Source organism: Trematomus bernacchii, unplaced genomic scaffold, assembly GCF_902827165.1.
Source record: "Trematomus bernacchii unplaced genomic scaffold, fTreBer1.1, whole genome shotgun sequence".
Classification (NCBI taxonomy): Eukaryota; Metazoa; Chordata; class Actinopteri; order Perciformes; family Nototheniidae; genus Trematomus; species Trematomus bernacchii.
In genome coordinates, this window is record NW_022987739.1 from 1,541,174 (window position 1) to 1,685,352 (window position 144,179).

At 39.8% G+C, this 144,179-nt stretch overlaps 7 protein-coding genes across 20 annotated transcripts; 5 read left to right on the plus strand and 2 right to left on the minus strand.

Moving 5' to 3' along the window:
- Window positions 1-12,390: 12,390 nt before the first annotated feature.
- On the minus strand, window positions 12,391-19,436 carry LOC117495613 (calreticulin-like). The gene is made up of 9 exons (XM_034146965.1): window positions 19,214-19,436; window positions 18,587-18,688; window positions 17,045-17,248; window positions 16,609-16,703; window positions 16,113-16,322; window positions 15,793-15,906; window positions 14,528-14,671; window positions 14,336-14,428; window positions 12,391-14,124 (listed from the first exon to the last, which is right to left on the minus strand). The coding sequence occupies exons 1-9, from the start codon at window positions 19,305-19,307 to the stop codon at window positions 13,894-13,896; spliced, it is 1,287 nt and encodes a 428-aa protein (XP_034002856.1). The 5' UTR covers window positions 19,308-19,436; the 3' UTR covers window positions 12,391-13,893.
- Window positions 19,437-22,120: 2,684 nt separating this feature from the next.
- On the plus strand, window positions 22,121-25,585 carry fam32a (family with sequence similarity 32 member A). The gene is made up of 4 exons (XM_034146967.1): window positions 22,121-22,240; window positions 23,678-23,813; window positions 25,185-25,238; window positions 25,350-25,585. Exons 1-4 carry the CDS (start codon window positions 22,167-22,169, stop codon window positions 25,416-25,418), a joined length of 333 nt encoding a protein of 110 aa, XP_034002858.1. The 5' UTR covers window positions 22,121-22,166; the 3' UTR covers window positions 25,419-25,585.
- A 121-nt stretch (window positions 25,586-25,706) lies between these two features.
- fh (fumarate hydratase) lies at window positions 25,707-27,815 on the minus strand. The gene has a single exon (XM_034146966.1). The coding sequence runs from the start codon at window positions 27,741-27,743 to the stop codon at window positions 26,244-26,246; it is 1,500 nt and encodes a 499-aa protein (XP_034002857.1). The 5' UTR covers window positions 27,744-27,815; the 3' UTR covers window positions 25,707-26,243.
- A 1,038-nt stretch (window positions 27,816-28,853) lies between these two features.
- Window positions 28,854-41,038, plus strand: hdgfl2 (HDGF like 2). 10 transcript variants are annotated; one of them, XM_034146968.1, is made up of 20 exons: window positions 28,854-29,083; window positions 29,536-29,612; window positions 30,618-30,759; window positions 31,043-31,075; window positions 31,230-31,412; window positions 34,489-34,605; window positions 34,685-34,759; window positions 34,858-34,968; window positions 35,067-35,183; window positions 35,282-35,392; window positions 35,491-35,671; window positions 35,807-35,918; window positions 36,635-36,932; window positions 37,024-37,157; window positions 37,778-37,845; window positions 38,004-38,074; window positions 38,175-38,276; window positions 38,799-38,955; window positions 39,046-39,163; window positions 39,895-41,038. In XM_034146968.1, the coding sequence occupies exons 1-20, from the start codon at window positions 29,012-29,014 to the stop codon at window positions 40,010-40,012; spliced, it is 2,397 nt and encodes a 798-aa protein (XP_034002859.1). In that variant the 5' UTR covers window positions 28,854-29,011; the 3' UTR covers window positions 40,013-41,038. The 10 variants fall into 10 exon arrangements, with proteins under 10 accessions (XP_034002859.1, XP_034002861.1, XP_034002863.1 ...); XM_034146970.1 differs by having other exon boundaries at window positions 35,285-35,392; XM_034146972.1 differs by having other exon boundaries at window positions 34,861-34,968.
- A 615-nt stretch (window positions 41,039-41,653) lies between these two features.
- On the plus strand, window positions 41,654-79,129 carry ap3d1 (adaptor related protein complex 3 subunit delta 1). 5 transcript variants are annotated; one of them, XM_034146979.1, is made up of 35 exons: window positions 41,654-41,969; window positions 46,056-46,151; window positions 46,986-47,066; window positions 48,437-48,517; window positions 48,629-48,736; window positions 49,168-49,297; window positions 50,520-50,659; window positions 52,017-52,090; window positions 52,187-52,236; window positions 52,397-52,446; window positions 52,813-52,861; window positions 54,628-54,773; window positions 55,034-55,182; window positions 56,485-56,715; window positions 57,362-57,584; window positions 58,548-58,693; window positions 59,285-59,426; window positions 60,710-60,781; window positions 61,352-61,427; window positions 62,532-62,734; window positions 63,050-63,123; window positions 64,544-64,567; window positions 67,038-67,203; window positions 67,588-67,731; window positions 68,580-68,633; window positions 70,414-70,530; window positions 71,395-71,562; window positions 72,167-72,214; window positions 72,869-72,889; window positions 73,842-74,031; window positions 74,646-74,734; window positions 75,100-75,185; window positions 75,550-75,671; window positions 76,236-76,315; window positions 76,432-79,129. In XM_034146979.1, the coding sequence occupies exons 1-35, from the start codon at window positions 41,874-41,876 to the stop codon at window positions 76,525-76,527; spliced, it is 3,822 nt and encodes a 1,273-aa protein (XP_034002870.1). In that variant the 5' UTR covers window positions 41,654-41,873; the 3' UTR covers window positions 76,528-79,129. The 5 variants fall into 5 exon arrangements, with proteins under 5 accessions (XP_034002870.1, XP_034002871.1, XP_034002873.1 ...); XM_034146980.1 differs by lacking the exon at window positions 72,869-72,889; XM_034146982.1 differs by lacking the exon at window positions 68,580-68,633.
- Window positions 79,130-80,075: 946 nt separating this feature from the next.
- On the plus strand, window positions 80,076-95,580 carry cdc34a (cell division cycle 34 homolog (S. cerevisiae) a). Its single transcript, XM_034147196.1, has 5 exons — window positions 80,076-80,503; window positions 90,894-90,980; window positions 91,424-91,521; window positions 92,751-92,885; window positions 94,425-95,580. Exons 1-5 carry the CDS (start codon window positions 80,321-80,323, stop codon window positions 94,639-94,641), a joined length of 720 nt encoding a protein of 239 aa, XP_034003087.1. The 5' UTR covers window positions 80,076-80,320; the 3' UTR covers window positions 94,642-95,580.
- Window positions 95,581-108,431: 12,851 nt separating this feature from the next.
- LOC117495254 (C2 calcium-dependent domain-containing protein 4C) lies at window positions 108,432-113,719 on the plus strand. The gene is made up of 2 exons (XM_034146404.1): window positions 108,432-108,511; window positions 109,464-113,719. The coding sequence occupies exon 2, from the start codon at window positions 109,516-109,518 to the stop codon at window positions 110,755-110,757; it is 1,242 nt and encodes a 413-aa protein (XP_034002295.1). The 5' UTR covers window positions 108,432-108,511; window positions 109,464-109,515; the 3' UTR covers window positions 110,758-113,719.
- The last annotated feature ends 30,460 nt before the right edge of the window (window positions 113,720-144,179 follow it).

A 144,179-nucleotide genomic window follows, 5' to 3' on the forward strand; every position in this document is an offset into this window, starting at 1 on the left:
ATGTAACCGTACGATGCTACAACATGACACACATCAGCCCACATTACTCTCTGTTCACATCAGGACATCACAGAGTCGAAGTGACGGAGCTGATGGTTCCTCTGCTGGAGTCTCGACCTCCATCTTCCCACAGAGAGGCAGAAGCACCGGGCGGGGTTTCCCCTCCGAGCTGTCTCTGAGATCCTGCCGACAGTTTCAGGTTTGGTTTTAACCACACAGAAACGTTTCCTTCATCTTCCGTCCCGTACTGCTGTCGTCATGTGAAATAATCTTTTTCCCAGGCTGGTAACTTATAGTTGGTGGTGTATTGAAATGTGCAAAGTCAGTAGTGTGTGAATGGTGATGTCTGTCTTGTGGGAAAAATCTGCTAAATGCTAAATAAAATCTGCAGATTGATGCATGCTGGATGTTTGATCTTTGGCTGACAGAGTTAATGTTCCTCTGTGGGTTCAGAAAGATTATAAACCTTATGTTTCTGCACAAATCTTATCTTTCACAAGCTGATGTATGTTTCTTCCCTTGGGATAAATAAGTGGTACCACAGGGGTCTGTACTTGGTCTGTTACAATTAACAATCTACTTTTAATATGACTTTTGATATCTTTTGCATTGATATCTATGCATTTGAGTTCTCTAACCGTATGTTAAACTGTAATCTTAACTAAATCAAGATTATAATCTGCCTATAAAATTAATATTTGTATCCCTAACCCTAACAAGAAGCATACAATTAAATAAATTAAATTAAATGGCTTGAATTCCCATTAATTACAATTAATATGTAATTATAAAATACAATTAAAAAATAGAAGTGAAATAAAAGCTTTTTTATTTTTATATTATTATTATTATAGAAAAGTATCTAAAATAAATAAAACCACTATTTAAATAACAATAACATATATATGTGTCTTATCATTGTAGATGGTTAAAGTATCTTAATTAAAATAAAATGTTACAATTATTCAAATAAAATATGATCTCTTTTTTAAGTGGAAACACATTTTATAATAATTTTTGGGATTAAATAATTATGGATTGAATCTTAAGTAAATAAAATGTCGATAATAAATAAAAAGCAATTGAAAGTGCACATTTGATCATTTAGTGTTTTCTAAGTCTGGAGCTGCAACTACGTGGCAAAAATCCAATCTCACGCAAACATCACAAACACCTGCTGACTTTCAAACAGCTTGTAACAACTAGCTCAGATACTCAAGATAAAAACTGGTTTCCTATATCAGAGTAAAGTGTGTGTGTTGAAGAAATGATTGCATGTTATCAACTTGGAGATTTCTTGATTCTCATGCTGCTGGCTTGACCTAAAAATGACTTAATGCTGTCAATGTTTTGTGTTTTATTACAAGAGATAAATAATCTCATCAATTTGGGAAAGTAAGATGTCCTCGGCTCAGTCTGAAGGGAAGCTGCTTGACTCCCTGGGAAACAAGTGTGGGCTGAGTTTCCAGAGAAAACACTCCCAGTGCAGACTCTCTCATGTCTTTATCTGCTAACCGACAGACAGACTGGCCTCAGATCAGATCAGAGGGAGAACATGAAGCTGGGTGGAGCTGGAGTCTTTCTCTGGAAAATTAGTAGGCTGCTTGCAGGGAAACGATCCCTCTTCTCTTCATATGAGTCCCCCGAGCTGCACTTTCTCCTCTGCATAGTCCCTCCCTCCCGCAGGAATGTGTGGAGGTGAAACCAGCTCAGCCCAACAGGAACAACATGACCTGATTCAGGAAATGGTGCAATCTTCATTTTCATCTCCAGCAGGGGCAGCGGAGGTCCAGTCGGTACATGCTGTGATTTCCTCTTTGCAGCGGCAGCAGTGTTTACCTGCTGGTGAGTCTGCACAAAGAAAAAAACCTGGACACTGATGATCACGGCCGGGAAATCACACAAACAAGAGGCCGGGAAAAGAAAGATGGTGCAACAACAATAACATGTAGAGGGTCAAAACACACAGGGAGTCATTAAGGTTCATCCTCTGGGGAGAAGAAACATGATCAATGCAAAAACTCTCCGCCTTATCAAGTCGATTCTTAGTACTCTTAACTTTTTGCTATGGTTGAGGGGTATCTTTGGTATTTTTCAACTTGACATTATTGAGTGGTGCATAAGTCCTAAAACTAAGAAATTAGTCAGCTTTTTAGCCCTTCCTGTTCCCTCATCTCAAAAGCAATGGTTTTCTAAATGTGTTATTGGTAGTTATCCTGAATTAAGGTCTGTGGTTAACACAAGCTGCAGAGATTGTTATTGTACGACATAAAATACCTCCGTAAATACCCCTCTGGTGGGGTATATAAACTGAGGTTACTAACAAGAAGAGACAACTAACGTCATCACACCCAACATTAGCCGCTTTAGCTTAGCGGTGGTGACGTGAAGTCATGTGACCGTGCTGTAGTTCGTTTATAGCCCAACATTAAGGCGGCTAATGTTGGGCTATAAACGAACTACAGCACGGTCACATGACTTCACGTCACCACCACTAAGCTAAATCTAGCTTAGTGGTGGTGTTGTGAAGTCATGTGACTGTGCTGTAGTTCGTTTATAGCCCAACATTAGCCGCCTTTAGCTTAGTAGTGGTGTTGTGAAGTCATGTGACCCTGCTGTAGTTCCTTCATAGCTCAACATTAGCCGCCTTTAGCTTAGCGGTGGTGTTGTGAAGTCATGACCGTGCTGTAGTTCCTTTATAGCCTAACGTTACCTTTTTACTTCAGAAATCATAAAGTGGTGTTAATACGTATGTGGAGATTATCCTGCTGAACAAAAGGAGTAAGTAGCTATCATAAACGTTTGTTGGACACAGAGATTATTTTCTGCAATAATCCAAAATCACATGGAGAAATCCCATTGGCTTTTTGTGGAGGGAACCAGGGACGGAGATGCTAACTTTAAAATACATCATCACTGCACCGCTCTGTAATATTAGGCTCTGTAGAAAAGGGCACTCATTGGCACAGATTTCATGGATGTCTGCAGTTGTTGAGATATGTCACTGGGACAAAGTGTTGGACAGACGAACAGCACACCGTCCTCTCAGCTGCTAACAGTGCAGAAAGCACAGATGGTAAAATAATGATCTACCAAACTGCAGATTAAATGCAGATTGTGCAGAACAGTAGGATCAGAACGTGCTGAGACGAAGTAATGCACACACAAAAAAACAGAAGACATGACAAAGGGCAAAAAAGCTTGTATGAAAGCACAAAATGTGATTTAAAAAAAAGCCCCGCAGATAGAAAAGTTCATAATAACAGACTGATTCCAGTAAAACGAGAGGAGAGGAGGTCAACAACATGACTCAGCACACACTCACACACTCAGCTGCCAGTCTGCACAGATACACTGACAGTGAGTTCACAGAAAAATCACTGAAAAACAAAGCACACTTTTATAAGCTGTGCACAACAGCTTTAAGGAGTATACAGATAAAGACATGAGAACACAGATAATAACTCAACAACAAGCTGGTATTCATCTACGAACACCACCTCCAATACAGTGTGCATTTACACATTTGAGTGTTAAGGTCAAGTTAATAAATAAAAAATAAAAAAAATGAAAATTATATTGTTGACCTACAATTCATGCAACCTAACCCCAAAAAAGCATTATTATTATTATTATTATTATTATTATTATTATTATTATTATTATTATTATTATTATTATTATTATTATTATTATTAATTGGTTCTCATCTTATTTAAATTTAAAAGCAACTAATAATTATTTGCTATCAATAGTATTTCTATAAAGTATAATGTTTATATCTTCTAAATGTAATATTTTATTTAGGTTTAAATATTAGTAGTTTTCTTCTTTTTGATGATACGTTTGAATATGGATATACCTGATATATCACCTGTAGGCTACTGTATGGGAACCCATTTATTTGTAGTATGGCAGAAATTATGCTTAAAAACTGTAAATGTCTGTGACAGTTGGTGCTGAGCTGCGAAAGTGAAGTCAGCAGAAAAAAGTGTTTATGAGAGAGAAAGTGTGTCTGAGATTGACAGACCGTGAGTAGTCTGTCTGTGTTTCTGTCTGTGTTTCTGTCTGTGTGTGTGTGTGTGTGTGTGTGTGTGTGTGTGTGTGTGTGTGTGTGTGTGTGTGTGTGTGTGTGTGTGTGTGTGTGTGTGTGTGTGTGTGTGTGTGTGTGTGTGTGTGTGTGTGTGTGTGTGTGTGTGTGTGTTTCTGTGTGTGTGTCTGTGTCTGTGTCTGTGTCTGTGTCTGTCTGTCTGTATGTATGTCTCTGTATGTGTCAGTGACTCATGTTGCTGTCTGGTTTCTTCATAATAAACTCTCAGCAGGTAAACAGCTGATCTGTGGAGTCACAGCTCCACCTGCTGGTCACTTAGGGTATATAATTGTATACATTATTTTATATAAACGTTTGTATCCAAATGCTGCATTAGAAATGACAGATTGTCTGTCTCAGGTAAGACTATGACATCTGGTGCATTCGGAGTAACATACGGTAGAATTTGTACATGTATTAAACTGTTTTGTAATACTGTAAAGTAAACCTGCACAGGGTTTTGAGGGTTACTTTAAAAATGTCTTCTGTTACTTTACTAGTTACCTGTCAAAAAAATACTAAATGTTAAGCAGGCTTTAAAGAAAGAGAATATTTATCCTTATGAATGTATTTATTTATTAATCTACATTGCATTTTCTTGCATGTTGCTTTCATTCATAAACAACATTTTTACAACTATTCTTTGCTATATTTCAAGATTCTTTGAATATTTTCTGCATTTAATATACACCTACGTCATCATTTATCCACTAAATCAATTTACTTTGTATTTTGCTGCATGTTTCTTTCATCGATACACAACAGTTTACATCTATTTTACCATGTGCAAAATTAAAATATCAATAATATAATTTTTGCACATTTTCAGCATTTCAACTCAGAGTTTTTCATGCACACATTTAGAAATGTGCATAACAACAGGAGCATGAAAACAGCTATTAAAGCAAAAGATAACATTGTATGCCAGCATTGAAGAAATAATCTCTCGGAAAACTTGTCTGTCTTTTTTTGTTTGTTTTTATTTATGTGTTTAAATTGACATTATATTTGTACCTGTCATCTTATACAGTCAAATACAACAGAGAGTTAAAGGTCTTCTGAGTAAGGGCATACAACACTGAGTCATGATGCTGCAGGACCAGTTACTGCACACACACACACACACACACACACACACACACACACACACACACACACACACACACACACACACACACACACACACACACACACACACACACACACACACACACAACACACACACACACACACACACCACACACACACACACACACACACACACACACACACACACACACACACACACACACACACACACACACACTTCCCGGAAACAGTGAGCAGAGGGGAAGGAGGTGGTGATGCTCGGCTCCTTCCTGCTCTTCCCGGCAGTCAGACCTCTTATCAGATGCAGCACCATCACCATGGAGCGAGCTCATTGGCTGCCCCAGAGCCAGACTACGGCCAATCAGACACAGTGCAGCTCTGAGGTGTATCGACCAATCAGACGCAGAGTAGGGAAGAAACGAAATGGATAGAAAAATAAATTCCTGTCATCAATGTCAGAGAGGACAGAGTGTATCCTGCAGTGTGTGTGTGTGTGTGTGTGTGTGTGTGTGTGTGTGTGTGTGTGTGTGTGTGTGTGTGTGTGTGTGTGTGTGTGTGTGTGTGTGTGTGTGTGTGTGTGTGGGGACAGGTAAATATTAGTGTGTGATGATAAGGGTTGTGTTAGTGTTTGATCGGATGTCCTGAGGGTTGAGCCCACGCTGAACACACACACACACACACACACACACACACACACACACACACACACATACACACACAGACACACACACACACACAAACTGTACCACCTGTTCCCAAAACATTTTTGGGACAGGATGTAGTATTTACTCCATTTCATGCACCTTATTTTCCTTCTATCATTGCCTTTAGCAGATAAAACTTTAAACATATTTCAAACAGTTTTTCCCCTTTCAATAACCCTGAAGCCTGAGCAATGTAATATAATATAATATTTTTTAACTCATGTGCGTTGATATGGTGAGCCTCATAGAACAAATTGCTCATTTGGGGTTAAAAATGGACAAACAGAGGTTATATAAACATTATTGATGAATGCATTGATCTGCAGGTCAGGAGGTGCTGATTGGCTCTGACAGCACATCAGAACTGGGGTGTGTTTCTGTAAATGTTTTTGTGTTTCTGTCATTGTTTTCAGTAAGAAGGAAGATTTCTGAGCTCACTGGTTCTTTTTAGATTTCCACTTTTTTTGGAGGAAAATACTGAAAGCCTTGTTGCTGTCGATCTTCCCCTACAATACAAATTCCACTCCTTATTCTGTAGAATATTTATCTTTTTCAAAACCTCACATTTATCCTATATTAAATATTCATGTACCTCTTTGTATTCGACCTTCATTTAAATATGAGTGAGCAGAACTTCAGCTCTGACAACAATCAGCTCTTGTTATTATTAAATGTTTAAAAGTGACTTTCTCACAGGACACACTTTTTCTTTGTATTTCCTTCAAACACTTTGACTTGGTTGAAACAGACTGTGTTGCATATTCACAGCTCTGACGGCAAATCACAGAGACATAAGCAGAACATTCAATTACAATATTTATTGGTATTGCTTTGATGCGTTAACACATTTCACATAACTGTATTAGTTTAGTTGACAGACAATAATATAACATTAAAATAAAATATAATAGGTTCAACTTAATACTATGGCTGCATGTAAGGTGTGAAAACCGGAAGCACCCTAACCCTATCCTAAAAAAACAAAAAAGTTGACTTTAATTAAATGTTTTAGGTCAACAAATGTCACATAACTGTATAACGTTAGTTGACAGCAATAATATAACATTAAAATAAAAAATAATTAAGGTTCTACTTAAAACTATGACTGCATGTAAAGTGTGAAAAACCGTAAACACCCAGAGAAAACCCTGGATGCATATTCACAGCTCTGACGTCAAATCACAGAGACATAAGCAGAACATTAAATTACAATATGTTTTTTTTTTTACTTTGCGTAATGTGGGAAAAACCGGAATCACCCGGAGAAAACCCTGTCTACTGAAAAAACTAAAACTCGACTTTAATTAAATATATTAGTTAACACATTTCACATAACTATTAGTTTAGTTGACAACAATACTATTACATTTACATTTTAAAAAATAGAAACACCCAGAGAAAAAACCCTGTACCCTGAGTGCTAAATAATAAATAATTCCCCTAAATAGTCCGAGCAGCTGCAGGGGAGCGTCTGAAAGGCTTCATGATCGCTCGGCCTACACCATGGAAGAACCTGCAGACGACGCCTCTCTTTGGTTGGTTCGTCAGGTGGTATTTGAAGATGGAGGCCACTACATCATCCGCTAATTGTTCTCCTTTATTCACTATAACCGGCACCCTCGCCGCTTCGTCCCACTGCTTGCACAGTTCTTTGTAAACGACCTTGTCTATATTCTTGAAGGTTTCTGGGGTGATTTTGAAATCTTCTCCCTCCACTTTGGCCCATACTCTCTCAAAGAGGTTCTCTGCGACGGCCTTTGGATCTCCAAGTGAGCTGTTCTCCTTTGATTTGTTATAAATCTGTGAAACCAGCTTCATCACAAGTACCTTGACCGACATTTTGATTCTCTCTGCCTCTAAAGATGTTTCCATCCCCAATTCTGCACTTGGGTACGCAGAGTTACGGACACCAACAGACACAGTGTCAGGTGCATTCAACGCCTTCTCCACCCTGTCGCTGTGGCTGCCAGCCTGGTGGATCATCCACCACCCGAACAGTCCAAAGAATTGCTTCAGTTTAGCTCTAATTTCTTGCAGCATGGCTTCACGTGGAGGGGCAACAAATATTCTTCTTACCCCTGGGGCAATCTCTGGTTCTATCATCCCCTTTGTGGTGTTATTGAAGAGGAGATCACTTAGCATGTTATGGAACATCAGGCTTTTTCCCTCTAAAAGGTTTTGTAGTCCTAAATACACCTCGACCTCATTGTCTTTTTGTTCCTCAGACTCGTTCCTCAGCAGCTCCTCTACCTCCTCAGCGAAGGACCTCATCGACTCCACTGTCTCAACGTGGGATTCAGGGCAGAATTGTTCCTTCATGTCTGCCGCCATCCGATGAATTGACAGTTTGGCAAACTGTTTGGCAAAAAAGTGTTTGATCTTTGTGCCAACTCCTATCAAGCACAATTTGGGCATATCTTCGGGATCTAAAATGGGACTTTCAGAATCTCTAACCTCCAGGCTATTAACCTCTTGAATGATGGACCTTACTATGTCTCCTGAAATACTATTGATACACTCGGAGGTGTTAGATTTAAGAACCTCAATCTCTATGTCTTTCATATTATCTAGAAGAGGTTCTTCTATTCCACAGAACTCGTTTATAATGATATTCTGGACAGCTTCGGTTTCAATCGCAAAGCTTCCTTCTGGCCCTGTTGAGAGGCCTAAGTTTATGGACAGAACAGATCTGCTGCTTAAAGCTTTGGACTGAACAGATTCAATAACTGAAGCTCTGGACTGAACGGATCTAGTAACTGAAGCTCTGGACTGAACAGATCTATTAACTGAAGCTCTGGACTGAACAGGTCTAGTAACTGAAGCTCTGGACTGAACAGATCCATGCCCTGCGGATTGGATTGAGCCTTTGTCTGAGGTCTGACAGCTCTTGTTGCTGGTAACTACCTCCTCTAAACCGCTATCGGTCACCTCAATCAAGGGCTCCTGGCTTTCTGTTCTTTCTGGGAATCGGAAAACGCCTTTCATCTTAGCCAGGAAGTCTTTCAACATGTCGCAGGCATGACGGACCATAACACCAAGTCTGTTGGGGGGAGTGAGACGCCTATATACTTGCTCCGAATTATCCGCACTGGAACTGGAATTGAGTACAGAGTTGGCGCTTTCCATAACCTCCTGGACAATCATTTCGGTCAAGCTTTTTGCGCTGTCGCAGTCGTCAGGGACTTTCACATCCAGGACATCAGCCAAAGTCTGAGGGAGTATGTTGCCCACACAGGACCGAACACACTCCTCAGAAACTTCCATTTTTGTGACCTTAAAAATAGCTAGGAAGGCTTCTGTCAGCAAATTGACACACTTCAAAATCAGCTCTGCCACAATCATTTTTACGGCATCGTCGGATGATCCTTGATCCAGCAAATCCCACCGCTCCTCACTCATCTGTTTGCAAAAGTGAACAAACAATGGACGAATGTCGTCCACTGCGATGTCTGACATCCTCACTGACGGAGAACTTTCTGCTCTAGACATAGTAATTATTTAAAATGTGTTAATAACTAACAAATTAATGATGTTATTAATTAATGATATGGATTATCTGTGGATTCTGTCTGTAAAATGGTCTGCTGCTTAATTAATAATGCTAATAACTAACAAATTAATAATATTATTAATTAATGCTGTAATGCTGGATTATCTGTGGATGCTGTCTGTAAAATTGTCTGCTGGGTAGAAATACGTATGGCCCTCTCAGTAAATTGAGAAGAAGTGAACTGCAGAGGAACCAGGGTCTATTTGCAAACTCTGTTGTGACGTCATGTACACCTTCAAAGCCATTCCAGAACTGACGTCAGAGATCAGAGCCAAAGAACCAAAGAACGTTCGCTAGGCTCCGCCCCCAAACGAGGCCTGCCTGTTGGTTGCTAGGCAACGGCAGAACCATGTTATTTTTGCAGAAATCCAAGAATCTTATTTTTATAAAAATGGATCTTTCTCAATATAACAGATAATAATTAAATATAACAATTACATCAATAGATAGATGGATAATTATTTATTATTTTGAGTATTTTCATTTTATATTCTATATCGTTTTTGTGAGGCATTAAAGGCTTCTGGTGCACCCATTTGACTAAATCGTTAACTGTTTATTTCGAAGCGATAAGAATTTAAGTAAGCATGGAAATGTAAAGTTCTGGCGCTAAAGTGTTTATTTTGTCTTTTGTTATTTTCAAAGGTTCAAATGAATTCAACAACTGTTTAAAAAGACTGAAATATAGACAAAGGTGAGGGAATTAGTTGCGTTATACAAATTCTGTTTTCCTCCAGCTTTTTAAGTTCAGGCAGATATTGAGATAAAACAATAAATAATTTAATAAGAGTAATAAAGAGGTATTTTTAGCTGCTTTGTATGTCTTGAAGTTACCTGATCAAGTGTTGAAACACACACACAAAGTACTGCTAATGACCAACATACCTCATAATATTATATTTAAAGTTAAACTGTGCATTAAATGTTCTCTGTTGTCAAAATATCCTCAAACTGAAGAATTATCAGCCAAAAAAGTGTAACAATTAAAGTAAAAAAATAGTGTTTACTTGTGGCATTATTGTCTAAAAGACTCCAAATGTATTTATAACATGCTTTAAAGAGAACATGTTCCTCAAAGTGATCTGTTACCTGCAGACCACAAGATGGCAGCAGAGCTCTTAGAAATATTAAAATAAGATGAAATATTATCTCTTGCATCGTTAAGAAGACACAATAAAGCATCATTTAAGACTTTGGCCTCAACACTTTGGTGTTTGTATTATGTATAGGTTTGGATAACGTTGGCTGTGTTCATGCATGTTGCAGACATCTTGGTGATGTTGTTAGTGCTTATTTTATGTTTGAAATGTCATCCTCAGCTCCCACATGAAGTCCATAACAAACTGTGTATCCAATATATAAACACTCAGACCCTTATGGACACAAATGTCTTTAAACCATAATTTATGTTTCCACAGACTGTCAAAGAGCTAGTGTCTAGTTAATAGGTGATTGTTGTTTCAAAACCCAGCAGTGTCTATTTGTAAGATACTGTTTTAAAACTCAGTTTTAGCTTAAAGAGGGAGATAATGTCTGTTCCTCTTCAAATGTTAATCAGGGTCCAACCTGTATTGAGGACAGCAAATGACGTAAGAATACAAAAGAATCCAACCAAAACCAATACACAAAAAATGTAATATACAGGTTGAATCCTGAAATAAAAAAACGATTGCAAAACATTATATTAAACATGTGCTGTGGCTTAGTGGGTCAAAGTGCCTGTCTAGTAAACAAGAGGTCCTGGGTTGAAATCCCGGCAGCGCCTCGTGTTAGAGAGAGCAGAGTTTAACTGAAAAACCTGAAGATGCCTCTTTAGATTTGAGATAATTCTGCTCAAGATGAACCAAAAACTCTCTTTATCCCAAGTTTATAAAACTACAAGTAACGCTCAAACAGAGATGAGAAACAGCTGTTAATTATATTGAATATTATTAACAATGATATTAGTATGAATATTAATAATATAAGAACCCGGACCCATTTCTACTTTTGGGAAAATTAAGGGGAACATAGTTTAGACTAAATAGACCACCTAGAACACATTTCTGACAAGTAACCCACCCTAGTGTCACATATCTGAAATGTGATATATATATGTCACATTGGGCTTTAATGGTAAAATAACTCTTATATATAACTTCATTAACGAGGATGATTTTTTGGTTTAAATTAGTTTGAACATTCTTTGAATTGAAGAATAAGAACATATCAACTCAATATAATTGAATCAGCTAAATTAACTGAGCAGATCATAATCATATTTCTAATTGTGCATATATGTCACTTTGAGTTTACTGTGAAAGTTTAGGGTTAAAGTCCCGATCAGTGTCACAGCGATGTTTGTCTCATTTGTTTCATATCAATTTGATCAAGAAATGTTTCCACAACAGGTTAAATGTAATAAAGGACATGTTATGTAAACATTTTAATTCTTAAATGGCTTGAATTTTCCCTTTAGCAACAAACAAAAAAGCTTTTGAAATGTAGCTAGTTCTGTCACATGTGTTAGCCTGGCACATGGACATCTTGGACATGTTATGGGAACACAAAATCACATGACCTGGACCATGACCCACCAGACTGTTCAGTGTGTGTCACTGAGGGACTTCATGAGATAAAAACAAGGCTAAAGCTGAATGAGGAACTTTTCAGAACATTGAAAGTTCATGTGACACCCGGTGGGTCCTTATGGGTTAAAATATGGATGGAAAAGAATTAAACATGATTAAGAATGGTAATTATAATCATAACAATAATACTTACACTATTAAAATATGTATTACAATTATTATTATTATTAATAGTAATAACTACCTAAAAGTTCATGGAGAACAGGTTTTATGTATACACACAAAAAAATGTAACAAGGGAATATACTTTGTTACATTCCACTACAAAAAGTAGATAAAATAAAAAGCTATTTTAAATTGAAAAAGAAAATACACAAAGCCTTCTGATATTTTCCACTGGTTGGTTTTATTGAGCAGAACACCTGTCTTTGTTTTTGCTTTTTTACACAGCAACATGAAAATCTTCCCACTTCCACTTTTACTAGCATTAGTACAAAATGTGTGTTTACAAAAGGATCCTCTCAGACGGGGGGGTCATGTGTCGGGGAACAGCAGTGCAGAGATATCAATAATAAACTCTGTGTATACGTATTATGAGAAAAAACAAAGTGAATGAAAGCTAACCTGCTACTGGAGTGCTCTCAATGTACGTCTGAGATTCAGCACAGTTTAATTAAACACACAAGACTACAGTATGTGCATTGAAGTCCAAAAGCTATACAGTACAAAACTATGCAAGGGATTTCATTTTACCCCGATTAACCATCCGATTGACTTTTTTTCAACAGGTTGTCAAATATCTTGCATCATATTCCTTGTTTTAATCCAGAATTGTAAATAAAAGCAGGTAAAATAACCCGCATATTGACATCTATTAATGTCCTTTGAGATTGACAGGTTTTAAAGGGGTAGTTACATGACAGGCAGCAAAAAAAGCAACAAAATAAAACACATATTATTAAGACATACAAATGAGGTAAACAAAACCATGGTATTATCCACATACCAAATACAGTCTTTCATTATACTTCATAAAAACCTTAGTGTTTTTCCATGAATGACAATTTATATCTTTTTGTTTGGGTGTAAACCGATTGAATTCCTGTTCTTTAAGATTTTTTAAAATTATTTCTATCACTATTCCTCGTTTTATAATAATTATAGTAGTAGTAGCACATGGAACCAGAACAATAATTGCCCTTTTTTTCATCTTCTTCCTTATTTTGTAAACAAACAAATGAAAAAAAACCCTCCCACCCCAGGGTGTCAGTCATGAGGGTCGATCATCTCCTTCCTATAGAGTGGTGCAGGGATGTCATATTTCTGTTCGGGACCATGAAGGCAGCATCTCCCTGATTCCCTCAGCTAAAAAGTCAATGGAATTACTCCATGTGATTTTGGATTATTGCAAAAATAAACTCCGTGTCAAACAAACGTTAACGATACTTACACGTTTTGTTCAGCAGAATAATCTCCACATTTTAACACCACTTATGATTTCTGAAGTAAAAAGCTAATGTTGGGCTATAAAGGAACTACAGCACGGTCACATGACGTCACACCACCACCACCGCTAAGCTAAAGGTGGCTAATGTTGAGCGTGATGACGTTTAGTCGTCTCATTTATACACTTGTTAGCAACCGCTGTTTTTAAATGCACCAGTGGGGTATTAACTGACGTATTTTATGTCGTAGAACAAAACGTAAAAATCTCTTCAGCTTGTGTTGACCACAGACCTTATTTCAGGCTAACAACCAAAAATCTAAAAACCATCGACTTCCAGACGAGGGGACAGGAAGTGCTAAAATGCTGACTCATTTCCAGGTTCTGCTGACTCATTCCTGCACCACTCTACGGCTCATTGACAGAGTCACTTCCTGCGTTGGAGTTTATAACTCATCCTTGAGTTTAGAGTCTGTGTCTTCATCGTCCTCTTCTTCCTCCTCCCGCTCTTCTTCATCTCCCTCCTCATCATCTTCTTCTTCGTCTCCTTCCTCCTCCTCATCCTTCTCCTCTTCCTCCTCGTCTTTCTCCCTCGCCTCGTCCCTCTGATTGTCGTCTTCCTCGCGCTTCTTCCTCTCCTCCTCCTCTAGGCTTTCCTTCATCTTCTTCTCCGCGTCCTGCAGAGGATTCACATGTGAATAAATAAAATAACGTATAATTGATGATTCTGTGTTTGAATGGTCATTAAAATATAACCACTCTATAATAAAGTACATTTATTTAGTTTAATCCCTTCTTTTTCTTTTGTTACACTAGAAAAATTACAAACTACTCAATAGACAAATGCATGAGCGAGATACATGCAGTCAAATAAAACTCTGCACTGACCTTAGTTTTACCCCACATGTCGTTTCCCACTTCCTCTGCCAGCTTTGGGTCGTTGGTGATCAGGAAGTTATCAAAGATGGTGCCGGACTTCACCTGCGTCAACAAGAAATCAACATTTACTGTTAGGAACTTCATAATAATAATAAATGAAATTTCTCAATAATAAGACGATCAGCTGCAGTTTCTTCTCACCTGCCACAAGTCGAGTCCGATCACGCCGATGCTGTCATACTTATAGATCTCAGAATCAGCGGTGTACTCCGGGTTGTCGACCTCAGGGTGGACCCACTTGCCCTTGTAGGCCGGGTTAGTGATCTCTTTGGGGTTCCACTCTCCCTGTGAACACCAGACAGAGAGGGGAATGTAAACGTTTTGTTCTCCAACAGAAAATATGTTAGTCTCTAAATGAGGCGACTAAACGTCATCACGCCCAACATTAGCCACTTTTAGCTTAGTGGTGGTGACGTGAAGTCATGTGACTGTGCTGTAGTTCCTTTATAGCCCAACATTAGCCACTTTTAGCTTAGTGGTGGTGACGTGAAGTCATGTGACTGTGCTGTAGTTCCTTTATAGCCCAACATTAGCCGCCTTTAGCTTAGCGGTGGTGACGGGAAGTCATGTGACCGTGCTGTAGTTCCTTTATAGCCCAACATTAGCCACCTTTAGCTTAGCTGTGGTGACGGGAAGTCATGTGACCGTGCTGTAGTTCCTTTATAGCTAGTGATGCTCCGATTGATCGGCCGCCGATCGATCGGTGCTCTCTAAAAATGCCGAACGCGAGAGCATGACGTAAAATGATGACGTAAAATACATGACACTTTTCTCAGTAAAATAGCGGTGTGCAACGTGTGTGAAGCAGAAATCCTGCAGCTCCACCTGCTGTGACGGACCGGTGAGCGGAGCAAAACAGAGTTAGACCTAACACACTTAGCTATTTTATCTACCTCTGGAACAAGCTAAACTAGTTCTAAATATATTTATTCTTCACTATCGGGTCACTCATTACTGGATCAGTGAGCTGCATGAGATACTGACAGGCTGTCAGGAGAGAGAGAGAGAGGGGGGGAGAGGAAAAGAGAGCGCTTCCACTCATTTCTCCCGTGTTATTATCCAAAGTTAATGTAAACTTGAATAATGTACTTCATTTTAATGTAATAATTATGTTGGCTGTTGTTTGTGGAAGCGCCAGTGAATGAGCCCCATTAACTGAGTTTTAAACATCACTTTAAATGGAAGATCCCCATAGGCCCCGCCCACTCGATCGGCGATCGGTATCGGTCGATACTGATTCCGGCGATCGGCCCCAAAATTGGCGATCGGAGCATCCCTATTTATAGCCCAACATTAGCTTAGCGGTGGTGACGTGAAGTCATGTGACCGTGCTGTAGTTCCTTTATAGCCCAACATTAGCCGCCTTTAGCTTAGCGGTTAGTGGCTTTTAAGTTTTTTTCTGTTACCTTGTATTCAGGGTTAGCGACCATGGGCGGCTCCCACTCTCCGTCCATCTCTTCGTCCCAGTCTTCGGGCTTCTTAGCGTCGGGGTCGGGAATGTTCTCTGCCTTGTCCCAATCCTGACAAAGTCAATGAAAGAAGACAAGAATTTAAACAACATTTCCTATACAATGGCCCATTACTTCAGGACCCCAATATATATTGTCGTTCCCTACATTAAAATTAGGTGAATATAGTCTATCAAGCCAAATATAAACGTGTACTGTTTAAAAAAATGCCTCCCTGAATGATAGAGAGAAAAAAAATGTTTTTGAAGTGTACCGACCTCTGGTTTCTGATCTTCCGGGTCGGGGACCTTCTCCTGGTCATCCCAGTCCTCCGGCTTCTTGGCTTCGGGGTCTTTCACTTTTTTGGGCGGCAGGACGTCCCAGTCCTCCTCCAGACTGCCAGACTCCACCTTCTTGTTGTCGATCTTCACCTCGTACGTGTTGTCGGGGTTCAAGATCAGCGTGTACAGGTGGGAGTACTCATCATCCTGCAGGGAATAAAGGAAATCTTAAAGAGGCTCTATTCTGCTTTCTGTGGTGTTCCCTTTCCTGTAGTGTGTGTTATAGGTTTCTGTACACGTAAATGGTCTGCAAAGGCTAAGATCCCTGTGTTCCCTCCAGAGGGAGTTTCTCTCCCACACACCCTCCCCACTGCCTTACTGTCTAATACATGCATTGTTTACATCAAAGCAAATTCCCTATATCTGTAAACCTGATTAGAAAACACGTTTGACATGTCCCAAGTTAATATAAGAACAATAATGGATTCCTCACCTTGCACCTGATGTCCTTGTTGATCAGATGGTTTTTGCCTTGGTAGTTGAAGATGACGTGAACCTTCTTTGTGCCGGGGCCGCAAATGTCCGGACCTGAACAAGATAACAAACAAATAAATACATTTGAGTTTTTACAAATCCTTCTTGTAATGCACTTCATCATGCCTCTGGTACTGAAGAAATTGTTTAACTATTTACAAATGTTTATATATGTAATATGTATTATAATGTGGTTTGGATTTAAATTATAATAAAGAATCAGACATATTGAAAGAAACACACAAAGTGCTTTACAAATATGGAAAATACATACAAGATAAACGGAAAAATAGGGGGAAATGCCATAATAGGTTTTTTTAGAAATGGGGAAATCCACAGATTACTTGTACTGTTATCAGTGTAGTAATTAAGGAGATGCATTTGTCCTCACTGACCGAACATGAGGTTGTAGACGGAGTCTCCGTGCATCTCCTCCTGGTTGAGGCTGGAGGGGAACAGCTTGATGTAGCCCCCCCCACAGTCGATGCTCTGCTCGTGCTTCACGCTGAACTGGATCACCAGGGGCTCGCCTTTATTGCTGAAGTCATCAAAACGGGACGAGGAGGCGTAGAAGCGAGCGTCCTGACTCGTCTGCAGACCTGCGGAGAAAACACAAGGGTTATTTTAATTTAAATAAAACACCGTCAGGTCAGATTGTTTTAAAATGTGTGTACTTGAGCTAATTTCACAAACATGTCTGCACTTTTTCCCCAGCTGAATCCATATAGTTTATACGACATTTGAAAGAAGATAAGAGAAGAAAATTGTGGATGTATTTTTTTGTTATAATAATACATTTATAAAAATCATTATAATATACGTTATTAAATAAATAATAATCGAAAACCAATACATTTAATAATAATACATATAATGAAATTATAAGAATAGTAAGAATAAGAATAAGAATATTAGTAATAATAATAACAACACTAATAATTAGGGATGTCAACATTTACACTCATGATTAATTTCTGGGAACCTCGAAAAATACCCAGAGGTGGGAAGTAACGAAGTATATTTACTCAAGTACTGTTCTTTAGTACAATTTTGAGGTACTTTACTTGAGTATTTCCATGTTAGGCTACTTTGTACTTCTACTCCACTACATTTATTTAATACCTTAAATTACTTTACAGATTTGGATGAATGATGTGAAATATATTCAACTCTTAAATCAGACTTTAGTTCCACCTGGAGTAAATCCACAAGCTACCCTGCAGTATACAAAGTCATTCAAACTAGCTGCACCTTTACCAGCTTTGAGAACACTTTAATGATCAATCATTATAAAACATATCATATATATTATTCTGAAATGGACCAATCTGCACAATGAGTACTTTTACTTTTGGTACTTAAAGTATATTCTGATGATAATACTTTTCTACTTTTACTTGAGTAACATTTTGATTGCAGGACTTTTACTGTAACAGAGTATTACTACACTCTGATACTTCTACTTTTACTCAAGTACAAGACCTGAGTACTTCTACTTTTACTCAAATACACGATCTGAGTACTTCTACACCTCGTAAAATAAATAAGTAATGCAAATTAACAAGTTTGACCCCTAATGCCTCTAGTAATTATATATCTCCAATCTCCGTCCAGGGAGATAAAATCGCATACACTTGGACTTAATTTAAAAAACTTGTTTGGATAAAACCATATGACTTCTATTAAAGAATATATAATGCCTCAGTACTTTGGCTCATAAAATAAGCAAGTAAAACATTTAAAGTAATGGCCCTCATCAAAACCTTTATTTACTTATATAGCTCAGGCTCAAACAAAACTCCCACTAAAGCCCATTGGATAAACAGGGGATACACACCCTTCTTTCAAAACAATGTGGGAGTTAACCACCTTGCACAAATCCACAGAGGGTGGATTAAACCTAACCTCTCCCCCCCCCCCCCCCCCCCCCCCTTTACCTTTGTCTTGCTCGGCATCTCCGTAGAACTTCCCTGCAGTCAGGACAAACTGGCCGTAGTCGGTCTTGTGTTTGGATTCAACCCAGCGACTATTCCAGGCATCTGCAGGAGGAAAATATAAAATAAAATTAGGTTCAGCTGCAAGGAAACACTCACAGGCTTCACATCCACCTCTGGTGATGCATGGGAGCAGGTGCAGATGTGGATGTGGTGCAAGGACAAATCACTGCCTGTGTTTTCTATAAGGAAAAAGGTGATAAAAGACAGCTTTGGGTAAAGAAGGGTGACTGAGGAGGACCAGGGGAGAGACGTGCAGGGGGGAGGGGGGGATGGGGAGTCAGACTGATAATAGCTGGGGGGTAAAATTGAGAGAGAGGACAGACAGGAAGGGAGGAGATAGGGGGTCAAAAGATGAATGAAGCCCGTGGACACCTAATGCATATCAAACTGAAGCAGAACATTAAACAGAAATGCTGATTTATGACCTGTCATGCAAAAAAAATCTAACCACCAAATATGAATATAGCCACCACCATTCATGCACTGATACAGTATTGTTATATTGAATGAAACACATAAGAATAAATGATGTAGTTTGGACTAATATATTGAATAAAAGGATCTTACCCCCATCTTCAAATTGCTCTCGCATATATATATTGGAGTCGGCCAGTGCAGATACGGCCGACACCGCCATCAAAAGCAGCGACAGGGCGGTCATTGTGCAGAGTTAAAGCACCCTGAGGAATAAGAAACACTAATTTAATCACAAATAAGTCTAAATAACCGAGCAGCAGGCGTTGTTATTCGGCGCAGTCTCTCAGTAATGTGAAAAAGGCTGAGGCTCTCCTCTCGGCTCAGAACAGATGTCTGAATCTGATTGGCCGCCGGCTCCGAACCTCAATGAGGAAGCGCTGCTGTTTTCGGCCAATCAGAGGAAGGGGAATCTTGACGGATTAATGCCGTGGCCAATAGGAGAAGACCACGCGTTTGCTTAATACACGCCCAGGGAAGAGCGATGATGCGGCGTAGGTGAATGATGTGAATGGACGAAAAATCACAATCAACATGGTTTATTTTATGGAAAATCAGGAATATCACCGTTTTTTAATGCATCTGATGCCAAACTAGATGTCATATGTGGAAGTATATTGCCTAAAAGAACAAATGGGTTTATTTTTAAAGCGTTTCTTATATATTCACTGTTTTAATTTCACAAAAAAACAATTTATTTGATCCTTAATTTCAACTGTTTTTCAAGCTTAAAGAAATAAATGGAAATGTGAGTGAATTATTTTTATTTTATTGTATTAATTAGTACCCTATATACAGTCTATGAACGTATGTGAATAATGTAAATGGAGGAAAATCAAAATAAACATGATTATTTAATGGGAAATCTGAGATATACATTTTTTGAATGCATCTGAAGCCAAATTAAGTGTCATACTTTGACATATACTGCCCTGAAGAACAAATGGGTTTATTTATCTCAAATATACATATTAGGTTGTACAATTCTTCAGTTTTAACACTGATTTAATTCCACACAAAACAATTTATTTGATCAATCGTTTCAATTGTTCAATGTATCAGTGGTCTCTGTTCTTAGTATCTCTGTATTATAGTTTGATTTATGTTTTATTGTCATTTCCAATAGGATTTAGCATCTGTCTGTTATTATTTTTCACATAATTTTTCTGAAACCTTGATGTAAGCATTCTGTGGGTTTTTTAACATCAGTCACTCATTGACACTCCTGTAACCTGACAGCACAGAAACACATACATACATAAATACATGTAAGTGAACGTAATGTAGAAATACATTAAAAAATATATATAATGTGTGTTTTGTTTAATTATCTTCTTTAATTTTTGTATTTATTCAATTCCCATATATTTGCATTTATGTATTCATGTATATATTTCCACATTTATCTATGTGTGTGAGTACTACCAAAATGAATTCACAAAAACAAACGGTTACAAAGTATACAAAAGTAAATGCATAAAGAGAAATAAGAGAATAAATGTGCAGAAGATATTTTGTAATATTTTTAAATAAACAAAACACATTTATATTTGCATGCAAAACTGCAAAAAATACTCTAAATAAATTAAATTAATATGTTCAGTCAGTGTAGCTTCAAGCCTTATTCTTTATTAAACCAGTGAACAGAAAAGCAACTGCAATGTGTTTTTGTTTGCTTTTTACATTTATTTTGTACATGACTGAATGGATCTTTGGAGCAATTTTGTACAATTTTGTTTGCAGAATAAATCCACATATGAAGCGCAGATACCGCATTTGGGACACCAGATTTAACCACTGAGCTATCCAATGACTCATAATCCAACATTTGTAACACGTATATGTGTACAGGTCTAAAGTAATAGTAATAGTATTAAAGGTCCCATGTCATGCTTTTCTGGTTATTACCCATCCCCTTGTGTGTTATGAAGGTTTTTATGCATGTAAACGGTCTGCAGAGTCAAAAACCCTCAAAGTACACCCTGTAGCGAGTAAAACTCTAACACAGAAAAGACCTGTCTATGCTGCCCCAGAACGCCTCGTAGGAGATTCCTCATTTTCCATTGTTTTCTTCCTGGGTTCTGTGACGTGTGAATACCCAAATCAACAACAAATGACCGGATTGGCCCAAATGGACCAATCCGCGGAGCACCTCACACACCAGGAGCTCCAACAAGCCGTTTAAGACAGAAAGTGAATACCTGGTGAATACACATACTATACAGAGATGCTGTATGAGAAACCAATGTGATTTTGGAACATTGCACAATTTAAATATATTCTAGTAGACCTCAACAATGGAAATATGATCAGTAGAAATGGCCATGACATGGGACCTTCAACAATATTAATCACATACAACAACTCTAGTATTAAAGTCATTAATATAAAAAAATCTAAAATATCCATTATAAAATTATTCGATAAACTAGGCAATACAATTGAGCAATACGATTCAAATAGATGACTAAAATAACCTAAAAGAATAATTTACATTAGTATATATTGTATATTTCTATAATTGATTTATAATTAACGTAATATAACTATGGTACTGTTACTGAGACAAGGATTTGACAGCAGCATAATGACAAAATTATGAGAAACATTCAATCGACAGATACATTTGTACATCAGATTTCTCAAGAGAGCAAGGAACGTGTTGACTCGTGCATTACAAAACATTTCACTTGCAGTTGCACTGCACCACCTTGGTTTTCTAAGCAGTATACGCAAACAATCATCATAAGCAACCTGGAGCTTCTAGAGGCTCGCCTTCTTAAACTTGAACCACAAGGGGGCACAAAGGCGGTGTGCATATTTTAGCCAATGCTGTTTGGGGACAACACATATAACTAATGTACTTTCAATTCCTCTGACAAGTTTCAACAAGTGTATCATCACAGGTGTCCTGTTTTGGGGGATGACATGAGACAGACCAGCATGTGTGTAATACCGCCTCACTCCGCCGGGTGGTAGTAATGAGGCAGTGCGTCGATTACTATAATAACATCGTAGAAGAAGACGTGGGAGGAGCTTCTCGAAAATGTCTGAGTACGCAGCATCTCAGAAGAGTGCCCTGAATTTAAAAGGCCTTGGGTCCATTTCAGCTGGAAAAAGGTAAGTGTTGTTCCATTTGTGACATGTTTCTGTAAGAGACGAGCCTTTTTAATTTGATAAAAACCCTTACATAAACAGTTGGAACTGCGAAAACAGTCTGATATTCAGGCGAGGCTAAGGTTAGCATGTATGCTAACAGAACAAAACAGTTGTCACGTAAACATGTACGTTTAGGATGTGTAAACGATACAGTAATACATGGGGAAAGGACTTGTCAAATAGCGTCGTACAGTGGAAAACCAAACTAGCCTCAACTGGGACCTCATTAAAGTTTACGGTGACATTATGGAGTGGTACATCTCTGGCTAAAAACATTACATCCATGATTTAATTGTAGGTAACACGGCACGTTAAAACAGCTTCAACAGTTCAGAGTCATTTGTATGTATATTTATATATTTCAATCCTTGTGACACATTCACAAGGCTTTTTGAAATACTCCCACACTGACATATAAGGTCATATTGAAAGCAATGTACATCTGTAATTGTTATACTATCCTTTTCTGCTCCTGTATTATAAGTCTATATTTCTGTTACTGCAGTATTTGGTCTTTTATAGAAAGATTAGATTTTCATTTATCCAGAATATTTTATAAATGTGTATTATTTGGGATAAGACTTTTTCTACTGTAGATAATGTTTATAATTGCTGTTTTTATTTTATTATGTTTGTACTTTATTCCATCTTTTACATATTTTAATGCCTGAACTAACTTCAGTGCTGCTGTAACACAAATAATTTCCCTATTTGGGATGAATAAAGTATCTATGTAAGTTAGGGTGGTCCTTAGTGCCATGTACATTTTCGAATTCATTTATTTTAAGCTCCAACCACCGGAATTCGTTATGATAGTCAAGAAAACTCTCCTGGTGAATTTTATTCAAATTCCAACAACATTTACCCCTCCCTCATCGACCTTGAAGTTTAGCCTCACGTAGGGTGGTCCTTAAAATTGAAAGTCGGAAAGTCTAAGCTCCAATAATTACTCCATGATTACTCTGTAGCTATGTCAGTTTGACAATAAAGAACCTTGAACCTTGAACCCCCAGAATTCATTCTATTAGTCAAGAAAACTCTCCTGGTGAATTTGTTCCTCAATCTGACAGGGGTACATACCCCTCCCTCATCGACCTAGGCTGCCACACAGCAGCCACGGTGCTGCAACTGAGGCTACACTTCAAGGCCGATGAGGGAGGGGGGTACATGTTGTCAGATTGAGGAACAAATTCACCAGGAGAGTTTTCTTGACTAATAGAATGAATTCCGGGGCTTGGAGCTTAGACTTTCCCACTTTCAATTTTAAGGACCACCCTAATGTAAGTTGCCTACATTTTATCATGTGTCTACTCTGTACAATATGTTTTTCATTGCTTATTGAATAAAGTGGTTGGTCTGGAAATCCTCTGATCAACATGCTTTACTATCTTTGTACAGGAAGAAGAAGAAGGCCAAAGAGAGTAAGCGTCTCTTAGAGCAGGCCGCCCAACAAAACGAGGAGGAGGAGAAGAAGACATATGTTGACAAAAGAACACCGGCTCAAATGTCCTTTGACAAAATGGCGGAGAAGAGGGTAAGTTATCGTTCTCCAGCATTAAAGACCTGCAGCGAATGGGTCAGGATTTGAGGCAGAGACCTGGCTAATGATTATAATTTAGCAGAAGTAAACTAAAAGCTCTACTGGAAGACTGTACCTTATGTCGTTTGTTACCAATCATCAGATGCACCAACCCAGTCTCACGGCATTTTGTGTTATAGTCACGAAATTAATTTAATCTATTGATTCGTGTTCACCAACACGATTTTCCCCTTTTTTTCGTGTCACACAGAACGATTTTAAAAGCAATGTATTTCTATTGGTAGTATGTTTCGTGCCTGCAACACGTCTTTTTGTCCGGTCGGGTCTTGGAAGACCAGAAGCTGTGTGGTTCATAAAAACATGTTCTTACTCAATATCTTACCCTAAGCCTAACCCTATCCCTTTTATTTTAAATTGTATAATGTCTGAGTTTTTTTTTTGCCGTCCGCGAGGAAAATAAATGGCTCAGAGCCTCAGAATACTGAAATCTGTTTTTTTTTAAATATTCTTTTCCTTCTAATTTGTTATTATTTGGAGCAGACACGAAACATACTACCAATAGAAATACATTGCTTCTAAAATCGTTTTGTGTCAGAATACTGAAATCTGTATTTTTTTTAAATCTGTTTTTCCTTCTAATTTGTTATTATTTACATTGCTTTTAAAATCGTAAAAAAATGGCGAAATCGTGTTGGTGAACACGAATCAATAGATTAATTTCGTGACTATAACACAAAATGCCGTGAGACTGTGTTGGATGCACACAGAACAACCCTTTTTAAATAGTATTTTTACAATAATGCATTTTTAATTTGTCATACTCTACTACAGGATGATAATTTTGCACACTTAGCATCACAACCAGTAATGCTATAGTGGAACCGTAATGCCAAAATATCCATAGGAGAGTTGTCAATTATTAACTTATGTGCTATTATTATATTGGAAATACCATTGAGCTACATCACCAACTGTATTTAAATTTAACATTTTAACATAGCAGATTGATCCAAGCTGAAATCTTCTAAAAAAAAAAAATAGATTTTGTGAGCTCAGGTAAGGTTAATGATCTTTCATGGTCTGTTGATTGGCAGTGTTTATCAGCCCCTCTCTACCCAGAGGTCAAAGTTCATTGATTGAAGTGGTGAATGTATTTTCAGCTACAGCAGGAATACATGGCTCTATCACAGTATTAGGGGAGTTTTAGCATGTCATTTATTGCAAACAGATGATGCTGTCAAAGAGAAACATAGCCGTTAACCAGTTCTTAACGTTTCGTGTGTTTGGGTAGATGTGTTGTAGAGGTGTATACAGAGTGACTCATCGGAAGTGACTAACGTTCACTTTTTCCTATCTTCCCTAAAGCAAATGGAGAGGATTTTGAACAAGGCATCAAAGACTCACAAACTGAGAGTGGAGGTAAGTCATGACAAACATGTCACAGCACCATTCAGTGGACCTATTCATTGCATTACAGTTTAATAATGTTAACACAAATAAATATATTCTATTGTTTTTGTTCTTTTGCAGGACTTCAATCGGCACCTGGACTGCCTGACTGAGCATTATGATATTCCCAAGGTCAGCTGGACCAAATAGAAGAGGAGCAAGCGGTCTCTTTGTTTATTTTTTACTGATTGAACTTAAGTCATCACATTTATTTGCTTATTTTATATATTTACAATTAAAAGTCCTTCAATTGGCCTCAAGTAATTCTCATGTTTTACTTCCGTGTGTATACAATAAAGGATTTGAGTAAACTGATATCTATTGTGTTTCCCTGTCTTTGAGTGCATATATTCTGTTGATTTAACCCATAGATCAGCTTATGATATACATGTAGCATGCGTGTGTAAACTGTAAATCATGAGGAGGAAAGCCAGAAACCAGAATATAGTTGCTTTTTTAATGAATACATCATTAAATTGGAAAAAAAAATGGCACACGTGCTGTAAACCAGAACACACAGCGGTCCCTGTTGAATCATTTTGGATGGCAAAGTGAACTTCTGAACAACCATGAAGATACCAACTAATAAGTCAAATTCATTTAAGACTTCAAATACCGAAACCAAGAATGTTGGTACACAAATGACACTTTTTTAAAAAACTAATTTCAATCAAAATGGTATGTTCTCTCACACACAGGTGTTTTTTTTTGTGAAGGAGCATCTTTTAAATATGCGTCAATCAAATTGGTGGCTTTACTGTTACAAGTGTATGACCGTGAAATTAACCATCACCATTAGTCAACCGAGAAAGAAGCTGCAAAGCATTCTCACATTTAAAAAAAAAAAAGATGAGATGTTCAGGATTCAGAGATGTTGCTTCATACATTTCAGTCTCTTTGATTTATTTGTAGATAGTCTTTTCCAACACTAGAAAAGGTATTTCATTTGTCTTGTGTTTCTTGTGCTGTCACAGTTCACTTTGGCCCCAGCATGTCACTCGGCTTCACCCACTGGTCAAACTGCTCCTCGGTCAGATAGCCCAGCTCCACGGCCACGGCCTTCAGCGTGGAGCCCTTCTTGTGCGCCGTCTTGGCGATGGTGGCCGCTTTGTCGTACCCGATGTGTTCGTTGAGAGCGGTGACCAACATGAGGGACTCGTTCATGAGCTTGTTGATCCTCTCGATGTTTGGCTCGATGCCCAGCACGCAGTTGTTGGTGAAGGACACGGATGCATCTCCGAGAAGTCTGGCTGAGTTCAGCACGTTCTTGATGATCATGGGCTTGAAGACGTTGAGCTCGAAGTGTCCGTTGCTGCCTCCGATGGTGACCGCCACGTTGTTCCCCATGACCTGGGCTGCCACCATGGTGATGGCCTCACACTGGGTGGGGTTCACTTTGCCCGGCATGATGCTGCTTCCTGGTTCGTTCTCTGGTAAGATGAGCTCTCCCAGCCCGGAGCGAGGTCCTGACCCCAGGAATCGGATGTCGTTGGCGATCTTCATCAAGCTGACAGCCACGGTGTTCAGAGCTCCACTCAGCTCCACCATGGCATCGTGGGCCGCCAGAGCTTCAAACTTGTTGGGGGCGGTGATAAAAGGCAGGCCTGTGAGAGAGGAAACGGTGGAGGCGATTTTCTCAGCGAAGCCGATGCGGGTGTTGAGTCCAGTCCCCACTGCTGTGCCTCCTGCTGCCAGCTCGTACACTCGGGGCATGGCAGACTTCACTCTCTCGATGCTGTACTTCACCTGTTGGACATACCCACTGAACTCCTGCCCGAGGGACAGCGGCACAGCATCCTGAGTGTGTGTGCGTCCGATCTTGATGATGTCTTTGAAGTCTACAGCCTTTGCAGCCAGAGCATCGTGCAGCGCCTGCAGGCCGGGCAGCAGGACGTGGTGGACTTCTGTGGCTGCAGCGATGTGCATGGCGGTGGGGAAAGTGTCATTGGAGCTCTGACTCTTGTTGACGTGGTCATTAGGATGGACGGGATCCTTGGAGCCTAGTTTTCCTCCCAGGATCTCAATAGCCCTGTTGCTGATCACCTCATTTACGTTCATGTTGCTCTGAGTGCCTGATCCAGTCTGCCACACCACCAGAGGGAAATGATCATCCAGTTTACCAGCTGACACCTCATCTGCAGCCTGGATGATTGCATCTGCTATTTTAGGGTCCAGGCCAAACTCCTTGTTCACCTCAGCCGCTGCTCTCTTCAGGATACCGAAGGCCTTGATCACTTGGATCGGCATTCTCTCACTGGGTCCCCCAATTTTGAAGTTCATAGTGGATCTGACAGTCTGGGCTCCGTAGTACTTGTCAGCTGGGACCTTTAACTCACCGAAAGAGTCCCGCTCGATCCTGTACTCTGAGGCGGCCATTCTGGACGTGCAGATGAGCAGTTTCGAGTTGACTCTGACTCTTTTTAAAGCCAGGAGGTTGCAGTTAAACTGCTGTACGCGTCTCAAAGACCGAAACATGGCTTCGCATTAGAGGTGAATCCGGGGGGAGGTCAATGCAGCCCTCTACTTTAGGATCTGTCATTGGGTGGAGAGGAAACGGATCGAGTGTCAGCCAATAGCGAGGAGAGGGAGGCGGGACTTCCGCCGTGGTTGTCGTATCGCGTGGAGCCGATCAGCCTGCTTCATCCGGATTAGTGAAGCTTCTGAGAACGTTGGAAGATGAACTTCCGGTTTGACAACGAAGGAGAATTGACTTTGTAGAATAAAAGTCAGAAACTTTATGTAACCTTTTTGTTATTCAAAAATGTACACATTTAATGTATCAATCCGAAAAACTTTAAAATACATTTTGATAATATGGGCACAGCTATCTAGCACTAATTCATATTGCTTTATTTAAGTTGTATTTTGATTTCGCTTTCTTAATTGTATGAGTATTGTGAGAGAGAGCCTGAGATCTATTATTGACATTGACTGCTCTCTAATGATTGTGGATATGACAATAAAGAAGTATACGTATGAAAGCCTGTTTATTATTTGTAGATACGTGTAGGTAACAAATATAGTTGCACATACTTGTTTAATTATTTTTGAAGATTAAGATCCTGCATCATGTGACATGGTTTCTGGTGATATACAGAGATAAGATAAGGGGCTATATTGTCATCAATCTATATACAGTGCGCACCAAGTTGTGTTTGCATGTTCAGAAAAACAAAATAATGAACAATAAAGAGAAGACACAAAGACAGGTAATCTACAGAACAAGATACAAGACATGGTATAAAAAGTGCAATAAATATTAGTTATAGAAACACTGTAAAAAGTATTTAACTATAAATACAGGTAATGTTAATAATTGTTAACTCATAACGTGCAAAAGAGTAAAAGCAGTTTATTATAAATCAGAAATACTTAAGTTAAACTGGGGGATTGGATTAGTGTAATAATATTAATAATGATGTTAACGCTGGAAATGTATGATAAATGAAGATTGGGGTTAATATTTGTTGGATCAATTTAATTACAATGTTTTTACATTGAGTAGAAGGTCCTTTATTTTGAAGGCAGAGAACATTATCTCACCGGAAGTGCTTGGTACGTTACTGCCATCTTCCCTGAGCCGCTTCTTCTCGCGGTATCGTTAGTATACTGTTAGCTTAGCTAGCTAACCCCATCGTTTCCAGGTTTCGTGTCGACCTGAAAAAACAGCAAACCGAGAGAGACACAGAAAGGCTACGCCGCCGAATACTTTATAAATCCCGGCTGCACCGAGGAGTGGGACAATGCCGCACAGCTTCCAGCCCGGAGACCTGGTTTTCGCTAAAATGAAGGGGTACCCCCACTGGCCAGCCAGGGTAAGCAACGCTAGCAACAGCCGGAGGGGCGGAGGGGATGAGCTGCTCTGCATGCAAAGGCTCTCTGTGTATCCACTGTCTAACACGTATAACCATCCCACAAATGCACAAGTTAATATGTGGTGGAGCTGACAGGCTGTGTTTCAGGCCTCTATGCAGTGCATTAGCAGCACAATTTGCATGAGATACTGGTGGCCTAACGTTAATCTGCATGGGAATGCACTGCTGCGAAGCTAACGTTATTTTGGAAATGACGATTCATAATTCTAGATAAGAAAACACTTTACTCAATATAAAACCACCACATATTTATCCATACAAAGTTAAATTAGCTTCACTCTGCAATGTTATGTTTTTCTGACACAACCTAAATGAATACATGCTGCCACCATGTTTGAATGAGTTCTATAATGTTTTTATTTGCCACTTGGTATTTACTTGCTTGTTTGCAGATTGAAGACGTGGCTGATGGGGCAGTGAAACCACCTCCTAATAAAATCCCAATTTTCTTCTTTGGGACACATGAGACGTGAGTACAGTTTTGTAATTATCTTTAGTTAGAGAATCAAGAAACCGGCCTACCTGTTTTAACCTGAAGGGGCCCTATAATGCTCATTTTCAGGTTCCATATTTGTATTTGATGTCTCTACTGTGACATGTCTCCATGCTTTAATGTTCAAAAAGCTCTTTATTTTTCTCATACTGCCTGTGCTGCAAGCACCTCTTTTCACCCTCTGTCTGAAACCAGAGCCCAGTCTGCTCTGATTGGTTAGCTGGCCGGCTCTGTTGTGATTGCTAACCTCTTGGAGATGTCCCGCCCCTTAGCCTATTATGTACAATGTAGTGGAGCACTAGCCAATACAAGAGGTGTGTTACGTAGTGATGTCACAATGTTGCAGAAGTAAACAAAGGACTACAATCCTAACTCCTTCTGGCTAAACTTGGTGATTTTAGCCTTTGCAGACCATTAACATGCACAAACACCTATAAAACACTAAAGGAAAGGGAAAACCCAAATAAGCATAATAGGGCCTTTTTAAATGACAGCAAATGCTTTTCTGTAATCTACTGTAAGCAGGGTATTACAATTCTGTCTGATATTAAGTTATTCAAGTATAGTTTCATTTTTGTCATGCTGCATATCTGTTTGTTAGCATTATATGCTCTTTGACAGCTATGCTGTGAGACCACAACACAATTCTCTACGTTTATCTCACACAGTTGTTTGTCAGTCTCCTCTCTTAAGCTTTATTATTTTCTGAAGGTTTACTCACTGTAGACTTTTGTCAGTCTGAGTTAGCAATATGTTTTTGAGAGATGTGTTTATATGTCTGATATGGCATCAGACACCATCTGTTTGACAATATGGCACCTGCAGTTTAATAATCCATCACTAGGTGGCACAGTCAAGTGTTCTTAAGTTTCAAGTCAGTCAGTGTAAAGCCTATATAATGCCAACCTGTTCAATAATAATTGTATGTCCTTTTCGAAAATTGTACAGCTTAAATAATACTTCAATCTCACTGCTTCACAGAGCATTCCTTGCAGCAAAGGACCTTTTTGCCTATGAAAAGTACAGCGAACGCTATGGAAAGCCCAACAAAAGGAAGGGGTTCAATGAAGGTTTATGGGAGATCCAGAACAATCCACATGCATCCTACAGCGCACCGCCAGCAGTAAGATACCATTATTTCAGAAATCCTAAATCCTGAAGCAATTTACGTTGAACTCATACTTGTAAAGAAACTGTAAATGAAGAATTTGAAGTCTTTATTAGTGTCAAACCTGAAGGTGTTTATATTCATTCCTGCTCAGCTCTTGCACATTAATACATTTTTCTGTCCATTATTTTCTAACTAACATGCAGATATTCACTTTTAAAGCACTTTCAATTGTCTGGTTGTTTAAAAGTGCTTTACAAATAAACATTCCTTGTCTTTTCTCTGGAATAAAACGCAGCAGTTAGGGAGTCCTGATGGCCAGCAGTCTAAGGTGTGATGCGTACTGCAACATTTGTTGTTCAATTCTTACCAGGGGACTTTGCTGCATTTCTGTCCCCATTTTTTATGTCTCTGTCTAAGGCAGAAACCGTCAAAGAAAAAGAAAATAGTCTTGACATTTTTTAATTAATCATCTTCATTTGCAGCCGGCCAGCTCATCTGACAGTGAGGGCAACGATGCCGGACGAGGAAGTGATGAAGATGGCGACGAGGAAGAAGCAGCCCCAGCGCCTAAGAAAGCAGAATCAGCTAGTGTGGTGGACTCAGATTCTGGGAGTGAAGATGAAGGAAAGGGAGCAGCTGTGAAGAGAAAGCCACCTCCTGCTAAGGTAATGGCCGTTAAACATAACATTGAACTGTCGGTAAAGGCCTGTTCAGGGATTTGGCTAATAAACCATTTACTGATTGGATCAGACTATCTGTTGTTGAGTTAAATGGAAAATGTTATTCTTGTTTACAATTATGGGTACAATGCCACCAAGTTTAATCAGCAGCATCAAAGTTACCATCACAATTTACAATGCTTAGGTCTGTTTTGAGAGTTTGTGTGTAAGGTATGAATTAAGAAAAACAGGAGGTATCAACAAAATACCGCTAATGACTGTTAACTTCCTTTTTTTGTTGTCAAAAGCAATAATGATACATGTACAAGTTTGACAGGTCGTACATTCAAAGTTATTTTTAAATGTTAGGGACCGTGCAATTCAACATATTTCCAATACAGAGCATGAAACTCATTTTCAACCCTTGTCCATGATACAGTACAATACACAGATAGACTACTCATAATGCGCTTTCACACCACAGTACTTTTCCCACTTTAGTTCCGATATAGTTCCGAAATGTTGCGTTCACCAAAAAAATCCGGAACTAAAATGAGTTCATGAGAATCTTTTTTCCCCCTTTTCCGTCCCTGCTAGAGAGCAGGGACTTTTGTGGGAGAAAAAGGTTCCTATTACTGATTGGCTGGGCGGTTAGCAAACCACGTCCCGTAAAACTCCCAAAAAGTTTTGTGAAGCCACGATTTTATTATCCTCGCATTAGCATTATTAGCATTAGCATTAGCCCAGCGCACAAACGCAGAGAGACTAACTTATGGCAACACAAAATAAAACACGGGAGCGGTAGAGATGAGGAGGTGTCGGAGTTCTGGAGATTTACTCGGAAGGCTTCAGTAGAAGCTGCTGGGAGTCCTACTTCTACTGAAGCCAGTCCCCAACTCCGGGGACTTCGGGTGGCAGTATACGCCGTGAAGTTGTTTGCGGCCTGCCAGTAAACCCAAAGCAGAAGAAGTGACGTCAGCGGCTTAATTTGCCTAAAGCCCCGGCCACACGAGGACGATAAAGCAAACGGACCGCAATCGTTATCAAAAAAGTCTTCCGTCCACACGCAACAGGCACCAGAAACGTGTCCGTTCACACGAGACCGCTCGAAAGCGCTGGAGACGCTGTAGTACATATGCCAGGCCTGTAAGTGGCGCTGTAGTCCTGCAACAAAAGCAGCGAAGAAGACTTCCCGCGCATGGTTGCCATGGTTGCCCTTCTGTTTATTCTCCGCTGTGGACGCTCTGGCTCTTTTTCTCCCTCCCCGAGGCAAGCGTTTGCTCCTGCTGCTGTAAATCTCTCCCGTAGTCCACCAGCAGATGAAAAACACCCACCTCTCCGCCTCTTCCAAGGGACGAGGGGACCGTGCAGCAGAGTTTCAGTTCGATTTTTTTTCGCCGGTCCGTTAAAGTTTAAATCTTCCGGACAAAATTAGAAAAGTGCCGGTCAAAGGTCTTCTTTGTTATTTATTGAGCTTTAAAACAAATGAATAACGACTCTATATAATAATAAAAAACGGAGCCTCTCTTTTCCTCCCCCTCTTCTGAGAGCCCAGCAGCTGATCTCTGAGCAGGAGAGGTGGGGAGAGGCGGGGCTATTGCGTCATCGTTATCAGGAAATGATCGTATAGGCGTAAACACGGAGCCGTTTGGCCCCCCAGAGCGCTTCGTTTGCAGATCTACCCACCTTGGGACCCGTTATCGTTATCGTTTTCTGCGTTTCCATGTCGGCCTCGTGTGGCCTAACCGTCTATCTGATAGTGAACTGTAGCAGATACGACCGTTATCGTCCTCGTGTGGCCGGGGCTTAATCCTCCTCCAGGGACTTATTCCGGTGTGAACCATAGACTGTATATATATATATAAAGGTGTGAACGCGATCTGTACTTAGTTCATGAGAACTAAGTTCTGATGAACCTTTGTGGGAAAAGTACTGCGGTGTGAAAGCGCGCCTATATACTCATTTTGCTGTAACTCCATACAATGTTGTTGGTTTTTAATCTGTAAAGCCCACTGAGACAAACGTATTTTGTGATATTGGGCTATACAAATAAAGTTTGATTTGATTTGATACTACACTACAGAAACACATATGCATTAATGCATCTTGGTAAATGACAATCACTTCGGTTCCGTTCTTGTTTTCTTTAACCCAACCCATGAATAAATGGAAACTAATTTGCTCAATTGTAAATGTGTTCCAGTGTTGACAGCCCTTTAGAGATTAGAGTTGCCTTTCACCATCACCGTGTTTGGCTGAAAACAAAACTGACTGTGTATAAAAACAAGCTGCAGTGAAATACTTGATAAAGACACACACACAACAACACTGACTATAACACCTCTTGTTGTTAAATACCAACTATGTGCAATATATATATATATATATATATATATATATATATATTTTTTTTTAGGACTTCCAATATTAAGTAGGCAAATCAACTCAAACACGTCATGTTACAATTATTTTTGCTGCTTGCTACAAAAGGAAAACTTGCGCGGCTGAATAAAGTAGTTTCATGTGTTTCTCCAAGGCAGTTCGGCGCTGCTAACCGAGCTAGCTCAGCTTGTTGCTCTGATAACTTAAGATCCAGATGTCCGTGACTAAAATCCTTCATCCGGTTAAATATAGTTAAAAAAATACCAATTGTATAGCACTGAAGTTCAAGAAAGGATGGTTTGCAAAAAAATAAATAAAAAGGTATTTTCTTCAATTCCTGTATGTTTTCATATCGCAATATATATCGCAGGGGGAAAAAAAATCGCAATGTCAGTTTTTTCCAATATCGTGCAGCCCTAATATATATATATATATGCCGTTAAAAACGGTGCAATATATACCTGGCTGCTAAATCCTCAGAACTGTTACAGGGTGAGTATTTTTGTAAAATGTGTAACCTTTTTATTATGATTTCTTTTTCTATCTTTAGTACTTTTGATGCATGCTTAGGTAACATTAAACTGTCTTTGGCTCTTTTCTGCTGTAACAATGTAAATGTCCCCTCTGTGGGACTAATAAAGGTATTCTGATTCTGAAAAGTTCAACTTGTTTTATTTAAATATGTGTGTTTCTATTTTAGCGGCCTCCACCTCCAAAAAAGGCTCGTGGCTCGTCCAGTGAGCGAGACAAACAGGAGAGTGGATCTGACTCAGAACCCACACCTTCAGAGTCTGAGTCCGGCAAGAATAGTGACCAGGTACTTACACACACAGATGCACACACCACGGTATCAAAAAAAGCCAATGAATGTTACTCATTTGTATTTTTTCCCACAGGATTTTACTCCAGAGAAGAAAGCAGGTGGTGGAGGACGAGGTGGACCGAAAGCAGGAGGCAGAGCGAAGAACAAGGTGAACCATCGGCATCACATTAAACATTTTTTTTATGGCATGGCAGTATTTGTATTATTCATTTATCTCCAACTCCAATTTTTTCTGTCATGTTGAAGAAGGGTATGTCTGGCTCAGACTCGGACTCAGGATCAGGATCAGAACCACAGAAGAAAGCAGGTGGTGGAGGACGAGGTGGACCGAAAGCAGGAGGCAGAGCGAAGAACAAGGTGAACCATCGGCATCACATTCAAAAGATATTTTATGGCATGGCAGTTTTTGTATTATTCATTTATGTCTAACTCCAATTTTTTCTGTCATGTTGAAGAAGGGTATGTCTGGCTCGGACTCGGACTCAGGATCAGGATCAGGATCAGAACCAGAGAAGAAAGCAGGTGGTGGAGGACGAAGTGGACCGAAAGCAGGAGGCAGAGCGAAGAACAAGGTGAACCATCGGCATCACATTCAAAACATTTTTTATGGCATGGCAGTTTTTGTATTTTTCATTCATCTCAAACTCCAATTGTTTCTGTCATGTTGAAGAAGGGTATGTCTGGCTCAGACTCGGACTCAGGATCAGGATCAGAACCAGAGAAGAAAGCAGGTGGTGGAGGACGAGGTGGACCGAAAGCAGGAGGCAGAGCGAAGAACAAGGTGAACCATCGGCATCACATTCAAAAAATCTTTTATGGCATGGCAGTTTTTGTATTATTCATTTATGTCTAACTCCAATTTTTTCTGTCATGTTGAAGAAGGGTATGTCTGGCTCAGACTCGGACTCAGGATCAGAACCAGAGAAGAAAGCAGCTGACAGCGAGTCGGAGGATGAGAAGCCTCGACCGGCTGTGTCCGGCTCCGAGTCTCAGTCTGGCTCAAAGTCTGACTCAGACTCAGACCCTCCTCCTAAAAAAGCCCCACAGGCACGCAAGAAAGGTGTGGGTTCTTTGTTGTTCATACATTTCAGCTTCCAATTCTGGAAATAAATGTTTCTGGAGTTAGATTTCAGGCCCTTTCCTTTTGCTTGTTAATTTGCCCTACGTACATTTATTTAATTTGCTTTATTTTTAGCACCCACAGAGAAGCCTGCACCAAAGCCTCGTGCACGGAAACCCAAACCCAAACCCAAACCCAAACCCACCCCGGTAAAACGAACACCTTCATCTTCATCCGACAGCGACAGGTAAGACTGCTTTATGCCTACATATTATTTATATACAGTACATACATATTATACATATTACAAGCAGTAATGTTTACAAACAAGCTCGTTATAAAGAGGGCATTACAATGAATCAAATAAAGTTAACTTTAAAGGTGGGGCATGTAATTTATTTTAGAAACACTTTTTGTTATATTTCATGGAATGCTCTTAACATCCCGATAGCAATGAATACATGAATTGCTTTGACAATAAATACATAACAAAAATGTCATCTGTGGAAGCCGTGGCGCTGTAAAAAGCACGACCAATCATCTGAGCCGGCCCGGCTAAAATAACTGGATGGCCTACCTGCCTGTCAGCCTTCCATCTGTGCACAAACTTATCTCGTGCCCTCATTGGTCATGTGCGCGTTCGTGTGTGTTGGAGGAGGGGCAGGAAGTGGCAGATTTGTTCCGGTTGTGTATTTTCTAATTCTAGCGCACTCAAGCTGGTTTCTCCAAAATGACCTACCCCACCTTTAAATCATGAACAAAGCACCCCAAAGTGAAATTTAGACTTTGCATTTAAACTTTGCATTTAACCCATCCTAGTAAAAGGGGCAGTGGGCAGCTTCAATACACTGCACAGCAGCTTTAAAGCAGTGTGTGAGTCTGTTTCCCAGGCAAAGTCCCTACATACTAAGTTACTACCAAATGTACCAAATTGCATAAACGTTGCTCTGTTTTCCCCCACAGTGACAGTGGCCCCGACCGCATCAGTGAATGGAAGAAACGAGACGAAGAGCGCAAGCGAGAGCTGGAGGAGCGTCGGAAAAAAGAGGAGGCTGAGGAGCTCCGCAGGCTACGTGAGCGGGAGAAGGAGGAAGATGAGCAAAAGAAAAAAGACAAAGATAAGGGTAAAAAGGCGAGCGAAAGTGACAGCGACAACAGCTCAGATCCAGGCGTAGAGGAGCATCCATTGAAGAAGTCCAAGAAACCCCCCCCAGCCCCCATCCCCGCTCCCTCAGACTCTGATTCTCCGGCACCTACTGAGGTACAGACGCTAAAATGAAATTGTTGCCTTCATTTAGATGAATAGGGCTGTAATCGACTTTTAAGTGTTCTTGTTTTTTTCACATCAAAAGTCGAAGAAGTCATCCAAGAAGCAAGACAACCAGAAGAAGGCCAGAATAAAGAAAGAGAAGGAGAGAAAAGATAAGAAGGAGAAAGAGCTTAAACAGAAAAAAGCCAGACGGTCAGAAGAGAAGACCAGAGCGAGGTGAGTGCACAAAGGGGAACAGACTACAGCAGGGGTGTCAAACTCAAATACACAGAGGGTACAAAAATAGGTACTAGTCGAGGGCCGGACTGGTTCAATGTTTATTGCAGAACTTATTGAAATGAACTTATTGCACATATTAAACCTGAAACTAACAAAGCTTAGAGTCATTTCTTATGATCACATTTTTCCATAGGCCAACAACAGCTTCAAAAAAACTATTTCCCTCAAAGAAAAAACCAAACATGCCCTGTTGTCTCAAGAAAAGAAGTGCAGAAGGAAACATCCATTGAAACTCAGGTTGCTGCTCTGTGATGCTAGTTCAAGCCAGATACTTGGCATCTCATCTTGGGTGCAAGTTCATCAATGTTTGGGGTCAGGCTCTGAGCTGAGGAAATCCTCAGGATTGAGTGAAGGTGTGCGTGCAATATACCGGCTGGCCAGATCTAATAGTAATTTAAAATTATCCTGCGGGCCGAAATTAAATCCACCAAGGGCCTGATTTGGCCCCCGGGCCTTGAGTTTGACACATGTGGACTACAGTATGCAAAAACTCATTAGAAGAACCTCATTAACATTTAATGTACACAGATCACAGAGTTCCCCCTTCTGTCTCTCAGGTCTAAGCCTGAAAAACCAAGACGCAAACCAGAGAGGCCGCCAGAGAAGAAGGTGGAAAAGAAAAAGGGTAAGTGCCTCATACAGTCAGTCTGTTTATTGAAGAGTACTTGTCATTGAAGGTGTTTGCATAGACGGTTGAAAGATTCATATCGAGGGCAATCATGTATGTTTCATTATTTTAAGTAGTTATTCAGCACAAAATATTGACTCTAACTTCACACGCAGAGCCATCACCAGATGAAAAGCTACAGAAACTTCACACTGACATAAAGTTTGCACTCAAAGTGGACAACCCGGTAAGTGACATGTATGATTTAAATTAAGCAACATTTGCTCATGTCTTTGTTTTTAAAGCCAGCATGAAAAATGAAATTGTGTATAACTGTGTGTTTTCAGGACATAGACCGGTGTCTACAGGCGCTGGATGAACTGGCTGCTGTGCCCGTCACCAGCCAGATCCTCCATAAGAACGCTGAAGTTATTGCCACACTAAAAAAGGTGTGTTTTCTATGATAATTCTTTAGGTTTGTAAACATATCTTGAGACAGGATAACCTGCAGTTACAATAACGGCAAATGAAATACATGGCATAGTGTCCTCTTTTAAACATGTGTACTTTTTGTGGTAACATACACCGCATTAGTCAGGAAATTACAAATATTTTCCAGAAATTACATTTTTTTTCTTCTTGGGGTTACCATTGGTTTTTCAGAATATTGATAATCAATGAACAATGCACTAATCCAACACTTGATTGTGCCTCCTGAGGTGATTTCTAATGACACAATGTAAAAATGTGGTCACTTTACTTGACTAATTAGGTCTTATTTATTAGCCTTAATTCTTTAATTCACTCAAATGTTGATTTACACCATGCTGAATACGTTTTATATCGACCTACCTTGTTTTGTTATCCTAAAATCAGAGCTGTCATGGCAGTCCTGTATTTTTCCTATTTAAATTATCATTTGTATTTGCAATTTCTTTCATGTTTTTTTCTGTGTGTTTGGGACAATATAGATCCGACGGTATAAGGCCAGTAATGCAGTCATGATAAAAGCCACTGAGGTCTACAACAAGTTAAAACTACGCTTTATGGGAAAGTCGGAGGAGGCAGCTAAACCTCAAACAGAGGACAAGGAACCAGAAAATAATGAGAAGGAGACACAAAACACAGGTAAGAAATCACACCGTGGATATTACCTCCATCTGGGTTTAATGTGGTTTAGATTTATTTTGTATTTTTATGTTAATTTGCATTTTTTAGACTCTGCTTCAGTGAATGGGGATTCACAAGAGAAAAAGGATGATATGGAGGTAAAGGAAAATCCAAAATCACCAGCCAATGAGGAAAATAATGACGATACTGCTTCAAGTCCAATCAGGTATGCATCCCATGTAAACTCAACTAATTAACTAATGCTCTTGTAATTGGAATGGGCAAATATCATGCTATGAAGGCAGAGCTTGGCTCATCTACAAAAAAAAAAAAATAGACAGGAATCTCTGTTTCAAACACATCTGCATAGATTTATTTATTCTCCTGACAGCCTACAACAATCAACAAATGTAGCTACTTATCAAGACAATCAGGGAAAGAGCAAGAAATATAAAAATAAAATACATTATTATTTATTTTTGAATGCTGCTTAAAGTAATCTGTCTTTAGTTCTTGCTAGCAGCACCTCACCACGGTACACCAATATGCAAATGTGAGTATACGACTTTACCTGGTGACTCGCATCTTAAGTTGATGCTAGCTACTTTCATTGAAAAAGAGTTGGCAACAACCATAGGACACACTACATTTTGTTTTACACAGCTTTTTACTGTAAATCAGGCCATTATTTTCTGTTAGGTTGTACCCGGTGTCAGACAGAATATCATCGTAATAGTGAGACTTTTAGAAAACACATCTAAATGCAGATGGTGTCATTATGCAATCAACATTTACTTCATAATAATACGTAGGTTAAGGAAAAAGAAAAGAAATACTTTGGAGAAACAGGACCCATTTGCTAGCCATTGCAAAGCTAATGGTAGCATCCGCTCTTTAGTAACTAATCATATTTGAACCACAGCAGTATTTGTGACTGATGATGTACTTTCTGTTCAGACGGAGCCCAGAGAGCCCTGCTGAACCACAGCTTCACAAGTATGAAGAGGCAGACAAGTATGAAGAGGCAGACAAGTCCATCTCTGCAGAGACGGAACCGCCAGCTGTAGAAAGCTGAAAGACCTGAAACCCCACTGCAGTGGACCAAGTGCTGAAGATGGTGGCCCCTTTGTTTGACGTCATACAGTGCCCCCTGCGTTTCCTACAGTATCTGTTACGTCAATGTTGATTTATAGACATTTTGTACGATATCAAACGAGAAGGCCCCTGTTGCTCAATCCATTTGGTCCATTATTTAAGACGACAAAAGGAAAGCTTGTTAGTATGGTAGTTTGTGGCCCTGCACAGACTCCTTTTTATTTCAGAAAATGTACTTTTGGTTTTATACAACACTCGGCCCGTCCTCGGTCTTCCCCCTGTACTCCTGCTATTCTGTTCTTTCTACCACATGAACCATTACTTTGGTCTGTCACATGGTATTTATATTGAATGATTCAATTTTTAGCACTTCTAACCTGAATTTAGGCGGGGGTTGTATGAGATGAAACTTCGATAAATTTTCTTGGGAAAATGGAGCCATGCCGTTCATTTTTTTTTCTATTGGAAGATTTTGTGCATCCTTTACATCTGTTGGCTTCATTTTGATAAAGCCTACACAACATCACAAAGGCCTCCTTTCTGTGTGTATGACATTGTAAGAGTGGTAAAGTACTATCTGTGAGTCTTTTATGTTAAGCTTTTTTATTAATATTATTATCTGGTCTTGATCCAGTTAATCCAGTCTGAAATGTAAAGTCAATAATTGAGTCACTTAAAAATGTTATTCAACTGAGGTCCACCTACTTTTTTATAGCCTTGTTTGCAAATATTTGCATTTACAGTTTTGTCTAAAATAACAACTGCTGTGGAGTTAAACACCTTGCACTCTCGTCTCCCTATAGTGTCTGCTTTCAGTAACTTGCATAATAAATGGAATAACTGTACAGATTGAAAACTGCCCTTAAAAGCTATTGAGATCTCATGTAGCTGCAGCCTATTTTGACATGTCCCTGTCTTATGCATACAGCAGGTGTTTTTAGTGCTATGTAAATTGGTAAAGCATTTCTATGACTTAGTTGAGACTTGAATAAAAATCTCAGCATGGTTTTGTTTCTCATTTCTGGATGTAAAACACCCTTAATTTGCTGTGTTTGTACAAAACATCACAATATAGTTGGTTATTCTAGGTTATTGGTACTTAGTACATAGTCAACCTTGTATGTAATAAAGTTCACTGGTATTAAGTACTGCACATGCTGTAGGCTTGTTAATGTACGCAAGAGGATAAGGAGCACATGAGAAAAAACCATTTAGGGATGTGAACAAAAGTTAAAAAAAAAATCCGACTTTAATTTCAGAATTCTGAGATTAAAGACAACATTTTGAAGGGGGGAAAAAAGCACAATACCGATTTAAAAGAATATATTGATTTTTTTCCTAAAATATATTTTATATTTTCTGAGAATTCCTCTCGTGCGATTTATTTTGGGGAAAATCTCAAATGTCTGACTTTGACCTAGAATGTTTACTTTGACATTTCATTGGAATAAGAAGAAAAAAGTCGACAAGATTATGAAGAATTCAAGGACATACATTTAGAATGTCTAAATCTGTCAAAACAGATTTCTATTCTGAAGGGAGCGCTGGACCTTTAATTCCGCTGATTGCTATGAGAGTCTCGCATAATACTAAAGTCAGCTGACTTAAGACGCCATTTTGTCTGCCATTTCCTACACTGATCCATTCCCAGCGTCTCTGCACAACACAGGACGCCCCGTCCGGCCTCAGCTTCATCTGCCCGGGCTTGGTAAACAACAGCAGACCCTGCACACACTCGGTAACCGGGTGGATGAGAGACAGTCCAGAGGGTCGGTCGGCACCCACTTACTCCTCTCTGCAGACGCCCCGCAGGACACAAGCGGTACAAGTCACAGGCAAACATGGCTTTGAAGATTGTCAAAGGGAGCATCGATCGGATGTTCGATAAAAATCTTCAGGATTTAGTACGTGGCATCAGGAATCACAAGGAAGAAGAGGTAAAACAACCCCCAGTGTCACCGGAACAATATTTAACCTGACATTCATTCATGTGTTTAATTCAGCACACAGTGACATTACCGTTATCGCTGAGCAGCTAGCTAACGTTAATGGCTAAAGCTAGGTGAATTAACGTTAGGTAGGCTAGCCGGCTAACGTTAATAGCTAACGCTAGATGAATTAACGTTAGGTAGGCTGGCCGGCTAACGGTAGCGTCTGCTCAGTCATTTCACCAACAGTTACTCAAAACAATTGCTTTTAGGCGGTGAATGATATTTAAACGTTTGATAAATAAGTGTTTCGTTCATTAATGTTGATGTTAACTTTATGGTAACGTTACATGTTAGGTTTTAAGCAATGAGACGTTGTAACTGACAGCTAGCAAACCTAGCTAACTGACAGCTAGCAAATGTAGCTAACTGACAGACGTTGGAGGATAGATTATCAGAATTCACCGGGATATTACTCTTCTATTTCATGCAGATCATACCAGAGATTACAGCTAATGAGATATGTAATTTCAGTTTTACCAATGGGCCTCTTACCATGACATTATCAATTATTCGCTTTTTGTATTTAATAATAATAACTGTAAAGTTAATATAAATGTATATACTGTAGCACCTGGTGCATGCAAGATGCATCCCAAAGCGCTTTACAGAGCAAGATAAGACACTTGAAAACAATAACAATGAGTAAAGATGAAGAATAAGAAACATTGAAAGGGTTACCTCACAAAACCACAAAACATGAACAGTGTTACCACTAAAATTATCCCAAATTAAAAGCCAAATAGAAAATATAGGTTATATAGTTTTCTGTTTTAAGACCAAAAGGGATTTCTTGCGAAATACTTTACGTACTCCAGCAGAAAGGCATTGAAGGATCTAAGTAGAGATTCATTTTTGTAGGAAGTATCCAGTGATATTTGTCTCTTGTGAGTTGAGGACACTGTTGAATGAATGATGCTCCGATTACATGGGCACACGAGTGTGAAACAGGCCTTAACTTCTCTGTCTGGTTTAAAATGAGTTTTAAAATGCAGGTGTGACTGTGCGTTTGTTGATAAAAAAAACAACACATCTTCTGTAAACGGGTAAATCATGAGAAATGAGTCAGGCAGCCAGCAGCTTGTTTTATACATCCCCACAGTGATTGAAGCTGATGTCATCCTGTCACAGCTCTGTGAATATGACAGGCTCATCACAGCACACACCTGAGAGAGTGGAGGGGGATGGATGGACCATTAGAGGGCTTTTACTGTTTGGGGACAGCCACGTTTCCATCTCTCACATCAGCTTGTTCTTTTTGTTTTATAGTCCCTGTGTTGACTGTGTCTAAAATTGTTACTGCTGTTAAAAATGTCAGGTTGTTGGAGGGGTTGGATGTGAAATGCAGAATCCCTGGATTGTTGTTGCACGAAGCTGCAGACGAAGCTGCTGTGCACACCTGTTACCAGCTTTAGGTCAGATGTGAAAAGTAGAGGTAGCGTGTCTAACCTGAGGGGATTTTCTCAACGTGGCAGAGTTGTACTGCTCGCCAACCCGCTTGAAAACCAAATTAAAAGCAGGAGCAAAACCACCACATCATATCAGCTATGTAAACATTTTGCTTGGAGATTAAAGATCTATATTTGTGTTTAAGTAAAGTTATACTTAACCTTCTAAAGGACCGTTTGTTATGAGTTAATAACCGTGTGAAAACTTGCATTCCAGAATAAAAATATTAAAAACATTTTTAATGAATTGAAGTAAACTATAGCAAAAATATATCAAAACATCTATTTACAAACACACAAGTACTCATTTTTGTATGTATTTTTGGAAATCTCGCACTTAGATCGGCTATGTTGTTCGAGGCTATCAATTCTTGATCTCTTGATTTAGTGTATGGGCCTAGAAGTTCTCGAGTTGTAACCCAACCTGGGCTGCCTGGATAAGGTGGTGGTTGCCAAGTCAACAGTGGACAGTTTGCTGAAATATTAATACACTGTGTGAGTGTGTGTGTGTGTGTGTGTGTACGCCTCAGTGTGTGACTTTTTCCTGGTCAGCCCACAGTTTGTTTCTCACGTGTGTGCTGCGTTTTTTGTACGTTTCATTCATTCTCCCTCACACGCCAATTGAAAGCAGCCCTATTGAAAGAAGTTTTCAGGATGTCCTATGTTATAGATTACCAGTAAGAACTTATTTCTAGCATATTTCTAATATTGTAGAATCAAGTTTTGGCTTCAGCAGACACTGCGCCTTCTTGTTTTTCTTTAAAGTACAGACCTTCCTGTTTATTTCTAGCTGAGTCTGCATTGTTGGCTGAAGAGTGGCTTTGTTGGCATTATGACAACAATTTCAGTTATTGAATGGGTCCTGAAACAATCATTAAGAACGAGTGTGATGCAGCACCGTGTGTGTCTGGTGATCTGCTGTTGAATCACTCCTTGGTAGCCTCAGTTTCTCCAGGAAAGCATCAGAGCTCAGTCCTCCCCCCCTCTCCCCCTCTCCCTCTCCACCTCCTCCTCCTCCTCCTCCTGTCACTGTGCTGTCTCATGACTGCACACACATGACCAGCACACACTCTCACTCTACAGAGCTATATGTGTGTGTTTGTTTTGCTGGTCTGCTCCTCTCAACAATGGTTGACTGATTTCTCTTATCTTGTGGTCTCACTTAGCTCGCCCTCCACTGTTGAATGAAATGTACATTCTGCTCTCTCTATTTCAGGAGTTTATTGTAAGAGCTATTTTTTCACTCATTCATTCAGGCGTGAAGTTCCTGGAAACGCTCTTTTGTTAAAATGCTTCAGAGGATGGAAGAGAGTCACCTTTTAGCCTTAGACCAGCATAAAGAAATGTTCAGCAGCTGTGTAATTTAAAGTGGTACCATTTTAATATTTTACTCATGTTTACAAGGGTCCTGCTGATCCTTAAAAAGTGTTAAAAGGCATTGAATAAATGAATCTAAAAATATAATTTGTAAAAAGTCTTTGAATCAGTTTTTCAACATTCCTAAAAACGCAAAAAATACTGGAAGTAGGGTTTTATGAATGGTTCTTTCTGACATTCATTGTATAATTTATATAAAATTAGAAACAGCAATTATTTTTATCAGAAACCTCTAGCATAAACATTTGCAGACCTGGATAGCAGGATAGCTGTGTGTAGAATTGGTCTTACATTTCATTGGCAATTAACAAAAAGTCTTTAAATATAGTTTGACTTGAATTCTATGAAACCTTTGTCTTCATATTTTTTATAAATCATATGCATAGACAGTGTTTAAGTGTGTTCAAGCTCATAGACAAGTGCAGTGGTACCATTTCATGTGTGTCAAGATCTCGGACGGGAAATGTATTGGTGTAAAAGCCAAAACCACATGCAATATTTCTCTGGGACTTGGAACAGGACCTCAACATTTTGTATTTTACATTCAGAAACTGGCTGGCACAGCTGGGGAGCATACTCTGACACACGCCAGGAAATTAATGACATTATACTTGGTATCATTTTGATCCAAAACCAATGACTTGTGATTTGAGTTTGACCTACACGAAGAATTTTGGCCGATGCAAGGGGCACATTCAGGGTTAAAGCCTGCATTATTTTATATAAAGTGTATGATAAAGCTCAGGACCTTTTTTACTTGCAGAACAATTATTTTGCTAGGGTTTTAACTAACAATAATTGTCGTTATCGAATAATATACCGTTTGTTTTTGTAGACTATTAGTTTGGTCTATTAATCGTCAGAAAGTTGTAAACGATGTCCATTCCAGTTTTCCAAAGTCCAAGGTAATGTCTTTGAATATCTTGTTTGTCAGTCCAAACCCCAAAGATATTCTGTGTAATATAAAAACTATATGATCTACTACTTTTGCATTTATTTACTGAAACAATAGTATAGTTGATATTTAAATCGACCTATTATTGCAGCTTTACATTCAGTTCCTCCTCTGCTGGGTTGGATAACAGCCACAGACTGAACAGAAATCTTCCAGCTTGTTTCTGGGGCCTGAAAGCAGCCTTCCACTGCGGATATCAATCCTCCTAATCTGATCTGATGTCTGTTGTTTGTCCTCTCTTTTGTCTGCCCTTAGGCCAAGTACATCTCCACATGCATCGATGAAATCAAACAGGAGCTCAAGCAGGACAACATCGCTGTCAAAGCCAATGCCGTGTGCAAGCTCACCTACGTAAGTTCTCCCAGCACCCGAGTCCACACATTCATTCTCTCTTTCTATTTTGATACACACTATACTTTTCTGTCTCTCGTGACACACATGACAAGTCTCTGCTATTGGGAACAACTCACTAAGTCTAAGCCAAAGTCTCTTTATTCTTACAATGCTATCAGGGAAACCAGTTCAATAATCAACACCCAAGACAAACAAAGAGAAAAGTTAAACAAACAAATCCGATATGATCTGATTCATAAGAATAATTACGTATGTGGTTTCTAACATGACCCCCAAAGCAGGTCAGAAATATAATCTTATTTATATATCCTGTCAAAAGGAATATTTCGTTTAAGCCAGGCATTACATTTGATGCTTTCAAATATGATTAAACATTTTCAGACAGTATTGACGCATGCACGCAATAGGAAAATCTCTTCCGTCGTAATAACTGAAGAAGGGACGAGTCGCACACACAGACTCTTTGTTCTTTGAATATGATCTTTTCTATTCAAATAGCACCATGTTGAATCAAAGCCCACTGTTTTGGCTCATGGCTCGTCAGGGGTAAATAGAAGTGACCTGCTACAGACCACTTAATACATTTGTATTAAATGGAAACAAACCTGCATGTACACATGTTGTTTTGGAGATGAAGATTGGTCACTACACAGCATAATGGCTCACAGCCTGCACTTATTGAGCACAATTTCTGTAAAAGCACTCTTTCTATTTATAACCAACGAGGCCCACGTTTAGTTTTAGATGGCTTGTTGCATCGAGCCTCTCTGTGAGCCACAGGGACATCTTACTTTTATTCACCCACTGTCTCTTCTCTTTTTCGTGTTACAGCTTCAGATGCTCGGCTATGATGTCAGCTGGGCCGCTTTCAACATCGTTGAAGTCATGAGCTCCTCCAAGTTCACATACAAGGTACGATTAGAATACATTTAGACGTCTTGCAAATGCAGAACTCTCATCCTCGTCACTTTCTGGATTAATGGTCATGATCCCTTTTCCTGTGGATCATCTAGAGCAGGGCTATTCAATTAGTTTGGAATGGGGGCCGGTTGATGAAAATGATCCAAAGCAAGGGGCCGGGAAAACAATGGCTTGAAATATGAGCAATCATATTAAGAGCTTCAGATTCAGTAAATACTACAACAGCATAGTGGAGTGCATTTATTGTGTTTAATTCAATCAAACAACATAGCCCCAAGACCTTTTATAGCTCTAAATGGCAAGTTCAGAACTCAGTAGGCCTACATGTGAAGCTAATTTAACCATCAACATCATTTCATTTGATTTAATTTAGGTGAAATGATCTAATCATTCACACAGAGATGCAATCAATGACAGGAGTTGTCACTACAGTAGCTCATAGGTGGGTTTGAAACCCGAGCCCGCCGAAGTTTTCAGGCATTGTCTTCCCCTCTATCTCTCAATGTAACACCCTCTCTGGAATAAAGGCACTCTGGCCAGAAAATAAATCAAAAAGAAAAGTAGATTACTTTCTTAACATTATACTCAAAGGGCCAGTAAATATCACCCTGGGGCCGCCAATTGAATAGCCCTGCTCTAAAGTCTTAAAAGGCACTGAATTCACCAGGTCTTCATGGTATTAAAATGTCCTAAAATCCAAAGTTAGAACAACTGCTAAGACTTGTCAGGTCGAGTTTTTAGAAGTCAGTTTTTCAGTCATTTCAATTCTCTAAATACCTGGTTACATCTATTTATTTTACCGAATGTCTCTTGCATCAATGTCATGCAGATCTAGATTGTTGAACCATCCAGATGCTCAGACCGCATGCAATAGAATATTGAAGTGCAAATAAAAAAAAAAGGCTTTTAAGATTTTGAAGCACTGCTGATACCTGTGACAGGGAATTAACTTTCTAAAAGGCACAGTTAATCTTGAGCAGGAAGTGTTGAGCCAAACTAATGGGAAGTGAAGCAGTGGAATCTCCCATGCAGAGTTATTGTAATGTTGGTCTTTCATTTCATTCCAAGTTGCATGAAAGCAAATCATAAAAAAGCCTTGAACCCAGATTGCCTTAAACTGTACAAACCCTGAAGATGCTCTGACTATGGTCTGAGTTTAATGCTAAGCTGTCATTTCACCACTATGTACCCAAAAATAGCACGAGGAATAGTCACACTGTGTACTGTATAGGTACATCTCCATGGATCCTCTGCTGCAGGTTGATGGGTGTTTTTAATAATAGCATTGTGCTGACATATACAGTTCAAACACAATACAGCACAGTATGTAATCATTTCATTTCTTGCTTTCATTCCTGCAGAGGATTGGCTACCTGGCGGCATCGCAGTGCTTTCATGAGAGCACTGACGTCATCATGCTGACAACCAATCAGATCCGAAAGGTCAGTGACGTTCTTCTTCTTCTGGGAATCTGATGGTATTTATCCCTCAGCCAACCTTTTCTGTCCTTTAGTCTCTTCCTTTCTAATATGTGTCTTCTTCTTTCCCCCCAGGATCTCAGCAGTCCCAACCAGTATGACACAGGTGTTGCCCTCACTGGCCTCTCTTGTTTTGTGACCCCTGACCTGGCTCGGGACCTGGCCAATGACATTATGACACTGGTGAGTCATAGGGAATATTTCAGAAGGTTTCCCAACAATGACTATTTAGGTTTTCTTTTCATATTACAGTTATTTTTTTCTCCGTTCACCCCTCCTGTGTCTCAGTATTTCGCCTTCAAGATGTCAGGGTGTCCGCGGGGTCTTAAAAAGTATTAAAAGTTGATAAATCAATTTGTTAAACAACATCGTTATGGGGAAATGCAAGTTTGCGTCCAAATGGTTGGAAGATAAGGAGGAAGGACAATCAATACTGTATATAGTCAATGTGAGGTAAAGTGTGTCGCCAATGTAACCGGTTAAAACTCAAAGTGGCGATGAGGTCTTAAAATGTATGGAAAGGGTCTTAAAAAAGGTCTTAAAAGGGATTACATCTGACTTCAGGATTCCTGCATATACCCTGCTTTATAAACTGTCTTTACTTTTCCCCCCAGATGTCCCACACTAAACCGTACATCAGAAAGAAAGCGGTGTTGATCATGTACAAAGTGTTCCTGAAGTACCCGGAGTCCCTGCGACCTGCTTTCCCCAGGCTGAAGGAGAAACTAGAGGATCCAGACCCCGGTACCGAGACACTCTGCATTCAGTCTGTTACCCAGGAAGCTTGTGCTCTGTCACCTGAACCCTATGAATTATTCAGCACCTAAGAATATGAGATTAAGGGAGGCTCATCTGTGAGAGTGCCAGGGCTGTCTGGGAATATTCAACAGCTCGGGACTATTTCTGTTGCACCGACTAAAACCTGTAGCAGGACATTTATCCGGCTTTATGGCATGCCAGTGTGGTGTCACACTTATTTATTGAACATCGGGCACAAGAAATTGCTGCGCACATTAATGAAACAAAATAGATAGATAGAATGGGATGAAACCCTCTTTAATGGTCTCGCATGCAGAGCACACAGCACACACAGTGAAAAGTGTTCTCTGCTTTTAACCCATCCTGGTACCAGGAGTCTAGTACTAGGAGCAGTGGGCAGCTATTGTACAGCGCCCGGGGAGCAATGGGAGTGAGGGGGGAAGGGGGGTGTCCGGTGCCTTGCTCAAGGGCACCACGGCAGGGCAGGAGGTGAACTGGGACCTCTCCAAGTAGCAGTCCACACTCCATATTTAGGTCTGTGTCGGGGACTTGAACCAGAACGGCTCACAGTGCAAGCCCCTACTGACTGAGCCACTGCCGGACTAAAAATGCATCTAATGAAAATATTTTGTCACTTGTAATAAGAGTACTTACATTTTACAAATGCAGGGTTTGGTTTATATTTTGGGGTTAATTTTTGTGGTATATTTTGGTTGAGAAAAAGGAAAAACAGGAGGAGAATTTCTGGGTTTTTATTAAACCTCAAAAATGCTAAGGTAGATTCATCTTAAAAATGAATTGAACATAGATGTGGCTGACAATTTACTTTGCCCATGAACTTTGAATTGTAACAACTATCTCAGGTTTATAAGCCATCCTGAGAGACTTTTTACACATATAATAAAAAACATGTCTTTGCCTGTGTTCTGCTATATCATACACATAAGATAAGATGGACCTTTATTAATCCCCGTGGGTACATTCAGTAGTTCAAACAGCAACAGGGTAAGGATGAAAAAACAGGACAGCACAGATTCACACAGGTTAATAAAATCAAAGATACAAATAAAAATGATGAAAAACTATGAAGTAAGAAATGAATTAAAATGAACATATATACATATTGGGACATCATTGTTTTAGAGTCTTGACTTGATTCATTTATTTTGATTGCTTGCTATTTTCTGATCATTTTGCTCCTCTGCAGGGGTCCAGTCTGCAGCAGTAAATGTTATCTGTGAGCTGGCTCGGAGGAATCCTAAGAACTACCTGTCTCTGGCCCCGCTCTTCTTCAAACTCATGACCTCCTCCACCAATAACTGGGTTCTCATTAAGATCATCAAACTGGTGAGTCAACAGGAGACAGGGAAGTTTCACTTTTAAGAGTTTCTGGATCAGTGTAAACATGTGCTCTTGTATTGCTACTACAGGGTGTCCGCGGGGTCTTAAAAAGTATTAACAGTTGATAAATAAATGTAGCGAAAATGAAGGCTATTAAAACGTTTTAAACGGCATTTTCCAAGGTATTACATTTTGTAGCTTGTTTTCAATAAGTATATAAATTGTCCAAAGAAGTTGTATTCTACAGTCTGCCTGAATGTAATCATTGCGTAGGTGTGTAGTGTGATTCTGTGTAGTTTATTTATGGCATCCCGTTGGATTTGACGTCATCTGAACAGGACATCGCACGCTCACTGCTTGATAGCGCGCAAAGGTCCGTTTACGCCGGTTGTTAAACAACATCGTTATGGGGAAATGCAAGTCTGCGTCCAAATGGTTGGAAGATAAGGAGGAAGGACAATCAATACTGTATATAGTAAATGTGAGGTAAAGTGTGTCACCAATGTAACCGGTTACAACTCAAATTGGCGATGAGGTCTTAAAATGTGGTCTTAAAAAAGGTCTTAAAAGGTATTACATTTGACTTCAGGATTCCTGCATATACCCTGTACTATGCTCTTATCAAAATGGATCAAAGGCATTCATTATATATTGTGATCCACCAAACCACGTTTTTTATAGCTCATAGTATTGCACCAATAACACAAGGATGAATCCATCATAAAAGAGAAAAAGATACTAGTTGATTCACCAGCATTAACCTCAATTGGCCAAAATGTAGTATGGTCATGTGACATGCTGCATGACTGACCAAGTTGTATTTTGTCAACAGATACGCCATTTATTTTAAATAACAAGTTCACATCACTTCTCCTACATGTGCTATGAGTCAGTTATAAGTGAAACGATAACACCTTTTCTAAGGCTGTATCAAATAGTTAGAAGCTTTATTCTTAACGTTGGCACTGAAATTAAGCTATTGATTGTGTTTTAAAGGTGGTATTTTGGTAAGTTGTAGCAATAGAAGTAATTATTCTCAATATGTATATATGTTTTTACCTAAAGAAATATTCTGCTTCCATTCCCATTTGTTGGCATTTAGTCCTTTTAGCAAAATGTCACTTTTTAAACTGCTCTACTACTTGCAGGCTGCAGCACGCACACATAAAACGCTATACATTTCTTACGACAAACAATTGATGCTTAATTCGAAAATCTCAATAAAAGGTTTAAACGTGGACTTGATATAACATTTTCACAGTGTAACTCCTTGAATCATCAATGTTTATGAGTTTAATTCAACATAAGCACCAATTCTGATGTGACGCATAATCTACTGTCTCCTCTTTGTGTTTGTTTACAGTTTGGTGCGCTCACACCACTGGAGCCACGGTTGGGGAAGAAGCTGATCGAACCTCTGACCAACTTAATCCACAGGTTAGATGATGAACATTCCACAGATAGTCAAATCTGTTTGATTTGACAGATATATAATATATATATTTATCTCTGTTTCTCCCCCCTCTCTCACAGTACCTCTGCCATGTCTCTGCTGTATGAATGTGTCAACACAGTGATAGCAGGTCAGTTCTGGTTTTAAATGTGAGCAGTAACTCTTATTCACTTTAAAGTGTTTTGTGCTCTATTTCAGTCCCTCTGTATGATGTTAGTTACACATCTTGAATCCTTAATTTTCTCACAAAATGTTTTTCGCTAATTACTCTTGTTTGTCTCACATTGCAGTGTTGATTTCGTTGTCCTCGGGGATGCCTAACCACAGTGCTAGTATCCAGGTAAGTTTCTGGGTTCCACTTCTGCTTCTGCACTTTCATATGGTTACATATTGATCATAACCATTTCCACCCCAATTGAACCACTGTGCTTTCACCATGTTTTTTTCTGTTCAGACACATGTAAAGTAGACACACATCAGTGATAATACGTTTGCAGGATTCATACATCCTTTTCTCTCCTGCTTTTAGTTTTGATTTCAACAAATGCATGCGCCATCAACTATTAGCCCAATTTCCTCCTTTTTGTTTGTCTCATTTATGTTTTGTAGGACTAGACTGAACATGTTGTGGAAAGTGATGTTAATGGTTCTCCCTTTCTCCCCCCCTTTCTATTGCTTCCTCTCTTTCTATCTTTCTCTGTTTCAGCTCTGTGTGCAGAAACTGCGAATCCTGATAGAAGACTCGGACCAGAACTGTGAGCCCTCTGTCAATGCCTGCAGTGTGTCATTTTCTCATTGTCTGCGTGTTTCTGAATATGGAACAGTCCACCCTCTTAGACGAAAAACAACGTAGTCCCCCTGACTCTGGATAACTCGAAACCTTACCATACTCCCTCCCTAATTTAGGAGGCCTGCTTAGAACACCACTTCACTTATGTGACTATCCCTTTCACAACAAATCCTGTGCATGATACAGAAAATGGGTTTTTCCCAGGTTTGTTGCTTCATTTTGAAAGGGATAAGAGTTGCCAGTTTGCAGTTTATTCTCCAACATAAGGCTTGCTTCTATAAATACACTCCCACACACACTTCTAGTTGGAGCTGAGAATACTGCATTTAGCCATTCGAGTTATCTGGACACCCATATATAGATAGTTCTGTGTGTGAAGTAGAAAAATAGACATTTGATGTTCCTCGAGCAGACTGTGAACCTGTGGTTTTAGCTTTTGGTTATCCTTTCAGCGCACCTCATAGTCATGCTTTAGGTAAACCGCTTTCAATACTTTGATAAGGAAATAATCTAAAAGATCAGGACATCTCTGGATTGTAAAGATACCATCAATCAGTCAATAATTGTCTAAAGACATTTTGTGCAAGCAAAATATACATCACCATCAAGTTTAACTGAGATGTCTGAAAGAAAAACACCTGCAGGAATATGCTTAATGCATCGATTAGCAAACACCAGATGCAATACATTTATTCCACCTTTACGTGTATTCTCTTTAATGCAGCATACATTTATGCTATATGTTATCTCAGTTTTTAATGACAAAAATAACCCTGTCCACAAATTGACTGAAGGCAGCAATTCAGTAAACATTCTTTGAAATGTTTGATATCAGTTTCACATTTCATTACTCAGTTAGGCCTTCCTCGCTGAGAATCAGCTGAAGGAACATCCAGTGTGCTCCTCTCCTCCTCCTGCTGCTGCTGCTGCTGCACTGACTCCCCGGTCACTCCTGCAGTGTTTTCACTTTCAGCCCGCCTCACCCCCAGGGGGACTGCCACACGCATTCATCCAACAACCTGAGAGGCATTTGTCTCTGTCGAATTAGATAATCGTCACGAGGCCATGATTCAGCAGATTTCTGAATCTTTAAAAATCTTTTTTTGGTTAGAAAGAAAAGCTGCCAGGCTACTACACAAGGGAGGATAAAGCAAAACAAAACGACTGTTTCCAGTGTGTGTGTGTGTGTGTGTGTGTGTTGTACCGTGTGTGTTTGTGTGTCCTTTCCATTGTGCTGCATGTTTTGTGTTCCTTTCCTTTTTGATATTTATTTTGTGTCATTTACATTTACATTTTTTATTGATTATTGCCTGGAAGATAACACAGCAATAGATAAACAGCATTTTTAATAGATTCAGCTAGCAATGTTTTTGACTAGATGTAGGCTAGTAGTAGTAGTAGTAGTAGTAGTAGTAGTAGTTTGTAATGTAATGCATTTTTCTAGAACAGTTTCAAAGAGTTCCCCATCTTCTGGAAACCAAAGTACATTTCTACAACCAGGTATTTGTGGTCTAGCTGCAGACACAATCAAGTAAGGAAAGTCTGGTTTCCAAATGATAGGAAGTTGAATAGGAAATCCTGAATACAAAATATTATAACGACATACTTGTAACGTGAGAGAATAATGTCAGCTGATAGAAAAAAATATATATTTTACTCGCTAGGGTACGAAAAGCTAAGGGTGCTCTTATGTCTGTGATGAAATACGCTGATGTCATGTTTGTTTTTCAGTGAAGTACCTGGGCCTGCTGGCTATGTCAAAGATCCTGAAGACCCACCCCAAGTCAGTGCAGTCTCATAAAGACCTGATCCTCCAGTGTCTGGACGACAAGGACGAGTCCATCCGCCTCAGAGCTCTGGACCTGCTCTACGGCATGGTCAGTGTTACTAGATCTACAGTGATGATCATATCTGTGTGATCATTGAGCCCTCTGTTCATTAGCATTTGGTTTTCTGGGATAGCAAAATATATCAAGCCTTTGTACAATTATTTGTTTCACTGTACAAGATATTATATAGCCAATTGTTATTTTAAGGTAGTTTTGAAGTTCTGCCTCAGTAGACCTAATGATATTTAAAAGATTTATGTTCATGCTTTTAAATCCGATCGTCGATAAACTGGTGTCTGCTCTTCCAGGTGTCCAAAAAGAACTTGATGGAGATTGTGAAGAAGCTGATGCTGCATGTGGACAAAGCGGAGGGAACCACCTACAGAGACGAGCTGCTCACCAAGATCATCGACATCTGCAGCCAGAGCAACTACCAGTACATCACCAACTTCGAATGGTCCGTCTCACAACTTAGTTTATTCTTACTGCAAATTAGGATTTAGTATTAGATAAAGTCTTATGACTATAATGCCATTTAGTTTAAGTCATCTAAAGTTTTTTCGTTCTTATCCAGTTGTTTTTTTGTTTACTAAATATCATAGGAATTTAGTAGACTTAAATCTTAAGGGTTTTATACAATTTTAATGAACTATTTAAGGGTTTCTGTAGAATTTCCAAACTCATTTTTCCTGGAGGATATGTCTATCAACTTGTTATTATCTTATGGTATTAATATTTGAACATGCAATACAGATGTATCTGTAGTCATCTTTATTTTATTTAGCTTGAAGTAAAATAGAGTGCCACAGTGACGCGTCCTAAAACCCGGAAGTAAGTTAGCATTTGACCACTTCCGGTTCCTTCGCCAAAAAGCAACGCAATTTCTCCATAGGATTTTGGAAAACAGCTGGAAATAAGATCTGTGGTTGACACACATTTAAGAGACAGATCACGTTTTGTTCTACGACATTAAATACATCAGCAGTGACCCCCCTGTTGATTTTTGAAGAGTTTACGTGTCTGAAAAACGATGGTTGTTAACAAGTGGCTGAATAGGACTACAGAAGTTGTCGAGGACGTTGTACGTCATTACGCCGAACACGTAAACACTCCCGCTAAGTTTGTTTTTCCCCGTGTTCTGCTTGAAAGCAAGTACCTGCCTCCTGCTAACTGTTAAAGCAAACGCTTCAACTTGTACCATTTAGAATCTGTATTTTTGAATATGGATCTTAAGTTGGCGTGACGTTGAAGCAGCGACCCTGCTGTAGTTCGTTTATAGCATAACGTTAGCATCTTGCTTCTGGCGATTAGATTTACGATTTAGAAAATTATAAAAGTAGGGTAGACGTGGAGATTATCCGGCTGAACAAAACGTGATCCGTCTCTTAAATGTGTGTCAACCACAGACCTTATTTCGAACTATTTTCCTAAATCCTATGGAGAAATTGCATTGCGTTTTTGTCGAAGGAACCGGAAGGAGTTTACTTCCGGGTTTTAGGACACGTCACTGTGGCACTCTATACACATATAACCATAAAAGACCAACACATAAATGCATCAAACTTGTGCCCTTTGAGGTAAAATTAAGAAACTAGCTCATAAAGTTGATGTTATCATACATTTGTTTTTATTTAATTATCATCTTTTTGAAAAATGAATACTGCCAGTTACTTACGCGAACAGTGTCCTATATTTCACACGTCTCACTTTTTTCATCTCCCTCTGTTTGACATTATGTTGCCCCTCTTCCTCTTGACAGGTACATCAGTATCCTGGTGGAGCTGACCCGGTTAGAGGGCACACGGCACGGCCATCTCATCGCCTCTCAGATGCTGGACGTGGCCATCCGGGTCAAAGCCATCCGAGGATTTGCTGTCGCCCAGATGGCCACTCTGCTGGACAACGCTCACCTGTTGACGGGCAACGTGCAGCGGAAGGGCATCTGCGAAGTGTTGTACGCTGCAGCCTGGATCTGCGGGGAATTCTCCGAGTACGTTGATTCATCTCTTTGAAATGCACACTAACCAAACTGGTATAAACTGTCATAAGAAAAAGAAAACATGAGTATACGAAGGGAGTGAAACCATTCACAGTTTTATGTCACAGTAGTGAAGGTAACATGAAGTAATTCAACAACACTTCATAAAAATTGCATGACCATGATGACGACCATAAGGTGTCACATGACCCCGGTGCCTCTAACAATGAATCCATAGGGAGATGTATGACTGTTTGGTAAAGATACTGTGCTTTCCACCTCTGTGTTTCCTTCCTCTTATATCATCGGAGTAAACTTACCTAAATGACATATAATCTTCATTTTTCATCACATTCATCTATTTGCAAATATGTCTCTTACTTGGACTCAGTGACACTTACATTATCTTTTTACCTGTCAAAAGTAACAGATTTTTTTTTTATTAATTGGGTTTCCATGTCTGAAATCTATTAGGGTCAGATGTGTATGTCACTTCAGTTGATGGAGGCATTTTCAAACCTCTTTGACACACTTATTGCTTTATTTTTAGAACTCATTATTTCTAAAAATGCGTCTTAGAGACATCGTGGAGATTGTAATATGGATCAATGTAGTTTCATTCAGGTCTTTATCTAACTCCCCCTCCTGTCCTCCACAGACACCTGGAGAACCCGATGCAGACGTTAGAGGCCATGCTGCGGCCGAAGGTGGCCACCTTACCGGGCCACATCCAGGCCGTGTACGTGCAGAACGCAGCCAAGCTGTTTGCCACGGTGCTGAAGAGCGGGGAGGGGAGCGCAGACAGCAAGGCAGCGCAGGAGATGATGATCGAGAGGCTGCCGCTGTTCGTCCAGAGCGCCAACCTGGAGGTGCAGGAGAGGGTAAGAGATATATATGACACACAACTGCCTAGGGCTGCACGATTTGGGGAAATAATCTAATTGCGATTTTTCTGACAAATATTGCGATTGCGATATTTGTTTTTAAGCGACCTAACGGAAGTTTATTGTAAAATGCGGCCATATCTCCGGCTAGGAAGGTCGTATCAACGTGCTCCCGTCTCTAGCACCCCGCAGCCCGAGCTACGAGTGAAAGAACTAAACTTACATGAAACTTCCGTTGGGTTGCTTTAAAGTCAAGCTTCAGTTTAAGACTCACCCTGTAATAGATGTAAAACATGTGACTCAGATGGTTTGTTTCACCAAACCATCTAGGAACGCTCCATTGGAAGCCATTTGGAAAGGGCAGGCACTTTCAAAAATACTTGGCAGGTGATTGGATCAATCTGTCTATCACCGTCTATCATGGGCCACTTCTGATTGGTTAACAATGGCTGGTACATGTGGAGCACAGCACTTCTGATTGGGGTGGATGACTGCATTTATTTTTTGATAATTGCATCATTTCAAATCGCAATTTCGATTTAAAATAGATGAATCGTTCAGCCCTACAACTGCCTTTCTTTTTGCCAAAGAAAAAACAAAGACTTTTTTTAATCTTTGACTTTCGTCCTTATATACCTCAAAATAGGGCTGCTAGATTATGGCAAAAATCATGTTTCTTGAAAGAACACTCTATTTTTAAAGTCATCCATCTTGTGTCCCTGGCCTGCCTAGTAGAGCTGTCAAGGCAAAAAAAAAGAATTCATCATGCATCACAATAATCTTGTTATCTCTATAATCTTGTTCTCATAATAGTTGGAAGCCAAATCGTAATTGAAATAAAAACTTGATTGATATCTCTGCCCTGCCTCACACGGTTACACACTACGTACAAATCTGATCAATTACTCTGCTGATCCCCCCCCCATCCCCCCCTTACCTCACCTTCTGTCTCGTCCTCAGGCCTCCTGCATCCTGCAGCTGGTCAAGTACATCCAGAAACTGCAGCAGAAGGACGTAGAAATAGCGGAGGAAGTCATCGCTCTGTTCGCTGGAGAACTCAACCCTGTGGCCCCCAAGGCACAGAAGAAAGTGCCTGTTCCTGAAGGGTGAGTGGGCTCATGAGGAATAAACACATTCAAATTACATTGGTACATCATTTGACAAAGGCCGTATCCAATTTTTATATTTTACATTTAAATCCTCTATTGCGATACATTTTATTAACACCGCCCTAAAAAAGAGGGAAACAATTTGTGTGCTTTGTTTCATTTCTTTCCTTTGACTGCAGTAAAAACTTCTTTTTTTTGATAGGCCTAGTGCAAACAAATATGGATTAAAGCAGTATATTATATTATAAAAATGCAAGTTCTGAATAAGTAAATGACTACATAGATATTGTTTTCAATATATTTGTACCTTTTAGCCTTTTATAGTGTTTAAGAGTTATGGAAATGTTTTTATCACACAAGAAAAAATATCCTACGCAGCAACTACTTGAATTTGGTTTAAACAGAATGATAAACACACATGTTGATTTTCGAAAATGTCAATGTTATGAATGAAGCGTTGATCTATCCCTAGTTTGACATGACTGTGTATTTAGTCTCTCGTCTCGTGCCGTTGTGGTCCACCATCAAGACACACGTGTATGCTATTGAGTCTTGAGCGCTGAGCTGTAACTGCGTCTGTCTGTGCAGTCTGGACCTGGACGCCTGGATCAACGAGCCGCCGTCTGAGAGCGAGTCTGAGGACGAGCAGCCCAGGGCGATCTTCTCCAAGGAGGAGCCCAAATACTCCCGCCCCCGCCACACAGAGGTGGACGAGAAGGAGCTGGCAAAGGTGGGCCGGTCGATGATGCGAGCATTTCTGAAAACAATAACTGAGCTGAGATTTATGAGTTTTCATGAATCTCAGAATCAGAATACCTTTATTAGTCCCACAGAGGGGACATTTACATCTCAGTGTGTAGCAGGGTTTCCGCTAGGATTTTTTTTGCCGGTCAAATGTCCGGAAAGAATTTATTTTACCGGACAAATTTGAAACTTACCGGTCATGTTCAATAATAAGAATAAGAATTGTGAAGCAGAGTTTCCGTTAGCAGGTAATTACCGGACTATGACCGGATATGCTGATGTTTAAAACTCAGTTAATGGAGCTCATTTTTATATTGCTTCAGTTTATAATCGTAACAGATCAAAAAGTTCTGATTCATTTTTCAATAAATGATGCGCTTCCACAAACAACAAACAACATCATTATTACATTCAAACAAACTGCTTATAGTAGATGAAGTACATTATTCAAAAGTTTAGATTAACTTTGAATAATAACACGGAAGAAACGGATCCTCTCTCTCTCTCTCTCTCTCTCTCTCTCTCTCTCTCTCTCTCTCTCTCTCTCTCTCTCTCTCTCTCTCTCTCTCTCTCTCTCTCTCTCTCTCTCTCTCTCTCCAGCCCGTCAGTTTCTCATGCAGCTCGCTAAACAGTGGGCGGGGCTTCAGGTGATCATGCAGAGCTGCGTGTCTCCGTCAGACTCAGCAGCTGATCTGATCTCTCTCTCGCGTCCGGTTATACTTCATTATGTCCATATCGATCAGATCCAGCTCTCCTGATCGGCCTTTATAGAGAGCACCGATCAAACTATTAAGAGTGAATATCGGCCGATAATGATCAACGGCCAATCGATCGGAGCATCCCTAATTATTACCGGACATTTTGACCGGCAGGTTTTTAATTTACCGGTTTTTAATACATTTTACCAGCTAAAAAACGGTAATTACCGGCTAACGGAAACCCTGGTGTGTATGTGTATTTATAAATAGTGTGTGTGTGTGTGTGTGTGTGTGTGTGTGTGTGTGTATGTATATGTATATGTATATATATATATATATATATATATATATATATATATATATATATATATATATATATATATATATTTTTCACCAGTCAAAAATTTGACCCAGAGGTGGTTCTCAGTCTAGACATAATCATGCAGTCCTTTTTTTCAAAACAATATTGACTTATTCTGAGTTTGACCCTGAATCTTGCTTCCCACGTGGTTCCCCTCTCATGCTAGGCTGTGTCTCATTGATTAATTCATCTCACTGTTTTTTCATCCAGAGGAGAGAAGTCAGAAAGCAGGAGCAAGCCAGCAACCCGTTCTACATCAAGTCCTCCCCATCCTCTCAGAAGGTTTGTTCACCCGTCATCACAGCGCTGTCTGTTTTTATATGTTCATGTCTCTGTTGAAACCAGTCTGTTGTATAGGGGAACATAAGAGCGTTTGTGAAGTAGGGGTTTAATGATCTATTCATTTTTGGTTGTGTATTGATGCAAAATGAAATACAACAATACAAATCATTTAAGAATTCTATTTTAAATATTTTGCTTCTAAAGAATTGAGTCTTAATCATTTCAATGTCTGAAAATGTGGCTTTGTAATATATATATATACATATATACATATTTCATATTTTTTTCCAAAGAATCAAAAGGCAAGGCAAGTTTATTTATATAGCACTTTTCAACACAAGGCAATTCAAAGTGCTTTACAAAAATGAAAGACATTAAGAGCATAAAACACATTGGAAACATTAAAAAGCAAAGATAATAAAACATGAATAATACAGGTACATGGATAAAAGTTACAGTGCCGTGTGAGATGTGAATAGTTCAATTAAAAGCAGCGGCAACAAGAAAAGTCTTTCTTTCTGATGAAACTTGTGTTATACTCTGTTTTAAATGAACGTCTCCTCTGTGCAGGTGTACCAGGAGGGCCCCGGAGTGGAGCACATCCCCGTCGTGCAGATCGACCTCACCGTGCCTCTCAAAGTCCCAGGTAACGCACAATGTTAAAACATCACCACAAAACATGATTGTAAACACAAAACGATCCAAATCTAAAGGGCTTTCTTTACGGCTTATGTTTTAAAAGTCTTGCTATAAAAAAAAAAGTTGCTGTCGTAGTAAACATTTTTATTCTCTCCTGTTTTTGCCATGTCTGCTGTATTACTAATTGTAATGGCAATTGAAATGTTCCATTGTCCTATATCCTTTGTCATTACTTCACAGGAGGGTTTAGAGCAGGGGGGTCAAACTCAAATACACAGTGGGCCAAAACATAAAAATGGGTACTAGTCGAGGGCCGGACTGGTTCAATGTTTATTGCAGAACTTATTGAAATGAACTTATTGCACATATTACACCTGGAACTAACAAAGCTTACTATTGCCTATAAAAACAACATTAAACATTAAATAATCAGTTGCATTCATTTCTTATGGCTCTTATCTGCAGCTTTTCCAGAGTCATTTCTTATGATTACATTTTTCCACAGGCCAACAACAGCTTCAAAAAAACTATTTCCCTCAAAGAAAAAAACAAACATGCCCTGTTGTCTCAAGAAAGAGTGCAGAAGGAAACATCCATGTAAACTCAGTGTGCTGCTCTGTGATGCTAGTTCAAGCCAGATACTTGGCATCTCATCTTGGGTGCAAGTTCATCAATGTTTGGGGTCAGGCTCTGAGCTGAGGAGATCCTCAGGATTGAGTGAAGGTGTGCGTGCAATATACCGGCGGGTCAGATCTAATAGTAATCAAACATTATCCTGCGGGCCGAAATTAAATCCACCAAGGGCCTGATTTGGCCCCCGGGCCTTGAGTTTGACACGTGTGCTTTAGAGTGATCCAGACGCAGACACAAACGGATGATTTCCGGTCTTTTGCTGCAGTTTAGAATGATGTTTATTTAGCTTTACATACCAAGGTTTAATTATGCTGTGTCAAAGGTTGTGGTATGAGCATCTGCCGGGTGTTCAAAATAGTATTGCACTATAAATATAAATAAAATATAAATAAAGTAAACTGAGACACCAACAACACCCATAAAATGGCTCCTACACTCAAATCTTTACTGAAACACGTTGCTGTGTTCTGTCCCACAGGTCTGCCTATGTCTGACCAGTATGTGAAACTGGAGGAGGAGCGTCGGCAGAAGGACAGAGCCGATAAGAAGAAGAAGGAGAAGAAGAAGAGGAAAGAAAAGCGCGGCGGTGGACGAGGGAAGAAACATGACTCGGGTCCAGAGAGCGAGGAGGACATCACGCCCGCGCACATGGTGGACATTGTTACCGAGGAGATGCCAGAGGTACGCTGGAGCTGTGACAACATCACAAATAGTTTTTAATTGACAAGCTTAATGACTCAATGTAAAAATACAATTCAGCTCTATGCTAATCTGTACGAAACACAATATTGGTCATTTGTGCCTTGCAAGACTTTAATTTAGTGTAAGATATATCACTTTTCCTCTCTGAATTATAGTGCTGTTGACACATTACTTTGACCTTTTTATTATTGACCAAAGCACAATTCAATAATGAATTACATTTGTCTTGTGGATTAAAGACTTATATAGAAAGTTATTCACTCTGTTTTATTGATTTCACCTTCATTATTTCAGAATGCCTTACCCAGTGATGATGATGACAAAGATCCCAATGACCCTCATAAAGCCCTGGACATCGACCTGGACAAGTGAGTCCTAACTACGTAGATAGATGTACTTCAGTTCTACTAAATTCGGAAATGATTGATATGTATATGTGACCTGCTCCATCGAAATCAGTCGCATTGACCCAAAGACACATTTTGAGTTGTATCCACTGTTGGAAAGAGGAGATTCCTAGCTTTCTAATGATATCAGGATTGTTGTTGTACTCCAAATATTAAGCAAAATATGTCACATTATATAATGACTAACACTGAGTCATCACTTCTCTGGAATCCATCGATCTGATTGATTATTAGCGGCTAGCAAATGATCAAAGTAGTACGGAGGGAAGATATTTTCGTTTGGATTACTGGTCTGGGGGAAGCTCGTGTGTTTGTGTATACGTGTGTGTGTGTTTGTGTATTTTTGCGTTTGTGTGTATTGTGTTTGTTTCCCGGGGAAAACACTCACGAGAAACACCGGCTGTTGTTATGCCTGCTGTGACGTCAAGTTACTCCGTTCTCCGCTTGTAATTATGCCGAAGCTTCAAAGTTGTATTTATCATCTGAATTTGCCGAAACAAGTTTAATATTCTGAAAGCCAAGACTTTGTTTAATTGAAATCAGATGAAAACAAACTGTAACGGACCCTGCCGTGTTATCTATGATTACTATACGCCTTACATTCATAATGTCAGCCGGAGGGAGGGGGAGCGGCGCTGTGGAAGAGTGCGAGTGAGAGGTGTCTTCTTCCCTTTACAAGCTTCAAAAATGTATTTAGCGTGTGATTTTGGAAATGAAAGTTTCATATTCTAACTCAAACAAAACACCCGAACCCCGAAAAACTATTTTTTTACGCAATTCCACGTTTATTTTGAAATGAGCCGTTGCAACTTCCAACTGATTTTGATAGAGCGGGTCACATATGTACTCAAACTCTGCTGAGAAACATTAACTAATGACATAATTAGAGTTGTACCAAGTAGTTTGAAGCTTCATTGATAATGTTGTCATGTTCTGAATCAACATTTGAAAAAACAGTTTTAGTTGTTTTCATTAAACAAGTCGATTCAATTTTCAAAAAAGGCTAACTCATTAGATCTGATCAATCAGTTTATTTAAATGTAATACTTTGTCTGAGGTCTTTTTGGGTGATGAAGTCATAAAATATTCATTTGAAAACCTTGATAGAAGCATTAAATACATAAAAATCATTTTGAACAGCTCTAGATTTGATATTAAGGTGGCTGTCCAGTGTAAATGTAGAGCTGAGGAACACAGAAGTTGAATCTCATATGATTTGTTTTACTAACCTAAACTATCTTTCAGTGTAATTACTTCCTGTAGCGTCACAGTCCGTGTGACTCGGCCCTTTCCCTCCTCTCACTCCTCCTCATGGTGATGTGCTTTCTGCTTCCTCTTTTCTCTGCATACACACACCCATCACTCCTCTTTGTGTTGGCAGTTTGGTGCAGAAGGCTGTGATCAGGTGAGTGCCCCCCCCCCCCCCCCCCCCCCCCCCCCCCCCCCCCCCCCCCCCGGCTGCAGGACCGCGGCTGCGACTGCACATGGATTGTCTTTCTCTCTTTCTCTCTCTTAATAGATGTCTTGCTGCTCTCACTAACATAGATCTCAGTTATTTCTCGTTTGCAGTTTGCCGTTCCTCCTCCCTCTTTCTGCTCTTCTCTCCCTTCATAGCATTTTTCAATCCTTATCATTGTAGCGTTTGACCTAGTATGATTCAGGGTGTTTCTCAATGTCAAGCAAGGATGCTCCAGAGCCACTATTTCAAGGACGCTACGTCATCGAGTCCCGCCGAAGGACTGTTCCAAAGGCCAGGCTCCTTGGAATTCTACCGAGCCCGGCGTCCTTCGTAGCGAGAAATTTCGAGGCTGCACATGTGTATCCTCCACGGTCTTAAAATCCCCACAATACTTTGCGCACGGACCAATTTCCCAAAATCTGTGGCGGAAAATTTAAGACGGGGCCTCTCATATCACGCACACTTGCTCGCCTGTTCCACTCTTCGTTTCCGAATGCCAGGAAGGATTCTTGCCTTACTTCTGAAGGAAGTGACTCGGAAGACATGTCCTACCAAGGAAGCGTCCTCGACATTGAGAAACACCCATAGTATCCCGTTCCTCTCATCCTGCTTCTTATGTTAACATCTATAAGCTTGACAATATCAGCAGCATATCACTCTATTTCCAAACAAACTGTTCTGTGAATATTCTGTCCTTCAAAGAAGAATATTTATCTTAAAAGAATATATAGCTTTGATAAGACTTAAAACGAGATCAAACATTTTAACTGGCTGCTGCTGATGTTCTCACGGCTTAAATCTTTCCCAACCTGTCCTCCTGGAAAAGGCTCTTAAAAGCATTTTGGCTCTTGCATTTCTTCCATCAGCCTTGAGTTGCTTTTAGGAAACAGAACCCAGGGGTTGGGTACTATAATTATTTTGCTTACAGTTCCCAGATCCTCCTCAGTTCGGCAGACTTGCCTCCAAATTCTCACCAGATGTTTTTTAAGTGGATACTTGCCTTCCCTTGGCTGAAATAAAAAGCACATGTCCCTTTAGACAAAAGCTATGCAGCTAGCTTTTATATATAGTACATTATTTCACAATTGTGTTTAAAGGTGGGGTAGGTAATTCACTTCAGAAACACTTTTTGTTATATTCCATGGAATGTTCTTAACATCCCGATAGCAATGAATACATTAAACGCTTTGACAATAAATACATACAAAAATGTCATCTGTGGAAGCCGTGGCGCTGTAAAAAGCACGACCAATCATTTTAGCCGGCCCGGCTAAAATAACTGGATGGCCTACCTGCCCGTCAGCCTTCCATCTGTGCACAAACTTATCTCGCGCCCTCATTGGTCATGTGCGCGTTCGTGTGTGTTGGAGGAGGGGCTCTGTAAGGAAGTTTTTTTTCGGCTGCGTACTTGAGCTGGTTTCTCCATTCTTACCTACACTACCATTAATTGGTATGGGTTAAACTCATGTGTAAGACTAAGGCATTAGTTATTATAATCTGTCACATTGAAATGTAGAACATACGTTTTTGTCATGGCTTTCTTTTGCTAAAGCTCCTTCAATTTAAACAATCAAAAACAAAAAACGCTAACCCAACTAACTCGGGTAACTATTTATTTGAAGCTAAAAGAATAAATACATATTGAAAACATCTTTAATCAAGACATCTAAGAATAACTATCCAAGTCTGGGCAATTGACATTGAGCTGTGTGCCTCTGTAGATAATAACCAGCAGGGGGCTACAGTGCACATTATTGCTTTAAGGGCCAGCCTTTGAAAACAAATGTTCAGAATCAGAAACAGGTTTATTGCCAGGTAGGTTCACACATACGAGGAATTTGACTTGATGTCGTGGTGCATACATAAAATATAGTTAAATAGCAATAAAATAAAGCAGTAATTTACATGGAAATAGAATGCTATGAATGAATTATAGGATATGAAACAAGAAATATGTGCAGTAAGCAGTATGAGCATTGTGTGCATTAATGTAATGCATATAGAGACTACGTTGTGGCTGAGGTAAAGTGTCAGTGGGGGGGGCCGGGCCTTGTTCAAGAGGACGGTAGCGGAGGGGAAGAAACTGTTCAGGTGGCGAGAGGTTTTGGTCCTGATGGAGCGTTGACGGGTGTTATCAGTTTAATGTGGAGGAATTTATTGGTGTCATTTCTAGATGGCGTCCCAGTGCTTTACCCCTGCCAGAGGAATGGCTTAACGCTTTGAATGAGCCTTGGCTGCTGCACAGTGCAGAATATGTGACTGAAAACAACCCCTGTCCACCTTTACTCTAACAGATTACTACTACAAAATAATACATGAAGATGTAAAAATGTGTTTTACATGATCGCACTAACCCCAGGCAAACCGTATGTCGTAATTTAAACAAAGTGTGTCTGTGCCTTTTTTGTTTGCCCAGGCCCCTTGCGGACAGTGAGAAGCTGCCCGTCAGGTCACACCGTGCTGCGGAGGTTCTGAAAAGCCCGACTGAAGATGTAGACGCAGAGAGGACCGTCGTCTCACAGGAGCCCAAGAAGAAGAGCAGCAAAGAAAAGAAAGAGAAGAAGAAGGATAAGGACCGGAAGGTGAGGCTGAAATTAGGGCTGCACGATTTGGGGAAATAATCTAATTGCAATTTTTCTGAAAGATATTGCGATTCGATTTGCGATATTTGTTTTTATGGTATTTCTGTATTTAATAAAAATATATATATATTAAGTAATTCAATTAAAACAAATACATGTTATGGTAATTCTGTATTTTAAAAAAAAAAAGAAGAAATATATGAAGTAATTAAATTCTAAATTTAGTCTCGCTGATGAAACTGCTTCTTTAGACCAGTAAATCACATTTATGGTGCGGGGGGGGGGGAACAACAAGAAGCTGTCAACCATTGCAAAGTGATGAGTCAGAGGTGGTGGTTCTCTGCTGTGACACCGAGCTGAATATATTCTCCTGTTTTCTTGCAGAAGAGCAAAGAAGAGAAAAAGAAGAAGAAGCACAAACATGAAGACAAGGGGGAGGATCTCCTCGGGGGTCAGGAGGACGAGCCTGTGGTCCAATCAGAAGAAACCATTGAGGTGGCGGCTCCGCCCACATCCACCACCGCTGAGGTACGTCCTTACAAAAACTTAGAGGCAACACCTGTTACCACTTAGCAACGGAGCTTAGTTCTAAGATCTGATTTGACCCAGAATATTGATTATCTGATCTAAAATGTACGGTGGCCCTGAAGTGCAAGTCAAAACAACATTTCAGAAAACGCCACAGCATTTCAGAAAATGCTACAGCATTTCAGAAAACACTTCAACATTTCACAAAACGCTGTGTGCTAACAGCTAACGGCTGATGTTTTGGGACATGTTGAGCGGTCGGGTGCTGCCAATCACGAAGTGTCATTTCTTGATTGGCAGCAAAAACAACCAATCACAGCAGTGCTTCTCTGGCTGGCTCTGTCCAATCACAAACAAGAAGTATTCTCCCTAAAGGAATACCCTTTCTGTAAAAGTTGAAATGCTGTAGCGTTTTGTGAAATGCTGTAGTGTTTTCTGAAATGTCATTGTGTTTTATGAAATGTCGAAGTGTTTTCTGAATTGCTGTAGTGTTTTCTGAAATGTTGTTTTGACTTGCACTTCAGGGCCACCGTAAAAATTCATGATAAAAAATGGCTTTAGAACATCATAAAAAACTAGTCAACAGCTTCTGCTAAAAGGTAACATGCATACAGAAATCTTTGATCATTTTCATTGACTCAACGCTTCCATTGCTTCCTCCCAATCAGCTTTAGCGACCAAGTATCAGTTTCCCCGTAGATGACTCTCGCCAAATACTTGATTTATTCATGAAATAGAACGGGTTAATGTCTGTATCCATTTTCATGAATAGTAGAAAGATACTGAGCCCCGTTGGCCCTCACCCCTCTCACCTCCTCGCACTCCTTCTCCCTCCCTCCCTCTTCTAGGTTTCGGATCTGGATTTCTGGCTCTCAAACGCTCCAGTGCCCTCTAACGCGCAGGTTGAGTCTCCCCCCTTGTTCCCTTGTTCCCTCCCTGCTTCCCTCATCTCCAAAGTTTCTCTCTCTCTCTCATTACTCAATTTTTTTTATTGATCTACCTCATGTTGGTTTTAGCCTTATGTTCTCCCATTATCACCTCTTTATTTAGATCAGTTTTGTTTCTTCAGCACCTCACCTTTTGACACGACTTGCTCTCTTTCACAGGTCACATAACATCTCTTTTTCATTCTCCAGCCTTTCCTCTGTTTTTCAGCATGTCTGTATTTATGTCAGTGTACACGGTCTGTCTGTATTTGTCTCACGATGCCAGTGGTTCTCTTCCGCAGCTTTTGGTTTTCTTTTGCTTGCTGGGTGTCGTGTCGGTCTTGAAGTCAAACTAGAATTGGTTATTGTTGTGTTTGGAGGTGTCGACAAGTTAAGCCTGAAGTCCGTTTACTTTTGTTCCTGTCGTCCCCACATGTCCTCTGACTGCTTCTACCACGATCACATGTGGGGTCATCTTTGTTTCTGTTCGACCTTTTGAGTGTCACGACTGCGAAATCTCAACATTTGGGCTAGAGTTAAAGCTGCCCTGTAAATATTTTTGACCACTATTAGTGCTACTGAGCAACTTGTTGAATGAGTCCACATTTTGTTTGCAGCAATCCTATGTCCTGGTGGAGATGTCCAGCTATTCTGCTGATCAACAGTTACCTGCAGTTATCTAACAAAAGGGAATAATGTTAAATGGTGAAAATTGATGTAAACAATTCACGATTTAAAGATATCTTTGAAAATCGGATTTGCAGTAGTTGAAGAGAAAGAAATTCATTGAGGACGTTTGTAAGACCTCAATATTTCACACAATACCTTTGGTTTAGATTTTAGTCTTACCTTAACACTCACACAATTAGAACAATTTTATTATTTGACAGTTATTAAAAGAAAATGTCTGCCATTTTAATATTTTGGAAAATCACTTTTTTAAAACCTATGGAGGGCCATGCTAGCTATATCCCCTTCTTTCCAGTATTGATGCTAAGCTATGCTAACAGACTGCTATCTCCACCTATTGATTTTCTAATTTAACACTCAACAATAAAATATTAAGCAAATTCACCGAAAAAAGGTCACACTATTCCTTTTATCATTCCCCCTAGTGTGACATTTGAAACAGATTAGTACAGATTTCTCTGTAAAATTCAGAGAATTCAGGCATGTGAGGGACAGGTCTTTCATTTAATTGAGAGAGCACTAAAAGCACTTTTGACCCCGAAACATCACCCTTTAAAGACATGCCTTGACATGTCTGTGTGTTAGACTTGTTTTCATATTGGTTGTCAAAGTTGCATAAGAGATCAGATATTGACCCGCAGGCAGCTCACAATAGCATTGACTGTATGTAGGTTGTCACGAGGATCCTGTAAATCAGGATCTTTATTCTGTTACCAACTGCTAGTGATATCCAACAGAACAAAACAAAGCCACTGCACATGTGTAGAGACCTACAGACATAACATAGTTGTTTCTCAGACAGGCCCTTTTGTGATTTAGCTCTTTTCTGGTTAGTAGTATTGCATGTGACGCACTTCTTTTAACAAATCAGGTTTACGTTTGTGATGTCACACAACTCGTAGGGTGCAGCTGATCAAAAATAACTTTCTTTATGAATGAGTGCACTCCCTAACTTCACTTAACCTCAATCAACTCCAAAGTGGCACCAAAGTGTCTGTGTTTAAATGCTTTGGTTTCTCCCTGCTAACCCCGTGGTGTGTGTTTATGGTGGTGTGTGTGAAAACAGGAAGCAGCACCAGTAGCAGCAGCAGCAGCAGAAGCAGACCCTGTGCCTGAGGCGGCCTCTGGAGCGGCGCCAGACTCCGAGCCTGAAGAGCCCAAAGACACCGAGGCGGAGGAGACGGTGAGTCACTAATGACGAGGCGATAATTAGGAAGTGGAGAGTTTGGCTGCTGCAGATCCCAGATCTCAGTGACCTGACTGGATGCAGCACACTGGCTTCTTTTCATTCTCACGTTTATGTGAATGAAGTACCACAGACCTGCCTGTTCCTATGTGGTCTTCTCATTAAAGGTAGGGTAGGTAATTCACTTCAGAAACACTTTTTGTTATATTCCATGGAATGCTCTTAACATCCCGATAGCAATGAATACATTAAATGCTTTGACAATAAATACATTAAAAAAATGCATCTGTGGAAGCCTTAGTACTGTAAAAAGCACGACCAATCATCTGAGCCGGCCCGGCTAAAATAACTGGATGGCCTACCTGCCTGTCAGCCTTCCATCTGTGCACAAACTTATCTCGTGCCCTCATTGGTCATGTGCGTGCTCGTGTGTGTTGGAGGAGGGGCTCTGTAAGGAATTCTGAAGGAAGGGGCAGATTTTTTTCGGGCTCGAGCTGGTTTCTCCATTCTTACCTAGCTACCTTTAACAGTGTAAAATAATTATATTAAAAAAAGTGAAAGGCTACAGCAAAATGATAAGATAGCAAGCAAGACGGAACAAAACTAAAAAAAACACACATGAAGGCAAAAATAAATAAAAATGCGAGAAAATGCATCTAAAGAAGAAAACAAATAATTAAGTAATAAGCAAAAAATACATACATTTAAAAAAAAAATAAGTGTTTTGTTCGAGTGTCTGAGAGTTCAAAACATTTTTGAGAAAACACCTGCTTTACATTTCTACACATGAAATAACCAATTCAACCTCGTAGCACTTCTAATAAATTCTGTCCTTTTTCATTGTGTGTTTTCGATGATAAGAAGTCCTCCAAACACAAGAAGAAGAAGCAGAAAAAGGAGAAGGAAGAGAAGGAAAAGAAAAAGAAGAAGAAGCATCATCACCATCATCGCCACAGTGACGCAGGAGGGGAGGAGTCGGTGCAGAACGGCACCGTGGAGGAGGAGGAGGAGGAGGAAGAGCCGCTGCCGGTCAGTGTCATCTACAGCTTTACCTCAACCAGCACTGAATGATAACATTTAGCTCACGCAGCATAGCACGTTTTTATTTAATGATCGGGGATAACAAGTCACAGACATCACAAGTCACAGACATCACAAGTCACAGACATCACAAGTCACAGACATCACAAGTCACAGACATCACAAGACACACAATTAGCTAATAAACGCAACATTGTTTATCATGACTCTGATCTGTGCTTCTTTACTTCACCGTCTTTACTAAACCCCCTGACCAGTACACACACACACAGACACACACACACACACAGACACACACACAGACACACAGACACACAGACACACAGACACACAGACACACAGACACACAGACACACAGACACACAGACAGACAGACAGACAGACACACACACACACACACACAGACACACACACACAGACAGACAGACACACACACACACAGACACACACACACAGACACACACACACAGACACACACACACACAGACACAGACACACAGAGACACACCGTGTGAAGCAGCTCCTGTTGCCTAGTTAGCATACAGAGCGACAGAGAATGCCTGATCTGACCTGAGCTCCTCTCTCCTTTCAGCCCATGTCCAATTACTGCCTGCTGGCGGAGAACTCCTACATCAAGATGGTGAGTGATGTCGAGATGCTGCTGAAAGAGGGACTTTACCACTGGGCTCGGGGAAATTCAGTTTTTTTCGCATGACACAATTTGGGTCACATAAACATTTAATCAGCTAGTTTAAATTGGGATATCCAAAGCTTTTCTGAGCATGTTCAGATTGGGCAGTCCTTATCTACCTGATGTAATGATGTTTACAATATAGAGCAATGAGAAAAGGATTGCTTTGTTTGCCAGATAACACACACTTTTTATTTGTGTGTTGTTTTTACGTCTGCTTGCCCTCATGTGATGTATATCTTCTTAATAGACGACATTGTCAACTGCTTATCTCTGCAATAGAAAAGATAAGTAAAACGTTATTTCCCTCAGGGGTTCCAACAAAATGAGGAGGGGATTCCCTGAATTAATAGAAAAATGTTTGCTCCTGTGCATAATCATCACCACATATTTAAATGTGCACTGCACAAATACATTAAAACTTCCCCGCTTCTCCAAAATTAGCCAGATAAAAACGTCCACGAACTCGTAATCATTTATAATTGAATCCTCTACTGATGACGTAACGAGTGAAATATACTTAAGTGGCTTCTAATATAGCAGTAGCATTCAAATAAAAAACAAAGTATGCAGATCTTTGATTTTCTCTCCCTCTCTTTAAAGATGTTGGAGGATGCTGATCAGGTACTGGATGAAGTTCTGTCAGTGGCAGAATCTAAATAAAACTCTTTTCTAGATGTGTTTCTCTCTGTTCGTGTTGCTCTTCACAGCCTGCCCTCCGGGGCAGACTAAGTTACTGTTTCTGAAAATGGTTCTTTCTACGTGTGACTGGTTTTCTTGGGAACATCAATGTGTGGTGATGGCTTCGTGAATCAGATTTGCTGTGTTTACTGTGTGTTTCTTTGTAAATAATCATGGCTCAGTGAAATACATGAGAGTAACAAATGCGTCACTTCCGGGCAAAAATTACGGCTCCGCCCACTTTTGGAGGAAAACAAAGCTGTCATTTGAATGGCGGTCAATACAAATTCTGAAGTTTTTGCCAATCCGATCAGAAATTAAAGAAAACTGTGTATTTTTGGATCTTCAAAGAGCCCGATTACGATGGCCAGACAGGCAAACAATTACATTAAATCATTGGAAATCCAAGATCGGGCTTGATATATGGTTAAATATAGCAGTAGGCGATCGATGTCCATAGATGAGAGTAACATCTCCGTCACTTTTATGGCCTCGCCCACTTTTGGGGGAAACCAACGCCGGCGAAAATTACAGCCTCGCCTACTGATTTTAATTTAACCATATATCGAGCCTGATTGTCGATTTCAAATGATTTAATGTAATTGTTTGCCTGACTGGCCATTGTAATCGGGCTCTTTGAAGATCCAAAAATCCACGGTTTTCTTACATTTCTGATCGGATTGGCAACAACTTCAGAATTTGTATTGACCGCCATTCAAATGACAGCGTTGTTTTCCCCCAAAAGTGGGCGGGGCAGTAATTTTCGCCCGGAGGTGACGTAGGTGTTACTCTCATCTATACATGGAGAGGGGCTTAGAGACAGCTGATCGGTCTTTCCCCATGCAAATAAATGTGTTATGTGATGATAATAATAGAAGGGTTTCCTCCCACAAAGGTGAACGACATCCAGGGAAACCTGCAGGACGGCAGTCAGGTGGTGGTGTCGGTAATCTTTGAAAACAAGTGTGAGAGCTTCCTGAAATCCATGGAGTTCAACGTCCTGGACTCTCTGAACTCCAAGCTGCAGAGACCGGAGGGGTCGGGCGCACACGACGCCCTCTCCGTGCCCTTCCAACTCCCACCTGGTCAGTGAGCATCTGAAATGTGGAAATAGGTCTAAGGACAAGAAGCATTTGTTTCACTAAATCACTGACTGCCTAGGGAGGTCTTGTTGATTTTAAAAGGTATCGACACTTTTAATAAACAGTTGGCATATATCTTAGGACTTCATTTGTTTCTGTGAAGATACCTTTTTAAAGTTTTCAAATTTGAATGATAGATAATAATAATAATAATAATAATAATACAGGCCAAAATATGTTTTAAATGGTTTCATTAAAATAAAAGTAATGCTAATCTTTAATGCAATATTCACATTTACACAATTTGCTCAAAACTCATTGGTTAATGCAAATATCCTGCCGTTATTGAGTTCACTATTTGGGTTTATTGTACAGTTTCACCAAATGTTTAGTGCTGTCAATGTTATCCATTGACTTATAATAAAGGGGCCACTTAATTGAAAGGGATGGGAATCAGTACCCTAAAATATACACACACAACATGTCACTATGGTCACTGTAGTTCTCTAAAGTTGTGTCGGTTCTCAATTTAATGATCCTCAATCTAATACAAACCTCACTTTGGGTTGTTTCGTAAAGTCTGATCACTTATCCGTGAACTCTTCTCTGTGCTTCAGGGGTTTCCAACGAGGCGCGGTTTGTCTTCACCATGCAGAGCATCGTAATGCCACAGAAACTGAAGGGAACCCTCACCTTCATCGTCAAGGTGTGAAGAAAGAACACGTACATGAACACTGGAAAATATAAAAAAAGATGTATTCCTGAAAACAAACATGATCTGGTTTGGTATTATATTTAGCATAGCTTCTATAAAGTGTTGTTAAAACTATCCGTGCTTTTTATATATTTTTTATTCTCTGATATGTTCGATTTTTAAGAAGCATTTTCAACGCAGTAGATTGCCGTAGTTTACAGAAGCTGTGTACTTCAAGGAATCCTAACCAGCTATACGTTTCATTTTGGTAACTAACGCTTCCCCCAGAGCTCTCTGCAGGCCCCTCAGGCCAGAAGAGAATTGTTAAAGTGCCACGTTGCTTTCTCATTGATGATCTGTTCTTGTTGTTCCCGCAGAATGAGGACTCCTCCACTCACGAGAAACTGGAGTTCAAACTGCACTTTACCTGCACCTCCTACCTAATCACTACTCCCTGCTACAGGTTAGTTTGTTAAGTGTCACACAGAATTACAACCAACATTATAAAGGAGGAAAGACTTCATTCTGACCATTTTTTGCATTCTTCATAGACTCCTTAAACCCGTCTTTAAAATAAACTTGAAGGGTTTGCAGTTTTGCTTCAGGACAGTGCTTGTTGAGAGCCTTAAATGCAAAACATTTGAAATGTATGATTGACTGTGACACTAGAGGAAACGTCAGTCGGTGGTCAACCACAATTTATCATCTGAAGATAATAAAAAAAATGCCACAACTATAATAGAAATCTGGGTATTGGTTCCTGAGTTGTCTTGGCTCTTCCTCAAGTATGAATTGAATACTGAATTCATTTTGTTTTGTTTGTCCAGTGATGCGTTCGCTAAGCTGCTTGAGTCGGGCGACCTGAAGTGCAGCTCCGTCAAACTGGAAGGAATCAGCATGCCCTTCCACCACCTCTTGGCCAGGATCTGCTTCCATCACCATTTCTCTGGTATGTACACACGCACACACACACACGCACACACACACACACACATACACACACTCACACCCACACCAGGACATATCATATTTATCTAGAGATATAGACAGTTGTCTTTATACACCGAGGTACCAGACTTGAATTGTACACATACAGAATATAAAAAGTTTTTTGCATGCATTTTTGTGGTGGTTTTGATTAATGGAAGACTATTAATCTCATTATTGCTATTTTTAACTAATCAGTATCGACCAAATAAGCAAACGTAGACAATGCCAACAATATTAGTCTTAAATAAATAGTAATTTCATGTCCATTTATTTGGTGACTCTATTATAATTAGTTAGTTTGGGTATTTTTCAGATGTAAAAAAAACAACAATGTAGCCACTATATTTCTACCATCGGCTGCCATGCTCTCCAAAATTCAGCATGGAGAATGAATCCTGTCTGTAAACCACTAGTTTGGTTTATGTGGTAAACCGTGTATATAACAAGAAACACTAAGAATATTCAGATCGCATTGTGACTGCATGCAGAGTGTGTCTGACCCGTTTCTGTCTGCTTGGTTCAGTTGTGGAGAGGATCGACTCCTGTGCCTCCATGTACAGCAGATCTATCCAGGGTCACCACGTCTGTCTGCTGGTCAAAACTGTGAGTGAACCAAAGAACCTTTTATCCTCTGCAAATTCTGATTTTCATAACCTATTATTTTGGTTTCCTTTTAAAGTAAACTTAGATTGTGAGCTTGATTCTCTCTCTCCTCCCAGTCTGAGCAGACGGTGTCCATTGACGCTAAATGTGACGAGCCGACGCTGCTCGGGAATGTGCTGGATGAGATCAAGCAGACCTTCTCTCAGTGCTGATTGTGTCCGACAGCCCCAGGGTGCCCCCCCGACCTCTCCATGCCACCCCCCCCCCTCGCTGCAACACAACATAATCATGTTACGAAACACTGCGTCTGGCACTTCCAGTATCGCCCTATTTATTAGTCCTCAGATTCGCAAGATTTCTATCCCCTTACCTCCTTCTTTTCACACACTGTTGTTGCGCTGAGCTCTGTGGTCACTCCCCAACATTCGATTGTTGTTTTACAGACTCACTGTGTAAATGCGCCGTCTTCTCTGCAACGCACTTTCATCTTTACTTCCTGGTTCCCTCTGACTGTAATGAGCTCCTTTTTCTGGATGCCCTGTGTCCTCTGCTCCTTCCTGTGTTCCTACACTCTGTCGGCAATTCACTCTGTGACAGTCATGTAATGTAACGTTGAGAACTGGACTTTTGCTGTTGATGGTTGAAATGTGATTTTACTGTTTTGGAGTTCTTTTTTTTGTCTTTTGGTTTGTTTGTTTTTTTGTCTCTTTTTATTTGTCTGAAACCTGTCTGCGCCTTTGTCTCGCCCCTTTTCTCTCTGCCCTCTCCACATCAGTGTTTGTGCTGCTCAGCTTTGTAGACCATGTGACGGACGTTTCTCAAACTGGAAAATGGGGACTCTAACCTCCTCACAGTAGTGGGGAGATGTAACCAAAGCTACATATAAGACATGGATTTTAAACTTCTTTCAGAGCCGTTGCCCTACTTGCCTTTTGGCAAGGCTCAGAGCAGATCTGCTGGTGTTAGTTCAACTCAATCCTTGTGATTAGTACAGTAGATGAGTGGTTTTGCTCTGTGCCTTAGCTGTGCAGTCTGACCTACTAGAGCCCCCCCTCTCTACCCAGTTGATCTGCTCCCTAACCAACTGTGCTAAGCTGCAGTTTGACCCCCTAAGAACTTCCAACATATCATTCCTCTCTAAAATCAAAGATTAATTTGAAGGTATCAAAATAATTACATTTAACCCCAGAGTAGAAGTGTGCAGTCTAACATGAGTTTTCTGGACAGTCCCACCTTTATCAGCCTCCTCTTCAACTCACAGATGGATTTGTCAGTTAAATAGAATATGTTATTTTACTGTAATACCCAGAAGGATACTGTTATTTCTATGAAACTGATATGGTGCTGAGGGCCTTCATTTGTGTCACCACGTGGTAAAGTTAGGAACAGAATAATCTGGCATGAAGCGAGCTGCCCATGTTACATCGCTGTCCTGCCTCCTTTCTATGGGAAAGTCAAATTTGACTGGCTAAGAGATGAGAAAGTTACACTAAAAACCTGTCTTTAATGTTAAACCATTCAGGTTGCAAGTTGTTCTCTGTAAGCAGAAACTGTTAAGTGGTTTCAGGTTACTTTTCAATCAGTATTAGGCAACATGGCTGCCAATGAAAGGGAGCCTCCCTACAGCAGCTCTGTCTGTCTTCATGTGGAATTATGTGAGACATTTACACCTGTGCCACTTTGACTAGCATCGCAGTAGCTTTACTGACATCCAGATAAACCCCAATGTTTCCTTTCCCTTCAGAAACTGCCTTGCCGTTTTTTTGTGCATTGACATTATGATAAACATGAATGGGCCATTTTAATTTTTAAATGGCTACCTCTTGTTAATCTCTCAAAGGTACTTGTGATGTTTTACTTCATGTCTGAGGTCACTACCCGGTCCAGCACGACTTAACCTTGTAGTAGCAAGATAAAAACTGACTCAGTAGCGTCTCTGAACACACATACTGGTAAGGCCCTCTTCATATCTGTCTGCTATTGTAGATAACGACTATGATAATGATGTCTGTGACCTGCAGATCAGGTCAGCCATTCCATGAGATCTTCTGTCCTGTAGTTGAGTCTGAATGCTGAAGTGATCCGCTGTATTTCAAGACTGTCTATAGAAAATAAGTATGTATGTAATTTCCCTGTTCCTGAAAATGACTGATATAAGAGAACCTGAAAAAAACCAATTCCCCTAATCATCCATTGTCCTGATTCTGATCATTATCCTGTGCATATTTGATTAAAATGTGTATATTGCATGATTAGGAATGTACACGTTTATTTCCTTTTTATTTCTGACATGCTTACAAAGAGAAACTTGTCATTCCAGTTTGTCCTTTTTCTTTATAGTTTTTTTTTTAAAGAAGTTTACTTGACCATTCTCTATTTTTGATGGTATTGTGTTTTTATCTACAAGTTCAGACAATTAAAAAGAAAAAAAAGTGATATCATTGAATGTTTTAAATTATTAAACACAGGGGAAGGAAGGGGGTTATAGTTGGTGTCATTACACTAAGGGCATGGGGCTCCCTATAATAAGTGGAATAGAACAGGTCATGTGAAGCAGTGTACTGAGAGGCAACCCACTCTGTCTTAATTTTCTGTTGGTTCAGTTGTAGTGAGTTATAATACCAAGTTTGGCTTGTGACATTGAAATATACTCTGGTATGACTCTGACTTTGGAAGGTCCTGTCTTTTTATTTCTCCATATTCCATTATCAAGCTGTACAATGTAAAATGTTTTAAAGGGTACAACATAAATTATCTACATTCCCTTTAAAGAAAGTCCACCCAAATAAAAAAAAATAAAGGCTTTAAGAAGCTTCTGTTGTACTTTTTGTGTTTTTGTGAACCACATATTTTTTAATCTACTGTTTGAACAGATTGCTCACATAATAATGTGTGTGTTGGTGTGATTACTTAGACATCTAGCTGCATTGCTTTAAACGTCAATTCCCAGAATGCCTTGCGTGTAAGCAGAAGTAATCGACCCCCATAATGACTGACAGCGAGCAGCTGAGTTTAGTAAAGTTCAGCTAACAAAGCTGAGAGTTTTCCTTTTTATAGATGTATGTAGAATTAGTTTATCTAACTTTAAATGTTGCTTAGACCACCTTTTTTTATGTGTAATAGAAACAACATTCAAACGAGGAACCGTGCTAGCTTTCGTTAGCATCACTAACAAGCTAACCAAACTGGGTTTCCTGTGTTTGCTTTCAAAATAAAAGCTTGTGAATTTAATATATTTTTGAGAATAGGTTCATTTTCAGGTGCAAGTAATTTGGCATCTTTCGCTAGGGGATGCCTTTTATCTAGACTAGAGCTTAGTTCCAACAGAACAGCAATTCATTTGAAACAAAAAAGAGAATACATACAATTGGGGTTTAGATATGTAGATAGACTGATGATAGATACTTTATTCTTCCCACATTGGGTTTGTGGGTGTTGTCAAGCATTACACACGAGTTACAATTTAACATCCAAGGTGAATTTCGGAGCTATATAAATGTGTTCCACGTGTTCCAACTTTTTATTGCTATTTTATTTCTACTTCAGAAATATGTTAGATTGTTTATTTCTTGTGTCTTAATTTCTCTTATGTACATTGCCTTGTTTATCCTGCTGCAACGCAAACATTTCCCAAATTGGGATCAATAAAGTACTTATCTATCTATCAACAATTTTTGTTCAACCAGATTAAAAAAAGGGCCTTATTTTGAAAGCTGTACCGGAAGTGCAACATGCATGGTATCTGACTTTAACAGCAGGTTCAGATGGACGTTAATAACTGGGGCTCCCCGGGACTGTTCACAACAACGGAGGAAGCCGCACGAGCTCTGACCAAATAAAGACCCGTTTTCAGATCCTGTTTTGGAACCAGACTAACGGAAACCAACGGAAACTCACGTTCTTTCTCCACTGATAGCCATTGTTTGTTCGTAGCTAGCTTTGTCCTTCTTCCCCGTCACAGCTGTGGTGGGTTGCTGATATATTTACACAGATCGTTGTAGGAATATGGCTCAGCATGGACACCATGTAGCCAGTTCCCAAAAAGCCCTGATGCTGGAGATGAAAAGTCTCCAAGATGAACCGGTCGAAGGGTTCAAAATAACTTTGGTGGACGAGTCGGACATGTACAACTGGGAAGTGGCGATATTCGGACCCCCGAACACACACTACGAGGGTGGTTATTTTAAGGTGAGTAGCTAATGTTAGCTAGCAGTCGGTCTATTGTTCTGTAGCTGGGAGATTTAGCCTGTGTTTAAGTAGTTTACTCATGGAGAAGAACCCAACGGTTAACATTGGCCTCCAAGTTACGTCTTCATACACAGCAGGTAACAGTTTAAAACGTTACATTAGATAATTGGCAGTTGTTCTTTATTACTCGGATAAAACAGGCTCTACTGCTTTGTTTAACTTTAAATACACTCTACTCAATCAGGATTATTACGTTTTCAAGCTTGAAAACATTAAAACTTTTCCCATGTGTCTTATGTATACTGAAAACTGGGATTGATTAAGGTCCTTTATTTTATCTAAAAGTTAGCCAATGTGGTAAGAAGATATTTTATTCAAGTTAAAGTAGAAATACCAAAGTGTAGGATTACTCTGTTATAAGTAAAAGTCCTGTATTCATTTTGTTACTCAAGTAAAAGTCCATATGCAGATTGCCTCATTTCCGAATCAAATACACCATATGCTTTGATTATAGTTATTGATGTTGTGTTTATCATAGATGGTAAAAGTGGAACTAGTTTTAATCACTTTATTTACTGCTCAGTAGCCTGTGAATTTAATCCAGGTGGAACTAAAGTCATATTTAAGTGATTATATATGCAAAGTAACTAAAGGTAGTGCAGTAAAAGTACATTATTCACCTATGTATTTTTGTGGTCTAGAAGTACAAAGTAGCATAGCAATGGAGTTACTCAAGAAAAGTACCCATACATTGTACTTATGTACAGTACTTGAGTAAATGTACTTAGTTGCATTACACAGCTGACTTTAAATAAACTCCACTCAACCAGGATTAACACCTTTTTAACCCTTAATACAAATATAACAACTTTTTTTATTTCACATGTCCTTTTTTATTTACTTAAACTATTACTTAATTGAGGTCATTTATTTATGGTTACAGTTAGTACATGTTCATATTTTATCTTGTTTTAATATGAAACACAAGATGGTTAGCATAGCCACCTCAAGCTTTAACGTTACTATGATAAGCTTTATCATCTCCCTCATTTAATCAGTTCCTTGGTGTTTTTACACAACATGTTATACTTTTAATATAAATCCAATCAATCCAAGATGTATGTCACTTTTGAAATGAAGAACCTACATCTAAGCTTATCTAAGTTATTACGGTAACTGAAAATACATTTAAATTGTTTTTCTTGCACTCTTCCTCCCTTGAGAGTGGAGATACAGATGTGTGTTCCTGTTTGTGAGTGTTATTGACGTAGAGGGTTGGCACTTTACAAAGCAGCTGCTGATTTGTGTGTTTTTAAATGTATTTTCAAGGCACCATGTCCGTGGCCCTTGACCTTATAAAAACGGGTTGTTTTCACGGTTTTGGTCCTTTGGAGTTACAGTACCTGGTTACCGACTCACTTTAAGTTTCAGTGGAAAACACACACCTACATTGTAAATATAGAAAAGCATATCATTTGTTGCCATAGCAGAGCTGTTGATTAGTCATAAACCTAATGAACATGTAAACATCAACGTCACACATTGCAAAACACTGAGTGGATTGTAGCTCTCCCGAGGCCTATGCTAATGTTGTTATTCATCCTTTAAAAGCAGTTTGATTTATTACTTCGTCTGGCGAATTCAAATAAATTCCTCTCACTGCTGCTTCAATTTTGTCCTACATTGTTGTTTTATTGGATATCAAACGTAGGATAATGAGTCTTTTTTTATTATTGAGGAAGCATAATGGTCTGTCTTTGTGATCTAACGACAATAATAATGTAGGTCAGGACCCAGAGAATACACTTAATTAGTCTTTGAGTTGCAATAACAACATACTCATATGGTACATGGTCTCTTTACAAGGGTTTTTGTTGTAGTCTCATAATGCTAAGCCCCGCATTAGCCATAGTTGTTTCCATATTACAGCTCAACTGTAATGTATCAGTGAAGGATCCCACTGTGTTCAGATTATCCAGCATATACATAACTGCTCTGTGTAAACCGTCACTACAGCCGTATAGTGTTTTTGGTTTTCCAGTTCTTGAGAAGCTTATTCATTTTGCCTCTGGTGTTTTTGGGGCCTGTGAATACAAGCAGAGGGCCAGGCGACCGTAGATGGAGCTCAGTGTATCCGTGTGGGTGCTGCTGTGTACAGGATTCCTTTGTCGGCCAGGAATGCACAGCCTGGCTGTGAAATCCACCGCATGGTTGTGACTCATTGTTCTCTGCTGGGTTTCCATCCAACCAGTTTGCCTTATTCCCACAAAAAAGAAAGAGAATCCCACCCTGTTCTGATTCAGGTTACCCAAACAGCCCTGACCTGCTGCAGCCGCCAGTTCACCTGAAACACGGCGGCTGAACGACGTCATATACGAAAACCTGGCTGAGTCAGGTGTTCTTTTTTCGTGGGTGGTGCTCTCAAAGAGTCACACCATCACAAATATATCAGAACTGCAGAAATATTGCAGTATCATTCAAAGAACATTAGATAACTGTCCTTGATCTACAATAAGCAGGTCGTGTTTATATGGTAACCCTGAAATTGTAAAATTCTTGTGAACTGGTTATGGTGTGTGTAGATACGACATCTATTGTACGTATGTCTGTATTGGAGAGTGACCCCTCCGTATTAATTATTGTGGAGTTTCGAGGTTTAACAGTCTGTAAAGCACTCTCTGACAAATGTGTAATTTCTTATATTGGTCTATATAAATGAAATTGGATTGACCTCAAATGTGATGAGTTCTGATAGGATATTGCCTAGATCAGGGGTGTCCAAACTTTTTTCTCCGAGGGCCACATACAGGAAAAATATACGAAGGGCTGGGCCACTCACAAGAGGTATATTACCTCATAAGTTCAGTTATAAGTTGGCAAAATCAATCAAATGTAGGTAAATGATGCTTGTGAGTGTTGGAAGCTCATCCCCTAAAACAAAAGCTTCAGATTGATTATAATAAGGGGAAATATGATGGGTGTATTTCAAGGTTGTTATGTAAATAAGTTGTTGAACTTTTTTCTTATCAACTAAGATATTTTGGAACATGTTTCCAACTTGAATTGACTGAATTTATTTGAAGTGGTCTTATTAACACATGAATACTACTGTGTAATGTATTTTAACATTTATAGTTAAGAAGTACAATATAAGACAAGCACAAGTTTCATTTGTGGGCCATATTCCATTATATTTTTGAATTCAAAATGGCCCCCGGGCCGTAGTTTGGACACCCCTGGCCTAGATGGTAACCCTGCTAAATTTTAAAAGGTTATTCAATGATTAAGGTTAGGACAGGTTGTGCATCAGCAAATCTCACGAGAGTTTTGGCAATTGTTTGTTACCATCAGATTCAAAGTAATTTTCCGACTTCAGTGTGTTCATGAGCAAGTGGTTGTATGAAAACAACATTGAAGATGTGTTGAATGTATTTATTAAGAGGGATTTAACACCACATTGATAGCCGAGGCGTACATTTTTCAAGCTGGGATTTATTTTTGGGACAACATTCCGACACCACGTGAATGCGGTACAATTACCAATTTCTCAATGCTAACGGAAGAGAACAACAGTTGTCTATCTGCCACGTGATTTGGGTCCGCTCCAAAATGTTGGTTCTTTCTTGGCCCGTGTTACACCCTTTCACCAAGTTTTATGAAATCAGGCCAGCAGTTTTACAGGCAAACTGAGCCAAGATAATACATTTATCATTGACATGTTGGTCTCACAGGAGCTGATACTGACTAGGGTTGTAACAGTGTGGTGTAAAGTGTGGTGGTTATCATACCATGTGCATTTGGTTATCTACTATATTTAAAAAAAGAAGATGACATAAGTGTGAGTTAAAGGTACAGACAGGAGTCCCATTAAATAACATGCTCTAGTTCTGCTTTTTTGTTCAATATTACAATTCGGTTGTCATTCCTTTTAGGGATCATTGTAATTGATGACAATAATAGTGTAAAGCTCTAGGTTTTTCTTAGATGGTTGTTCTGCTGTGACAATCTCACACCGTTACCCCCACTAATACTGGCATTCATTAATTGTGTCTGAGACCTTTCCAAGCTGAAGGTCCTTTGTGTGTGTGTCATGTGAAGTATCCCTTCAGGCTCAGAGTGTGTGAGGATTCCTGGCAGAAGGCCCGTCTGTCCCGCCGCCAGCAGTGGTCCTGGGACACGTTTGAAGCAGATTGACTGTGTTGTTTTCACCCAGAGTTCGGATTTACAGGAGTGTTCTCACACTGACTCGCTGTGTGTTGTTGTTGTTGTTATTGTACATGTTTAGTTTGATTGCCCAGACGATACCATAACTATGAGGTTTTATTTGCTTTTGTAGTTTAATAGTTAATCTGGAGTTTAAATATCTACTTTAACTGGTCATTATTATGGCTGCAATTAACAATTATATTATTTATTGTTTTTTCTGCTGATTATTCTCTGTTTTCCTGCTGAGTTTACTGTCGGGCAGCAGGAAAACAGAGAGATGTACAGTGCTTTCAGTGTTTCCCCTAGGATGGAGTCATTGCAGCGGTGCTAAGGCACAGCAAAATGTGAGCACGGAGCGCGTGGAATTTTTCTGTGCGTGCGAATTGCGCCCCGCCAATATGTTTCTATGTGTCTGCCAGCACAAGAAAGGCTCTTGAGGCCTAGTACATACAGTGGCAATGTCTCAAGATTTAGCTAAATACACCTTTATTGAACATACAGTAACACAAATACTACAAATACACATAACAAACAATCAAAAAGGGTAGCCACTTATTATTATTTTAATTAAAAAATAATGTTTTAATATATAGCTGCCGCTATTTGTATATAGAGGAAACACTGGCTTTATATCCAGATATTTAAGGTCACAATGAGATGCAACAGAAACAACTGTACTACTGTGGAAGAGCTTGGGGTCTGTGAAAATAAATGTGTGACCCTGTTTGAAGTACTGCTGTGTCAGCACCTGGCAGCTTTAATTATGCTTTTTGTTGCATTGTGACGTAAACGGGGTCTCTGCGGGGGTCTCTGCAACTCAAAAAACTCAAAAAATCTTATGAAATGGAACATCTTTCATATCGCACTCAAGTGGTTTTCTCCAGTGGCTTCAAAACACTGACAAACCACTTCTTCCCAGCAAACATGAAACAGAGGGGTGTTGCCCTCTGCTTTTGGCCCGGGCCTGTGTGTGTTTTCCAGACAATCAGTCAACACTCGGTTCTGTTGAGGCTGGGTGGATGCTTTGTTACGTGTCCCAGCGCCATGTTCGTAGCGGTGGAGGGGCGAGGGCCGAGCTGTAGGACTCATGTTTCCCCCTCTGGCTGTGTCACAGAGAAACGAGAGCAGGGCAAAGCAGTGGGAATACAGAACCTGCCATACAAGAGCAGGCGGGCCCTTCCTCCAGAGTGGTGCCTCTTTTGAATGCAGAGCCTGCTGTGAATAGAGGTGAGCGTGAGGCCCCAGTAGACAGTTATAACTGTCCCCTGAAGCCCACGTGTGCTTTTCCTCTTCCTGTAAGGGGCCACCAGTGAAGTACCCTTTAAGACAAAGCTGTACCAGTTGTTTGTTTGAAAGTCCCATTTGTTGCGTTTAGGGATTGGACGATATAGGATTTACCCAGGATGGCAAAAAAACACTTGTAGTTGATCATGGTGAATTTCCATTATCCAGGATAATCGGGAATATCCTCAAATTAGTGACTTGAAAAAACCTGTCCAGCTTGCTGTATTGGTAGAGAACATTTAAATAAAGATACAGGAATTATCGTTAGACCCTTAGGGCCTTTGCACACCATGGACGTGACCAATAAACAACACGCCCAATGCGTAATACTCGCCTTCGAATATGACGACTTTTATGGTTCAAAAAGTTTGGTGTGGGCTGCCTTTGTCAAATGTTGGGGTGTAACAAAACTTGTTTCGCACCACAGAGCCCCCAATTGGATATTTTCTAATTGTGAATTAATATAGACGCGACTCAAATCGTTCATAACGTGATAGTATGATGCCTTTCATTTGCAATGCAAAAGACCAGACTCCTGTTGCTATGGGGCTTAAGTCTAAACCAGGAAATGAAGCTTCAGTATTTTATCCTTTCCTTCTCATAAACTATAACCTTCTGAGTTAATGAGGTGGGGGACTGCTGGGTGCCAACATGATAATCTCTGGGACCTCCATGTGTGTGTTAGTGTATGGAATTTGCTGTACACAAGGACTTCGGTGTGTGAGGATAAGGTCTGTAGGGAAGGCAAAGAGCTGCTCGGGGAGAACTGAACGATTTGTTCTGTTCAGGGTCTTTGCCTTGACCTGGTTTACTTCTCCTTGCTGTCACTTTACACACGGTGGGCACGTTCACTCTTGTTCCTGTTCTCTCTTCAAGGCAGCATTTTAGCGCCCAATCCAAAAGAGATTTTCATAGAGATCTTCTCAGTAAGGAGTTTTTTTTTTTTTTTGCATGCTTGGCAGGAAAGTGGCTTCACTTCAAATGAGCTCTTCAGGGTTGCTCACCTCCTGACTGTGGATGCTGTTAATTCTTGTCTTAATCCAATTATGAGGCATAACATGCAAGTCAGCTGTAGCATCTTGAAGCAAGTGAATTGAAGATAGCACTTTGTGATGGGCAGAGGCCTTTTTGAGCTTGTGTTGTGGAGACACTGAGAATGAAGAGAGTGGGAGTTGTTTGGTAAAAGCTCATATGTAACAGGAATAGATCTATTCAATGCACGAACATTTTCTTTTGAAATTAAAGAGAAAGCTGATACTGGCCTTTTTAAGACCCTCCTGTATCGTTCTTTGTGTTTCTTTTCTTCTGTCTACTTACAGCTGCAGAGCAAAGCCAATCAATCATCCACCTCCATCACACTCCTCTCCTCCATCCCTCCGTCTATCCAGGGTTTGGTGTCACCTGGGTGGGCAGGTCGACCGTTTCATTCCTGACCCCGGGAGGCCTAGTCCTCACGTCAACAATTGTCACAAAGTAGCTTTTTCTATGCCTTTTTGTTTACCTTTTTGTCCACACATTAACAGCGTTTGAGGTTACAAAGGACCTTTTGTAAAACTGTATACAGGGCTTTTTGGCTTGTATCGTCAGTTTGTGCCACTCTCTTCTTTTGTGATGTGTCACAAATGAGGCAACATTTTGTGTAATGACAGGCGTTGGCAATATAGTGCTGTGTCTCATCTGGCCAACAGATATTTGTTTACACATAAATGTATAGTCATTTATCAACTATATTGAGAAACAGAGTGGTCATAACGTGCAACGTCCCCAGTTTTAGACCCGTCGTGTGGCCCATCCCGACCCCTGGCCTTGACAGTGCTTCAAATGTTTATTTGCTTTTTCATTTGGAACAAAAGCATTCTTGTTTTTTTATATATATATATATATATATATATATATATACAATAAAGGAAGTTTTGGGGTCTCCAATATGGCTTGTAACATATCCTTTGCCTGGGTAGACCTCACAGACCTTTTGCTTTCAATGGTTTTAAATCTGTAGTTTTTCCTACTATAACCACAAGGAACACACATGTGTCAGTTCTTCCCCTGCCTACTGACTGAATTGTGTTTCATACTATCATGGAGCTCTAATGTTTACTGTATCCATTGCGTGGTATACAGTTTGAAATTGCGTGAAAAGGAATAAAGGCTCCTGGTAAGCTGCATTGTGAAACCGTGCTCTTACCTTCTCAAAGGGATCAATGCTTATCCTTATCCTTAATGCATATCCCCACCTTCCTGTAGCTTGCATTCAGACTGGCAGGATTGTGATGAATGGGGCTATGTGATGGCAAGTGTTGATGCCTCATTAGACATGGGCCAATTTAGGGGCTTAATTCATAAAAGCGACAATAAGTATTTGGAAACATTTTCCTGTGGGTCACCAAAGAGGGTTTTTTTCTGGTGTCATATCCTTGATTTTCAATCGTGTCTTGTATCTAAGATATCGTTTAGAGTTGAATAATGAAACTGGATTGATAAACGGTGCTTTGCTAAAATAATCGTTTTTTGATGTCTGGGACTTTCCAGCTGCTGAAGAGCATTTCATTCACACGCTATTTTCTTGGCAGACAAACAAGCATCAACCACAGTTTCTACTGGGAATTACATTTAACCTTATGCCCTCTATGTATTTAACACCATTTCCATCCCCTTTTGAATTGCACCAATTTAAGTTCATCTGAATCACCACGGTTTGTTGGACATGACGCAAATTATCTTCCAAGCCAGTGGACAGATTTCATCATGATGTGGAAATATTGTTTTGGAAGACAAACTAAGCTCTCACCGTTGTTCCCTGGCCCTTGTCTCCCCCCCCCCCCCCTGCTGGCTGCTATGGGTTGCACTGTTTCCAGCCTGTAATGTGTACAGCGTTGGCTTGCACCCTGCACTCTGAAGGGCTGCCAGCTTTCTGGCTCGGTCAGGCAGACCCAGGGATTTAGTTTTTTTTCCCTACAAGCGTCATTCTCTCAGGCCTGGGTCAGTGTTTCTTCCCTGCTCTGGTTTTATATCATGGGAGTCGTTTATTCAGCAATTCAGGGCCAAAAAAAGGACATACTGACTCCCTTTACAGACCTTGAAATGCAGCAATCAGATAGCACTGAACAGAGTGTTGACAATTTCCCGTTACATCCACATTGCATGCAAAGCGGGATAAGACCTTAATGTTAAGCACAGTTATTATATGGAGCACAACCCCTTTTATACAAAGTGAAATCCCCTCCACTCTCCACCTCCCCTCTGCCCCTGCCTCCCGCTCGTCGGCTCACTGTGGCGAGGACCAGCTGACCATGCCGAATCAGCAAATGTGAGCAAGTGTGTGTGTATGTATGTGACAGTGGTGGGGGGGGGGGGGGGGGAATAAGCAGAAGGTTTCATGCTGTGAGTGACGTGCGTGTGTGTAATCAGTGTAGTCGGTGTGTGTGTGCGTGTGTCGTCCCACCCATTGCACTCCTTCTGTAACGGGAGGAGGGGTCCGCCACACACAGGAGCATTTATACAGTGTGTGTGGGGGGGTGGTGTTGGCATTAGGACATATAATAGCAGAACACAGGTTTGAGCAGTGGATTGTCTTGGGTTGCAGTGACAGCTGGAGAGGACAAACCCCCACAATGTCTCTCTACCAACCCGCCCCCCCTCCTGCACACTCGGCAGCTGAATGCACTGAAGCCTCCACCCTGCCTCCACACCATATTACATTACACCGTCATTAGCTCCTCCTTGCCCAGCCACCTCCATCAGGTTTGCCATGACTCTTCAGCTGCTATTTATAGCCTCTCCCAATCACTATTGATGCTCCTGCTCTGGATGGTGGAGGTCTTCATTCTGCAGCTGCTTGTTGACTGTGTGTGTGTGTGTACTTTTACTTACAAACGTTGAACTTGTTACTCCACTACATTTATTTGACATATTTAGTCAGGGTCAGTATAAATGTATTCAAATAAACCCCACTTTACCAAGTTAAACAGTGAAGTGATGAACACATTTTTAATAAAAAAAAAATATCTGGTGCTTAAAAAAGCCATTTTGCATAGTAATCAAAGTATTTTCTAATGCTTATACTTACTCGTTTACTTGTAACAGAGTATTTTCACCCTGTAGTATTGCTACTTTAACTTAAGTAAATAATTTGAGTACTTCTTCCACCTCTGCATTAAGTAAAGTTGGATCTTTTGACCTCGTCAATCATTTACTAATGACCACATAACAGAGGGGTTGTGGAATGTTCTTCTGATACTGCATGGGGGTGAAGCTCCATGCAGCAGTGTCAATAACATCAAACTTCACTGGATTCATCTCAGAGAAGACAACTCAACTAATTACGAAAGGAAGCCATGGGAAATGGAAACTAACAAAGTGAAGCAGAAATACGGCTAAATGTACAGGAAGCCCAGTCCACCGCCACTAACTTGTAGTTTAGAAGAGATTCCTGCTGGAAAACCTGAACACTTTCTTTATTACCACTAACCACAAGTCTAATATCTCAACAATCCTGCTAGAGGGAGTGTGGATTAGCTTCTGGGGACCATGCACGTGTTTTTAAATCCACATAAATATACTTTTTGACATTTAATCTCAGAGATTCTACACCTGAAATCTGTATTGTCCCAGTCCACTCCTGACCTGTTCTATGTTAAATAAAATAAAGTATCAACAAGAAAAATGATGTCAAACTTACATTGATGTCAACATCGCATGACTAACACAACAGATAATATTCATGTTTCAGAAGACGTTATTCACAGTGTTTACAAGCTTGATTCAGAGTGCTGTGCGTCAGCTGGTGGGAAATGCTTCTCCCACGCAGCGAGCGTTTGGAGGGAAGCAGTCCTGACTTGTCTGCTGTGTTTTAAACTGCCTGCCTCTCATGTTGCTAATATGTGTCTTCTCTCGCCCTCAGGCTCGGATCAAGTTCCCCGTCGACTACCCGTACTCTCCACCTGCCTTTCGCTTCCTCACCAAAATGTGGCACCCCAACATTTATGAGGTAATTGTGAACAGTATTAATCATTGGTCAAAACCTACACACACTCCTTATAGGCCCTATGAATACCCTAGTGATCCATTATCATTTGTTTAGGGTTTTATATTAGTATATGAAAACACGGGATCCTGGTTGAACTCTATTTTCCTTTTTAAGGATTTTAAATGTTTGGCAGTGGATGACTATCTTTAAACCTATTTGTGCCCACAACTAACTTTTTTAAATGCTTTATTTCGGTATAACATAAAAAATGTGTATAATATGGAAGAGATTAAATAAAAACAATTTCCAAGTTTTTCTCACTGACTTTTTTTCCATGTGATATAAACATGTTGAAGTTATACTGTTAAGAAACTTGCCCAGAGTATGTTGTGGCACTTATCCTTATGGTGCCTAATACATGAACTGTTTTCTGAACATGGTTGTGTTTTCTCCCGTCTCTGTAGAACGGAGATGTTTGTATCTCCATCCTGCACCCCCCTGTGGACGACCCTCAGAGCGGAGAGCTGCCTTCAGAGAGGTGGAACCCCACGCAGAACGTCAGGTACTAAACATCCATTCATCAAGCCTAGATTATATCTTAAAGAACAAGGCTGAAATAAATAGTTACCAGGGTCACTTTACCCATCTGGACAGACAAAATCGATGTCACATAAATACCCTTCTTCTTCTTCTTCTGTCCACATTTTCCCTGCTGCTCGTTGTCCACCGATCAATACAGACTAAAAGCTTAACAAATCATGCAGCGATTGATGCGGCTAGTTGCTCACATTTTTACTGATTGCTGGAAGTGAGCGTCACCAAAGTGAGAAGTAATTAAGGATGCAATTTATAACGGCTTCAAGTCCCTAATCAAGGAAAAACCTTTAAAGGTCACCTATTATGCAAAATCCACTTTTTCATGTCTCTTCTACATCAACATGTGTCCCCTCTGTGGAAAGAGATTCTGAAAGTTTCAGGAAAAAAGATTCTCTCACTTTTTGTCCTGATCCATTTATATAAAAACCTGTCTGAAAATGAGCTGATCAGATTTTGGCCACTTTATGATGTCATAACGATGTGTTGGCTTGTGTCACCATTAGCCAATCACCAACCAAGGTAACCCCCCCCCCCCCCCCCCCCCCCCCCCCCCCCCCCTACCTTATCACCTGAATCTCCTCCTCGAGCACCATTGTGTGCTTTGTAACCAAATATCTCTCAGAGGGGTGTGGGGAGGGGCTCCTTATTTTCATCTAAAGTAACAGACAGAGAATCAGCACTTTTGAAACAGGGCTGAAACAGAGGGGGTTATGGGATGCTGCAATGATCTGTTTGGTGTTTGGAGCCAAACACTTCAGAGACATGTTTGTATATATCTGAGACCTATAATATATTGATGAAAAACAGTATAATAGGAGACCTTTAAAACAAGGCCTATTACTTTGTGCCATATTAGAACAAAATGTCAGCCATTTAACAGTCTTTGATAAATAATGAACATACAGTTTTGAATTTCAGTGTTTAAGGATGATCATCAATTCAGCCTGTTAGAAATTGGAGTTGTTCCAGGAGGTTGTTCATCTCCAGCAGAGACGGGTGGATGTTCTGGGGTTGAGCCGGCTGCTCGTCTGACCCTCCGTCTCTCCCCCTCCCCCTCTCCTTCTCTCCCATATGTCCTCTCTGTCTCTGCTCACTTCTTTGTCCTGCTTTCTCAATGCCTCTTGTCTCGTCTTACCTCCATCTTCCTCTATTCTCCTCCCTAATTGCTCTCCTGTATTTTAATCCCTCTTCCAGGACCATCCTGCTCAGCGTCATCTCTCTCCTCAACGAGCCAAACACCTTCTCCCCCGCCAACGTGGACGCCTCCGTCATGTACCGCAAGTGGAGGGACAGCAAGGGCAAGGACAGAGAATACATCGAGATCATCAGGTAGGAGGAAAAAAGACCACTTCACTCTTTATTAGGGTCACCATTAGCGTCCCATTAGCACTAGCGTTAGCATTGGCTACTCCGCCTTGGGTCCACAAACATACAGGCAAACACATTTACACACTTAAAGGTGGGGTAGGTAAGTTTGAGAAACCGGCTCGAGATACACTTTTTGTTATATTCCATGGAATGCTCTTAACATCCCGATAGCAATGAATATCTAAAGTGCTTTGACAAAAAATACATAAAAACATGTCATCTGTGGAAGCCGTAGTACTGTAAAAAGCACGACCAATCATTTTAGCCGGCCCGGCTAAAATAACTGGATGGCCTACCTGCCTGTCAGCCTTCCATCTGTGCACAAACTTATCTCGTGCCCTCATTGGTCATGTGCGCGTTTGTGTGTGTTGGAGGAGGGGCTCTGTGAGGAAGTGGCCGATGTCTTCCGGTTGTGTATTTTCAAATTCTAGCGCACTCGAGCCGGTTTCTCCAAAATTACCTACCCCACCTTTAACACATTTTTGCTCTTGTATGTTGTTACTGCCATCAACCTGCCGGAGAATGCGGATTACTTAATAGCTATGTTGATTAATGTGCATTGTTCTTTCTTACATAAAGGAATACAAAGATAAACAAACAAAATAACTTCTCGTTAACAATCAAGTATGGAAGTAAAACAAAAACAATAATCCTTTCAACCATCAATAAGACAAACATAATATTAACAATCAAAGCATTCCTCATGGTTAATAACAACATTCTACTGCGAATGAATAGTAATTCATACACAAGTCCTTGTCCTACTTAAACTTGTATATTTTAGTATAGATTACTATTTCCACCAGGCAACACATAGTTCATATAATACACAGCACAGTTCCATTATAATGACAGAATCTGAAATCCTGTATAAGTCCCATAGCAGGGACATTTACAGCAAAGGTGCCAGAGCAGATAAAAAAGGCAAAAATAAAAAGAGTAGTCTACCAGAGACAAGCACACGTAATTAAAAATAAAAACAAATAAGCTCACGTCCATGGTACATTTAAAAAAAGTTAAGTGGACATATAAATGTGTTGAAAAGGTATTAAATGTAATGTATGTACAGTATAGCACAAACAGTGATTATTGTGCTATTTCTGAGTGAAGCAGCAGCCAGAATATCATTAGATCCCCTCCCACCCCACCTTGAATAATTTAATACAAAAATAAAACATTGATTCCTAGTTCAGATATAAAAAATAAAAACACAGTGACAACATTTTTTATTAATAACAATAAGTAAATAAAATGGCAAGTAAAAACGGATCAGTAAGTACAAATATAAATGTGTAAAAACATCAAAAGAGAAATCATTCCCCTATCAGGTCGGGAGTGTTTGAAGGTTGTTGAAATAATCTAGTTTTAGAAAGAATCAAAGGGTTTTATTCGGTCATGAAGATATCTTTTTGAACCAAAGTCAGAACAGATATTTATGCAACTCAAAGCTTCCAGTTCTGACGCTTTCTGTTTCTTCTCCCCCTCCCCCCCCCCAAACAGGAAGCAGGTGGTGGGGACCAAGGCGGAAGCAGAGCGGGACGGAGTCAAAGTCCCGATCACGCTGGACGAGTACTGCGTCCGCACGCTGGTCCCGCCCACAGACGACGGCTCCAACCTGCTGTACGACGACTACTACGACGACGAGGAGCTGGACGACGACGACGAGGAGGACAACGAGGACTGTTGCTACGACGACTCAGGCACCGAGGACTCTTGACAACTTCCCCTTTATGCCCCTCCCCCACTACACACACACCACACATACCACACACACACACACACACCCCTCTCTCGTCATGGACTGAACTTTAATTCCCTCCCTCGTCGTCCTCACTTCCGTCTCGTGCTCTCACAGTATGCACACTAAAACCTGATGCATCAAAACAAGCTGCAGTTGTTTTTGTTTCTGACATGTTTTTATTGAGTTTTTTGAGTAGAGGTTACACATACACAGCAGCACAACGTACAGTAACAGCTTCTCTTTGTCTGCACTGATACCCGTTTAAATGTCCTGCGTCTTTACTCCGAGACCTGCTCCTTTGTCCAGCTTTGAACAAAGATGGCCACCTTTCCTCTCAGAGAATTTGGAGAGCTCTCGCCTTTTCTCGACATCAGCGAGCTGGAATGTAACGTCCCAGGTCCGATCAGATCCGAGTCAAACGAGCGGGAGGCTTATTTAGTGCACATATGTGTGTGTTTTGAAAAGCTGAGTCACTTCTGAGCCATGTGTGTGACCTCCTGTTAGCGGGCTGTTTGAAGCCCTGCCTCTTCTTGTTCTTTTTCTTTTGAGCCCCAGGGCTTGTGCTGCTCCAAAAGTGATCCATAAAAAAGAAGCTGTTCACACTCCCTCGTGCCTTCCCCTCGCTCCCCGATACCACAGATCTGAAAGACTTGTTGGAAAGACAGCAGAGGGGGATATTCGAGCTCACAAGGCCTCAGGTGGGGATACTGTGACTCTCAATGGGATTTATTAATAGCAGCATCTGTCTGATTTGTCCGAGGTGTGAGTGAGAACGGTGTAAAATCCAACCGAGCTACAAAGACGGGAATGTAGATCCTGTCACGCAGCCTTCATCACACAAGCACGAGCTACTAGTGGCCTGGAAGCATTCAGAAACATCTAGCTGCTGAAATCCAATGTACTGTATTTTTTTTTTTTAAAACAACCTATGCAGTCAGTGCTACTTAATATGCAGTGCTTTAAACGTGGCAGGAAAGCTGATAGGGAGTGTTGCAACCTGTGGAGCTTCGGACTGTCTCGGTTCAGAAGTGGACGTTTGATTTATCCATCTTCACGTCTGTTATTCTAACTCTACAGAGCACTGGCCTTCATCAGAGCTCGCCCCCTGGTGGTGGCTCTGAGGCTCTTTCCCCCCCCCCCCCTCTCCCCTCTCCCCCCCTCTCCCCTCTCCCCTCTCCCCTCTCCCCTCTCTTCTGAAACGCTCCACTGGGCTGCAGCCATCTTGACTCACCTGAGTGAATGAACCCTGTGACCTCAGAGGAGATCAGGTAGCAGTGTGAGTGATGCAGACTGATGGGGGGGGGGGGGGGGGCGGCGAGTGTTTCCAGTCCACACTGTCAGAGGCCTCTCCTTACGGGACACTCAGACACACGTTAACACCCAGCAGTATTTTTAACTCTTACATTCTCGCTGTTTCCGTTAGATTATTGGCCAACTGCTTTATACGGTGTGCTGAGATGAGTAAAATGGGGAAGGGTTGAGCATGAGTTGGAGAACGGTTCTTCAGTAGATGTTTGTGACACCTTTTGAGGTTTTAGATCAGGGTCGGGGGTCGTGTCCAGGGACAGAAACTCCATTTTATCTAAAGCTGTTGCATTGTGAATGGGCTGAGGGGTGTCTTTTTTTCCTTTTGAAGGGGTTGGGGGGGGGGGGTTTGTTTGCTTCTTTTACTGTTTTGATGTAATCTTTTTTTTTTTTTCAAATTGTTTTCTTTCTCACATGTATTAAGTGCTACGGAAATTGACCTGATTGTTAGAAAAAACCCAGGATTGTTCATGAAAGAATGAGTTCTACTTAAATATAGCAGCATTAATCGACACCACACAGACGTATACATTAGTTATGAACACTTGTAATAATGATAATGACTGATGTTCATTACACAACCTATGAATGACCCCCCCCCCCCCCTCCCCCTCCTTTTTTGTTTTAGGTTTCAGGGTGAATGGGATTTCATAATTTTTTTGTCAAACTGCTGTTATTTCATCGTCTTTCCTCCCCACTCGCCCCCCCGGTTCTCTGAGCTCTGTGTCGGCATCACTGAGGGATAAAAAAAAAACCCAGCAGATAATTACAGAAAACTACAAGAACCTCAGGAAACGACAAACAAAAAAAACAACAACTAAACAAACAGACATCCTTTCTGGCGCTGAGTGAACCCCGGGGAGTCTCGCTGTTCGGCTTCAAAGGACTGTTTACAATCTACCTTGATATGCACATGTGGATATTTGACGATCACTTGATGTTTTTTTTTTCTTGTTTATATTTTCTTTTTTTCTTATGGTTTGTAAATCTATTTAAAATCTGAAATAAAGATCTTTATTAGATATTGACTGTTTCTTTGTCTTATTGAAGTGCAGAGTAAATGGGTGACTTGAGTTTTAAATATCTCATTTTCATTTTTTGTGTTCAATTTTAAACTGGAACGGTTCAAGCTCCGTGAAGTGACTAGTCTCTTTTTTTCACTTGTTTATTTTCAAACCTTTTAGTGGTACCACAGAGAGGAGAGTGCATGTGGTCACCCTTCTGCGGGTGGTGGAGACTTTAAGAGTATTTTCTGATGCTTTCCATGTTTTCATGTTACAAGTGGGAATTTTGGAAATGCTCATGGTTCCTTTTTTCCCTTATCTTCTACAGCTCTCTTTGCACTTCAACCTGTAAAATAGAGCTGCGAACGTTGAGTCTTATCTATTATTAGTAGATATAGTAGTCGTCCATTTTGTACGTTTTTTTGCACTACTAAATACTGCTAATATTTACATTAAATATGTGACTGTCTATGTTTCATGTTTCCTGTAGATATTGAATTGCTCTTGTTACTGCACTTTTAGTGTTGTTACAACCTTACTTAAAGGTGGGGTAGGTAAGTTTGAGAAACCGGCTCGAGATACACTTTTTGTTATATTCCATGGAATGCTCTTAACATCCGATAGCAATGAATATCTTAAGTGCTTTGACAAAAAATCCATAAAAAAATCACCTGTGGAAGCCGTAGTACTGTAAAAAGTACGACCAATCATTTTAGCCGGCCCGGCTAAAATAACTGGATGGCCTACCTGCCTGTCAGCCTTCCATCTGTGCACAAACTTATCTCGTGCCCTCATTGGTCATGTGCGCGTTCGTGTGTGTTGCATGGATGTATAATAAGAACGTGTGTTGGAGGAGGGGCTCTGTAAGGAAGTGGCAGATTTTTTCCGGCTGTGTATTTTCAAATTCTCGCGATCTCGAGCTGGTTTCTCCAAAATTACCTACCCCACCTTTAAGGCTGGAAACAAAGAGGGAGGCCACACAGAGTTAAATGCCAATCAGATGTTTATTTAACAGTTTAACATAAAATACCTCTGAGTAATTGTGTATGTAAGAATAAGACTGTCAGTCGTGTCAGCAGTGTGTGGTTGTGTGGAAGTGTGCTGTGTGCATGTTGGATGGTGCATCAAACCAAACACAGGTGGTTGCTGCAGCAGGCCAGGATCAGAGAGTGAACCTTCCAGCTGGGCAAGGCTTTATGCCTTCTTGGGGCTCCGCCTCTAGATGGGCGGGCACAAACAGGACGACACTTCCAGTACCTGCCAGAGGACAGACAGGCAGGGAGCACAGACAGGCAGAAGGGGGGAGGGGTCGTCACAGTGTACAGTTTTACTATCATGCTGCTGTGTTTATTGTATTTTTGTAACTCTGGCGCAACAAGTAAATTCGTATCTTATCTTATCGGCAGCAAAACTAGAATATCCATTAATCTTTTAAGTTATGTTTTCAGCCTCAAAGATGAAGAAGTCCTGCTTTTCTCTGTTTTATATCTTATGCAGTAGGCTACATATTGGGTTTTGAGCTGACTCATTTAAAAACATCCCCTTCAATCTGGAGAAACTATTTTCACTATTTTCTGACATATTTTAGACACATATTTCTACTTCTTCCAAGTCACAATTTCTGCTGGGGTTTTATAGAAGTTGCATAATGAAGAATTTTACTTATGCAACTTCACTGAAAGTATAAAGGAGTTTTTTGATCATTTGCAGATATTTGTTTTTAGGAGATCAAAATGATTAGACAGTGCAGCTTTATAAAGAAGGTTTCCTGTCCCAGTCTCTTTTTATAAAGATGCTTTTTAGTATCAAATGTGATCCTGCAAGTAAACTGACATCAGACTACACGGAGCAATAACCTTTTCTTAGTGGAGACACATAAGCTCATACCAAGTGCTATTGTTTTTTATCAGCTGTTTTCCTTTTTTAAATGTGAATTACAGCTCTATCTGATATGTATTTGCATGTATTTTTAATGTGACTGCTTCGTGCCTCTAGGGGGCAGCAGCAGCCTGTTTCTGGTGTGTCTGTGGTCTAGAAAGACTTAATGACCACAGAAATAATACATTTAAGAGTCAAAACAGTCCCTCTCATGACTGTTATTAGAAACGTACTTATTTCCTCTGCAGTGTATTAAAAGTGTTTGTTTCTCTGTTGTTTATTCAGCTCAAATGTCTGCTATTCTGCAATCAACAGCATAAGATGACGATCACAATATTCCCATGGCTTTCTCTTCCAGCAGGTGGCGCTGCTACAGTCTTACATATAGATAGATAGATAGATAGATCGTACTTTATTGATCCCAAATTGGGAAATTGTTTTTGTTACAGCAGCATAAAAGGCATTTTACAATAAAACAAAATATACAAGAATAGAAATAAACTAAAATATAAAATATAAAATATAAAATATACATACATATACAGATTATGTATGAGTAAAATGTACAACGTGGTTTTATTTCTAGAGAAACTATGGAGCAGATAGTTCTCTTCCAGCCAGAGGTGATTTATTGTACAGTGTTATTGCAGTGGGCAGGAATATATACAGTATATATATACAGATATTAGGGAGTAATATGGGCCATATATTCCACTTTCTCATATCAAAGTGCCAAAGTATCCTCTGGTCTTTTTCTCTTCACTGTAGACTTCCAGTTTAACTCACAGTGCCCTTTTACTGCACGGGTTATTTTCAGCTGTATTACTCTCCACTTTCTTATTCTTCCTGTGGAAATTGACCCATGATCTGGAAAATGAAAACCATCATTCTGTGAAAATAAGTTTCACCTGACAAAAGAAATGAAGATCAATATATGCTGGAGTTTCAGGTCTGCTCTGTGTATATATATTTATATACTTCTTTACTTCAGTTACTTTATACTCCCACTCCATAAAATCACATCTTTTAACTGCACGTCATTATAAGATAGCTTTTGTTACGAGTTACTTTTAAGAATGATGTTACTGATGCAAAATGTATATAATCTTATCATGATTAAATGTTAAGCTACCCAGCAGCAGTATATGAAATGATTAAATCAGATTCACCCTTACCAGCTGCAACATTAAAGGGTCCCTATTATGTAAAATGTCAGGTTCATTAAATGTTGTATTTTGCACTTTGGGATTTTAACCTTTGCAGACCATTCACATGCACAAAAACCTAAATAACACACTGCAGGAAAGCCTAATAGGGCCCTTTTAAGTGATGAACCCACATGAGAAAATCTGTGATTATAAAACTACATTTTGGTACGTTAGCATGAATTAAAATGCACGACATCTAACAGAGTATTTCTACAGCGCGGTAAAGCTCCTTTCACTTAAATTAAAAATCTGATATTACTTCCTGCACCTCCGGCTCTCAGGTCATGCACCGTGCCCCCCTGCTGAGATACAGCGAGTCTATAAATGTATTTCCATGTGTTTCAGGTCTGACATTTTGCCCTGCATGTCTCCGATTCAAATGCCAGTTCAGCGGAGCAGAATGAGACAAAAGACACACGCATATCCTCCTGGTGTTTTGCAGCATTGCTTCTCTACATGTGGTGTCTCACATACAGTGAAAACTGTTTCAACTGCAGGGCATAAAGCAGACTATCACAGCCAGATCGTACACTGTGAAACCCTCCCTTACAAGTTTTAAGATAAGATGAGATAGACCTTTATTGATCTCTGTAGGGAAATTCAGCTCCAGAAGGAGAGTGAAACACCGGAAAGGTGAGTTCAAATAATGATAATAAGAGTGAACATGTAGCTGACAGTATGAATAACAAGGCCAACATAACATTAGGTACAAAAACGAGTAGCTTATATATTAAGATATGAGTTAAGATAATTAAATAAACATACTGGCGTCACGATGTAACACGTGTGCTTCTATTGGCTAGTGCTCCAACACATTGTAAGTGATAGGCCAAGGGTGCAAGACATCTCTAAGCAGCTAACCAATCACAACAGAGCTCGCCAGATAACCAATCAGAGCAAACTGGGCTCTGGTTTCAGACAGAGGGTGAAAAGAGGTGCTGCAGCACAGGCAGTATGAGGAAAATAAAGAGCTTTTTGAACATTAGAGCATGGAGACATGTTACAGTAGAAGCACCAAATACTAATATGACCCAGAACATTTGCATAATAGGGCCTCTTTAATAAGATATTTACATATTTGAACATAACATTTCAGAAAACGTAATTATAAATGAGTGTCCCCGCCCCCTTGCAGCAGATTTTCAGTTTGGTCAGCGACCTCTGTGACCTGGACGTCCCGAGGAAAGGCTGAACTGTGTGAACTGTAACAGACCGGAGAGGTGAGGAGATGTGAGAGGAGTCAGAGGGGAGAGAGAGGGGGGAGGGGTCCATGTGTCAGGGTGGGAGATGTCTCCAAGGCAACAGAAGTTGTGTGTGAAAGCGGGTTGGCAGAAGCAGAAAGACGGATGGCAACAATGTGACTGAGAGGGGTAAAAATGGACCCTGTGACGCGTCCAGGGGAGGGTCCACGATCAGGGCCCCGGAGTGTATTTCCTATATTTTAATTAAATCTATGACATGTTAATTAGCTGATGCTTTAAAGAAGGCCTTTATTGCTCCGTGTAGGCAACAGAATAAGAGTGGAAACAGGACAGTACAGGTGGAAGTTCACACACGTACTGGAAGAATACAAATAAGAGTACATGTAAGAAATCAGAATCAAGTTTATTGCCAGGTACGTTCACACATACAAGGAATTAGCTTTGGTGCATGGTGGTGCAAACATTAACAATATAAGAAAATAAGGTCTAAGAGTAACGATGATAAAACGAAAGTATTTTAAGAAACTATTTAGCATTAAAAAAGTATTTCCACCAAATTTGAATAAACAAAATAGCCGAAAAAGCGAAAAAGACTTAGGACAATGAATATATGACAAACTACAGTGTATTATCATTTAAAGTGGAGAAACAATATGAATAACTTCAATAACATCATAACTAGCTGAGTTATAGACAGATAGTGAGTGCAGATCATTAAATATATGTACGTATATCTGCGGGGGCAACCTCCTGTCCTTCCAGGAACCCATTCTTTGAAATGCACAATCTATACCAGCAGTGTTTGAAGAATTGTAATGAACCCAACCCGTTCCCTCCGAAGCATTAAAGTGAAGCTATGATCCAGTTACATACATCACTGTGAAAGGAGACTTTCAGCATAGGGAAGATGTGATATACTGTACTTTTATATTTACATTTTTATGATTGTCATACCCTAAAGTAGAAGATCTGAGTCAATCCACTGAGAGAACATCTAGTTCGACTTCAACAACCCTGCTCTTCGGTACTCTTGTATTTTCTGCCTCTGTGTTTCTCACATTTCCCGCTGACAGAGATTTAGGGTCCGGCCTCTTAATGAGCGCAGAACAGACACATTAACCTTTTCTCCGCCTGAAGGTCCACAGACGTGCCGCTACAGATCTCATTACTTCAGAGGAAGCTGTTAACAGTGAGAGCATGGAGGACTCTGACATTCAGATCAGCACATATCGTCTCCATTTTCATAAACTTACATGTCTTTTGTTGCATTTATGTTGAAAGGTAGTCTTTTTTTAGGTTTGTCCTGTAAAACTTTAATATTAAAACAATGATTGATGTGTTAGTCAATGGGATGAAAACCTTTGATGATCAATTAATACGTTTTTTTAAACGAGAAAACTCAAACATAACCATTTTTATATTCAACATTTGTATGCAGTTTTTTGTAGACGAAATGTACAAACAAACAAGATTTTGAAGCTCTGGTGAAAGTACACTTAATTATTAAACATCTATAAATTAGCTCAGGTCTTAATGAGACTGCCTGACTAAAGATTATTAAAGCAATAAACTAAATAATAAACAGACCTATTGTAAGAATAAAGACATGTGTTTTTTTCTCCACTTTGTATCTCTTTAATATTTATATTTTTTGAGTTTCATGCTGTAAATCATTGAAGATGGCATCTTGAGCTTCTGAAAATAGGCATGCCTATTTTTTCTACCAAACAGATATTAAATATTGTAAGATAAGATAAATAAGAATGAGACTAGATGAGATGTACTTTATTGTTAAAGCAATTACACTGCACCCTCACCACTAGTTTTACCTCATTCAGTTGCAGTAAAACACCAACAATTAACAGCACACATTTGATTGAAATAGTACACTATTAAAAGGCTTGTAACCTGACATTATTTAGTTTATTCCCACATTGTAGCACAGTTAACACAAGTTGTTGTTGACTTCAAGTTACCGTGGTGGTCGGGGGAGTTTACTTCCTGGTTCAGCAAAAGGCGGGGCTTAGGGCTGAAGACGGATAAATACGATAAATACTGCAAATGGGACAAATTGGTACAAACCATATGCTACCATGTCAAAGGGGGGATTTGGGTTTTGTCAGTGCCCTTTTGTATTCTGTTCATCTTGATTATTACCCCTTGTTTTATATTTGGTTTGGCCAAGCCAGTATAGATGTTCCTTGTTGCGTCATTGTGGCAGGAGGTTGGTTTGTTGAGTTAACACCTGTTTAGTTGCTGTTATATTTATTAGAGTTTTTCTGTTGACCCCTTTGATAAACCCCGTTTTTATTGTTTTCAGGGCTCATGTGTCCTGTTGCTGTACTGATTAGTCTTTGTTGGGCTGCAGTAGTTCCTTTCTAAAAAGATTAAGAATTTCCCCCATATTTTATAGAAGGTATCAGGCATTTTTTTTATAGCAAAAGTAAATTTCTCTGAAGTTTTAATTCTTTTTTAACAACTGAAGATCCACCTTTTTAATATGGCTTTTATTGATTTGTATTTATTCTTATTTAATTCTTATTTTACCATGTTATTATCTTGTGTCAGTATTAAGTGTTTTTATCAATCAAAAAGCTGTGTTACTCTGTTTAAATGGGAAGGGAGGGTTAAATATTTTATTTTTATTTTTGGTTTGTTAAGCACTTTTGTGCATGAAAAGTGCTATATAAATAACGTTTGATATGATAACTTGTAACAAAGTATTCCTACACTTGAATTGAAGTAAAAGTACTTCTTCTACCTGGATTTGGGTCACTCTGAAAGGCATAGTTGATCCTGATTAAACACGTTTTGTTTGCACTGAAACTGATTTAAACACTTTTTCCTGCACAGTGTCACATGTTGAGGGTCTTTAAAGTGCAGCGGGGTCTCACCCTGCTTCAGATCACAGACAGCAGGGGTTGAGGGTTAAAACGGTCCTCTGCAATCCGCATGGTAAGTGTCTCCTGTTCCCATCAGACATGAACTCTGAAGGAACTCAGCAGGTAAGATGTGTAATTATCTGTGAAATATCTGACCTCAGGTTTACAGTACATACTGAGGCTGACCCGGAGCGTGTCGTCGTTGAACAGAAACATCCCGGTTCAGGTTCTCGAAGAATGTGAAGCTGCAGGTTTATCCTCCCCTGCATCCGCATCGGTGTGTGTACATGTTTGCAGGAAGTGTGAACAGACATGGTTAGCATGTGGGTTGGTAAATATTGTGTGTTTCTGCACCTGTCTTTGAATGTCAAGAGAAAACGTTAAATACATGTCTCTCATCACTGTAACACGTGCATTATGTGTCAGAGAGCTGGAATCCAGTTTATTTTTTAACTTAGAAAGGTTCTTACCTGAGTGAAAGGATTCAAAGGCTTTATTTGTTATATGCGCAATAGCTACAGTGTGGTTTTTTGCAATGAAAATCTTGAATCTCAGGCACCTTGAATAATGTAAATGCAGTATACATAACACAAAAGAAATGCAATATCAAATTGTGCAATAATCCAAAAGTTTAAAATGGCAGGCATGATAATTGTTGTCTTTTAGAAAAGGATACACTGGACCATCCTATCCTAAAGAAAAGGAGGTCTGTTTTCCTTCACATCTTCCCTTGACCTTTCCATCAAGGTCAGTTTAAAGTGTTTAGGGAAAACACATAAGAACATAACGAAGGTTTTTATCCCTCGACTGCAGCCTCTATACATGCAGCTGTTGGTTGATCTTTATTGAGTGAGCTAAAGCTGTGCTAAAATGATTGACCTTGTGCTTTCCCTGCATGCCTCTATGGCGAAAGCAGAGACCAAAAACAGTTAAAAGTTGTGATGAATTAAAGTGAACCTATCATGCTATATTTGAATAATATAGTGTAGGACCATACCTATATAAGGCATATTTATACTTTTTTTTTTTCAAAATACCAAACAGATCATGCATTTTAGCCATGCCTCATTTCGCTCAATTTGAAATTTTTTAGATCTGTTTTAGCAAGGGCTGATTCTGTGAGAACAGCACCATCTACAGGCCTGGCATATGTACTACAGCGTCTCCAGCGCTTTCGAACGGCAATGGCCGTGGCTGTCTCCTCCTGATTGGTGGAGTTGGCCCAATAGCCGTAGCGCCACCGTCCTGACGTCAGGACAGTGTTCAAATCTGGATCAGTTTTTATCAGATCCGTAGCAGCCCCTTTTTTAGAGATTTGGGTATGGAGGAAAATAGAGAGGGTTGTGTTTTCTGACACTTGGTGAGTTCCCTGGAACACCGGGGACACATATTCATGTATAAAAGACGTACAAAAGTGCATTTTGCATGATAGGTCCCCTTTAAGTCTACAAAAATAACTTTAAGGTAAATGTGGGCCACGTTTGAGAATAGAAATACACAATAAATCTTACATTTGTTGAGTAGCAGCAACATGAAACACAGCAGCAGGAACATGAACATAGCAATAGCAAGTGAACACAGCAGCGGCAGCATAGCGAGGCAGAGGCAGGAAGACCTGGCAGCTTCAATAGAGCGGCATGTTTAGGAGAATGTGTTTGGTTGGTTGTAAGAGGGACGAGGTGCGTCACGTGTTAATGTATGGTGCTCGAGTTGACTGCCTGAACTCGCTCGCAGGCTTCGCCCCATTTGTGCGTATCCAGTAAGCCTATCAAACGTGCATCTACTATAAGAAGCTGATGGCATATTATGCAAAAGGAGCAACACTGTGAAGAAAGATCTATACGGTTTAAAAACTCTCATACAACAACAATCCAAGTCTCATGTATCCTGCTGTATGCTCTCTACTTCAAGAACACATGCATTCTTACACATTCTTACTATTTAAAACAATTTTGCATCAACATAATTGCACGGAGGAGTAGTGTCCCTGCAATCTGAGACTGCTCTTCTTGTGGTCAATAATATTGTATTTCCCATGGCTTTAAAAGATGCTGAATCTAAGTGTCCATCTGAGTGAGGCAAATCTGACAGGGCTTTTCACATTAACTGTTTTTTTATCAGCTGTTTAAAGCTTTTGTTGTCCTTCCTGCCTCCGCGTATTGACTCTGAAATCTTTACATTTCTAAATCCCTTCGTGCCGAGTCGATGCAGAGCTATTATCGTCTCCCTGCAACAGATCTGTGATAAAGCAGCCTCCTCTCAGTCCACATGGCACTTGACTCAACATCAAGCAATCTGGTCCAATCCTGGGCTTTTTGTCCTGCAGATCAATGAAGTCAGCGGGGCCCTTTCCTATTTTAAGATGGACAAATGTATTTGTTGCCATAGCAAAGTTTCCAGGGAAACCAATCAGTGACAGACGGACGCAAAATAAATAGGAGAAAGAGAATTTCATTTGAATGAATCCACTCAGGTTCTCCAACATGTGCTTTTTAAGGTCAAACTGTCTTATAATAGCTTTTATAATGACTTACAGACTCACAAAAAGCTCTGTGCAGTCGCCGTAGAGCGGGAATACACATCATTTGTCTCTTTTGATGATCTGAAAAACACAGTGTCATCATGACTTTAATGGTTTCCTCCATTGAAAGCTGCAAAGAGAGAGTACCGTGTGAGATTGATTGAAATCAAATAACAATGTTTTTATCCCTGGAAAAAGAAAACAAGATGACTTGTGCCGAGTGGTTGTGATATCCTTGTTTTTATACCCACGTTTCGTGACACTTGCAGCACATATGTTCACATAAAACATCAGGTGGTTAAAAAAAAGTTACTGCTTTTACTTCAGTAAACGTAGCAACACCAGTGAAATACTCTGTGACACGTCAGTCCTGTATGTTTACTCCTAAATAAAAGTACACAGTTATTGGCTTTGAAATATACTCAAATCACCCGAAGTAAAAGTACTCATGATGTATGATTGGTGGCAGCAGCTCAGTCTGTAGGGACTTGGCTTGGGATTTAAAGGGTTGCTGGTTCAAGTCCCGATTGGACCAAACAAAAGGTCCAATCTGGTATCTGGAGAGGTGTCTGTTCATCTTCTGGGCATTGTTGAGGTGTCTTTGAGCAAGAAACCAAACCTCCCAAATGCTCCCCGCATGGCGCCGCGGAAAAACCTGGAAGCCACTTTGCTCTGACACCTCTCCATAGAAAAGATGCATGTGTTGTGCATATCTGAATACGTGTGTGTTTGTACTCTATGTCTTCAGCAACAGAGTGAACAAAGGGTTGTCTTCTTCTTCCTAATGGCCCACTTATATTGTACAATGTGCACATTTGTACTCTAAGTTCCCCATCTCTGTGTTTGTCATGTGAATGAAGTAGAGAAGAAATGACAATATGTCTTCCTGAGTTGTCAAAGAATAAAGTTATATTGAAATACTCAATGTACAGGTACCTCAAGCAGAAGGGACATACGTGTACTAATTCTAAATCCTCTGTTGATTGTATATCTGTTACTAAGTACATTTATACAGTACTGTTCCTTTAGTATGAATATATAAATATATTGGTATCAACATACAGGTCAAGTACCAAAGTAAAGATTGTCTTGCCTTCATCTTCAAATCATACAGTTACATTATATGGTTATTAGTCCATTATGTCTTATATGTCGTGAAGCTAATTTCAATAAATATTTTTACTGCTGCTGGATGTCTTAACCTATAATTATGTAAACTTGTATTTATTAATTATTTTATATTTTATTTGAGCTGAATCTGTAAAGTTAATAAAGCTGTCAAATCATTTTAGTGGAGCAAAAAGTACAATATTGTCTTTAAGTGTAGAAGAAGCACAACACATACAATATTAAGGTGAGGTATAAGGTACGTTTATTTATGTAGCACATTTTCAGACACATAGCCAATTCAAAGTGCTTTACATCATCATTAACACTTAATAATAAGACACCAGAAAGGAATACAATAAATAACCATAATGGAATAACAGATTCATAAAAACCATGCATGAAAGAGATACAGAATAGTCTAATATAAGTAACTCTAAATGTACTTCAGTAAATCTTTTTCCCAGGTTCACTTTGTGACTGGATCTGTGGCTGCAGGTTAAACATGTAACCTGTTAGGTTCCTCTGATATGTAACCAGTGTGTTTTTTTCCACTTCTCCTGGATGGAGCGCAGTTTGATCTCATTGGTCAGCTGCAGCCTGAGCCGGATATAAAGCCCGGAGCTCCGCAGCAGAGACCGACTGAAGGCGCAGAGCAGCGCCGCGCAGCGCACAGCTTACCGTGGAGAAAACACCTGTTGCCACGGAGCGAGTGGACTAAGACGAGTTAGTGTCTTCTGTGAGTATTTTATTGACACATTTCTGCAGACAGGAGCAGTGAGTTGGATCAGATTACTCAGAGACACGGGGTGTTAGAGGTTTTGGAAAACGGAGTGTTGCGTAATTGGAGGAAGATGCTCCGGCACCTGTTGAATTTAATATCCGTCTGTAACTTTTATTGAACGTTTTCTCCAACTTTTATGATTAAAACTGATATATCAATATGATATAAAGAAGGGGGAATATACTCTGTGGCTAGTTAATAAATATAAATGTGATTTCATTATTTCGAATCGACCATAAAGTAATTTCTTCTGATGCATTTTTTCTCTCCATCTCATATTGTTTAAGTATAACAGAAAGCCTGGCATGACGTTGAATTGTCTTAGTTTTAAGAATAAAATGCATGCAAAAGAACAAGGTACCATCATTATTTAATGTTTAACAATCATGATAATGAAGAATGATATTTACAAATATCAAGATTTAAAAATAGGAAAGAACCTTTTTTGTTTTGTATTAATCTATTCCAAGACTGGCTCTATATTCACTCTAACAATCAATAAAGCCACTCTGCCGTCTAAAATCAATTACGACTGTTTTTATATTCAGTTAATATTGTAAAACAGTTGCATTCTGGTTGGTTTTCTATCATTTGTCTCTTAAAAGTCTTCACAACGCTGCCTGTATCTGTTAGATCCCTTAAATGTAATAAGCTGAGTAAATCAGATCATCAAAGAGCCTTTTTGAAGATTCAGTTTCACAGCATCTGGAGTCAATAGCGTTTCAAGTTCAGTTTGCTGCAGCTGCAATATTTCCTGTTTATTCTGTCTTAATCCCTCAAATACTTTCATCATATCGTGCATTATCGTCAGAGCTGCAACACCTTTATTTTGATCCGTCTGCTTCCTGTGGATTAACCCTCTGATCCTCTACTCCCTCCCTCGCTCCTTTGTGTGTTATAATTGCAGACTCACCTGACTGCTCTCCACACACCCACACCTCCCACAGTCCGGTGGGACCATGTGGGTTCTGGATAAGATCCGCGGCTCGGTGGAGACCAGCGTGCTGCGTCAGGGCGATAACGCAGATAGGAAAGGCGTCCCCTACAGCAACGTCCTCACCCCGGACCAGATCCCGGACTTCTTCATTCCTCCGAAGCTGGTCAGCGGCGCCCCGGAGCCAGAGATTCTTCAAGTGAAACCCAAAGAGACTCTTCAACCTTCAGCAGCGTTGGAGCAGAGTAACGGCGGCGGCAGGAAGATCAGCAGCCCGAGGAGTCCCCGCCTGGTGGCCAAGATCGCCGGCGACACCAAGAACCTGCTGCGAGCCGCGAACCGTCACATCATCCAGATCGAGAGCGCGGACGATGTTGGCGACACCAACGCAGACCCTCAGTCGCAAACCGCCATGTCCCTGCCTTACGTTCCCAAGACTCAAACACCGTACGGTTTCGCAACGTTGAAGGAAAGCCCTCACACTCGCCGTAAAGAGTCGCTTTTCCACTGCGAGCTCAGCAGCCCCATCTCCTCCCCGAACACCCAGAGGAGGACCCACGGGAGGAGCAGCGATGCGGGGAACCATCTCAACCCCGCCGACTGCAACAGCTCCCACATGAACCCGTACCGGTACTTCAGCGGAGGCGAGAGCGACACCTGCTCCTCCGCAGAGTCCTCGCCCTTCAGCTCTCCGTTGCTTTCCCGCTCGGCCTCGCTGCTCAAGATCTTCACGCAGGAGACCCAGGCCAAAGTCGTGAAGGTCAAGCGGACGTTCGCTCGCCACAGCTCCCTCTCCACTGATGAGTGCAGCTCGGCAGAACCAAGCCCCAACATCCAGCGGCGGCTCCACGGTCCGTCCTTCGGTGGGGCTGGGCTGTCGGACCACCATCGGGAACACACCGTCAACCTGCACAAAGGTGGGACGATGAGGATCAGCGCCAACTACGACGCCAGCACCTCCCGCCTGCTGATCCGCGTTCTGGCCGCGGAGAGTCTCTACGACAAGCACTTTGACATCAAGAGCATCAACTGCTGCGTGTCCGTGTACCTGAACCCGGGAAAGATGCAGAAGCAGAGGAGCAACATCATCAAGAACAGCCGCAACCCGGTGTTCAACGAGGACTTCTTCTTTGACTCCATCAGCGCCGTGCAGGTGAAGAAGCTGTCGGTGAAGTTCAAGGTGGTGAACAAAGGCACGAGTCTGAAGAGGGACAACCTGCTGGGGGAGCGAGAGGTGCTCCTGACCAAGCTGCTCTCCGGGGTGTAAAGCACCTGGAGGTCAGAGGGGGGGGGACACACGGATTGAACGATAAATTAGATGTCTGCACTGGTTTCTACTCATACTACTGTTTTTATTCCACTATATGTAAACAGAGTGGACTTTACGATGAAGAAGGAAGTATTGAAATAGAGACTTTCTTTTTACACCAGTCATCAAAGGAAACTCTTGATGTAAGGATTTATGGTGTTGGACGTTTCCCTGGTTCCTTCTGCTCATTAAACCCAGCCTGGCTCGACAGCAGCAGATGAATTTCACAGATGAAAGCATGTTTTTCTTCTTCTGGACAACCCTCTAGCCCACTCCCTTGACTGGTTCAAAGGTTGCACAACCCCTGTGCATCCATCGCTGTCCTGTGTTCCTCATGGTTTTTATCATTCTAATGGGACGTAAATCCACAGCAGCACAGGATGTGAAGCTTACACTATCTGCACGGCGTGTTCGGCACAAAGATGCTTTTGTGAATCAGAGCTTTGAAGTGGCACTACATCCTGATGTGCAAATGAACCTTTGATCCCAGTCCTCATGGCCCGCCTCCTGCATGGGTGGGCGTCAGACAAACAATAGACACATTTACATGCAGATCTGAAAAATGATTATAATGCAAAGCCCTAATTGCAACAATCTGTCAGTATAGATATTAACGGGAAGAAGAGTTCCAGGAAATGTCTGGGTTTTGCCTGTTATTTGACTAAAGCGTTAAAGTCAGTTGTTCTTACTTAAATGAATTGTGTGAATCCTTGAGGTGTAACTTACTTATAAGTTCAAATCCTGCATTGTTTACATCCTAGTTTGCTTTGAAGCGATCGTCTCCTTGACAGCATCTGTTGGTGCATTGATACGTTTTTCATTTAGCAGAACATTGAACAACCAATGATAGGATGAGGATTGCAAATTGAAAATAACAAATGCACCTACTACGTTTATTTTTCTTCAAACCTGCGCAGGATTGTTTTACCCGTTTTTTCTCCCAAGTTTTATTACAAGCTAAATACAAATAAAAGGTTGCTACCCGTGCAACATTCAAAGACTCGTTTACAAACTAGCTAATTTCAAATATTCTTACCGCCCTTTGTATTTTCTATAAAATGTAGGTTTTCAAAACTCATTGTCCAGAAATAAGTTCACACAGGCTGGAGGAATCTGGAGCTGAAAGGAAGAACATATGATAAACGTTCCCTCATTTCAATTTCAGTTTGGCTGATGAGATCTTTGGAGCCTTTTGAGGAACCTGTGAGCACGATCCACTGCAACCTGTCTCGAAGGCCTCATTCATTGTGGGCACCTTGATTAAATCTCGTGCAACCAGGCAACGAGCTCTCGCCTCGTCTTCACTCTGCATTCAGACCGGTTCCATAACGCCGTCTTATTCTGCACAGACTCACAGTCCAAGATGATTACTTTAGTTGCTTTCCTTTTTATCAGGCAGTCACGCAGCCTCAGTTAAATCTGCCTCTCCAATCATTTTCTCTAAAGCACTTCACATATTTCCAGTTGTTGGATAATTTTGATCTCAATGGGACAATAAATGTGCTGATTAAAAAGCTACACTTCTTGCTGTGTAATCAAATTAAACATGTCTGTCATGTAAAGCGAATTTAACAGTCGGCCATTTATGCAACCAGTGCCGCTGCCTTAGTCCCAGTATTGGCAGATACAGTACTTGTGTGCATGTAAATGTATTAAATGTCTCATATGAGAATAACAGAGCACTGTAGTAACAGTTGCATGGCACACATGTCACTGACATACTGGTGTTTGCATGAAATGCTCAAAGTTTTATGAAACCCTAAAGCCTTACGATGTATATGTGTGTGTGAGAATGAGAGAAAGTGTGTGTGTTTTGATTAGCATGACATTTTGTCCTATGTTTTCTATGTACGACATGTTTTGTAAAATGCTTTTGTTGGATTTGTACTGTATATATATCTACATAATGTACTAGTTTCTACGATTGTCAGCCAATTATGCACCAGCGAGTGAGCAGTGATGATGAGAGGCATTTTAATTACGCCTGTTTCAACTTTAATTACGCCCAAGGGGGAAGAGGTAGAAATGTCAAGAGTCAAATAAGGAAAACAAGGTAACGAGGCAGACAATATTGAGTGTTTTGACGTAAAAAGCAGCTCTTATGAGGATTATGAGAGCAGACAGAAAATAAATCAGAGACATCACAGAGATGCAAATTACTGAGGCGCCTCAAACACAAAGAGCCTTTCTCTCACCTGGTGATTGTAGCTCCCTTGTAGCACTGTTGTTGATATGCTCTCTCTATATATTCGTTATTTACAGTGAAACTGCTGGTCGGCTTTGTTTTGGTGTGAAAGTCAGTGATCTGTTGCCTGCTCGTACAGTTATAGCATGACTAACATACTTCAGTAGTGTCAGTGGTGACTTTCAGTGGATTCATATCGTGCAGTGGTGAGTCCAATGTGCTCTGATTCTAGATGAAGATTTACTGCTGACACAAATGTTTTTTACACCTGAAATATTGTTGATTCAAATTGAGTACTGTTTTGTATTATTGGAAACAATTGCTTATGTGGCTTATCATTTAATAAAATGGAAATGCAGAGGGGAAAACAATAAACAGTAATCTATTTACCTCTGCTTACATATCTGAAGTCATATTAGGAGGTTATATCAGCGTTACACCTTTTTAAGTTTAATGCGTTTCAATCACGATGAAGACTGGCAGATGGAAAAAAGGGGCCCTATTCTGCACATCAGGTTCATATCAGTATGTAGTGTCTTTACTGGGACATGTCTCCATGCTTTAATGTCTGAAACCAGAGCCCAGTCTGCTCGGAGTGGTTAGCTGGCATGCTCTGTTATGATTGGTCAACCACTTAGAGATGTCCCGCCACTTAGCTTATCACGTACAATGTGTTGGAGCGCTGGCCAATAGAAGTGTGGTTGTTACATAGTAATGTCACTATTTTACGGATGTAAACAAAGGAGTCCAATTGAGGCGTTTCAGGCAGGGGGGGGGGGGTGGTGTCGGAAACCCCCAAAAGCATTACATTTGACAACATGCCAGCATAGTTTTTCCTGTCAAAACATTGGATTTATTGAATTGGTTTGTTCACTTCTGATTGCTCTGTTGATAGATTTTAAGCTGAGCCGGAGGTTTACCGCATATATGTATAAATACATTGAATAATGTTAAGAGCAGATTACTCCTGATAAGCACACTTGACTGCTGCTGAGAAAACACACACATAAAAAACGAACGGTTTAAAAATGTAGGAGATGATTTTGATTCGTATTACTGTTGGGGAAAAAAGGTTTAGCCATTGGAAACAATGTTGTTGCAACCAAATCATAAGAAAAATGATCCTCTGTTTGAGTAGACATTTCATTTCTATTGTACTTTCTACAACAATGGCAGACAGCTAGCTAAGCTAACTCAGAATTACTGAAAATAACATGCCTACCTGCGCCTTTAAAGCTCATTAACAATGCATTATATTGGGTGAATTAATTAATACACACTAAATTATACCCTTGACACAATTGTGTTTTCAAGCCCCCTAAATGTTAAGACTAGTTACCATTGAATTTAATCTGAAATGCAATTCAAGATTTGAATTGCAGTTTAATTGTGTTACAATTCCAACATTACATATTTCTGTTGTTAAGTTTGAATAAAAGTCACATGTTTTTTGTTATCATTTTGACAAATAAGAAATAAATTGTTGATATTTGTATTAGAAACTAGTCAAAATTGCATTATGGATCATACTGTCAGTGGGCTTGAATACTAACAAGCCAAAAGCAATTGTTGATGCAATTAACGCTCCTGATTACATGTTCAAATCTTTGCTGGTGTTCTGATATTGTAAAATGTGGACGTGTTTGTCAAGCTTAAAACCAACAAAGCAATCAGGATTCTCCCTCTGAGAAACGTAATGGTAATGAACCAACAAACAGACACCATTATTCCCAGAGTCACGCTCATTGTGTGGTCAAAACAAGGTTGTTTATTTAAAATGTTGATCTTTGTTTGGCAACGGGGGAATTACAGGAATCACCTTTCCTGTCATCCTGCTGCTGGGAAATCAGCCCTTGTGTCTCTGCACTCAATAGCTGTTTAATTTAATAGGGGTGGAGAGACTTGACTGATGACATTTAAAATGAGAATTGAGTGCCGCTGTGTGTGAGAGTGATGGATGTTGCTTTTCATTGACGTTCACATTTCACGTTTAAAATATATTCTACATAGGCTCAAGTGTGAATGTCTTGGCAGGATCTCTCTGAAAAATGAAATGTGCCCGTCCTTTACTTGACACCGAAGTCTTTCATTTATTTCCAGACGTAGATGAAGATGTTGCTGCATGTTTTCTGTTGTGAGTCTGGATTGTGCAGCCAGATCCCTTTTTTTTACTGTGATGCTACAACCTCTGACTGTCTGCTTGTATACTGTGTTGTGGATGTGAAATACTTTAATTAAAGGAAAAGTTCTACAGCATCTCTGCTTATGTCGTTTTTTTATTCGAAGTGTCACGATTTCCAGTACTATCAATAATATGATATTCGAAAGATGGACTTTTATTAATCCCTCGTGGGGAAATTGTTTCTCTGCATTTGACCCATCCTAGTGTTAGGAGCAGTGTGCTGCCATTTTGAACGGCGCCCGGGGAGCAGTGTAGGGAGTGGTGCCTTGCTCAGGGACACCTTGGTAGCACTTGGTCTTGCCGGGACTTGGTGACCTTCCAGTTGCCAAGCCAACTCCCTATCGACTTCGCCACCACCGCCCTGAGATATATACTATGATATATGCTGTTTTGATCAGTAATATATTATTATATATATATCTTTCATTCAAGATGTGTTTATAAATGTGGCCCTTTTTTTAATTATAAGGATAAACCAAAGGATTACATGTTGATAAATGTGCTGCAGAAATGATCACACTTTTTGTGATGAATTCGAGTTGCATTGCTGTATTCGATAATAATGAAACAATAGATATGATGAAATGAAACCAGATGTATTGGTCCGTAATAACCTAAAAGCACCCTGTTTTCCAGTTGATGAAAGATGTGAAATCCTCCCTAAATTATATTTTAAAAGAACTGGTCAATTACAAAAATGCTTTGACACAAAGACAAGAAAAGGATGACATTTGTAACACATGGTAAATCAATCGTTAAGGATTGTAAAATGTGTGATGAAAGAAATATATTTATTTGCAGGATATTTTTCAAAAAGTCAGAACACATACATATTTTTCGAACAGAAAATACAATTTAACGTTATGGTAAACAATACTAATGAATGATCACACATAACTATCCAAAAACAATATATATTGAACACAAATAAAGGAAATGTAGTCATGCAGTCTTTTCATTGCATAAACAGTTTCTACCAACACTGTTCCAAATGTTAGTGCTAAAGATATCCTTAATATCATTTAGCTACATGCTGCACCCTTCAAAATCTTTAACTCAAGCCGTCTGTGGCTGTCACTCCTTTCAGCTCCTTTTCCAGCGTTTCCTGTCCTTTTACCAAAGACTGCAGGCAGTATAAATGCCACATAACGTAAGTGATCTTTGAAATAGCCCTTCCACAGAAATGATTGGGGGGTCTGAAGGAGCTATTTTGATAAAAATAACTCTTTGCTTTAAAAGCTTTTATTCAGCGGCAAGTACAGAGTCCCTGCAGTAAATATAGAACATATTCCAGTCCAGTTCGAAATGATTTTGAGTATGACATGACAAGAAAAAAACTGTCATGGTTTTTGGATTAATGTTGTTTTCATTTTCCACCTTTTTTATTTTGAGATGTTTTCCTCCTTGTGTCTTGTCTGATCGTACTTCCTGTGTTTGCCTTCCTGTCTTTAGTTTCCCTGGTGTGTCTGATTGTCTGATTGTGTTCACCTGTTGCCCTTGTGTTTCTGCCTCCCCTGCCCAGCTGTGTCTTGTCCTGTGATTACCCTTCTGTGTATTTACTCTTGTTTTCCCCTGTGCTCCATGTCTGTTCGTCGTCGTTTCATGTCCATGCTACCTGTCGTCTCTTCGTGTCCTTGTTCCCTGCCTCGCCTATGCTCGTCTATGCTTGTCACTGGGTGTTTCTCAATCTCGAGTAAAGCTGCTCCAGAGCCACTATTTCAAGCATCGAGTGCCGCCGAAGTACTGTTCCAATGTCCAGCATACTTGGAATCCTACCGAGCCCGGCGTACTTTGCTTGGAGAAATTTCGAGGCTGCACATGTGTAGACTCCGCGGTCTTAAAATCCCCACAATGCTTTGCGCACGGACCAATTTCCCCAAATCTGTGGTGGAAAATTTAAGGCGGGGCCTCTCATATGACGCACACCTGCACACTTGCTCGCCTGTTCCACTCTTCGTTTTCCGAATGCCAGGAAGTATTCTTGCCTCGCTTCTGAAGCAAGTGACTCGGAAGACATGTGCTACCAAGCAAGCATACTCGAGATTGAGAAACACCCCATGTCTCCTGCCTGTTCCCGTCTGTAAGTTTGTTCCTGTCTGTCGTGCTCCGCGGTTTTGTTTTTGTTAATTAGTTTCTTGTTTTTCCTGTCTTCGGCTTTTTTTTAATAAAGCTCGCTTTTTGTTACCAAACCTTTTTGTATTTTTAACTGCACTTGGGTCCTATTTTCCCCAAACCTGACAAAAACACTGTATATTTTTTTGGATTATATATATAAGTAATATCACCTTTTACATTCTTTCAAACAGATGTTATAAATAATATTCCTGTTCAAAAATACATCATTTGTAGGCCAAAAATGCCAAACAAAGTATTGAAAATATTGTTTCAATATGATCTTTTTTGTTGAAATTGGGAAATGACTTGGAGCATTGCAAAATTAAAAACATGCAGTTAAAACGATAAATGGTCGCCAAGAATAAAAACTAATTCAAACGGGTAAAAAGAAAATAAATCGACAAAACGAGATGTCTTTCTGGTGCAAATTAAGCGATTGAATTGCATCCACTAAAAGAAGCTAAATCCATTTCCCCCAAAGACTTAATGTGCTCTTCTTTAAGTGGTATATCACTGGCAGACTTTCCTAATGAAATCTCTGGAGGAGTTCACTTGTGTTGACAATTAGGTTTTATCCCAAGACAACAAACTAAAACTGACCTCAAATGACGCATAAGATTAGTTTCAATTACAATTTGGTCAGTATTAAGAGACTCAGTCGAAGATTATTTGTTGTTAACAGGTTGATCCTTTATTTGTTTAAATTAATTGTATACATCCATAAAAAATGTATCTACATTGCTTTAACTTGTGATAAGATAAAGTACAAGTTTGTCGTTTTAACGTGTTCGTTTTAACTGCAGAAAGTACACAGACATTTTGCACATGTGAGAGGATGAGATGCTTGTGACTGAAAGGATGGAAAAATGTAAAGGCCTTTTCGGTCCATCAAGTGAAGCACTGGGCATCCCGAGAAGAAACAGTCCAAGAACATTCGTCTTAAAGGGCCCATGTCATGGCCATTTCCACTGATCATAATTACATTGTTGAGGTATACTAAAATAGATTTATACTGTGCAATTTTCCAAACTCACATTGGTTTCGCATACAGCATCTCTGTCAAGCATGTGTATTCAGCAGTATTCACTTTCTCCACTAAACGACTCGTTGGAGCTCTTGCCCCCCCCTCCCTGTGAGCCTAGTGTGCTCCGATTGGTCAGCTCGGCCACTCGTTCTGATTAGTCAACCACCAGAGAGGCTGCGCCCATGTCAGTGCTTTTCCCGGCTGCTCTCAGCGTAACATCAGTCTTATCATGGCGTCGGTACAGCGGTATATTTTATATACATATATATTTTTAACTGTTGTTATAGAAGAGTGTGACGGCCTCAGGGCCTTTGTCTTACGGTGGGGTGGAGCTGAAGAGGGTAATCAGCGCGATCACGGACACCTCCGTAGCCGGTGCTATTAATCCCAGCGGCCCGGAGTCTCTCTCCAAAGCGGCTGCAGAAGGACGAACTGAGCGACCCTCTCCCCTCGACCACCTGTCTCTGCATTTACCACAATAAATGTGCCGTGGTTTTGTAAACTCGTGTATGTCTCCTTGTCTTTCCGTTGTGGCCTACGAGCTACTCTCATAACAAAGAGTAAGTTATTTTTACCCGTTATAAACTACTACTGTTTGATGAGAAATCAAATCATGGTTTGCTATATATGAATTCAGGGAAGAAAGGATAGGCCTACTAAGTATTTCCATTAAACTTTATTTTTAGAAATGTACAAAATGAACATAAATATACATATATACACGGTATATCATCCATTCCTCCTCCTCGCATCTTGCCTGCGCACAGTCGGTGCGGTGCCTTTTAGCACCCTCAGTAGTAGTAGAATCCCTTCCCCGTCATGGATTGTCCGCCAGGATCTGGCTGGACGAAATCAAATGCAAATCACAAAATATTAGAGAAACTTAGTTGTTTTAGATTCGTTAGTAGTAGTTGTGTAATGAACAGCTTGCCTGCTAATATGCTAACCTAGCTTTGTTTACCTTGGTAGCTAACACGATATGAACGTTAGCTTGCAGGAAAGGCAACTATAATGCAGTGTAATAAAACTACTATGAACAAAAGCTAGTGGTTCATATTAGGCTAGCAATAACGTGTTTATAATTGCAATCGTATACGGGTATTCTGCTACGTTCGGTCATACAATGTAACTTGCATGAATACATTGTTTTGCGCTAGCATACAGCTAGCCTCGTTAGCTACATGCAGTATATGTACGGTCACAATGTACGGTAAATCACAGTACAGTATACTGTATGAGTATTCCGTGTGTGTGACTGCAGACATTCTCCTGCCATGACAAACATGTAAGGCCATCTGCTGACATTGTAGTTGATATATTTAAACGCTAGCAACGTAGCATCACAAAAATGTTTTTCTGACCAAAACTAGCTCTAGCTCCGTGTGTTAGATCGCTACGCCAGCTATAATGTAATTACGTTTCGCGACTGACCGGCAAATCACCCGGAGTATACTGTCAATAGGTATTTTGTGTGTGAATGCAGACATTCTCCTGCTATGAGATACATGTATGCAAGGCCATCTGCTGATATTAGAGTTGATATATGGAAACTCTAGCAACTTAGTTAGCACAGTTAGCACTGTGTCAATGGCTTAGCAGTCCAACACAGTTTACACATTTAAACAGTCTTGTTTGATAAATACACAAATAACAATGCAAACTTACAGGTTGTATACCCAGATCTTCCCCTGCTCCAAACGGTCCAAACAAGCTGTGCATATCCGGCCTCAAACTGGGCAATGTTTTGGAAGCTTTCGTCTGTGAAATGCCGGTTCTTCGAACCTCTGGAGGAGGAACACGACGCTGCTGGTGTGGCCATAGCTCTTCGGGATTGGTCCATTTCGTTCCGGGTACCGCATGACATCAGGCGGTACCCGGAACTAAATGGAAGACTCAAATGGGCAGTGACGTATCTCCAACGAGGCGTTTTGGGGAGGTATTTTCTGTGTTAGAGTTTTACTCGCTACAGGGTGTACTTTGAGGGTTTTGACTCTGCACACCGTTTACATGCATAAAAACCTTCATAACACACAAGGGGACGGGTAATAACCGGAAAAGCATGACATGGGAGCTTTAATTCAAGCAACACTAAATGCAACTATCAGATATATGCATACATTTGGGTTTCCATCCCTTCCATTTCCCGGGAATTATTCAGTCATATTAATAATTATAAGGGAAAAAAACACCCTTCATTTAAATCCACATTAGAATGAACATAACATAAACGTTGCCTATAGCTTGAACTTCGCCATAGCAGTGAGGAATATGAAATACCAAGTACACCGCATGTGTTGTGTCTCGTTATGTTTAAGTATTATGTCTGTCATTCCAAGTCTAGTCAGGTTTTCATGTTATTTCACGTCATGTCTGTCTGTTTTTGTCATGTCTCGTTTTCCATTTCCTGTTTTATTTTGTACTTACCTCTTGTCTTATTTCAGGCCCTGTTACTTCCTCCCTTGTGTGTTTTCCCGCCATCGTCAGCGTCTGCCCCGCCCCTGATTGTTTCCACCTGTTCCCACTCACCTCATGTTTAAATAGTCCTGTCTTCCCCTGTCCCGTGTCAGTTCGTCTTTGTTTCACACGTATGGTCGTGCCAGGCCTCAGCAAAGAGAGGATCGTTTCCAGTCATGTCAGGTTTTGTTATTTTTGTAGACTTAAAGGGGACCTATCATGCAAAATGCACTTTTGTACGTCTTTTATACATGAATATGTGTCCCCGGTGTTCCAGGGAACTCACCAAGTGTCAGAAAACACAACCCTCTCTATTTTCCTCCATACCCAAATCTCTAAAAAAGGGGCTGCAACGGATCTGATAAAAACTGATCCAGATTTGAACACTGTCCTGACGTTAGGACGGTGGCGCTACGGCTATTGGGCCAACTCCACCAATCAGGAGGAGACAGCCACGGCCATTGCCGTTCGAAAGCGCTGGAGACGCTGTAGTACATATGCCAGGCCTGTAGATGGTGCTGTTCTCACAGAATCTGCCCTTGCAAAAACAGAGCAAAAACATGTCAAATTGAGCAAAATGAGGCATGGCTAAAATGCATGATCTGTTTGGTATTTAAAAAAAAAAAAAGTATAAATATGCCTTATATAGGTATGGTCCTACACTATATTATTCAAATATAGCATGATAGGTCCACTTTAAGTTATTCTTATGTTCTCTTTTTGTTACGCTTTGTTTTTTCCTCCTTGTGAGTGCCTTTTTGTTATTCCAGTACCTACTCTGTTAAGAGGGATTTTTTGTTCTTTGAAATTAAAAATACATTTTTGGTTACATTCAAGACTGTGTCTCTGGGTCGTGCATTTGGGTTCTCCAGTTTATGTTGAGGTCGTGACAGCATGTGATCTGTCTGCTGACAACAGCCTCATTAAGTGACATTTAATAATTTTCATTGATCAAATTAAAGTTGTTGTCATGCTGAGACTCAAAATGTCGCAATGATTGTTGAACGTCCGGCACATTCGATCACTGGTTTACAGAGCACCATTTCTGTTTGATCTTATTCTATTTCACATGCATTTCACTTATTCCTGCATTTTACCTGCACAATTATATCACATGCATAATCTTAAAAGGAGATTGGAGGTTTAGATTTTCTTTGCCAAAAACTACCACTAAATGTGTATCTGTCGTGCATATCACCATATAGCCCTTGAAATCTTGAAGTATTTCCTTACAAAGCTGGTGGCAGACATTGTATTATGACAGATGGTGATGCCTAAGTAGATGAATTTGGTGGGCCAAAAAGAAGTGGCATCAAAAGACTCATAAATATTAAAATTCTGCAGTGATACGTTTTTCAAGTTTGGTACATACTCAGGAAAATATGCTGTAAATGGGAAGTATTTTGGTTATGTATTGACCTGAATTTTTTAAAGGTCACCTATTATGCAAAATCCACGTTTTCATGTCTTTTCTACATCAACATGTGTCCCCTCTGTGTAAAGAGATTCTGAAAGTTTCAGGAAAAAAGATTCACTCACTTTTTGTCCTGATCCATTTATATAAAAACCTGTCTGAAAATGAGCTGATCAGATTTTGGCCACTTTATGATGTCATGATGTTTTGGCTTGTGTAACCATTAGCCAATCTCCAACCAAGGTAACCCCCCCCCCCACCTTATCACCTGAATCTCCTCCTAGAGCACCATTGTGTTCTTTTTAACCAAATATCTCTCAGAGGGGCGTGGGGAGGGGCTCCTTATTTTCATCTAAATTAACAGACAGAGAATCAGCGCTTTTGAAACAGGGCTGAAACAGAGGGGATTATGGGATGCTGCAATGATCTGTTTGGTGTTTGGAGCCAAACACTTCAGAGACATGTTTTGTATATATCTGACACCTATAATATATTGATGAAAAACAGTATAATAGGGGACCTTTAAATGAAGGGGAAACCCTCGGAAGGATATCATCTCCTCATCCTTGGCTGCTCTGCTTCTGTCTTTTCTGTCTATCTAATTACTCGATTCACCACAGTAATGTGACACACTCGCTCCCCCATAACCCCAAATCTTGTTAATGGCGTCTTCCCACTTAAAATCCCATATCTAACACAGTTGTGAGGGCTCCTGTCCTTCTTAACTGCTGGCAATCTTCTTAACATTAACAGCAAACACGGCGATATTACATGTAATCTCTGCCATGCTGTCTGTAATTAGCAGGGTAAAAGTAGTGCACCATCACCATTAGCTTCAGGAAGGAGTCAGTCTTTGAGATGCCTATTTGGAGAGGAAACGCGTAGGAGGAGACAGGAGCTGTTACACACCAGGGAAACACCACTAATAACTCCTGCCTATGTCACATTTGCTATTCCTACAAGCTTATTTGAATAACTTCAGGGCTGCAGCAATCAGCCTTATTATATTATGAATATTAGAGATGTATAAATGTGAAGAAAATAATCACGTCTGCAGTTTCCATCCGCGTTATGAAAGTTTTTGTGTCTTTCAGCTTATTGATTTGGTTTCAATTCCCACTTTTTCAGTTCCCACAAGTTTTGAATCACTCCCCATGCTTTTATCAACAAAAGCTGAGAAACAGCAGGGAGGAAAAAGTAAGCACTTTTTTATACATATTTTTCTCTTGACTTGGTGGCGACCAACCCAGAGCTAAAAGAAAAAAAGAATATTGTAGAAAGAAATACCATCCAATATACTCTGTGAGGCTGTAGAGCTTTGAGCTAAATAACCATACTAACATGATCACAAAAACAAAGCTATAAACAGGTGTAATCTTTAACATATTCACCGTCTTACCTTTTCGTGTAATCATACAAACAGTTTCTATAGCTTTTTACACAAATCAGAGCACAGTAGAGGTTAATGGGAGGGACATGGAAGTCATTTAATCTAAATGTTTTCCTTTCTTTAAAGGCATATAACGTAAACTTGACTGAAGTACCAGCCACGTTAGTTACATTAGTAGGGCTGTTTATATGTCCTGCAATTACTTTTGGGATGTAAATCAATCTTTTTTTATTCACAGTTCTCAGTAATAAGGGTGATATGATAGGGTTTCGGAAACAAGTGATTACAAATAAAGAGAAAGAGAAAGACAAAGTCAAAAGAAACTATAAACAGAAAGATCACAATCAATTCACAAAATATGACCATTTTAATTCACAATTGTAAGATGCATCACTTACATTAAATTAAAACTTTCCCTGAAAGGGAAAACATGTTAATTAGCTTTTAGTTTTTATTTTGGACAGGGTGGGAGTGTTTTTCTGTTTGAGCCAATGATCTGCACCCATTTGTGTCACATGTTGCAAATAGACACGCAATGCCCCCTGGGAAGTGACTGTTCAGATTGCGAGCTACTGTCTCATTAGCGTTAGCATTAGCCTGACCAGCTAGCTAGCGGTCAGTTATGCTCAGAAAAAGAGCAAAGAAATATAAAAGTTGAGTTTATTTAAGTCCCAATTATTCGTAAGGAGGACATTGTAGAAGGAGGATTGTAGAAGCAGTATAACCGACGTCAGAACCTCTTAAAACCTCCTGCGTTCATCTACAACTTCTCTTAATGAGAGGGTACAGTGTTCTTGTCTGTGGTTATAATTGTTACAGTCAAGTTCAGATGAAGAATAACTTTTTTAATTCACTCCGGCACTTTCACCTGGATACTGCTTCGGGAAACTTCGACTATCTACTAACAAGTAAGGTAGTTAATGTATTATACTGTACTGCTGTTGTGCTAACTGCTATCTGTATTATTGCTATGGAAACGCCTAACGGTTTACATGTGTGTTGAATATGGGCCGCAGTGCCATGTTGTTTACCCAGATGTGACGTCAGATTAGTTGTATTTTCTATAGTAGAAAGTATTTCTTAACCAAAAACATCACGTTATATTTGAAGAAGAAATAGCTATTGGCATTAGCAGCATGTTACTGACATTTCTGGTGTCTTACATTGAACAACAAAGTCAACGGCAGCAGCTATTTTATGTAATCTTGATGCTAATTTGCTAAACAATCTTTTAGCCTTTTTGTTCATGTGTTTTTCAATAAAAGCTGTAGCATGATATTGGCACAACTAACTATGTGTCTTATCTTAATTCTTGCCTTAAAGGTAGGGTGTAAGAATGAAGAAACCAGCTCGAGTGCGCTAGAATTTTGAAAGTACGCAGCCGAAAGAAATCTGCCCCTTCCTTCAGACTTCCTTACAGAGCCCCTCCTCCAACACACACGAACGCGCACATGACCAATGAGGGCACGAGATAAGTTTGTGCACGAGATGGAAGGCTGACAGGCAGGTAGGCCATCCAGTTATTTAAGCCGGGCCGGCTAAAATAATTGGTCGTGCTTTTTACAGCGCCACGGCTTCCACAGATGACATGTTTTTATGTATTTATTGCTATCGGGATGTTAAGAGCATTCCATGGAATATAACAAAAAGTGTTTCTGAAGTGAATTACCTACCCTACCTTTAATGATTATGATAATTAGTTAGTTTGTTTCAAGCCACCAAATTAATTAAACAAAGAAAATATCGAGAGAAGCTGTCATACCGTATTTGTGTCAATAATCTCATTGTTTTACCATTTTAATTTTAACAAGTTGTTTTAGCTGGTTTCATCATTGTTGTCATTGTTTTGCAATGTTGGATCAGATTTTTGGCCTTTTTAATATTCTGTTATTAATGTAGGTCTCGTGATTTCATCCTGTTTTTCTGGATGACAGGATATTCATGGCATGTAAACAGGCACAGACATGTATGATTATAAGAGAAATACTGGATTTCTATCCATGATTTACCTGCTTTCTACTCAAAACAAACAGATACAAACATTTATTCTGAACTAAATGTAACCAGGAATACAATTTTGTCATGCCATCCGCACTGTTAAACATGATTTACTGCTCTAAATGTAAACCTGACATCTTTCAAAAATCCCCCTTTATTAAAAACCCAAAAGGTTGGAAAGTTGGCAGCATGTCCGCATGTCCGCAAAGGTCTCATCTTGTGAGACAGACACCTGCTGGAAACCCTACACTCACTGATGAATTTATGAAGCTTTTGGATTTCCTGTGGTCATATGAGGTGACTTTTTGTCTCCTCAACCACCTTCACCATTTCATTCAACAATTGAGTTACCTCAATCAACCTTGCCTGCTATGACTGATCATTTCCACTATTTATTATCCAGGTTCCTGCTCAAGCAACAGGCTCATTCAGACCCTCTTTGTCTCCCCTTATTCCTCCCAATTCATCACACTCACAAAAACACTATTAGGTTTCCTCCTGTGCCAGCTGCACACGAGATGATGCCACTGTTTACAACGGCGCACTGTGGTGGCATGAAAATGTATTTCAATATCCTTCATCTGCCGTGCCGTTGTTCATTTCCATCCTCTTCCGGATGTCTCTCGCAGTTTGTAAATTGATTTATAATGCTGTCTCCTCCTGAGTGGGGTGGAGGATGGGAGGAAACACAGTGCATGCTGGGGGTTTAGGGGGGAGGGGTGTACAGGTTAGGTGTGTAACGTTGCTGCAGAAATGACAACCTATAGGGCAATTTCCATCGCTGGCTTCGTTGACTTGAGGGAGGAAAGGTTTAGGGATGTTATTGGCTTTAGGATTACTATGGCAACCACAGAGCAGTGTGGCTCACTGAGTGTGTGTGTGTGTGTGTGTGTGCGTGTGTGTGTGTGTGTGTGTGTGTGTGTGTGTCATTATTGCACTTGTGAAAAACTCTAAACTAATAGGCTGTTGTTATTGTGATTAGAGATTGACCTTAATCAGAGATTGTAAACGTTCTCAGTAACACAATGTGAAAGCAGTGCATTACAAGTGGCAGCCCTGTATTTAAAATGCTACTTAAATCAAGTATGCTTAAAATACTATCATATCTTACATTAATCAGATTGATTATACCGATGCCTCAATATAAATGCAGTATTTTTCTCTTTAAACTGAAACTAGTTTGAACTTCTTCAACCCTCTTCAGTGGTTTACAGAAAAATAAATAATGAGCTGTGAGATGATTTATGGAATAGAATAGAAGATAAATAATATTCTGCTACACAGATCTATTTATCTTATGGACTTCTCTTCACGAATTGTTATTATTTGAATACTTCTCTCTCTTTCGCCTTAAACCAACATTCGCCCATATCTCAGAACGTGTTTTAATGTATATACTTTTAACCTTGAAAGGTTGACAGTTGTTTAAACACCACCTCCAACTCCAACCCTAAACATATCTCTGTAACTCTGCAATTTAACACTGGTTTGTTTTGATGTTCCATATCTGCAGGTTCTGTGGTCCCTCTGTCAGAAATGACTCTTCACTTAACACTGATTGACCAATTATAGCTTAGCAACGGTAACTACACTGATAAAGAAATTGTAGGGACACAGCACATCCGCTGCATCAGTGTTTAGGGCGATGGTTCTCTCGTGCTCTTTGCTTTAAGAGTCCAGTTCAAGAACATTTAGCACATTATTTAGTATTGATTATCATTGTATTTAATTCAGATGTGGCTAATTTGCACTCCTTGTCAGAAAAATATATATGCATATGCTGTATAGGTTGACTTTGAAAGCAGTTTATAACCATCCTTACGTCCGCTTGTTGTTGGACGCCACCATCAATCATACATTGGCCTCGCCTGAAGCTATTCCCAATTTTCTCCAATGGGGGTGTCGTGGATCCGATTTCTAACACTCACAACATTAAAGAATAAAAGAGGAATCAATAAAACACAGACACAGAGATGGTTGAAGACACATTATATTACTGTACAGCAGTATAATGGAGCTTTTCCACTGCAGCACGTAACACGCTTTTCTTTGCTTTTCCACTAGGGGTAGTTCCGGCTCAGGGCCTTTTTTCTGGCCCTCCAAAATGGAGGTTCTTACCGGGCCAACAACCGGGCTGAATATGCTAAACTAGTGACGTAAACACTCTCGACTGCTGAATGGTCAGAGAGAATCGCTGGCAAGGGGGCTACAACTACAACAAGATGAACATATTTTACTGTGATTTAATTGTAATACACGTTTCAAAATGATGCCGAAGTAACAACATACTGATACCGGTCTGCAGACAAGACGGCAGGCGAAAAACCTTTTAAAATACGTGTTTTCTGAATGGAGATCGGGTCGATCAGGCTAAGCTAACGTTGTATATGCTCCGTCCACACTCACACCAACGGCCTACAGACATAAATAAATCAGCGACTGTATTCACCATGACGCAGACAGTCTGTGGTTTGTACTTGTTTAACTTTTGTCTACTTTCTGAACAGATATGAGGAGCCGTGAGCTCTGAGTGCTAACAGCTAACGGCTGATGTTTTGGTTTTGTGGTTGGCATTGAAGATGACGTCACGGCAGTTTTATGCAGCGTCGCTCCGCCCGCCGAACAGCCGATCGCCCCGCCTACCCTGCGTTACTATAGTAACTACCCCAGTTACTAAACTGTAATGGAAACGCAGCTTAAAGTGAGCCTGGCCTACCAAGGCCAAACTAAGCTGTGCTAAGCCGTGCTAGGTCCTGCAGTGGAAAAGCACCATAAGAGACACATTACCTTGCAACAAATGAATGATCGAGTAATGTCTCTAGAGTCTTAGAGAATCTCACAGCCTATATGCTCCTCTAAACGGCATACGTAGTTGACCTCTGACCTGACACAATATTGTATATCATTTTCTGTCCTCTTGGTCTTTAAATAATCCCAGGTTCAATTACACTTTTCTCTGCTTTACACTTTAAGTAGAGAATGTTAACCATAGATGTAGGCGTGCTTCTTTTAGAAACTAAATTGATACTCACTAGTGTGGCTTGAAAAACACGATTATATAAATAGATTTCAAAGGGGCATCAGCATTAATGACAGATGGGCCAATGGCAGAAGCCGGTGTTTGTTAACATGAAAAGTGAGCGCAGTCTTTTTTCGTCTTTATACTCCTAAAATCTTGTTCAATCTATTGTTGCTTGAAAAATGAATTGCATGAATAGCAATGTACTGATATTGATTATGTCTTGATAAAAAAAATTGCTTGTTCAGTATGACAATTGCTTGTCACAGATACACACAGATAAATTTATATATAGGAGCAGTTTGATGCCCAGGATGCTAAGAGAGCTGCCATGTGAAAGTCCCCTTACAGTCTAAGCCTGGAGCAGCATCATTTAGGACTGGTTCAAGACAAACCTAAGTCAGCCCTAATTATAAACTTTATTCAATTAAATTAAATTCAAATGTATTTATATTTCATAAATCACATTTGTCTCAGAGGGCTTCACAAATCAACAAACACGAATGACAATGTAAAACAACAAACATATCGGAGAATATAGTGAAATGACCAGATAAATGTGAAAATACCAATGAATGGGTACATGACACAAATACAGTTAGAATACAATCATTAAAATTCCATAAAATGAAGGGTCCATGAGGATGTTTAAAAGGGAGTTTAAAACCAGTCCTAACTGTACGCTGTACTAAAGAGGAGAGTCTTCAGCCCGCTCTTAAATGTAAATAAATATAATAATAAAAATAACATTTGTAATCAAGGAAATTCTTTGGCATGCTCTGAAATGTGGAGACAAAGAAAACACTAAATGGACAAAGGACCTTAGGTTACAGAGGAGGGTATCGCCTGGCAGCCAGCAGCGTAATAATCAGTGGCTGCTCCTTTGTTGTTCGACCTCTGATGACCTTGTCTACGTCAGCTCGCTGTGGCCCCTAACCGGTGAGATGGCCGACCCCTCAGCCCCCAGCACCGCAGGTTTCTCCACCGCTTTGATCACAGGATGCACTCTTAACTCTGTTAGAGGGCTTAAAAACGGGGCTGTCTAACTCTAACTCACACTGTCCGTGTTACCATAGCAACCCAGGGGGCATTTGCCACAGGTAAACGGGAGAATGGAGAAGCATTGGGTGGTCATTGTTGCAGAAAAGAACATTTTGAAACCATTTTGAGTCGGTTGTAAGACGCAGGGAGTCCGTGTAATTACTGAAGAGGTCCGCTGGTGTAGGAACACGTTTCTGCACGCAAGATGAAGCATCTGATAGGACATGGACTGCATTTATATAACTATTTTCTAGTCTTGCAAAACACATCATCATCATACACAGGCAGTGCAGTATTTACTTGGGGATCTAACACTCTTCCAATTGGACGGCAAGATGGAGATGGAAATGAGCTTTTAGCTATAATAATGATCCCTTGGCTCGGTAACACAAATCCCATCACATCTATAAATCCATTGATTCATTTGCTAATTAGTTTGTTGATGTACTGATCAGTTCTTCATTTGAACGTTGGCAAATAGTGAAAAATGTCCATCAACGTTATCGGAAACACAGTGATGTAGATAAATATGTTGGAAAACCACGATTAATATTGATTGTTCAGTTTCAATAAAGCCTAATACTTAATCTTTATCAGTCAGATTAATGATTTGACTGATACCGTATTCTATAATGATGCCCTTATGTGATTTATCCCAACATGAACAATGAAGAAGCTAATGAACTTCTCTAATGAGCGTTATATTGATACAGATGATAGATGGCAATAGTTGACTTTTGCATTTTCTAGCCTCTCAAATGTGAAAGAACTTCTAGTGTCCGTACTCTTATGACATAACAATGGATTTGAGATAACCTGTTATTTAAATCACACGTGAAGCTGAAACTTAAATTGGTTTCCTTTCGTTTTCTCCCTCCAGGCAAGGACACATTTGAATGATGCAACTTTCTTACCTTTCAGTGGATCTTGTCTCTGCATAGTGCCCAAAGTCGATGTTTGATTCAGTTTACCATTGTGCTTTATGTTTTGTTATTGGCTGTTGACATGTGGAACAACTACATCAATATAGCTCCCTTAATATTCTACAGATGTTGATCTTCAATGTTGGAACAGAAAAAAACGTTGACTGTAAATCAGTTCCCTTTTTCGCCGAACAACGAACAAAATAACATGACATGACATTATCAGAGCTGATTACTCAGAGGAAGTTTGAGTCCATTTAAAAGATTGAGAAAAAAGCCCTCGTAGTCAGAGTGATTGCTCTTCATCTGTTCCTGCAATCTTTTCAAAATGTTTTTTATGCATTATAACAGTTTTTAATTATTAACACTGTGCGCTTTCATTTGTATTGTCTGACTGTTTTCTGTTCCCGATCACTCTTGAAATAGAGATGGATTGAAAAGAAAATATTTTAGGCTATGCATCTCCTATCATTAATCACTGATAAATAAAAAAAAAGCCAACTTCTATACATTGTTATTATGGAAGTAGAATAGCCTCCACCTTTTTTCATTCAATGGGAAAATACAAAAATTGGAAAATCAAAGCAGTTTCATTAACTAGCAATCGACACCCCGTAGACAAAGCTCGGCTGTTTTCCTCCCCAATCTCTTGTCATATTAGGACGATAGCGAGGGAAATGTACTGTTTGTTCTCTATTAGAGCGGCAAATTATTCAGAGTGACTACATCCTGACATAATGTCCTTATCAACAAACCCACATGACACTGTTTAATCTTCACATCTTTCTCTAAACCTCCATATCACATATTATATCACATATTTCAAGGTTTCCAGAGTAATTTATCATCATTTGGCAACACGGGGTTGCACAATGAATTGTAAGCTGCACTCAGTTGGTTCTACACAAGCAAAAGAAAAAGGAAAACTATTTTTTTAATGTCACAGAGGATGAATTGAGGAGTCTTTTAGCCTAAGGATAAAAACTGCTCTGTAGTCTTGTGGGAAAACCAAGGATACTTCTGCTTGCCACACAGCAGCAGGAGAAACAGGCTGTTACCGCGCTGGATATTGTCTTTTGATATTCTTTGGGCTATTCACAGGCACCTCACTGATATCCCTGATGCTCGGTCGATTGGTTCCTTCTGGGTGGTTTTAAGAGCCATGTGTCGTACACTGAGCACATCTCATGCCTGTTTGTGATGTTTCCAGTCAGGGGGCTTTCTATTCCTTCTCAAAGTACTTGTCTGTGAAATTCTGCCTTCTTTTGCTCTCCTTTCTTAATACAGCAGTTTCTGAGGTGTTTGTTTCTCCATGGTGGAGTTGTGTAATGACCACGTCCGGTTGTTTTTGAAGCTGATTCCAAGAAACCTAAAGCTGTTCTTCTTAATCCACTTAAGCTACATTGATTGAGACCATAGTGTGTGTCTTCTTCACTTCCTTTTTTTTCAAATGTCAACGATCGACACTTGTCCACGAGCTGAGGTGAAGGAGGCTTTTTGCTTTAATTCAAATGCAATTAAGTATTTTATGTAATTATTAGGGCTGTCAGTCGATTAAAATATTTAATCGCATGATTGTCCATAGTTAATCGCGATTAATCGCAAATTAATCGCACATTTTGTATCTGTTCTAAATGTACCTAAGAGGGATATTTTTCAAGTTTTTAATACTCTTATCAACATATGAGTGGACAAATATGCTTCATATGTTTGTTATCATTTGAACAATGACAAATATTCTCATGAATATTAAACACAACAACCTCTGAACATTACAAATATTCGCCTCAATTCAACCTGGAATCTCTCTCATACAATAATACAATACAAAGTGTGTGTGTGTGTGTGTGTGTGTGTGTGTGTGTGTGTGTGTGTGTGTGTGTGTGTGTGTGTGTGTGTGTGTGTGTGTGTGTGTGTGTGTGTGTGTGTGTGTGTGTGTGTGTGTGTGTGTGTGTGTGTGTGTGTGTGTGTGTGTGTGTGTGTGTGTGTGTGTGTGTGTGTGTGTGTGTGTGTGTGTGTGTGTGTGTGTGTGTGTGTGTGTGTGTGTGTGTGTGTGTGTGTGTGTGTGTGTGTGTGTGTGTGTGTGTGTGTGTGTGTGTGTGTGTGTGTGTGTGTGTGTGTGTGTGTGTGTGTGTGTGTGTGTGACTTGACAGCCCTAGTAATTATGCTATTTATATAAGAACAAATTGTGGAATTTATATAAAATAGGGATGCTCCGATCGATCGGCCGCCGATTGTTATCGGCCGATATTCACTCTCGGCCGATCAATTGGTGCTCTCTATAAAGGCCGATCAGGAGAGCCGATCACATGACGTAAAATACATGACACTTTCCTCTGTGCGTGGCAAAACAAGCTCGCCAAAATGGCTTCACCAGTCTGGCAGATTTTTAAGGTGTCCGAAAAAGACAATAAAATAGCAGTATGCAACGTGTGTGAAGCAGAAATCCCTCGTGGTGGAACGCAACAACGACAATTTAATACCACAAATCTCATTAGAACAACAACAACCTAAACTAATTATAAATATATTTATTCTTCACTGTCGGGTCACTCATTACTGGATCAGTGAGCTGCATGAGATACTGACAGGCTGTCAGGAGAGGGAGAGAGAGGGAGAGAGAGAGAGAGGGAGAGAGAGGGGGAGAGAGGAAAAGAGAGCGCTTCCGCTAATTTCTCTTCCGTGTTTTTATCCAAAGTTAATGTAAACTTGAATAATGTACTTCATTTGAATGTAATAATTATGTTGGTTGTTGTTTGTGGAAGCGCATCATGTATTGAAAAATGTATCTGAACTTTTCGATCCGTTACGATTTATAAACTGAAGCAATATTAAAATGAGCCCCATTAACTGAGTTTTAAACATCACTTTAAATGGAAGATCCCCATAGCCCCCACCCACCCTATGATCGGATCGGTGATCGGTATCGGCCAATACTGATTCCGGCGATCGGCCCCAAAAACCCTGATCGGAGCATCCCTAGTATAAAAGATCATCTGCAAAATGCGGCAACCAGAGATGGACTCAACGCTTGAGAATACGTCCTCAGTGTCAGGGACGTGCACAGACATTTTGGGGGCGGGTGCTGAAGTGAGAAAAAGGGCACTTCCCATAATCATTTATAAAAAAGTGTTTTAAAACAAAAAGTTAAATATAGTTGCACATCTCTGACTTACTGACCAATTTATTTTAATACCCATACATTCACGCAATTGTTTAATACTCAACAGAATTCTACAAAAATAATCAGCTAACACAGAGACAATGGTCTTCTTTAGTATTCGCAATGCACAAGAGCAGACAACAAACTAGTACAATTCATAGTTATTAAATGAGCAGCCAACAATCAAAATTATGAAGTTACTGTTTAAGGACATTACAGGCAAAAATATCGTTTTTTCATGTACTTGTTATTTTGGTCTATTTTGCTTCCATGTTTTCTTTCACTCTAATGGATATAAAACTTCCAAGAAACACATAAATGGTGTTCGTTTTACTACCATGTCTGAATTCATCTATAGATTTAAAGCTAATCTGCATTTAAACATAAGATTTCCGGGGAAAATACTGACTTGATGTAAGTAACTATCTGGGGAAGTTGTGAGGTGATATGTTTTTTTGTTTGATCCTTTTCACCTGCAATGCCTTGGTAACTGCATGCAAATTAGCGCATTTTAATTAGGTCTAGTTAACGCCTAATTTGCATATCAATGTGGCGATTGTGATGACGTTATTAGATACACATTTTACTGTATTCACCTTTAGTGTCTCCCCTTAAGTACAGTACATTAGCCTGTAGACCCATGATAACTTGTCTTAGCTAAACCTTGAGCTAACTTATCCATTAGCTAGTAGCCATACCATAGTTAACTATATTTGTTATTGTCTTTTAGCTAATTAGCTGTAAACTCGAGGCACTGGCCTATAGTAATTTGTTCATCACCACTCACCTTCAAAATAAGCCAAGAATAGCCGGCATAACATGGGACAGTAAAGTGGGAGGTGCTGCTACCTGTCTGTCTGAAGTGACTGCCGATGACTGTCCGCACCGCTGTGCAGGAGACGTGGAGGGAGAAAGGGTAGAGAGAGCATCGGAACTTCACAGTCTAATCTCCCGACCTGATATTTTAATTTTGTATTCAATCAATATATTTTTGGAAATGGAAAACTGTGCGCAAACAGCAGTAGATATATATTCATTTATAAAAATAAAAAAAAGGGGGAAAAAAGCGCACTTTCTCTGGAGGAAGAAAAAGGGCAGGGGCTCAAGCCCACTTTGATGTCTATGTGTGCACGTGCCTGCTCAGTGTCCGAAAGAATTAGCTCAAAGCTTATTAACATGTCACGGCTTGTTTGCTAGAAAATCTTGTTTTTATGTGCCATACTATTTCCTGGTACCCTCACAGTGACGACAAGACTTGGAAATAGTCACATGACCTTTTGTAAACCCTCTGCATGGCGGCACAATGTTTTTATAGTTGGTACACCTGTGGTTCATCCCGTGTTCATGCTAAGCTAAGCTAAGCTAACCTGCTGCTGGCTGTAGTACTGTATACAAATGCTAAATGAATAGGGCATTTTCCATTATGTTAACCTTTTCCGTCAGAAAATTAAACACATTTCTGATCGTGTGCACACCGGCATATTTCAGATTTTTCAGCTGTTCAACTAAACATGGAAATAAAGGAACAGTGTTTTGAGATGAACAGTACTCTTGTAATCAATCAACCCTGAATTCCTATGACAGAGAGGTAATCGATTCGACCAAAAAATGATTTAAGCAACATGAGACTGAGAATATACACTCACATTTTTCGATTTATGCACTTTATATCCTGAGGAAAAATCTACGGATTCATATTCAATTATTCATAGACTTTATTTTTTATATGCACAAAAGCAACAGTGTAGTTTTGGCACAAAAAAATCTTAAGTCTCAATTCCCCTCCAACAAAACAACATTCAATATACTTAACATAAAAATAAAAATATATGAATTAAGTAGTGCAATATGTGCAAGTAAGTTCTAGGGATACAAATATATACGTATGAAAATAAAACAGAATCTAAACTGAAAAACTGTACATAAGAATACATACTGTGTACTGTAATACTATATAAATATATTGAATAAACTGATGTAAAAATGAACAGAGTATTTTATAAAATACAGTTTAGTACAGGGATGTTTGGCAGCTAAGGTGCTTTAGTGTGTTTTCATGAAGAAGTCTTTATGGTGTCTTTACTACCCAGAATGCACGTGAAAATCTCCACTCTCAATTTCCTGTTCAGCAGAGATCAGCTGCAGCGAACATTGTTTGTTGTCCAGACTAATCAGTCTTGATAAGGGGCGTAGAACAAAAAAAAAAAACTGTGAATGTGTGTTACGGAATAGGCGGCATACCTTGAGGTTTCCATGGTGACTGGCAGGCAGCAGACACCTGTGAATTAACATTAGCGCTGCTGCACCAGGATCTTAATTAGGGACGCAGGCAGAGAGCAGGACGGCCGTATACATGAAATCAAAGAGAATTAGCTTTCAAATGAACAGGTGTCACATATAAGAGATGCAGAGAACGAGTTTATTCACCCAAGCAGGGTTTTCTTTTTTTAAATGTCTGCCCACATCTGCTCTATTCATGTTTCAGGTGAACACTGATGATGCCAACGGCAGCATTAGCATCTCGCAGCTACTTCTGATTATTTTTTATTTGTTGTTGTTGACTCACCAGTGCTACACTGACTCCCACTGAAAAGAGTGATTAGTTACGGATCAAAAATACTAGGGATGCTCCGATCGCCAATTTTGGGGCCGATCGCCGATCGCCGGAATCAGTATCTGCCGATACCGATCGCCGATCCGATCGAGTGGGCGGGGCCTAAATGGAAGATTTAAACATCACTTTAAATCTTCCATTTAAAGTGATGTTTAAAACTCAGTTAATGGGGCTCATTCACTGGAGCTTCCACAAACAACAATCAACTTAATTATTACATTCAAATTATGTATATTATTCAAGTTTACATTCACTTTGGATAATACCACGGGAGAAATTAGCAAGCGCTCTCTTTTCCTCTCTCTCCCTCTCTCTCTCCATCTCTCTCCCTCTCTCTCTCCCTCTCTCTCTCCCTCTCTCTCTCCCCCTCTCTCTCTCTCCTGACAGCCTGTCAGTATCTCATGCAGCTCACTGATCCAGTAATGTGTGAGGCCGACAGTGAAGAATAAACATATGTATAACTAGTTTAGCTTGTTCCAGAGGTAGATAAAATAGCTAAGTGTGTTAGGTCTAACTCTTGTGTGTGTTGCTCCGCTCACCGGTCCGTCACAGCGGGTGGAGCTGCAGGATTTCTGCTTCACACACACGTTGCATACCGCTATTTTACTGTCTTTTTCGGACACCTTAAAATAATGCCAGACCGGTGAAGCCATTTTGGCGAGCTTGTTTTGCCGCGTACAGAGAAAAGTGTCGGCCTCGCGATCGGCATGTTTAGAGAGCACCGATCGATCGGTAGAGAGTGAGTATCGGCAGATCTCGATCGGTGACCGATCGATCGGAGCATCCCTAAAAAATACATAAAATGTTATTTAATATTTGATGTGTTTGCCTCACTGTGAGCTGTGGTAATTTAACGGTTTTACATAGTTTCCCCATTGATTATAGCTGTGACTTTTTTTCCTGTAAAATTAGGATCTTTTTTTACAGTGAATGTCTCAGTTCAAATCTTCCAGACGGTTTGAGAAGTAGGCTATGCTGCAGGACACACGCTGGTTAGAATAGTCTATTCTGCACATGTGCAATGCTGCACAATTCAAATTTTACAGTAATGGGTTGTGCTATTACAGATGATTTTGAGTACAGTGCTTTACTGTGAAATAATAGTTAAATAATGTCAAATCCAATTTTACTGTAGTTTTATAGATATTTTGTTGTGATATTACAGGGGCTTTTTATTACAATATTTCTCTGTAATATGATACTCTTAAATGCTGTGAAATCCTTGCAATGTTTACAATGTTGTTGTGATATTACAACATTTGATGTGATATTACAGAGGATTTTGATTGCAGTATTTTATTGTGAAATAATAGTTAAATGCTGTGAAATCCAAGGATACAGTCCTTTTTACATGTATTTGTTGGGATATTACAGGGGGCCTTAATTACAATATGTCACTGTAAAATAATACTGTTAAATGTTGTGAAATGCTGGTAAATGTTTACAGTGTATCTTGTTTGACCCCTAGTAGAACTGCACTGTGTCAAAATCTAAAAGTGCAATACTCAAATCGCAGGAAGCACAATATTTGTTAAAGGCTAAATAATATGTGTTTACATTTTTTTAATAAAGAATTCCAGAGATATCCAGGCCTACAAATCGTCTTTACAGGCGTAACAAAATGTATTTGGTACAGATCCTCTTAAAAAACACTGTAGTTTGATGTATTTTTCAATGATAATGAGAATAATGATGCCGAAAAGGTCAAACAATCAAATATCATGAATTATATCGCAATTGCAACATCAATCAAAAATAATTATTAGCAATAATCCGTTATTTTGTCCAACTTGTGCAACCCCAGAAAGCTCTCTTAATGCCTTTCACATTTAAGAGATGTTGAGAAGATCTTGAAAATCCTAAGAAAAATGTTTAATTTTTTGATTTTGTTGAATTCATTCATAAATTATGCTTTTATGTGAGAGCTTTTTTAACTTGACCAGAAACTTCGACCTGCAGGGTGAGTTGATAAAAGTGTATTCAATTTTACATTTCACCTTTTTTGTGTGCAAAGGCAATTTGATTAAATCCAAATTACATGGTAGCTGCCATTTAAGAACCACTGTTTTAAATTATAGATAAAATATGCAGAGAATACATAAAGAAATCCCACATGCACTTAGATAGAATCGGAGAAGAGCACACAGCACACACAGTGACATTTGGCCTCTGCATTTTACCCATCCTAGTACCAGGAGTCTAGTACTAGGAGCAGTGGGCAGCTATTGTACAGCGCCCGGGGAGCAATGGGAGTGGGGGTGTCCGGTGCCTTGCTCAAGGGCACCACGGCAGGGCCCAGGAGGTGAACTGGGACCTCTCCAAGTAGCAGTCCACACTCCATATTTAGGTCTGTTCGGGGACTTGAACGGGCAACCCTACGGCTCACAGTCCAAGCCCCTACTGACTGTGCCACTGCTGGACTCTTGATGTGAGTATTGACTGTCTGGAAACCTACCTCAGAGTCATTCAATCCATTTAAAATCCCAAATATATAATCATCCTGCAATGTTTTGTATACACAGTCACAATAGAGAGTGATTGGACTCCAGTTGGCCCTTTTTTTAACCCTATCATTTATCCTTGTTTGCCACACACTTTATGCCGTGCTCCATCCATCTCCATCCTTTAATGCCTCTCAACCTGTGATTAGAAAAATAAATCTATACACATCAGATACATGTGAGTGAAGCCCTTTGAGGTACACCTTATGACTGATGACACATGTGAGTGAAGCCCTTTGAGGTACACCTTATGACTGATGACACATGTGGATCATGACTGTCTTACCTTACCACAGCGGGTACTTTACTTGGGTTTAGATTGACCTATACATTCAATTTGATTGAAATTGCAACTAGTGCAATTAGTCATTCTTTCCAAGTTGTACAGCCCCACTGTTGATGAAGGCAAGGCAAGTTTATTTATATATCACCTTTCAGCACACGGCAATTCAAAGTGCTTTAAAAAAAAAAGAGACATTTAAATGGCATTTAAAAACAGGCATTAAAAAGCAAAGATAATAAAATAAACTCAACAGGTATAGAATACATGAATAAAAGCCATACTGCATGTGAATATAAACATATGAATGTAGATAATTATCCAAATTTAGTTTCCGATGAGCCTCAATGAGGTTAAAGGTGGGGTAGGTAAGTTTGAGAAACCGGCTCAAGATACACTTTTTGTTATATTCCATGGAATGCTCTTAACATCCCGATAGCAATGAATATCTTAAGTGCTTTGACAAAAAATCCATAAAAAAATGTCATCTGTGGAAGCCGTAGTACTGTAAAAAGCACGACCAATCATTTTAGCCGGCCCGGCTAAAATGACTGGATGGCCTACCTGCCTGTCAGCCTTCCATTGGGGCACAAACTTATCTCGTGCCCTCATTGGTCATGTGCGCGTTCGTGTGTGTTGGAGGAGGGGCTCTATAAGGAAGTGGCAGATTTTCTCCGGTTGTGTATTTTCAAATTCTAGCGATCTCGAGCCGGTTTCTCAAACTTACCTACCCCACCTTTAAGCTTAGTACAAATATAATACAACATTTTTAAAATTACATAGTTTTTGGTATTTTTGCGATTTAGCGCCCTTTCAATTTCAGCGTGTAATTAAATGATACACCACTGTCATAAATGTGGACAGCTTCAAGTACACTTCTACGTCACTGCAGCAAGGTGAGGAATTAAATAACTCGGGATCTGCAAAAACATAGATTTTCTGCTGCTATTAAGTTACACCTCTCTACTATCACTGGAACTGATATTAAATATGCATTATTATCATAAAAAAGATAATAGTTAGTTATGACAGAAATGCATGACCCTGTGTGTCTAAATGTCAACGACTAAGTCTAGCAACAACTGAGAACAACATATTACTAATGTTGTTGTTTAATGTTCATCATTATGAACACTACTCCAATAGATTCTCCTGAACATGATCTATGATGGTTGCATTTACCTTTAGTTGACTGAGGTCCATTGTGAGTGGGTGTTAGCATCAGAGAGTTCAATCAGAGCCTTAAACTGTTTAGGACCAGATAATGAAGTGGATTTTTACATGAGCAAACAATTAATTGCCTCACATTATCGCCTTATTAGTTGCTAGTGTTGTTTACCAGGAAATGTCAACTTGTCGTGTTTTATTCTGCCAGTCACCTCCTTTTAATGAGCGAGTAAAGCAGGGTTTTAAATAGACACGAAAGCTCCTGCAGAGAAGGTTTTCTTGGAAACTCTGGAGGGTGCTTATTGAGAGTTAATGTTCCAGACAAAGTGGAGAGACCTGTCATTCTGCAACCAGCGTCAGACACTCAGGAATATTCATATATTGTTATTCCTGAATCTTTTTAACCTTCGAATAATGGTTTATCTCTTAAGAAGGAAAAATGGAGAGAAGGGCTTTAAAATGTATGTAAATGTGGAATTTAGGGAAGTGCTTTTACAAACTTTGCATGATAGTGGATTGAATTGAACCCTGCATAAAAACATTGTTTTTTATGGCATCTTGAAGTTTCATAACGGTAAAGAAGAAGCCAAATATTTCGTCTACAACATCAATAATATAACTTGAACTTGACAGTGGGCCCTCGCTCTGTCTCAAAGATGAATGCCTTAGTTTGAAGATGTAGATCAAAATAAGAGAACATATCTATTAAAGGAGACAAACGCAATGTGCAAGCATCCATTATGCTAAACTCCTCAGCATCTCGTTTATCATCACTGCCATGCCAGATAGCAACAACGTTTTTACTTAATGTCAGTTTTCATTGTTGCGGTGTAAGTGTCGCTGCAGGAAACAACACCTTCTTCCAAAGAAATTCTCCTCAAATTGTACAATGATATTAATTATTTGACTGCAGCCAAAAACAACCTCTCCCACACTTTCCTCGTACAATTCTGGGAAACCTGTTATTAACTGTTGACTTACTGTGTGTGCTCTGTTCTGTGGGAATGGGCGTGGACAGTGTGTGTTAGTGAGTTCATCTGGATAAAGACCACTGTGAACAAAGAGAGAGACAAAACTGAGACGTATTGTGACTTGTGCTACATGTAGCATGGTATTATCTCATTTTATTTAAATTAATTAACCATTATCTTATAGAGGGCAGTGATGACTGTTTGCTAAACCCCTCTACTGAACAGTGAGTGCAGGTAAAGCTTGCTGCGTTTGACACTGTTGACCACAACATATTACTAGACCGACTAGAAAACTGGGTGGGACTTTCGGCAACAGTTCTAAATTGGTTTGAGTCCTACTTAAAGGACAGAAAAAACTTTGTTTCTATAGGTAAATACACATCTGAGTTGACAAATATGACATGTGGGGTACCTCAAGGCTCCATCTTGGGGCCTCTTCTCTTTAACATCTACATGCTACCACTGGCTCAGATAATGAAAAACAACAAAATAAGTTACCATAGCTATGCGGATGACACACAAATTTACGTAACAATTTCACCAGGAGATTATGCTCCAATTCAAACACTGAGTAAGTGCATTGAACAAATCAATGACTGGATGTGTCAGAACTTTCTCCAATTAAACAAAGATAAAACTGAGGTAATGGTTTTTGGAGCCAAGGCAGAACGTATAAAAGTTAGCGCTGAGCTTCAGTCTGCAATGTTCAAAACAACAGATAAAGCCAGAAATCTAGGTGTAGTCATGGACTCTGACCTGCGTTTCAACAGTCACATTAAAACAGTTACTAAATCAGCCTACTATCACCTAAAGAACATATCTAGGATTAAAGGACTAATGTCACAGCAGGATTTGGAAAAACTTGTCCATGCTTTTATCTTCAGTAGACTCGACTACTGCAATGGTGTCTTTACAGGTCTCACTAAAAAATCTATTAGAAAGCTGCAGCTAATTCAGAACGCCGCTGCTCGAGTCCTCACTAACACTAAGAAAGTGGATCACATCACTCCTGTTCTGAAGTCCTTACACTGGCTTCCTGTGTGTCAAAGAATAGATTTCAAAATATTGTTGCTGGTTTATAAAGCTTTGAATGGTTTAGGCCCAAAATACATGTCTGACCTACTGCTAAATTATGAACCATCCAGAACTCTCAGGTCTTCAGGGACTGGTCAGGTTTCTGTCCCCAGAGTCAGAACTAAACATGGTAAAGCAGCATTCAGTTATTATGCTCCGAATATCTGGAGCAAACTCCCAGAAACCTGCAGGTCCGCTGCAACTCTTACTACTTTTAAATCCAGGCTGAAGACTTTTCTTTTTGCCGCTGCTTTTAATTGAACTATTCACATCTTAAACTGCACTGTAACTTTTAACTTTTATCCATGTATTTTTTCTTTTAATGTTTATTTTATTATCTTTTCTTTTTAATGACTGATTTTAAATGCCATTTTCATAATGTCTTCCATTTTTGTAAAGCACTTTGAATTGCCTTGTGTTGAAAGGTGCTATATAAATAAACTTGCCTTGCCTTGCCTTGCCTTAGTAACCGGTATCAGGCGCACCCTTTGTGTCAGAATTTGGATTTCTTTTTATAAATGAACATCAACATGTTGAAAGCATTGCATACCCAGAGCTATAAGAGGGATCCTTGGTGTAATACAGTTTGGACCGCAAGGTAATGTATTTTTTTGTAACTTAGCCAATAACAAAAATACACTACAGTATAACAAATAGATTAAACGTAGTTAGCATATCTGGATTACTAGCTCAGAGTTGTTACATAATCTTAGTAAGTTACCTCAATGGGAAGTAGTATGAGCTAGCTTACTACATTATATGTGACAGGTAGAGCTACAAGATGTGTCACTGTCTTTGAGAGGTTGCAAAGACTAGAAAAGCGTTATATTGTGACCTAGAAAGCACTATATATGTTTTGTCCATTTTATGCTTTTTGACAAATATGCCATTGGGCTTTGTGTTTTGTTTTTCCACTGTGATTTTTAAGTGTGTGTAATGACTACAATGTATTGTTAGATCTATCTTTTTTAAATTCAGCAAATAATTATACTACAAATTGAAGTGTGTGCTGCACTAAACTAGCTACAACTAATTATCTGAAAAAAAAAAAGGTCAAATAAGGATGTCATCTTCAATTGAATTAAATACAAATGCAGTCTGAGATACAAACTGAAATGTATAGAATGAAATACAGGGTTCTTACGGTCATTACAAACCTGGAAAAGTCATTGAAATTCAAAATGCTAATTCCAGGCCCTGGAAAAGTTATGGAAAACAATATTTTTCCCAAAGTTTTGGAAAAGTAATGGAAATTTAACTAAAGTTGCATCAAATATAATTTATATTTTATCTAATCGCCGAAATAGTAATACTATAATGATAATAAATACTGTATCGTATAGTAATGAAACATAAAATGGCATTTAACTGTTGAGGTATTTTGCAAACTGTTGAAAGATTTTAGTTGCTTAAAGTTTAGCGTGTAGAAGCTAGTAAGCCAACTATTGGATTTGTTTTAGATAGGCACAACATGTTTCATATGCAGACCTTATTTTCCTGTTCCATGTTAAAATAAACCATTTTCAGTGGTACCGCTGACAAAGAGTAATTTTTTTGGTCATGGAAAATTAGGTAAAGGTCATGGAGAAGTCATTGAAAATCATTGGTGAAAAAGTGTATGAACCCTGGTTATAACATTTGACAGTGCTGTTTAAAGGTGGTAACTGAGTGTTGGTGTGTTTTTGTCGGGGGTGAAGAAAGCTAAGAAAAGATGATGAGGTGCTGCAGCTAAATGAGGCCTATAGTGATGATAAAAAGAGGCCCAGACGCTGCGAGGGTGATTACTACAACAAAGACTCTAATTGAGGGAGTAATAGTGAATAGATGCTTCAGAAATCTGCCGTACCTCCGTCATCTGCAATTGA

What these genes read in the sequence shown, in the direction of transcription:
- LOC117495613 (XM_034146965.1), bottom strand. Translation starts at nt 19,307, where the DNA reads ATGACCGCCCTGTCGCTGCTTTTGATGGCGGTGTCGGCCGTATCTGCA. An exon ending in TCGGACTCGACTTGTGGCAG is followed by an intron (nt 14,429 to 14,527) that starts GTGAGAAGAAAC and finishes TTGTTGACGCAG; the next exon opens with GTGAAGTCCGGCACCATCTT. An exon ending in ACATGTGGGGTAAAACTAAG is followed by an intron (nt 14,125 to 14,335) that starts GTCAGTGCAGAG and finishes AATCCTCTGCAG; the next exon opens with GACGCGGAGAAGAAGATGAA.
- fam32a (XM_034146967.1), top strand. Translation starts at nt 22,167, where the DNA reads ATGTCTGAGTACGCAGCATCTCAGAAGAGTGCCCTGAATTTAAAAGGC. An exon ending in TCCATTTCAGCTGGAAAAAG is followed by an intron (nt 22,241 to 23,677) that starts GTAAGTGTTGTT and finishes ATCTTTGTACAG; the next exon opens with GAAGAAGAAGAAGGCCAAAG. An exon ending in ACAAAATGGCGGAGAAGAGG is followed by an intron (nt 23,814 to 25,184) that starts GTAAGTTATCGT and finishes TCTTCCCTAAAG; the next exon opens with CAAATGGAGAGGATTTTGAA.
- fh (XM_034146966.1), bottom strand. Translation starts at nt 27,743, where the DNA reads ATGTTTCGGTCTTTGAGACGCGTACAGCAGTTTAACTGCAACCTCCTG.
- hdgfl2 (XM_034146968.1), top strand. Translation starts at nt 29,012, where the DNA reads ATGCCGCACAGCTTCCAGCCCGGAGACCTGGTTTTCGCTAAAATGAAG. An exon ending in GAGGCAGAGCGAAGAACAAG is followed by an intron (nt 34,760 to 34,857) that starts GTGAACCATCGG and finishes GTCATGTTGAAG; the next exon opens with AAGGGTATGTCTGGCTCAGA. An exon ending in ATTCTCCGGCACCTACTGAG is followed by an intron (nt 36,933 to 37,023) that starts GTACAGACGCTA and finishes TCACATCAAAAG; the next exon opens with TCGAAGAAGTCATCCAAGAA.
- ap3d1 (XM_034146979.1), top strand. Translation starts at nt 41,874, where the DNA reads ATGGCTTTGAAGATTGTCAAAGGGAGCATCGATCGGATGTTCGATAAA. An exon ending in AAAGTGCCTGTTCCTGAAGG is followed by an intron (nt 58,694 to 59,284) that starts GTGAGTGGGCTC and finishes CTGTCTGTGCAG; the next exon opens with TCTGGACCTGGACGCCTGGA. An exon ending in AGGAGGAAGAGCCGCTGCCG is followed by an intron (nt 71,563 to 72,166) that starts GTCAGTGTCATC and finishes CTCTCCTTTCAG; the next exon opens with CCCATGTCCAATTACTGCCT.
- cdc34a (XM_034147196.1), top strand. Translation starts at nt 80,321, where the DNA reads ATGGCTCAGCATGGACACCATGTAGCCAGTTCCCAAAAAGCCCTGATG. An exon ending in ACGAGGGTGGTTATTTTAAG is followed by an intron (nt 80,504 to 90,893) that starts GTGAGTAGCTAA and finishes TCTCGCCCTCAG; the next exon opens with GCTCGGATCAAGTTCCCCGT. An exon ending in GGCACCCCAACATTTATGAG is followed by an intron (nt 90,981 to 91,423) that starts GTAATTGTGAAC and finishes CCGTCTCTGTAG; the next exon opens with AACGGAGATGTTTGTATCTC.
- LOC117495254 (XM_034146404.1), top strand. Translation starts at nt 109,516, where the DNA reads ATGTGGGTTCTGGATAAGATCCGCGGCTCGGTGGAGACCAGCGTGCTG.